General features: G+C 51.9%; 10 protein-coding genes and 1 non-coding gene across 23 annotated transcripts in view; 5 read left to right on the top strand and 6 right to left on the bottom strand.

Moving 5' to 3' along the window:
- The window catches only part of ZNF646 (zinc finger protein 646), an 8235-nt gene extending 3773 nt beyond the window's left edge, over nucleotides 1-4462 (top strand). The window contains 3 exon segments of the mRNA XM_004773830.3: nucleotides 1-2946; nucleotides 2948-3008; nucleotides 4238-4462. The exon segment at nucleotides 1-2946 is cut by the window's left edge and continues 2369 nt beyond it. Of these exon segments, the coding sequence (XP_004773887.1) occupies nucleotides 1-2946; nucleotides 2948-3008; nucleotides 4238-4359 (3129 nt within the window). The 3' untranslated portion in view covers nucleotides 4360-4462.
- A 566-nt stretch (nucleotides 4463-5028) lies between these two features.
- Nucleotides 5029-11215, bottom strand: PRSS53 (serine protease 53). 5 transcript variants are annotated; one of them, XM_004773836.3, is made up of 11 exons: nucleotides 9777-11215; nucleotides 8852-8872; nucleotides 8609-8771; nucleotides 8009-8274; nucleotides 7725-7879; nucleotides 7345-7564; nucleotides 6423-6573; nucleotides 6093-6337; nucleotides 5866-6011; nucleotides 5432-5654; nucleotides 5029-5162 (listed from the first exon to the last, which is right to left on the bottom strand). In XM_004773836.3, the coding sequence occupies exons 1-11, from the start codon at nucleotides 9832-9834 to the stop codon at nucleotides 5143-5145; spliced, it is 1668 nt and encodes a 555-aa protein (XP_004773893.2). In that variant the 5' UTR covers nucleotides 9835-11215; the 3' UTR covers nucleotides 5029-5142. The 5 variants fall into 5 exon arrangements, with proteins under 5 accessions (XP_004773893.2, XP_044928576.1, XP_004773891.2 ...); XM_045072641.1 differs by having other exon boundaries at nucleotides 7725-8274; nucleotides 9065-11215; XM_004773834.3 differs by having other exon boundaries at nucleotides 7725-8274.
- A 187-nt stretch (nucleotides 11216-11402) lies between these two features.
- VKORC1 (vitamin K epoxide reductase complex subunit 1) lies at nucleotides 11403-13859 on the bottom strand. 2 transcript variants are annotated; one of them, XM_045072644.1, is made up of 3 exons: nucleotides 13494-13750; nucleotides 12362-12471; nucleotides 11403-11861 (listed from the first exon to the last, which is right to left on the bottom strand). In XM_045072644.1, the coding sequence occupies exons 1-3, from the start codon at nucleotides 13664-13666 to the stop codon at nucleotides 11653-11655; spliced, it is 492 nt and encodes a 163-aa protein (XP_044928579.1). In that variant the 5' UTR covers nucleotides 13667-13750; the 3' UTR covers nucleotides 11403-11652. The 2 variants fall into 2 exon arrangements, with proteins under 2 accessions (XP_044928579.1, XP_044928580.1); XM_045072645.1 differs by lacking the exon at nucleotides 12362-12471 and having other exon boundaries at nucleotides 11756-11861; nucleotides 13494-13859.
- Nucleotides 13860-22367: 8508 nt separating this feature from the next.
- On the top strand, nucleotides 22368-26577 carry BCKDK (branched chain keto acid dehydrogenase kinase). 2 transcript variants are annotated; one of them, XM_004773826.3, is made up of 13 exons: nucleotides 22368-22485; nucleotides 22858-22902; nucleotides 23057-23420; nucleotides 23539-23607; nucleotides 23700-23810; nucleotides 24122-24169; nucleotides 24250-24369; nucleotides 24452-24550; nucleotides 24727-24800; nucleotides 25090-25218; nucleotides 25309-25398; nucleotides 25873-26031; nucleotides 26121-26577. In XM_004773826.3, exons 3-13 carry the CDS (start codon nucleotides 23226-23228, stop codon nucleotides 26263-26265), a joined length of 1239 nt encoding a protein of 412 aa, XP_004773883.1. In that variant the 5' UTR covers nucleotides 22368-22485; nucleotides 22858-22902; nucleotides 23057-23225; the 3' UTR covers nucleotides 26266-26577. The 2 variants fall into 2 exon arrangements, with proteins under 2 accessions (XP_004773883.1, XP_004773882.1); XM_004773825.3 differs by lacking the exon at nucleotides 22858-22902.
- A 2855-nt stretch (nucleotides 26578-29432) lies between these two features.
- On the top strand, nucleotides 29433-39478 carry KAT8 (lysine acetyltransferase 8). Of its 2 annotated transcripts, XM_045072647.1 has the most exons (11): nucleotides 29434-29679; nucleotides 30936-31010; nucleotides 31090-31265; nucleotides 34935-34988; nucleotides 35084-35248; nucleotides 35998-36087; nucleotides 38212-38352; nucleotides 38452-38545; nucleotides 38640-38790; nucleotides 38925-39079; nucleotides 39294-39478. In XM_045072647.1, exons 1-11 carry the CDS (start codon nucleotides 29469-29471, stop codon nucleotides 39356-39358), a joined length of 1377 nt encoding a protein of 458 aa, XP_044928582.1. In that variant the 5' UTR covers nucleotides 29434-29468; the 3' UTR covers nucleotides 39359-39478. The 2 variants fall into 2 exon arrangements, with proteins under 2 accessions (XP_044928581.1, XP_044928582.1); XM_045072646.1 differs by having other exon boundaries at nucleotides 29433-29679; nucleotides 38925-39478.
- On the bottom strand, nucleotides 39436-43841 carry PRSS8 (serine protease 8). Its single transcript, XM_004773821.3, has 5 exons — nucleotides 43460-43841; nucleotides 41612-41774; nucleotides 40827-41098; nucleotides 40568-40734; nucleotides 39436-40460 (listed from the first exon to the last, which is right to left on the bottom strand). Exons 1-5 carry the CDS (start codon nucleotides 43542-43544, stop codon nucleotides 40152-40154), a joined length of 996 nt encoding a protein of 331 aa, XP_004773878.2. The 5' UTR covers nucleotides 43545-43841; the 3' UTR covers nucleotides 39436-40151.
- Nucleotides 43842-45970: 2129 nt separating this feature from the next.
- On the bottom strand, nucleotides 45971-77441 carry PRSS36 (serine protease 36). 2 transcript variants are annotated; one of them, XM_045072631.1, is made up of 16 exons: nucleotides 77258-77441; nucleotides 57248-57976; nucleotides 56501-56536; nucleotides 56263-56298; nucleotides 55870-56032; nucleotides 55186-55466; nucleotides 52470-52636; nucleotides 49374-49623; nucleotides 49136-49265; nucleotides 48549-48805; nucleotides 48303-48466; nucleotides 47708-47945; nucleotides 47441-47582; nucleotides 46930-47195; nucleotides 46734-46855; nucleotides 45971-46486 (listed from the first exon to the last, which is right to left on the bottom strand). In XM_045072631.1, the coding sequence occupies exons 2-16, from the start codon at nucleotides 57507-57509 to the stop codon at nucleotides 46208-46210; spliced, it is 2793 nt and encodes a 930-aa protein (XP_044928566.1). In that variant the 5' UTR covers nucleotides 57510-57976; nucleotides 77258-77441; the 3' UTR covers nucleotides 45971-46207. The 2 variants fall into 2 exon arrangements, with proteins under 2 accessions (XP_044928566.1, XP_044928567.1); XM_045072632.1 differs by lacking the exons at nucleotides 57248-57976; nucleotides 77258-77441 and adding an exon at nucleotides 56817-57233.
- A 44-nt stretch (nucleotides 77442-77485) lies between these two features.
- FUS (FUS RNA binding protein) lies at nucleotides 77486-88291 on the top strand. Of its 5 annotated transcripts, none has more exons than XM_013046537.2 (16): nucleotides 77521-77599; nucleotides 78585-78807; nucleotides 79002-79026; nucleotides 79119-79270; nucleotides 80182-80323; nucleotides 80522-80712; nucleotides 80913-81120; nucleotides 82743-82777; nucleotides 84284-84316; nucleotides 85503-85606; nucleotides 86004-86133; nucleotides 86650-86751; nucleotides 86854-86977; nucleotides 87302-87402; nucleotides 87718-87865; nucleotides 88091-88291. In XM_013046537.2, the coding sequence occupies exons 2-16, from the start codon at nucleotides 78777-78779 to the stop codon at nucleotides 88128-88130; spliced, it is 1566 nt and encodes a 521-aa protein (XP_012901991.1). In that variant the 5' UTR covers nucleotides 77521-77599; nucleotides 78585-78776; the 3' UTR covers nucleotides 88131-88291. The 5 variants fall into 5 exon arrangements, with proteins under 5 accessions (XP_004773876.1, XP_004773875.1, XP_012901991.1 ...); XM_013046538.2 differs by having other exon boundaries at nucleotides 80179-80323; nucleotides 80522-80688; XM_013046536.2 differs by having other exon boundaries at nucleotides 80179-80323.
- A 1647-nt stretch (nucleotides 88292-89938) lies between these two features.
- On the bottom strand, nucleotides 89939-90055 carry LOC123389854. Its single transcript, XR_006604504.1, has one exon. It is a non-coding gene; the product is annotated as a small nucleolar RNA SNORA32 (small nucleolar RNA).
- Nucleotides 90056-98550: 8495 nt separating this feature from the next.
- Nucleotides 98551-99941, bottom strand: LOC101672794 (apoptosis-associated speck-like protein containing a CARD). Its single transcript, XM_004773813.3, has 3 exons — nucleotides 99591-99941; nucleotides 99279-99332; nucleotides 98551-98910 (listed from the first exon to the last, which is right to left on the bottom strand). The coding sequence occupies exons 1-3, from the start codon at nucleotides 99859-99861 to the stop codon at nucleotides 98654-98656; spliced, it is 582 nt and encodes a 193-aa protein (XP_004773870.1). The 5' UTR covers nucleotides 99862-99941; the 3' UTR covers nucleotides 98551-98653.
- A 9222-nt stretch (nucleotides 99942-109163) lies between these two features.
- On the top strand, nucleotides 109164-117655 carry TRIM72 (tripartite motif containing 72). The gene is made up of 7 exons (XM_045072549.1): nucleotides 109164-109550; nucleotides 109970-110366; nucleotides 113391-113486; nucleotides 113572-113802; nucleotides 114270-114292; nucleotides 115145-115263; nucleotides 116283-117655. The coding sequence occupies exons 2-7, from the start codon at nucleotides 109977-109979 to the stop codon at nucleotides 116855-116857; spliced, it is 1434 nt and encodes a 477-aa protein (XP_044928484.1). The 5' UTR covers nucleotides 109164-109550; nucleotides 109970-109976; the 3' UTR covers nucleotides 116858-117655.
- The last annotated feature ends 16463 nt before the right edge of the window (nucleotides 117656-134118 follow it).

Here is a 134118-nt window from a genome sequence, read left to right as displayed (position 1 = left end):
GCCTGTTTGCTGGACAACTTGGAGATCGCGGGCGATGAGGAACGCGGTGGGCCTCGCCTCTGTGATGGTCTCACCAGGCTGGATGGAGACCCCATGGCAGCCACTGGCCAGGCCAGCTCCCCTCCCCAGTCTCCCGAAGCTGGCCCTGGCTGGCAGGCTGAGGTCTCGCACACGTGTTCTGACTGTGGGCATTCTTTCCCTCATGCCTCTGGCCTGCTGAGCCACCGGCCCTGTCACCCGCCGGGCATCTATCAGTGCTCCCTCTGCCCGAAGGAGTTTGACTCTCTGCCTGCCCTGCGCAGCCACTTCCAGAACCACGGGCCTGGGGAGGCAGACCCTGCACAGCCTTTCCTCTGCTGCCTCTGTGGCATGATCTTCCCGGGTCGGGCTGGCTACAGGCTTCACCGGCGCCAGGCTCATGATTCCTCTGGCCTGACGGAGGGCTCAGAGGAGGAGGGAGAAGAGGAAGGAGCCACAGGGGCAGCCTCTACCCAGAGCCCTCCGCTGCAGCTCTCGGAAGCAGAGCTGTTGAATCAGCTGCAGCGGGAGGTGGAGGCACTGGGCGGAGCCGGTTACGGGCACATTTGTGGCTGCTGTGGTCACACCTATGACGACCTAGGGAGCCTGGAGCGTCACCACCAAAGTCAGAGTTCTGGGAACGCCACAGATGAAGCTCCCAGCCACTTAGGAGAGCCCAGTGATGCCATGGGAAGGGCTGCAGGTGGTGACCGCGTCTTTGAGGGCGCAGGGACCCCTCTGTCTGGGGGGGGCGAGGACACAAAGTCTGGAGAGGGAGCCGGTGCTGTGGCTGCGGACAGCCTTTGCAGGCCCGGCGGCGAGGACAGCGCGGCAGAGGCCCAGCCCCGCCCCTTCCGCTGCAACCAGTGCGGCAAGACCTATCGCCACGGGGGCAGCCTGGTGAACCACCGCAAGATCCACCAGACGGGTGACTTCACCTGTCCTGTCTGCTCCCGCCGCTACCCAAACCTGGCCGCCTACCGGAACCACCTGCGGAACCACCCGCGCTGCAAGGGCTCTGAGCCCCACGTGGGGCCCATCCCGGAGGCGGGGGGCAGCGGCGAGGCTCAGGACGCCGCCGAAGAAGGGCTGGGTCCGGCAGATGGGGGCAGGTTCCAGGAAGAGAAAGCGGAGCCCGTGGAGGAGGAGTGGCGGGAGGCCGCCGGGAGGCGGGAGGAGGAGGAGCCGAGGCTGGAGACGGCGGAAAAGAGCTGCCAGACCGAGGCCAGCCCCGAGCGGCCCTTCAGCTGCGAGGTGTGTGGCCGGTCGTACAAGCACGCCGGCAGCCTTATCAACCACCGCCAGAGCCACCAGACCGGCCACTTTGGCTGCCAGGCCTGCTCCAAAGGCTTCTCGAACCTCATGTCCCTGAAGAACCACCGGCGCATCCACGCCGACCCCCGGCGTTTCGGCTGCGGCGAGTGCGGCAAGGCCTTCCGGCTGCGGAAGCAGCTGGCCAGCCACCAGCGGGTCCATGCCGAGCGGGCCGGGGCCGGGGGCGCGCGGAAGCTGCGGCGGGAGGACCGGCCCTTCGGGTGCGGGCAGTGTGGGCGCAGCTACCGCCACGCGGGCAGCCTCCTGAACCACCGGCGCAGCCACGAGACGGGCCAGTACAGGTGCTCCACGTGCCCCAAGACCTACTCCAACAGCATGGCCCTGAAGGACCACCAGCGGCTGCACTCCGAGAGCCGGCGGCGGCGAGCGGGCTTGTCCCGGCGGGCAGCCATGCGCTGTGCCCTGTGTGGCCGGGGCTTCCCTGGCCGGGGCTCTCTGGAGCAGCACCTGCGGGAGCACGAGGAGCCCCGAAGTCCGGCAGACACGGAGGGCCGTGAGGGGAACCTGGCCAGGGACCAGCGACCGGAGGCCAGATCGGGTGGTCCTGAATCCGTTCCCCGGCTGGAGGGTGGAGCCAGGAGGCTGGGGGAGCCGAGTCTGAGCCCCGTCCCCGCGGCAGAGCCGGGATTCCGGGACGCAGGCCGGGCCGAAGGGAGGCAAGGAGAGGGGGGACCAGCGAATCATGGTGGAGATTGGGTTCCTCAGGGCCATGTGCTGACCAAGCCAGCAAATCAGTTGGAGGACACTGTCCCCAAGAGCCCTTGTTGTCACGGCAACACCCAGCCCAATGGACCCAGTCTGAGTCCTGTGGACAGCTGGCGCAGTGGAGACAGCAGACTTCAGGTCCAGCCAGAGAGTCCCCCCTCTTCCTGCACCCGTCGTGGCGAGACGTACTGCCCGTCGTCGGAAGGCCCTTTGAACCGCCCCAGCACCCCTGAGACCGACTGCCACCATTGCCTGCCCTGCCCTGAGGAGTTCGGGAGTCCTGTGGCCACTAAGAGCCACAGCCACAACCACGTAGCTGCCCAGACCTTTGCCTGCTCTGACTGTGACAAGGCCTTTCGGGCTCATCATGAACTAGCCAGTCACCTGCACACACATGCCAGTGGCCTCAGTCAGGTGCTACCGCAGATACAGGAGGCCACAGGTCCTGACGGTGGGACCATGGAGGATGAGGTAGATGCCCCTGGCCAAGGGGGAACCCGGAAGTCCCCATCAGAAGCCCCCAGGGCCCCAGGAGAGGATGCTGGGAGTGCTAATGGGGGGCAAGGAGTAAAGTCCACTCTGGCCGAAGAGGAACGGCCCTTCCGCTGTGCCCAGTGTGGGCGGTCCTACCGCCATGCTGGGAGCCTGCTGAACCACCAAAAGGCCCACACCACTGGACTCTACCCCTGCTCCCTCTGCCCCAAACTTCTACCCAACCTGCTGTCCCTTAAGAACCACGGCAGGACCCACACAGACCCCAAGCGCCACCGCTGCAGCATCTGTGGCAAGGCCTTCCGGACAGCTGCCCGGCTGGAGGGTCACGGGCGGGTCCATGCGCCTCGGGAGGGGCCCTTCCCCTGCCCTCAGTGCCCCCGCCACTTCCGCCGCCAGAATCAGCTTTCAGCAGCACCAGCAGCAGCACCAGGAAGAGTGGACGGTGGCCAGCTCTGGTACGGGGGCCTGAATGGCTTGGGCAGAGGATGGAAAGGTTCCGGAGGAGGTGGGCACAGAGTCGGGCTGGGGGGCACGGAATGAGAGGGGAGGGTCATGGGGCTTCCAGGAGGTGTGAGGCGGGTGGGGGGAGCTTCGATAGGAGGAAACTAGTTTGAGGATGCTGCCTTGTGAGGGCTGAGGTTGAGGTCAGCAGCATGGTGTGTGGGATGGTGGGGTGGGGTGGGCGCCTGGGCAGCTGCTGAGCCAAAGAGGAAGGGGCTTTTTATTTGGGGAAGGGAGCACCTATGACCTCTCGCTACTTCCCGGATCTAGCCAGAAACAGAATGATTTCCAGAGAAAGAAATGGTCTAGGCGGTGCTCTTTCCTTGAGGCGGAGAGCAGGAGAGGGAGGAAGGGCGTGGGAGCCACCCCCAGACTAGACTGCTCTGTGGCTTCTGCCCGGACTTGGCCAGGGAAAGCAGGCCACCGGCTGGCCCCCAGCTCCCTGTCCCTCTTCCCTGCGTCTCGTGCCCCTCCTCTTGTCTTGGAATCAAGGCCTTCGGTCCTTTGCGAGTGGTACTGCCGCATGTCTCCCCTCACTGAACCCTTTCTTCTCTCTGCTGTGATCTCCTCTTCAGGAGCCGACCAAACCACTCTACCCGCAGCGCACCTTTAACTGGAGGACTGAGTCACAGATAATTGTTTCTTTGAAGGCAGGCCCAGCCGTAGTAACCGTAGTAACCGCAGTCATTAGCCCCTATCTCGAGTCCTCTATCAGGGGAATCTCCATGGAAAGTCACCCCACCCAGCCCGGCTGGAGGATGAACCTGCCGGGGAGTGGGGCAGCCTGTTTCTGAGCCCTGGGCTCACGCCTTCAGCCTCCCCCTCGAGGTCTCTAGGCCTTCTCCCAGGACCCATTCCATTAAGTGGCCACCGAGGGTGGGTGTCCCTAGATGGCAGGTCTGACCAGAGATTGTCAGGGAAGGAGGGCATGGTGGCCGAGAGTCCCCTGAGAGAGCCGACAAGATAGCTTTCAGGATAAAAGATGTCTTGTGACCTCAAGGGAATGAGTGAGAAGCCAGTTAATCAGGCCTGGAAAAATAATTGGGAGTTTCTCATGCAGGCTTCTGGGGCCGCGGTGGGGGTGGCGGGGGCGGGGGCAGCCGGATGGCCTACAGGGCTTGGGAACAGGGTGCAAGCTGTGTGCTGTTCGCTGCCCTCAGTGACCTCCTCTCTTTGTCCCCAGGAGCCCCAAAGGCACCAGCGGCGGGGAGAGGGGACATGGCATTGCCCCCTCCTCCCACCGGCACGACCTCACTTCTGGATCCTTCACCCCAGTGGCCTGCAGACCTCAGCTTCTCCCTCTAAACTCCAAGTCTCCAAAGATCAGAATACGGGCGGGGGCGGGCGGGCTGCAGGGAAAGGCCGGATCTCCGTGTTTTGCTCAGGAGTAGTGAGGCGTCCCGTCTCTCATTTTCTTCTCCCGCTGTGCAGGGGACCTGGATCGGGCTTCTTGCCCAAGGAGGGGGTACGGTTTTCCTCACGTCCCTGTCCTTGGAGACCCTCCTTTTCTCAGCCTTGGTCACTATGCTCTTCCCTGTGACGAGCCCTGCAAGAAATCCGGTGCCAGGCTCTGCCACAAATGGGGGCCACCGTTACCAGCCAGATTCCAACGCCAGGGAGAGGCAGAATCAGAGAGCCACAGGCGGGAATGTTGCCTGTGGAAGGGGAGCCTTTACTACAATTTGTAACTTATTTTCTAAAGTCTATTTTGTAACAATTTATTTAAGTTTAGAAAAAAAAAAAAAAGGCAAATTGCCCCCCCCCCCAAAAAAAACCTCGAATTTTCAAAGTAAGTGACTGGTGTGATCCTATCTGGGTCTGAAGAATAGGGAAGGCTGGGGACGCCTGCACCGGACAGCAGGGCTGAGTGTGTCGGGGAGCATCCTGCAGGCGACATCTCCCTGTCCTGCAGGGGTTGGGAGTGAGGGCAGCCGCCGGTCCAGGAGGGCTCCAGCGCTGAGCTCACGGGACTGGTGGGCCTGCCCTGGTGCCTGGAATCCTGTGCAGGCAGGGACTTCAGGAGAGGGACATGGGTGGTGACTCAGAAATTGTCTGACTGTGTCTGCAGCAGCATCCCAGAGCCACCTGTCAACAGCTGGCTGGTTTGCCTGTCAGAGGAAGGAGAGCAGGGTGGACCTCATCCGAGATCCTCTCCCTCCCTCCCTGGAAGGTACTATTTAAGCCCCAGGACTGATAAGAAAATGCAGGTTTGAAGAAGTTGGGAGGCCTGCTCCCAGGCACAGTGATGAAGAACCAGTGTTATGCCCATGGCCCCACCCAGGGCAGCTCGAGGTGGGCCAGAACTGATACTTCCCAGGTGGAGAGAGCAGGCATCTAGAGAGAGAAGTGTCAGCAGAGAGGCCCTAGGGCCACATACTTGTGTTGGCTGAGCAGCTTCCAGTCTCGGCCTCGGGCTCGGGCTCCGGCTCCTCCGCAAAGTAGACCTGCCAGTCCAAGCTGCTGACCCAGTTCTCATAGGCGGGAAGCGCCACAAACACTGCAGGGCTCGCGGGGCCCTGGCAGGCATCTCCAAAGCTGTGTAGCCCAGCCAGGAACCATGTGCCCCTCACCTCGTGCACCAGTGGTGCCCCAGACAGGCCCTGTCAGGGTTCAGGTGACAGTGGGTGACTTTCTCTTCTCCCTAGGCAACTGTGGGGGCTGAGGCTCTGGCCGTTTGGGAGCTGGTCCACAGAAAGACCCAATTTCGAGGGAGAGGCAAGTCTGGAGGCCAATCCTGGCTAAGGTCCGTTCATGAATTAGAGTAAAGCTGTCAGCCCTCTGGGGGGTAAGGTCTGGGGGACCGGGGCTTACCTCACAGCGGGGCGGCTCACCCACGACACTGGAACACACCATGCCTGGCAGAATGGGGGCACTGTCGCTCCCGAGAGTTGTGCGCAGCCGGCTACAGGCCCTGGGTCCCAAGAGGGTCACAGGCACTGTCTGAGGGGAGCTGGTGCCTGTAGGGCAGGGGACAAGACCCAGCTGCCCAGCAGCCTCTAGGCTGGATGGACAGCTGCTGGCGGGCCTGTCCTACGTACCTGTTTCTGGGCGGGGCAGCCCCAGGACCCATCCGCGTTCCCCATCAGGCAGGTGGTGGTCAGAATAGGGCAGGCAGAGCGGCCGAAGGCTGGGGCCCAGTGTCACGGGTTGGGCCAGCAACAGGAGGGCTACATCGTAGCCCCCCTCTGGGTGGGTGTAGGCCCCATGCAGGGTGAGCTGCTTCAGGCCCCGCTCCTCCAGTCCGGACCCCAGCCCGACGCTCCATTCTCCTGGGGTCTGGCGCCTGAGCAGAGGCAGCATTGACAGCCACGGGTGGCAGGGCTGCCGGCAAGGGCACGGGGCACGAAAGCAAGAGAGACCGGGCTCACCCGATGAAGCAGTGGGCGGCCGTCAGCACCACCTCCTCCGACACCAGGGCTCCTCCACAGGCCAGCTTCCCCCGGTGCATCAGCCTGGCGTCCCAGGGCCATGGGGAGGGGGCTCCTGCCTGGGGGCCGCCTCTCCTCAAGGACCCACAGGCTGGAACAGAAGGGATGACCTCGCCGGCTTCTTGCGAAGTGCGCGCCGCATGTCTGGCCCTGCGCTAAGCGCTTCCCTCTAACCTCAGATCCTCGCGATCTGCTTTTAAGCTGGATGTTGTTACCCTCATTACCAAAGTAACCAAGTCCCAGCGAGGTTAAGTGACTTTTGAACTCAGTAACCACAGGCAGGGAGCCAACTTGAGACTCAAAAGCCAGGGCCCAAGCTTTTAAACCCTGATGGTCTAGGGGGAGCGGCCAAGCTCATCATACTCCGCGCCACCTGTCTGCACCCCCAGGGCTGGGACTGGCCCCAGAATTGCCGGCTCACTAGTACTCCTCTCACCATCAAGACACAGCTTCCGCCCTAGGAACTCTTTTGCATGTTAGTCAGCCTGGCGTCCCAGGGTCATGGTAAATTTTGAGTGGGAGCCCTGCCCTGCCCCATCTTCCTGGTTCCCTGCTTAGAAACTTGGAGCTTACTCCCACCACCTTATGTTAGACCTCAGGTCCCTCTTCTTACCTAAGCTCCAAACGCACGGAGTTCTTGGGTATGTATGCCTCTCAGCCCTCAGTGGGGCTGTTCCTCTCTTAAGGGCTGAAAGGGCTCTTAAAAGCCACCTAATTCGCCCCTGGCAGTGTGTGAGTGCCTTGTCCCAGTTCTCTGTTCTGAGCTGACACTGGCTCACGATGCTTCTATCTGCTCCCCAGAGGCCCTTAGCCAGGCCCGGTTGTCCCCACCTGTCCCACTCCCGACGCCCCTCGCTCATACCTACACAGCTGTCCTCGTCGCTCATCTCCGGGGTCCCCGGGTTCTGGGACAGGAAGGCCGCCCCCTGAGCTCGAGCGCGCAGCCAGGAGCTGTGAGCAGCCGTGCTGGTCAGCAGCACAGGGGTGTCTTCTTGGGCACAGCTTGATGCAAAGCTGATGATCCCAGCCTGAACCCAGTGTCCATCAGGCTCACGGCACAGCACGGGGCCCCCAGAATCTCCCTGGAGCCAGGCAAGGGAGTCAAGGGTGGACACTTGAGCCCCAGCCACAGGCAGACCCCCTCTAACAGTGGCACGTCCACCTGTCCTTAGGAACGGAGCCCCGAGCCCGGGGCTAGGCCCCTTCCCCTTCTGTTCCCCTCCCTCATCTCCCCCATCAGACCTGACAGGGACCCTGCACCCCAGGCTGGGCACCCCCACACAGCATCCCAGGTCGAGCTGGGCTGGCCAGCAGCCGCTGGTGCAGCCGGTTGTAGAGACAGTTACAGGTAGGGCGGCTGATTAGACGCAGGCGCAGATTCCGCAGAGTCCTGGGAGCTGCCAGAAGAAAGGGGCTTGGTGGGGAGCAAGGGAGGTGGCGCAGAGAGACGGTCGGCAGCTGAGGCTGTGTGACCCTGGGGGGCGAGCACAGTGCCCCTCCGGGCTTCAGGCCGGGCCGGCACTTACCACCATTGGTGTCCTGATCCCAGCCTGTGGCCCAGCAGGAGGTCCCGAAAGGGAAGCGATGGGTGGGCTGGGGCAGGCAGAGGGGTGTGCGGGCCGTGGGCCGGGCGAGCCGCAGCAGGGCCAAGTCCGAGCCCTGGCTGTAGTGGTTATAGGCCCTTGGCAGCTGCAGAGCTGTCACCCCCACCGCCTCGGCCCCTGGGCTCAGCCCCTCACGTTGCAGAGAACCCAGGACAACTGACCAGGAGTTGAGTTCTGTCATTGCTGCCCTGGAAGGGGAGGGATAAAGCTGGGGCACTGAACCCAAGAGGGGACAGTGACACCATGAGAGACAGCACGGGTAGGGGAAGGACGGACAGAAGTCAGCCTGGAGCCTTAAGCCGGGTCCTCCCCTTGCCCACCCTCCATTTGCTTGCTTCTAAGCCTTCCAGCACGAACGGTGCAGATTAACCTGATAATGTGTGCCTAGCACATGGCCTGCTCTCAGGACATGGCACCGTGTTACTCTAGGGGCACAGCGTGGGTCAGTTTTATGGAGCTTGGGGACATAGCACCCACGCCCCCCCAAAGGCCAGAAACTGCTTGACCCCAGCCAGGACTCACTTTTCAAAGCAGTGCGCAGCAGTGAGGACCCAGGTATCTGCCACCAGGGTCCCGCTGCAGAGGTGGACCCCCTGCCGCCTCACACTCGCTTGCCATGGCCACTCGCCAGATACTGTGATGCCCTCCTGAGGCTCAGGGGGGCCAGGGCCACGCTGCCCACAAACTGTAAAGGGGAGGGGCGCAGGTCAGACTGACTGAAGGCCCCTGTCCCCACAGGCCTGAGCCCGTGTCCCCAGAGCTTACCGGGCCGAGCTGCTTGAAGACCTGCGAAAAGAGACAGGGGTGAGACTTGAGGGAACCTTACCTGCCCGGCCCAGCCTTGGTGGAAGACAGACGTTTTGGGGGACTGGCCCTGGATCCTTGCCTATGACTGTGCAGCTACCTCCCCAGCCTCTCCCAGAATGAAAATATATGAGGTCAGGAAACAGCTTTTATTGGAACCTATTCAGAGCTTACACTCAGTAATTAATTCTCCTCCTTCAGCTGTGCTCAGCACTCCTAGGCCCGTGGAGGAGGGCCAGGGTTCAGCCTCCTCCAGGCTTCCGAACCCCCAACTCCAGCCCCCGCCACTGAGTCAGGGAGGCGGCCTGCATATGTGGGGAGCATTAGCTTAATTGTGCCCTCAGCCGTGATGCCTAAGAGGAAGGATTAGAGGCAGACATCATGTCCAAGTTGGGGAGGGCACCAGGAGATGGAGAAGACTCACCCCACCCCTGTTCTGACGACTCAGAGTCCCCCCCCACCTTTCCAGAATCCGCCAGAAACTCTACCAAAGGATCCCCCGCCCTGCCTCTTTCCCATCACAGGCACATCGGTATCTGGGCCGGGAGAGGCCAGGAGGGATGGGACAGACAGATGAGGACACAGAGCCCGAGGGCTCCCAGAGCCTGCTGAAGGTCGTTCTGGAAGCAGAGAAGGAGAGAGGCAGAGAGGGGCGCAGGGTACACGCACAGGCTCAGCGACAGCAGACACAGACCGTCATCTGGCCGGGGAAAATCCCACCTGTTCTGACGGAGGCAGCTGCTCCGCAGGCAGACGCGGTCACACCAGCACCGGCCGACTGTCGCCCCACGGGCTCTCACCCTCACGCCCCCCGAGCTGCAAGCCTGCTGGGACAGCGGGGGGCCCGCCACACCACTCCCCTGCCCGCTCACCCGCGGTGGCTCACCCTCCACGAGGACCACTGCTGCCAGGATGAGCAGTGCTGGCCCCCAGCTCTGCTGCATGCTGCTCCAGGGCACTCTGCCGCCTCTGCTCGGGTTTTCAGAGGCCACCTGGGTCTCCGTAGCTCCACCTCTGCTCCGCCCCCGGCTGGCTAAGAGTCAGGCGTCCTTGCTTTTCCTCCGGCTGGAAGGGAGCCTGCAGCTCCTAGCTCTGAGCCTGTGACTATGTTACCCTGGGCTCTTCACCCCTCCGTGGGGCTCCACCATGGCCAGACTGCATGGGTTCAAATCCTCATTCCCCCAGTTATTGCCTAAGTGACCTTGGACAAGTAGCCTGTCTGTGGACTCAGAATTGCTGAAAGTGAAAATGCTTGGGCCAGAGTCTGACACAGAGAAGACTTGCTCCCAGTGTGGAGGCTGTCCTCTGGGAATGGGGAACTGGGAACTGGGAGGGGCACTGGCAGAGGTCGGGATGTTTCGGCCTCCCTAGCTCTCCCCAGGCCCACGAGCAGATGGTCTCCCGTACCTTCTCCCACCTTGCTTCAGAGGCCGCGTGTGCAGGCCCAGGACTCTCTGTCCCTCGCTGCAGCGAGGTGGACCTCTCTGCCACCTTCCCAGGGACTAAGGTTACAGAGGCGCCCACCCTTCTGGCAGGTGATGGAAGACTCAGTTGGGAAGGAGGAACACTCAGGGGGCACCCGTTTTCTCCTCCCCACTTCTAATTCAGGCCAGCCCAAACTACTCAGGAACCCTGACCCCCAACACAGGCAGCTGTGGTAAGGGCAGACATGAGCCACACGGCCCCAGTGGATCTGAATCCCCAGGGGCCCTTAACCCCCTCCCTGGCGCCAGCTGTGTGGTCTTAGGTAAATTACTTACCCTCTCTGTATCACAGTTTCCTCATCAAGATAGGGTAAGAACATCTACCTCGTACAATTGGATATGTAAGGGTTAGAGGAGTTAACATATGTTCTTTTTAAAAAAAGATTTTTATTTATTTACTTCATAGACAGAGATCACAAGTAGAAAGGCAGGCAGAGAGAAAGGAGGAAGCAGGCTCCCCACTGAGCAGAGAGCCCTACTCGGGGCTCGATCCCAGGATCCTGAGACCATGACCCGAGCTGAAGGCAGAAGCCTTAACCCACTGAGCCACCCAGAATATGTCATGTTCTTATGCAGTGCTTAGCATGTGGATAGGTGCTTAGTACATATTAGGAAAACTAAGACAGAAATACTCAAAATGTGTTCCTGGTCCTCAGGGTGGCCAAGACTGGCGTGGGGTGGTAGATAAGGCATCTGGAGGGGTGAAGGTTGGACCACAGGAAGAACTTCCCGGCTAGCACGCACAGAAGGAGAAAGGTAGGTTTGCCCCTGCTAGTGTGTGCTTGGTACCCCAGAAGAGAAACCCTCCATTGGGCAGCAAGGGCAAGCTGCCAGCCTGTTTTTGGAGGTGGGGCTGATGGCGCCCAAAGTCTTACCAACTCCATACACTGGAGAAGGGACCAACCATCCTTTCCAGGCATGCCCTACACTCTCCCTCTGACTCATTTGCTTCCAATCCAGAGGAGACAAGACTGGGGGAGGCCCAACACTAGGGTCCCTCACAGACAGATGGCTCAGACTTAGCCAGATCATTTAAGAAATTTTATTGCTCAGAACCTTCCCTTTTTGTGCAATGGCAGAAGCTTTGGAACCCAGCCCTTGGGGACAGAGCCAGAGGCACTGGCGTGGAGGAAAGAATGTGGCACATTTGGTCCATTGTCCTGCGTGGGAGTATGGTGGGGTAAGGCTGCAGACTTCTAAGGACCCAGACATGGGCCCCCCTAGGGAAGGCTCCCATGCCAAGGCAGAGCGTGACGTCAGCCTGGCTTGGGTGAGGGCTCAGTGCCCCTTGACCTTGCCCTGCGGTTCCCGGACCTTCCGGAAGCTGAGCACCAGCAGGCCCACATTGATGGCATAGGTAGTGATGCAAACGATGCAGAAATCATAGAGTATGAAGAACAGGATCCAGGCCAGGTAGACAGAACCGACAAGAGACACCAGGGAACTCAGCACCAGCAGGATAGATGCCCAGCGGGTCCGGAGGCAACCTGCAAGGCAGACAAGGCTCAGGCAGGGCTTCAGGGACTGGCCATCTCTAGAACACTGCCTTGACTTCAGGGTACCACCCAGACCTCAGGATCTGCTTGGGAAGAGTCTCTAAAGTGAGAGACTAGATGGGCCTCACCAAGGCCTTGGTTCTCCTATTTGTTCATTGAGCCCTAGAAACCAAATGGCGAATGTCCCTGTTGAGCTCTGCATGTGATGAAAGAGATGCCGGCCTTGGAGTCCCCCCGAGTGTAACTCCTGAGTCTTTCCCACAAAGTGGAGTGAGACCTAGGAGGTCTTTAAGGGCCCTTCTGGCTCTGAGAGGACCTTAACCAAGTGAAAGACTTGGGAGTTCCTGCCCCCTCCAGGGGGCTCGCTGATGTGCGTCGGGCTCTAGGCTGTCTGGGTTGCGGAGATTGCGAGGGATGGGCCTGGGCGGGCCAAGGGGGAGGGGCCCATCAGGAAGAGGTGGAGCCTGCAGGGAAGGGGCGGGGTCACTCACCTAACAACAGCTGTAAAGTGTAGAAGATGCACCCGAATATGCTATTGGATTGATTGAGGATGCTGTCCTCGCCGAGCACAGGTTCCACCAGCCCGAAGCCCCGGCCCCACCTGGTGGAGGGCAGGACCCCGGTTAGGAGTGGCAATCCAGTGCCTTGGCCCTGTCCTGTCTGGAGGGGTGATTTCCAAAAAGCCACCTAGGTTGTACTTCCCCTTCCCTCCCCCACGCCCTCCTGAGTCCAAGGGTCGATGAACTCCTGGCTACCCTTCCTTTGGCTACGTCGGGACTCCCTGTCCCCGCCCCTGTGTTCCCTACCCCCGGCCAGGGCTGGCCAGGGCTCCACCATATGCCCCTCTTTTCATCCTAGGCCTTCGGTAATTCTTAAGATGGCCAGGTAGGTAGAACGGTTGACCTTGCTTTCCTGGGAATCAGGTGCAGAATCTCTCCGCCCTGGACCTCTAATCTCCAGCTCCTTCCCGCCCACTCCCCTCTTCTGTATGCTGTCAACCCCAGGCCCTCAAGCACCGTCAGAGCTGGCCACTTTACCCGAGTCACGGCCATCCCCAAGACCTCAAGCCCATCACCGGTCCCCAGACGCTCACCCATGCCCCCCTTCTACGTGGTTACGGTTATTTCTTGGCATCCGGATCTCTGTGCCACTCCCCAGAACCACCGCAGTGCCCAGCACTACCCGCACCACCCGGCCCCCGCCCGAGGCCCCACACTCCTCTCTAGGAACCGGGTCTCCCCAGGCGATGCCCCCTGGAGCAGCCCCGCCCCCAAGCGTCCGATCCCAAACTCCAGAAGCCGCCGGCAACCCGGCCCCAGGACGAGCAGCCCGGCCCCGGACGACCCCGGACCAGCAGCCCGGCCCCGACGACCCCCGGACGAGCAGCCCGGCCCCGGACGACCCCGGACCAGCAGCCCGGCCCCGGACGACCCCGGACCAGCAGCCCGGCCCCGGACGACCCCGGACCAGCAGCCCGGCCCCGGACGACCCCGGACGAGCAGCCCGGCCCCGGACGACCCCGGACCAGCAGCCCGGCCCCGGACGACCCCGGACGAGCAGCCCGGCCCCGGACGACCCCGGACCAGCAGCCCGGCCCCGCGAGCCCTCCGCTCCCGGGCGCACCTGGAGGAGAAGACGCGCGAACAGCTGACGGCCGCGCCCACGTCGCAGAGCGCGCGGTAATCCCGGTCCCGGGCGCGCGCCGCCTTCACGTGCAGCGCGTAGAGGGAGAGCCCCAGACCCGCGAGGCACAGCGCCAGCCGCGCCCATCCGGGGTTCCCCCAGGGAGCGCCCATGTCCTCCGATCCCGCCCGGAGGCCCTAACCCGCAGGCAGCCGGCCACGGCGCTGGGGGCAGGACAGGATGTGGCCACGCCTTCTCCCCCCCTCGGACGGGGCGATTGGCCTTCCTGGCCTCGCACTCCCTGATCCCATTGGTTGTTCCTGCGGCTTTGATGGGCGTGGCCGGGGAGGAAACCGGGGAGGGAGGCTGGGCTGGGAAAACCAGGTTAGGGACCCGGGGAATGGCGGGAGCGCGCGGCCTGCCGGGCATCATGGGAGTTGTAGTCGGAGTGGCCGCAATGCCTTGAGGGAAATGGAGTCTCCGAGTTTTAAAATTCTATTAATGCATTAATGCGGCTCACCGTGCAGCGTTGACGCTGTGCCACACTTTGGAACATCCGGGGACTAGGGACCGGCGGACCAGGGAGCCCAGAGAATACTGCGATCCGATCAAAACCCAGCATTTTCACTGAAATTATTATTTCGGATACTATTAGGACTCTGTCTCCAATCGTCCTGTCTTGCTCAGCTTTTCCCTTCTATCTCATCAGCGCCGCCTGCAGGCCAGCCCCCCCCCCCCCCCCCCCCCCGCCCCTCTCCCTCTTGCCCCTAAATTCCCAGCTCCACACTGGGTATGGTGCATGAACAGTGCTTGACCTCCAACAGTGGCAGTCACTCCTGCACAGGAATTCTTTTTCTCTGGATTCTGTGACATTTCACTCTCCTTCTGGCTCCTCTCTCTGTGCATGCTCCTTCTCAAACCCATTCTTTCAGGCGGCATGGTCCCCAGAATAATGGCCCCCAAAGATGCCCATTTTAATCCCAGTGATGAAGTCCCAGAACCTAAGTCAGGTTCCGTGGGGTGAGGAGGTTCGGAGCCGACGACTAAAGAAAGAATTCTTAAGACGTCGTTGGTGCAAAATGGTGGTTTATTAAAGCACGGGGACAGGACCCGTGGGCAGGAAGAGCTGCTGCCCCGGGTTGTGAGGGTAGGCATGTTATATACCCCACGTTTGGGGGGAGGTGGTGAAGGGATGGGAGATTTCAACAGAGTTCTCACATGTTAGGGAGGGCCTACAAGGTGCCGGGGGGAGTCCTTGCCCTGATGGCTTGATCAATGTCATCTTTAGGTCAGGCACTAACATCAAGATAATTGGGGGATTCTTGGTGGGGCATTATGATCTGGCTATCATTTACATTCCCTTCTACCCCAGTCTCCTCCAGTTTATGGTGGGAGGGGGACATTAGGGCTTCAGGAACCAAGAGTTATTTGCCTCTGGAAATTTGTGCTATTGATAAGGTAACCTCCCTGTTCAGGTCTCTAGGACATCTTGTAGAGCAAGGGAGATTCCTGTTCTGCAGGATTGCGATCCCTGCAAGTTAACCATTTATCGTTTTATGGCAGTCATGGGTGCCTGAGGAATGCCACACATATGGAGGGGAGCGGGAGAAGAGGGGGTGCAAGGCGCCAGCTTTTGCTGTGTCCTCAGCCAGCCTCCTGCTCCCTCATCACCAGCGACCTATGCATGTGTGAGTTTCCATGGCAAAGAGGCATTACGACTGCAGATGGAATTAAGGTTACGAATCTGCTGGCTTTAAAACAGATTATCCTGTGGAACCAATATAATCACTTAAAAGTGAACAGGGGCAGGGGGAAAATGAGAAGCAGCAGCAGAGGAGAGTCAGAGGGAGGTGTGACTGTGGAAGGAAGGTACAGAGAGAATGCAGCGGTGCTGGCTTTGAAGATGGAAGAAGGGGGCCATGAACTGAGGAATGTGGGGTGGCCTCTAGAAGAAGGAAAGGCAAGGAAATGGATTCTGCCCCCAAAGTGTCTGGAAAGGAACTATTGAGATCTTGATTTTAGCCCAGTGAGAGCCTTGTCGGGCTTCTGAACTGCAGAACTGTAAGAGAACAGATTTATGTTGCTTTAAGCCACTAAATTTGTGATAACTTGTTATGGTACCTTAGTCCTATGTCTTGTCTCCAGTATCCTGTGGGGTCACATTAGCCCTAGGCAGTGCTGGAAGATACTGCAGAGTGGTGTGAATACCAGAAGGTGGGAATTGTTGAGCACATACTGCTGGTCAACAAATCATCTCAACAAAGAATGGCGTGAAACAAAAATGGTCATTTTATTTTCTCTTACAGATTTTATAGGTTGGGAATTTGGGAAGAGAATTTTGGCTCAGAATCCTGGGTCCCATAGTTGCAGTCCAGTGATGGCTAATGCTGGAACAATGGGAGATTGAAGTAGCTGAGGGCTAATGTAGCGATTCTTTCTCCTTCTCTTGTAGTCTCAGGATCCATGTAGTCTCTCTGTAGGGACTAGTCTGGGCTTTCTCACAGCATGGCAGTCTCCAGGCTACAATAGTCAACTTTGAAAATTGTCCTAAAGGATTTCCGTTTTCTAGTATTCATATCATTCAGTGTGTAGTCTCTTTCCACACTAGATAGGGGCCAACCTGGGCCCATAAGCTAGTCCAGAAATTATGGTGTGTCATGTTCATGGTAGGTCATAAAGATATTGTGGCTTCCATCTTGCTCCTTCTTAGATCACTGGCTCTGTGTGAAGCCAGTAGTGATGTTATGAGGACACTCAGGCAGCCCTAGGGAATGGACCACTTAGTAAGGAACTGAGGCTTTTTGCCAACAACCAGCATGACCTTGTTAGGCATGTGGGAGAGCCACCATGGAATTGGATTCTCCAGCACCAGTCAAGCCTTTAGATGCCTGTAGTTTTAGTCAACATCTTGACTGGAACTTCGTGAGAAATCCTGAGCCAGAACCACCTAGCTTAGCTGCTTCCAGATCCCTGACCCAAAGAAACTATGAGATACCAAAGGTTTATTGTTTTGAGCACTGCGATGCTCTGGGAGTAATCTGCTACACGGCCATAGATGATGAATACTGGACAGTCAGACTGCTTGCTTAGCAAGGCAGCTCTGGATTCTAGGACAAGTGCTTCAGGGAGCGAGGGGGAAGCTGTATCATCTCTTATGATGTAGCTTTAAAAGTTACATGGTAGTGTCCCAGCTCAGTTGGTGGAGAATGTGACTCTTGATCTTGGGGTTGTAAGTTTGAGCCCTATGTTGAGCATAGAGATCACTTAAAAATAAAAATTTTTAAAAGTCACATGTATCTCTTCCACTGTAACACAAGCCTCCTCTGTTCCAAGGGGAGGAACACAGGACTCCGTCTCTTGATTTGAGAAGTGTCAAAGTCATATTCTGAGACGTTCATGTGGGGTGGACCATTTCTGGAAATACAAACTACCACATGGGAAGGCATTATTTCTCCTCTGTCTTTTCTTACTCCCTCCAGGTCACAGCTTCCAACCTCTGCCCTAAGCCTAGATCTTTCTCCTGGTTCCAAACCCCATTGTAGGATCACCTCTTGGACATCACCACCTGGATGCCTCCCAGGCCATTCAGATGCAATGCCATGCGTCCCAAAAGGAGCTCCTTAAACTTCCCCAAACCTGTTCCTCTTCGGGCTTTCCCAACCACCCAAGCCACTCCTCCACCATTACTCTCTCAATCCCTGTAATCTGTGCAGACCACTACCCTGGTCCAGGCTACCTTCACCTCCTGCCCAGATAAATGCAGTAGTCTCCTCATTGGTCTCCCAGGTACCCCTGTCTCTCATCCACAGACTGATTCTCTGCATCACAATCAAAGTGACTCTTTCAAAAGTGAAAACAAACAACAAATTAAGCCAACCCCGTGCACAAGAAGGGAAATAATCAAGATTAGAGCAGAGATCAATGAGTTAGAAACTAGAGATACAGTAGAAAACATCAACGAAACTAGAAGCTGGTTCTTTGACAGAATCAATAAGATCGATAAACCATTGGCCAAACCAATTCAAAAGAAAAGAGAGAGGACACAAATTAATAAAATTATGAATGTAAGGGGAGAGATCACAACCAACACCAAGGAAATAGAAACAATCATCAGAAATTATTATCAACAGTTATATGCCAGTAAGTTAAGCAACCTAGAAGAAATATATGCATTCCTGGAAACCTATAAACTTCCAACTGAATCAGGAAGAAATTGACAACCTGAATAGACCGATATCTAGTAACGAGATTGAAGCAGTGATCAAAAACCTCCAAAAAAAAAAAAAAAAAAAAAAAAAAAAAAAAAAAAAAAAAAACAAGAGCCTAGGACCTGACAGATTCCCTGGGGAATTCTACTAAACATTCAAAGAAGAAATAATACATATTCTCCTGAAGCTGTTTCAAAAAATAAAAATAAAAAAGAAAGAAAGAAAGAAACAGAAGGAAAACTTCCAGACTCTATCTATGAAGCCAGCATTACCCTGATCCCCAAGCCAGGCAAAGACCCCGACAAAAAGGAGAATTTCAGACCAATATTCCTGATGAATATGGATGCCAAGATTCTCAACAAGATCCTAGCTAATAGGATCCAACAGCACATTAAAAAGATTATCCACCATGACCAGGTGGGATTTATCCCTGAGACGCAAGGGTGGTTCAACATTCTCAAAATCAATCAATGTTATAGAACAAATCAATAAGAGAAGAGAGAAGAACCACATCATCCTCTCAATTACTGCAGAACAAGCATTTGACAAGATACAGCATCCGTTCCTGATTAAAATGCTTCAAAGTACAGGGATAGAGGGAACATTCCTCAACTGTATAAAATCTACGTATGATAAGCCCACAGCAAATATCATTCTCAACAGGGGAAAAACTGACAAGCATTTCCTTTGAGATCAGGAACACGACAAGGATGCCAACTCTCACCACTGTTGTTCAAAGTAGTACAAGAAGTCCTAGCAACAGCAATCAGACAACAAAAAGAAAGAAAAGATATTCAAATGGGCAAAGAAGAAGTTAAACTCTTTCTCTTTGCAGATGACATGGCACTTTACAAGGAGAACCCAAAAGACTCCACCCCCAAACTATCAGAACTCATACAGCAATTCAGTAATGTGACAGGATACAAAATCAATGTACAGAAATCAGTTGCTTTCTTATGCACTAACAAGAAAAACACAGAAAGGGAAATTCGAGAATAGATTTCATTTACTATAACACCGAGAACCACAAGATACCTTGGAATAAAGCTAACCAAAGAGATAAAGGATCTGTACTCAAGGAACTACAGAACACTCATAAAAGAAATTGAAGAAGACAGAAAAAGATGGAAAAGCACTCCATGCTCACGGATTGGAGGAATAAACATTGTTAAAATGTTTATACTGCATAGAGCAATCTATACTTTCAATGCCATCCTGATCAAAATTCCACCAAGCATTTTTCAAAGAGCTGGAACAAACAATTCTAAAATTTGTATGGAACCAGAAGAGACCCTGAATTGCTAAGGAAAGGTTCAAAAAGAAAAACAAAACCGGGGACATCACATTGCCCAATTCCAAGCTTTACTACAAAGCTGTGATCACCAAGACAGCACAGTACTGACACAAAAACAGACACATAGACCAGTGGAGCAGAGTAGAGAGCCCAGATATGGACCCTCAACTCTGTGGTCAAATAATTTTCGACAACGCAGGAAAAAATATCCAGTGGAAAAAAGACGGTCTCTTCAATAAACGGTGCTGGGAAAATTGGACAGCTATGTATAGAAGAATGAAACTTGACTATTTTCTTACACCATACACAAAGATAAACTCGAGATGGATAAAAGACCTCAACTTGAGGCAGGAATCTATCAAAATCCTTCAGGAGAACATGATCTAACAAATGTTTATGGAGCCCATGTTATGTGCCCGAGATTGGGTTAGGAGCTTGGGATAAATCAGGAAAGCAGACACATATTCATGCTCTGGTGTTACATTTTATTTTATTAAAATGTGATCTGCGAGAAGGAGAGAGCGAGCCCAAGTGGGAGAGGGCAGAGAGAAGCAGGCTCCCTACTGGGTGGGGAGCCCCACACGGGGCTCAGTTCTAGGACCTTGGGATCATGACCTGAGCGAAGTCAGATGCTTAACCAGTTGAACCACCCAGGCACACCTGGTCTTATATTTTAGAAGAGAAGATAAAAGGGGCACCTGGGTGGTTCAGTTGATTGAGCATCCGCCTTTTGATTTGGGCTCAGGTCATGACCTCAGGGTCATGGGATGGAGCCCCAGGGTGGGGCTCAGGGCTCAGGGCTCAGGGCTCCATGCTCAGTCTGCCTGAGATTCTCTCTCTCCTTCTCCTTCTGCCCCTCCCCCTAATCTCTCAAACAAATAAATAAGTAAATCCTTTAAAAAAGATGAAAAAGTGCACAATCAATACATAAAGTATATAGGATCTTGCTGGTGACAAATGCTACAAATAAAAAAAAAAAACAAAAACGAGAGAGTGAGGGGAATGGAGGTGACCGCAAGTTTAAACAGGATGGTCAGGGTGGGCTTCATTCAGCTGCCATTTGGGCGAAGGCTTGAAGGAGGTGAGTCAGCTGGTGCGCATCCAGGAAGGGCGCTCAGACGGAGGGAACAGCCGTGAGAGGTGCGAGGCAGAGGCACCTGCTTTGCTTAGGGAGCAGCAGGGAGGGCCGTGTGGCCGGAGCCGTCGCGTGTGGGGGGTGAGGGCGGAGAGGACAGAGCGGGGCGAGTCTTTTAATCGATCTGTAGAGTGATAATAATAACAGTTGCTGCCTCATAGGTGCTATGAAGATCACATTAATACAACACACGACTCCTCCAAGGGTGCCCCCGCAGGGGCGGACTGGGCGCGAGTGCTACGAAACGCCCGGTGCATGTCCACCCGCCGCCGCCAGGTGTCAGCAACGAGCTCGGGCCGCGCAGGGGTCAAGCCGGCGGGGTCAACCGCGGCGAAGTCCTGCCCAGACGCCTCCCGCCGCTGGGCCGCTACAGCACCGCTGCCCGGGCCACGCCGCGGCCGCGTGAGCGCCGAGTCCTTCGCCTCTCCGCGCACGCTGTCCTCCCCATCCGAACCAGCCTTCCCGCGCCCAGAGCTCAGAGGCCTCGTGGCCGCGCTCCAGGATTCTGCCGGGCAGCTGGACAAGAAAGGGCGGGAGGGGTGTGCGATGAGGGGCGCAGGGGACATCCAGAGACTCGGGGCTCTAGCCTCGTGGTACACGCAGACCTTCCTCCGGTTCCTCGGGCCCTCAGCCGTGCTAAAGGGTCCCACCTCCGCTGAAGTTTAAAGACAGCCTTTGGGCTCCAAAGATGTTGCCTGCTTCATTTAATCCTTTTTTAATTAAAAAAAAAAAGGGGGGGGATGCCTGGTGGTCTCAGTCAGTTAAGTGTCTGCCTTCCACGCAGGTCCTAACAGCCCGGGGATGCTGGGATGGAGTCCCGCATCGGGCTCCTTGCTCCGGGGGAGTCTCCTTCTCCCTCTGCCTGCCATTCCCCCTGCTTCTGCTCTCTCTGGCAAATAAATAAGTAAATAAAATATTAAAAAGAAAACTTACATCAAAAAAACTTAAACAGTGAAATTTAAAAAATATTTAGAAAATACGTAACTATGGTAAAGAAAAATCCGATCAGGGGCGCCTGGGAGCCTCAGTGGGTTGGGCCACTGCCTTCGGCTCAGGTCATGATCTCAGGGTCTTGGGATCCAGCCCCGCGTCTGGCTCTCTGCTCGGCCTGCCTCTCTGCCTACTTGTGATCTCTCTCTCTCTCTGTCAAATAAATAAATAAATGTCTAAAAAACAAGAAAGAAAGAAAGATCCGATTAGTACAAATACAAGTACACACACATACACACACACACAGAGGAAAGTCTCTCCATCACCTCCTGCCTAGGAAAAGTAAATCGTTTTTTCACTGGTCTCTGCAGTTGGTCTCACCAACATCCAATCTTCCAAACACTATAGCCACAGGAGTGTATCTAAGGAGCAGATGGAATTAAAACTCTTCAATGACTTCTTGCTATCTCAGGACGAATGCAGCATCCTTGCCCTTCACCATCAGGCTCTACTCACCCCATTCAGCCCTTCTCCTTCCTAGACTCCACATGGCTGCAGGCATATCCTCAGATGATCCAGACTATTCTCTGTCTTGTCATGCCCTTCCCACTAAGGCTTGGGTACCTGACCACATCCTACTCATGCTGTGCCTGTACCAATGTCCCAGACCCCATCTGATGCTTCCTTCCTGTGCAGCCTTCATCAGGATTTATGACCCTGAAACTTCCTTCCTCTGTGGGTCAGGGGAGGGTCCACTTATTTGATTCAATACCTCAGCTCCTCTTCTGGCACGGAAAAGTCCCCCAATGAGCGTATCAGGCCTGAATGAATAATAATAACTCACTCACATGTGCTAATTTCATGCCTGGCACTGTTCTAGGCATTTGACACCTATAAACTCATATACCCACACAATCGCAAGTTTGGTACATCCTAATTTTATGAACACAGACATTAAAGCATGAGGCAGTTTAAGTTAAGTCATTCCGGATGGTAAAAGTGGCTGAACTAGGGTTTGAGCCAGCAGTCTGCGCTTCCACAGGTGCGTCAGGAAACACTGGTGGGGACGGATGGGACCGCAGGAAAGGGACGCGGGGTTCGGCCTGCGCGCTTCACGTCTAAGGGTCTTCTCGCCCTGTCCCTCTTCCCATACCAGGAAGCCTGTTTTATAGAACAGGAGACGGAGACCCAGGGAGACCCAGGAAGGAGCCGTGGAAATTCATCTGGGGGTCCAGGAGCAGGGGCGTGGCTGACCTGGTCCGGCTCCAAACTACAACTCCCAGGAGGCACCGGGCCCCCGAAGCCCCGCGACGTCACGGCGGCAGACGGCGCAGGCGGCTCGGCTCTCCGGGCCCGTCGACTGTCGGGCCGTTCCGCTCGGACCTCGGCCCTGGCCCCGGCCCCGGCCCCGGCCCCGGCCCCGCGGTAAGTGGAGCAGCCGGCGCGGACCCTGCCTGCCGAGGCTCGCGGCGCGTGCTCGGAGCCTCCGGCGTTGAGCTGGACCGCGGGGTGCGCGCCCACCGGGGTGGCATCTACCGTAGAGGGGGGATCGGGCCGAACCAAGCGACCCTGCGGGCGGGGAACCCAGACGGCGACTCCGGGGCCGCTACTCCGATGCCGCCGGCCCCCGGGGGCACAGAGCGGTGTGCCACACACAGGCAGGCCACTCTCGTGGGGGGCCCGGGTCTGAAGGCGCCGGGTAGGGGTCAGCCCCGCCCCCTGAACGAGGGTGCCCAGGACCACCGGGAGGGGTGTTGTTTTCCGGCTGGACGCGTCTGAGATTCCCCTCCCCTCCAGGCACCAGCTAGAGCCTCAAGCTGAAGAACAGGCCGGCAAAACAAGGTTGTACGGGCCCGGCCCGTGTGTGTTTGGGGAGGTGGTTGCACGGGTGCGGATAGAGATTGCCCAGGTCTGATGATACCGGGGTCCACGTGGAGAGTTGGTGCAGATCGTCTGCATTCGGATCCTTACAATTCCCCCTTTCTTTCCCCGGCAGATGGGAGCTGCTCCCCGGGGGCTGAGCTTGTCAGCGTCCCGGACCTGCCGTCCTGGCTCCTGAAGTCAGAGAAAAACCCCTGCCCCGCTCTGGGGTCGGCTTGGTGTATCCGGTGCTCTGCCCTAGCAGTCGCCTAGTTTGAAAAGAAACAAAGGAGCGGAGCAGGACAATGATACTGGCGTCCGTGCTGGGGAGTGGTCCCCGGAGCGGACCTCCACTCCGGCCCTTACTGCGGCCTGCACTCTCACTCCGGGCCCGCTCCACATCAGCCACCGATACGCACCACGTGGAGATGGCGCGGGAGCGCTCCAAGACTGTCACCTCCTTTTACAACCAGTCGGCCATCGATGTGGCCGCGGAGAAGGTGCGCAGCTGGGCAGAGGTCCTGTCTGGAGCTGGGGACGGTGTTCAGGGAAGGGGTGGAGCTAATGTGGTGGGGCGGTGCTGCAGATCCAGGCCTCAAAGTCCCCTCGCCCCTCCAGCCCTCAGTCCGCCTCACTCCGACCATGATGCTCTATGCTGGCCGCTCTCAGGATGGCAGCCACCTTCTGGTAAGATTCCAGCCCCCTTGCTTGGTTCCGGGTTCCTGCAGCCCGGGCACAGCCTGTCCGGCCCTGGCCCTGACTGCCCTCATTTTTCCTAGAAAAGTGCCAGGTACTTGCATCAAGAGCTGCCAGTGAGGATTGCTCACCGCATCAAGGGTTTCCGGAGCCTTCCTTTTATCATTGGCTGCAACCCCACCATACTGCACGTGGTAAGATGGCCTCAGGGGGTGTGAGTTTTTCTAGAGGGCATTGTAGATCAGTGTGCCCACTGCCCATGGGGCGTGTCGGGAGACGGGACCAGAGTGGGAGAACCTTGTCTGCCAAAAGGTTTCAGGGCCAGAGGGCTCAGACCCAAGCCCTCGGAGGCCAAAGCTGCATATTTACTGAGGCTTAAAAGGCCACAGTGGAGGTGTAAACCAAGTGCATTGGGGTGGACGGCAATCCCCATGGGTAAGCACGGGTGGCTGCGCTCTACCCAGTGCCCACAGCACCCGTGAACTTCCACACCTCTTCCTTGCAGCACGAGTTGTACATCCGTGCCTTCCAGAAGCTGAGCGACTTCCCTCCGGTGAGGGCTGGGCCAGGGCAGGGTGAGGGGCTGAGAGGTCAGGGCCGAAATATCCAAGCTCATGACTCTGTGGCCTGTAGATCAAGGACCAGGCGGACGAGGCTCAGTATTGCCAGCTGGTGCGACAGCTGCTGGACGACCACAAGGATGTGGTGACCCTCTTAGCGGAGGGCCTGCGCGAGAGCCGGAAGCATATAGAGGTCAGGGGCAGCACAGTGGGCACCCGGGCCTGTTGGGGGGCCTGCGAAAGGCACGGGGTTTCTGAGGACCCACTCTTCACAGGATGAGAAACTCGTCCGCTACTTCTTGGACAAGACGCTGACCTCGAGGCTTGGGATCCGCATGTTGGCCACTCATCACTTGGCGCTGCATGAGGACAAGGTGGGATGCTGGGATCTGAGACCTTCCAGGTGGGACAGACGGGACCAAGCCAGGGTTCCCTGGGGCTAGGGGCTGGGCCAAGGGCCTGGAAGGGGCTTGGGGCTGCTTCAGGGGTCCAGAGATGGCAAGGTGTGGGTCAAGGTACTGTTTAGTCCTGACTTTCTTTCTCCTGCCAGCCCGACTTTGTTGGCATCATCTGCACTCGCTTGTCGCCAAAGAAAATTATTGAGAAGTGGGTGGACTTCGCCAGGTGAGGCTAGAACAGCTAAGGGGGTGGACGGCTTCTGGCTGGGAAGGGTTGGGCCTGAGCCCTTGCCTGGGACAGGGTTTCTCAAATGTGGCACTATTGACATTTTGGGTCAGATAAATCTCAGGGGCTGTCCTGTGCTTATTCGGATCTTTAGAAGGAATCCTGGCTTCTATTCAGTACAACTCGCAGTGTGGCAAGGAAAAATCTCTCTAGAAATTGCATCTGGGGTTGGTGGAGGCAGAACCACCTCTGTCTGAGAATCACTGGCTAGGTCGGCTCCTATCCACAGACGCCTGTGTGAACACAAGTATGGCAATGCCCCCCGCGTCCGCATCAATGGACATGTGGCCGCCCGTTTCCCCTTCATCCCTATGCCGCTGGACTACATCCTGCCTGAGCTCCTCAAGAATGCCATGAGGTAGGCTGGCTGGATACGTTGGAAGGGAGCAGACAGGAACTGGGGTGAGGCTGGGGCACCACCGCCTACTGGTGTTTCCTCCCCACATAGAGCCACGATGGAGAGTCACCTCGACACTCCCTACAATGTCCCAGATGTGGTCATCACCATCGCCAACAATGATATTGATCTCGTCATCAGGTTTGGCCTGAGTGGGAGTTAGGCTGGAAACGCGGGGGTCGCGATTTCTGCCTGGCTGCATGACCTTGAGCTGGCAGCTGCTCTACTCTGAGACTCGGTCCCTGGTCAGACAGAATGCTCTCTGGTTTTGAGTGCTGTGAGCTAGAGAGGAATGGATCTGGGGCTGGCTGCAGGTGCCAAGTCCTATCCTTGTCAGCAGCTGAGGGTCCTGGAGTGGGGAGTTAGGAGTAACCAGTCCACGGCGTCGGGCTGGTGGTAAGTGTGAAGTCCCGCGAGAAGGTGTACGCAGCCAGTGGCCCAGGCAGAAGTGACGACGGAAGGGTGGTGCTTATAAAACAAGGGCCGGGGTCTGGGTGGAGCCCGTCCCATCCTTGGGTGGAAGGGGCAGGAAGGCAGACTTGGCACTGTTTATTTGGGAGGTAGTGAGGCTCCCACCCAAGCGGAGCCAAGCCCATGTTATCAACATCTTGCCAGGATTTCAGACCGGGGCGGGGGCATCGCTCACAAGGACCTGGACCGGGTGATGGACTACCACTTCACTACAGCTGAGGCCAGCACCCAGGACCCCCGGATCAGCCCCCTTTTTGGCCACCTGGACATGCACAGTGGCGGCCAATCAGGGCCCATGCACGGGTGAGGCCCCACCTGGCCAGGATGGAGGGGGAGGGGGGCCCCAGGAAACCCAAGCCTCTGAAGCTATCCTGTCCCCCTGCCCATCCCAGCTTTGGCTTCGGGCTGCCCACCTCACGGGCCTACGCGGAGTACCTCGGCGGTTCCCTTCGACTGCAGTCTCTGCAGGGCATTGGCACAGACGTCTACTTGCGGCTCCGGCACATTGATGGTCGAGAGGAAAGCTTCCGCATCTGACCCCACAGCCCTCGGCCTACTTGCCTGCCTCGCCTGGGCCCCACACCCTGCCAGGACCTTTTGGGCGAGGCAGGGTGCCACCCTGGTCCACATGCTGCTGCATCTTGGGTCTTCGGGCCCCAAATAGATGGAGTTCCATGGAGCCCGGTGCCACGCCTCCTCTACAGAGGTCCACTGCTTCGCTGCCTCCAGGCCTTGGAGGAGAGAAAGTGGGGACCCGTGAGGCCTCCGGCACCAGCTCCTTTATTCTCGTTCCTGGGGAACCCCGACCTTGACCTGCTGTTTATTATTAAAGTTCACATTTTGAATGCCCTCTTGGGCCCCGTGTGTGGGGAGGGCAGGTGTGTGTTGCCACCCTGTTCTGGTTCCCTGGGCCGTTGGGTTTATGTAGCTTGTGTCTCAGTCTCGAACTGTCCAGACAGCCTGTCAGGCCAGGTATAGAATTGCCCCCAAATCTCTTTAACAAATGTTAAATTTCGTTTAACAGATGTTTCTGTGTCCCAGGCTATATTGAAGGCCCAAGTTGGCCTAGCCTCAGGCCTCAGTTCTGACACCTCCCTTCCTGGCAGTCACAGGTTCTGGAGGTGAAGGTTACCAGACTGGGCAATCTCCTTGAGCCACCTGATTCCTAAGTAAGGTTAAAAATACTGCCTGCCAGCTGTGCCTGCTTCTGCCAAGAAAAAGGAACACATAAAATTATATCCTGGCAGGCCCCAGGGGACAGTGGGGCCTTGGTGGGGGAGGGCAGAAGGAAAGGGCTCCAGACAGCAGGTGGGGACCCAAGGGAGGGGAAGAAGGGCCGGAAGCCCTGCTTGGTGGGACTGGTGAGAGAAGTGGGGATTGAGGAAGACAGGAATTCTATCTGATGTCACATGCCAGGTGGTGGAAACCATAGTGACATCCCAGGCTGAAGATCCTGCTGGCTGTGGCGCAGGGGACGTGGCTGGAGTCTGGCCAGGAAATACGGGCTTTTATCCTGTAGGCAGCACGAATCCATGGACAGATTTTCAGCAGGGCAGGGATGTTTCTGGTTGGGTTTCCTGGGAAGCGGACGCTGAAAGGCTTAGTGTCTCTGTGATTTGTTGGGAAAGTGCTCCAGTTAGGGAGTAGGGGAGGCACGAAAGGGAAGGGCCGGAGGCCAGACAAGGACATCATCTCGGGCAAAAGTTCAGGGCTAGCTAGTAAGTTCTGCCTTAGAGTTGGAGGCAGGAGAGCTAAGTTGCACAGTCATTGATGAACTCTTCTTGATAATCATTGGTTAATGTCTGTATCGGAAAGTAGAGGTGGATAGGTACTTAAACTTCCAAACTGAAAACTTCCTTTGCTTTTTTAAGATTTTATTTACTTATTTGAGAGAGAGGAGAGGACAGAGAATCCCAAGCAGAATCTGTACTGAGCCCAGACCGCACCACAGGGCTTGATCTCCTGACCCTGAAATCATGACCTGAGCCAAAAGTGGGAGTCGGATGGATATGAAACCAACTGAGCCACCCAGGCTGAGCCACCCAGGCGTGTCCCCACCCCCCTCACTCCTCCCAGCCCCCCACTGCCTTTTCAGCTTTACTTAGGCAAAACAGCTTTATTGGCCCAAGGGATAGTTTGATAAAGAGCCTCTGGCTTTTGAAGGCACATCAGAAGTAATCTGGATCTGAAGAAGCAACAAAAAGAGATTCCAGAGGGTCTGGGTGAAGCATCCACACAGTTCTAGAAATAACAGATTTGCACATTAGAAAGAGGATTAGAGGGAGACTAGTGAAGAGGTTGGTGTAGTAATCTGGATCAGGGGTTTTAAAGCCTAGGCTAATGCTCAACTAGAAAGGACAGCAGCCCTGTAACAAGATGTTGGGTGCAGTCAAAAGTGAGGCATCAGGACCGTGGGTGGAGAGAATAACAGTCTTGAAGATGGGGGCGGGGGTAGGATGAGGAGTGGGAGAAGGCACTGTGGTTTCTTTTAAAGATTTGTTTTAGAGGGTGGGGAGGGGCAAAGGGAGAGAGGGAAACCATCCTAGGCAGATACCGTGCTGAGCACGGAGCCTCACAAGGGGCTCTATCTCATGACCTGAGCGGAAACCACGAGTCCAAAGCTTAACTGACTGCGCTACCCAAGTGCCCCAAGGCATTACAATGTTTTTCTTTCTTGCCTGACTTGTTTCTTTGGCTTATTACGCAACCAAACACCTGGCATTCACTGCTCAGGCGCCCACCAATTCTTTAACTTCCCCAAGTCCCTAGTGCTTCCCACTGCTCACTCCTCTACTTCTTGATCTGAAACCCGAGTCCCGACTCCGTTAGAACTGAGCATTCCACTCCTTTAGAACTGCTTTTAATCCCAATAACCAATCTGTAAGTCAAAGAAAATTCAGAGAATGGCCAAAAAGAATGTCTATTGCGTACCTACCCTGTTTGACACTGTGCAACACACTTTATGTACCAAAGAGATCGGTAAATATATGGCGTGCCCTTTATATAGCTATCTGGGCTATCCACTGATAAAGGATAACCTTCTCGGCACTCTGAGGCTGAACACCTTGCACAATTTACCCAGAGCAGGGTCAGAACCCAAGATGCCTCACGAAGCTCAGGATGCTCCACTATGGCCACTGCCTTTGACTAGTTTGTTTAGGGGATGTCTGTTGCGCGCGCCTGGCTCTCGTCTTCGGTTTCATTCTGCGAGAGCAGTTTACTGGCCACCCCCGGACACGGCCATCTGTTTCCCTCGCCCTGACTGAAGGAAGGCGGCTCCTCCGACCTTTACGAAAGGGGCGATCTGGATCAGTGGGGCGGGGATGGGCGGCGCAAAGGCGGGGGTGAATTCTGGGCTCAAAGCCTCAGTGCCAGGACCCCGGGGGCCGCTCTAGCTCGCCCCGCTGCCGGGTAAAGTGGGGGCAGCACCTGTGCCCAGGGGCACACCCTCGCTTCCTCGGGTACCAGGCCCTTTAAAGGCCGGGCTGAGTCATCACACCAGGAAAATCTCCTCTTTCAAGTCGGGGTCCAGCCGTATTTCCAGACGGAAGAAAGGGCCAGGGCCCTTGGCACAGAAAGGTCAAACTTGGGCCGGGGCGGGGGCAGGCCGCACTAACCAATGAGCTCTTGCCACGTCACAGACCCCGCCCTCAAGCCGGCAGCGGCCTCCGCCACGCGTCGCTGACCCGGAACTAAAGGGCTGCGCGGCGCCGGATTCTGGCGTCATCTCCACTACAGCGATGGCGGCGCAGGGAGCAGCTGCTGCGGTTGCGGCGGCGACTTCAGGGGTCGCGGGGGAGGGCGAGCCCGGGCCCGGGGAGAATGCGGCGGTCGAGGGGACCGCCCCGTCCCCGGGCCGCGTCTCTCCCCCGACCCCGGCGCGCGGCGAGCCCGAAGTCACCGTGGAGATCGGAGAAACGTACCTGTGCCGACGCCCGGACAGCACCTGGCGTGAGGGCGGGGCCCCACAGGCCAGGGGGCGGGGTCTGAGGGCGGGGTCTCGGAGGCGCTGGGGTCACGAGGGCGGGGTCACGAGGGCGGGTTCTCGGAGGCGCTGGGGTCACGGGGGCGGGGTCTGAGGGCGGGGTCTCGGAGGCGCGCGGAGCTTCGGCCGGTCCCGGGCGCTCCTGCAAGCCCCGCGGGTCTCGGCAGTCCGCGGCTTCGTCCCGCCGCTTGTCCGGTCTCGGGCTTCGTGGCCTTTCCGACAACACCTCGGCTCTTTGCTGGTGTCTCCCGCCTGCGCGGCTTCCTCTTCGGCGCCGCGGAGGGAGACGCCACCGGGCCCCCCCCCCCTCCCCTGCCCAGGTTCCGTGCAGGGCGGGCGTCCGCGCGACCGCCCCTCGCGAAGGCCCCGAGCAGAGCAGAGCAGAGCGCGGTGTGCCTTGCCTCCTGTGCCCGCTGCTCCGAGGGTCCCTCCTGCCCTTTCTCCGGGCTCGGCTGGCAGCGCTTACTCAGCCTCTTAACGTGCCCTAAGTCCTGGGATGCCATTCCCGGCTCCCTTCCGGCCGCGCGAGTCGTGCCCGCGGCATTCTCTTCATACCTCGGCGCGGTGTGTGTGACACCTGCTGTCACTGTCTGGCTGCGCCTTCCTCTGGCCACGGGGGAGCTTCTGCAGGGCGGGACCGCTTGTGACTCAGTGCGGTGGCTTCTCTGCCCGGCAGCAGCACAGCTAGGACCAGACCGGCCGTGGTGGTCTTGCTCACCTGCCGAATGGTCTGCTAGTTGGCAGTGCTGTGCTAAAGCCTTTAGAAGCATTAAGTCGCCCTCTGAGACGGGCACTATTATCCCTGTTTTGTAGACGAAGAAACTGAAGCTCACCCCAAATAATTTGCAGTTAAATAAAGGCCGTGGGGAGCTAGGGCTCCGTATAAACGCAGAGCCAGCCCTCATGACTCCTGAACAAATGAACGCCTGAGTACAAGACAAACATGGAGTTTGGAGCCAGACGTAAGCTCAGTGGAGTGTTAACTTCTTGGCACTTTGTACATATGTGAGCTTCGGTTAGCCTCCGTGTGTCACCTGCAGAGAAAGAGCAGCAGCTCCAGCCTGGCCCACTTAACAGGCAGTGATCAAGGGAATGGCCGATGCGGCCAGGGGCGGTTAGCTCATGTGTGACCTGGCATCTGGAAACTGCTCCTCGGTCGAAGGATCCTCCTTGTCCCATTCCTGCCGGCCTTGCTGATGATCCTGGCCTTTCTCTTCCACAGATTCTGCTGAAGTGATCCAGTCTCGAGTGAATGATCAGGAGGGCCGAGAGGAATTCTATGTACACTACGTAGGCTGTGAGTGACTTGGGGGTGTTCGGGCCTGGGGTGGGGCAGAGGGCTGGAAGGGCAGCCCACTCATGGCCCGTCCTCACAGTTAACCGGCGCCTGGACGAATGGGTCGACAAGAACCGGCTGGCGTTGACCAAGACGGTCAAAGATGCCGTGCAGAAGAACTCCGAGAAGTACCTGAGTGAGCTGGCTGAGCAGCCCGAGCGCAAGATCACTCGCAACCAGAAGCGCAAGCACGATGAGATCAATCATGTGCAGAAGGTCCGGGTCCCCTCCCCTTCTCCAAGGCCCCAGGAGGCTCAGCTGCCTCTGCCAACTCCCTTGAGTCCTGGGGCTAGAACCGCAACAGCTTCTGTTTCTTAGGCTTCTGTAGTGTGTCAGGGACTTAGCCCATGTTTTGTCAGACAGTCTTCGCAGAGAAGAAAAGTGAGGCTCAGAGAGGGCAAGCACTTGGCTACAGTCTCGCAGCAAGGAAGTGGCGCAGCTGGGATTGGAACTCAGGGCCTCCTGCAGCAGTATTCTTCTTTGTCTCCTATTTGCCACACCATCTTAGACAAAGGTTTGAAGTCCAAAAGGAAGGAACAGAATGAATGATTTTGGGCACTGCTGCTGCCCAGCACTGTGCTGACTCCTACACATATATAAGCTCATCATATCCTTCCTAACCATCCAGTGCCATGGCGATCATGGTTTCTGTAGATGAGGAAGCAGCATCAGAGAGGTTAGGTAACATGCCCAAGGTTGCACAGCTAGTAAAAGGGTGGGCTGGAATTAGAATAATAATGGCAGACATTTATTGGCTTGTGAGCCGAAGTTATAGGCTTAGTATTTTAATATATGATCTCACTGAAGTTTCACAGCAGCCTTGTGAGGTAAGCAGCGTTATTATCTCCAGTTTACAGGGAAGAACAGATAAGTTTTAAGAATCTGGTCAGGAATTAGATTTGCCAGCTTCTGGATTGTCTGGCTTCAGGGCACCAGAGCCCTTAACCATGACTTCACCACGTCCTTAGAAACTCAGGCTACTTGATCCAAAACCTGGAAGGATCCTTCTTGATCCAAAAGCTGGGTATTTTTATCCCCAATCCATGCCACCCGTGGGGGTTGCTTTTCCCTGACCCTGAGCCTCGGTTTCCTGATTTGTAAAGTGGGGAGCGCAGATGAAACCAGGGTTTATTGAGTTCTCAGGCACTTAGACATTCATTAGTTTCAGCCACTGTGATTTCCTTCTGAGTGCTCATTGTGTGCATGTTCTCCATGCTTCCTTCTGAGTGCTCATTGTGGCAATGTTTTTCCAGCGTGGGGGCACGGCCAAATTAGTTCAGTGGGTTGTAACAGGCTTTTAAATTGAAAAATGAAAGAAAGAGGGGTGCCTGACTGGTTCGGTTGGCGGAGCATGTGACTCTTGATCTTGGGGTTGTGAGTTCGAGCCCCATGCTGGGTGGAGAGATGACTTAAAATGAAAATATGGGGCACTTGGGTGGCTCAGTCAGTCGGTCAAGTCTCTGATCCCAGGTCAGGTCTTGATCTCAGGTTCATGAGTTCCAGCCCCGCGTTGGGTTCCACGTTGAGTGTGGAACCTGGTTAAAAAAAGAAAAGAAAAGAAAAATAGGGAAAGATAGGAAATGTCAGAGTACGTTGCACTTTATTAAACGTTATATATTGTTTTTGAGAAGCTTTTATTTCACGTACAAATACATGTAATGTGTATGCACTGACAGGTCAGCTGGGTTGCAGTGCTAAGCATTTCCTGCTGTGGATCATGGTAAAAAAAGTTTTGAAATACCCTAAGCTGCAAAGACCCTGCAAGGCCTAAGGCAGCAGCGACCTACTGACCTTCCTGTGATAAGTGGGAATGTGTCTGTGCCGTCCGGTAGAGCAGTGCCGCTAACCATACGTGGTGACCGAGCACTTGGGATGTGTTTCATGTGGCTAAAAATTAAATTTGTGTTAAATTTAATGAATTCAAATAGCCACCTGTGGCCAGGTCTCAGTTTCTCTTAGTTCCTCGAACAGGTTGTGCTGGCACATTAAAGTCTCAAAAGTGTACCTGGAAGCTGGTAGTCAGCAGGGGTGCCAGTGGGCCGGTGGTGATAAAATCAAAGGGTGATGGATAATCGGAGTTAATAATAAGCAAGGTTCTTCAGAGCCAAATTAATGTTTAATTCTAAATAAATTGCAGCATTTAAGACAAGTACTGTTTTTGTAGTTCTTTAACACCCATGCAGGAGAGGATTGTCTTTTGTGAGAGTGGGGAAGTGGGTTTTTAAAGAAACATGTAAGGAGAAAATTCCTTCTTCCTCATCTTTGCAGGGCTCAGGCTTGGAGTTGGGCCAGCCAGGGGCCCGTGTTCAGCGCTGCTGGGTACCAGTTCTATAACCTGACCTCTCTGTACCTCAGTTTCCTCTTTGTGCCATGTGGATGATGAGCACTCCTGTCTCAGGCTCTTTGTGAGGGCTAAAGAAAATAATGCCTGTGGAGTGTTTGGCACTTGAAGTAAATGGCAGTGAGCTAGTCCCCAACGACAAGTGACTTCCCTCTCCCTGCCTCTTTACTTCTCTTAAACAGAAATAAAAAGGCTATGGCTCAGCGTGGTTGAAAAGGTTTCATGAGGCCACACAGGCCAACACAGGCCAGGTGCTTATTGGGAAGGGATCTGGGGAAAATGCTGACCCCCTCCTGCCTCCCCAGCCACAGGGCAAGGCTGCCGTCTCCCCTGGTGTAGGTCATAGGCCTTCCTGGGGTCCCTTTCCATTATCAGGCTGTGTGCTTGGTTCCTCCTACAGAGTCTGACTTAGGAACAGGATGTGCTATGAGGGTGACATGACTTTCAGTCCCTGATTTCTAAGGACTTGGAAAATTGGGGAAACTAAGTGGCAGCAGGCAGAGTGGATTGTTGTTAATGCCTTACAAAACTTGGAAAGGAGAGGGCGTGTTCTGTGGCGGAAGGATTCAGTCAGGTCTCCCGGAGGGTGTGGGCAGCGCGCAAGGCCTTGAAGGACAGGGAAGAGCACAGTAAAAACAGTTCCACACGATGGCTCGCAACACGGCCTCACTTCACACTCCCCTGGCTCACGCTCCATGCGAGGCTGAATAAGCAGTTTTTGGAGGTCGGGGAGAGGGAACTGCATGCGCAGAGCACGAAGGCCACAGAAAGCGGGGTGTTGAGAGCATAGAGCTGAAGGGGCTGTGCCTGGAGGCTGGGAATCTGCGGAAGCTTAGTTAGGGGTCCAGACTGGAGATGGTGGCTGTAGCTCTTCGGAGTTGGCCAGAGAAGAGTTTCAGAGACGGACCGATGGCAGAGACCTCAAGGAGGTAGAATTGACAGACCTTGGCCCTTCATCAGATGCCAGGCTAAGAGGAGGAGGAGTCCGAAGAGCAGACCTATTGGTCTTGGGCAGCTGGACTGAAGGTGCTGCTCCCAGTGAGAGGGGGAGCCCGGGAGGATTAAGAGGTTTGCGGGGAGGACGGGGTTGAGTTTCTTTCTGGACACCTAGAGTCTGATGTGGCTGCGGGAGGGAGCAGGCAGCTCCCTGGATATGGTGCTCAGGAAAGAGGCCCAGTCTCACTGGGAAGTCCAGCACCAGTTCCTGCTCAGAAGGTAAGATCCGGTATTCATCTGTCTCATGACAGTTTGAGCAGAGCTGGATTGATCCTTTTGTGTAGCTGAAGCTCTTACCAGCCCAAGGGCTGGAACCAGACCTCCTGATCCTAGCCCTGTTCATCTGGCAAAAGGTCCAAACTTGGGCAGGAGAGGAGCTTGGCCCAGCTTCAGAACCACGTCAGACAGGTTAGCTGTTCATGTGGTTGTTAGTGTCATCCAGGGGATGAGATCTGGAAGACCGGAGGGAAGCACTGGGTTCTGGTGCAGTGGACGCCACTTGACCACCACTTCTGTTTACCTCTGTTCACGGCTCTGTCCTTGCGCAGACCTACGCAGAGATGGACCCCACCACAGCAGCCTTGGAGAAGGAGCACGAAGCGGTAAGCAGGGGCCGGGCTCCTGACTGGGGCCCTCCCTCGCCTGCTGTCCTTGGCCCTGAGCCAAACACCGCCCTGCGCTCCCACCTTACCCACAGATCACCAAGGTCAAGTATGTGGACAAGATCCACATCGGGAACTACGAAATCGATGCGTGGTACTTCTCACCGTTCCCCGAAGACTATGGGAAACAGCCCAAACTGTGGCTCTGCGAGTACTGCCTCAAGTACATGAAATTTGAGAAGAGCTACCGCTTCCACTTGGTGAGACGGGGCTCGCTGGACCAGGCTGAGGGGCTGAGGCAGCAGCCATAGGGAAGAGACAGGTCCAGAGGAGTTGAGTGCGAGGAAAAGCTGCCCGCGGCTCAAGAGCCCTGGGTTCTAGGCCTGGCCTTGCCTTGCCTGGAGTGAGTGTGGCCAATTTGCTGCCTTCGCCCAGGCCTGAGCGTCCTCGTCGTGGAATGGGGTGGCTAACTTACCCAGCCCTTACCGTCTCTCAGGTCCCCCCAGACCCCACGTGTTCCTCAAGGCCAGCCCAGTGCCAGATTCCTCCGGGAGAGAGAGCAAGGGAGCAGAGCCCCTGAGCAGTGGAAGGTGTGGACCAGATGGGAAGCGTTGGCAGAGGCGGAACAGGGTGGGGGGGGCTGGGGGCTCACAGTACTAGCGCAGCAGGGCGGGTCCCGCAAATGTATGCGGTTTAGGGATCGCCACTGTCGTGGATGAGAGCCCTCCAGAGTCCTCCAGAGCCAGGCTGACCCGAACTTGAGACCATCTAGCTGTGTGATATTCAACCCAGTTACTTAGCCTCTCTGCACCTTGGTTTCTTCATCTGTAAAATGGGCTCTGTGTCAGGTAGTTTGACTCAGATTACTTGATAGAGGTTAAGTATGGAGCCCAGGGTCTGCAGAGGGGGAAACAGAAGTGGAGGCCTGTTGCAAGCCACGCAGGGTGGATGGGGGCTCCCAGCAGGAAGCCGAAGGTCTTAGGCCTCGTCTCCTCCTCCACACCCCCAGGGCCAGTGTCAGTGGCGGCAGCCCCCCGGGAAGGAGATCTATCGCAAGAGCAACATCTCTGTGTACGAGGTCGACGGCAAAGACCACAAGGTGAGTGGGGGGCCCGAGTGCTGTGGGGAGGTGGGGGCAAGCACCTCCTGGGTGATCTTCGTTCTCACCAAAGGGTAGAGGCCGGCCTGAGGACCAGCTCCAACCTGGGAAAGGCCCGTGAGATCAGGCTTAGCCTGGTGAGGGGCCCGTGGTGGGGCGCGGTAAACACCCGACCGCGGGGTACCAGCCTTGGGGACCAGGTTTCTGTTCTGTCCCTGAAGACTTTTCTCCTGATGGGGTGGCTTAGCTTGGGGCATTTCTGGCACTCAGAGTGAAGATTGTTGTGCCAGAGGCTGCTTCTACAAGAGCTTTCTCTTTCTGCCGGAAGGAAAGCTGTCTTCCCCGGGAGGGACCGCTTTGTGTGGGACTCGCTGCCCAAGAGCTGTGTAGCTCCAAGAGCCGAGTTCCTGGTTCCTGGCAGCAGGACCTCGGGGGGCAGGGTGCGGCGTTTGCGGCCTGCTTTGCTGCCGTTGAGCACCTGGCCTTTGCCTGGTCAGTCTGGGAAGCTCTCACCATATGTCCCTGTTTTCCAGGGCAGGGGACAGTAGAGGGCAGGGCAAAGTGGGCAGGCTGTGGAGTGGTTCCTGCTTCCAGCTGTGCTGTGGTTGATCGGCTGACCTTGGACAAGTTACTTAACGCTGTTTGTTCCTGTTTCCTCATCTGTAAGATAGGAGTCATGATAGTGTTTACCCCGTAGGATTGTTGGTGGAGCAAATGAGCCGGCAATGTCAAGTGCTTAACACAGTGTCTGGGATCCAGAGGGTGCTTAGTAAACATGGGCCTTTCTTATTACTGGTGACCTCCTGCGTTCAGCCAGCCTTGTGGGAAGTATTTGCTGTTAGCCTGGCCTGGGTCCCCTGGTTTGCCTTTCTGAGCATGAACAGGGGAGTGGCAGAATGGGCTCCAGCAGGAGGTGTGGGTGTTCTTTCTAGATCTACCCTGGGAACTTTGAAGTCCCAGCCAAGGACTTCCCCTTTCCAGAACCTCAGTTTCCTCCTAGGTAAAATGGGCTAGCAATGCTGGACTTCACAATCGTTGGATCAAATAAGAGTGGATGTAAAAGGTGTCATAAACCAGAGGGCCTCTTGGTCTGTGCCATGAAGCCAACCATTCTCCGTCCTGATGTTGGTCTTTAGCCTGGGTGCATAAAGAGGCTGCCGAGGCCCAGCAGAGGAGTATGGCCAGGTGGGCAGATGGCTCAGAGCCGTCCATTCCACAAATATTTACCAGGCACCAAGCTTCCCGCTTAGCCATGTGCTGGCTGTTGAGGATACAGCTATGAACAAGACAGAACTCATATACCAGTTTGAATCCTGCCCTAGCACTCACTAGCCTTACATCAGCCACTTATCTCCTCTGAGCCTCCCGTTTCCTGATTTGAAGTGTGAGAGTTAATGTCCCTGAAGATTCAACTCCTGCTTAGCACTCAGAAGTGGTAACTGATTGGGATGCATGGCTGGTTCAGTCAGTGGAGCGCAAGACCCTGATCTTGGGGTTGTGACTTCCTGCCCCATGTTGGTGTAGAGATTACTTAAGAATAAAATCTTAAAAAACAAGCAAACAAGCAAACAAAACCAAAAAAACTTTTGCCCATGAGCCCTATCCCCATGCTTTAAGTAAAAAAAAAAAAGAAGCCTTTGGGGCACCTGAGGGGCTCCGTTGCATGTCTGACTCTTGATTTTGGCCCAGGTCATGACCTCAGGGTCATGAGATCAAGCCCTGCGTCAGGCTCTGTGCTCAGTGTGGAGTCGGCCTGGGATTCTCCGTCTCCCTCTGACCACCCCGCTTGCACATATTCTCTCTGAATAAATAAATAAAATCCTAAAAAAGCCAAAACAACTCACCTTTTTGCACCGGGGAGAAAAAAAAAGAAGCTGTCATTGATTAATCCAGCTGTCTGGTTTTTAGTTTCCCTGTCCCTCAGGAAGTGACTGCAAGACTCCTCTCAGTTCTAAAAACTGCTATTCTGGGGAGGAGCCCACTTCTCCCTAGCGTGGCACTGGCTGCTCTCCGAAGGCTGGCATTTGCGGAGCAGGGTAACAGCCACTGTCCAGGCCTCACTGAAGTTGGGGGTGGGAGGCAGCCTCCACCTGCTCCCTGAGCCTCCACCTTCCCTCCCCTCAGATTTACTGTCAGAACCTGTGTCTGCTGGCCAAGCTCTTCCTGGACCACAAGACCTTGTACTTCGACGTGGAGCCCTTCGTCTTTTACATCTTGACCGAGGTGGACAGGCAGGGGGCCCACATCGTTGGCTACTTCTCTAAGGTGCTGCACCGGGAAGCCCAGGTTGAGGGAGGGCGGGGACTCTGACCTGGGGAGGTCAGGCTGAGCCTCCCCGCTGGTCCTGACCACACACTACCGTAGGAGAAAGAGTCTCCAGACGGCAACAATGTGGCCTGCATCCTGACTCTGCCCCCCTACCAGCGCCGTGGCTATGGAAAATTCCTCATTGCTTTCAGTGAGTGGTTCCTGGCCTGCGGAGGAAGGGGCAGCCAGGGCGGGGGTGCCGGGCAGGGCTGGGTCCTCCAGAGCCTCTTTCGCTCTGCTACCAGGTTATGAGCTCTCCAAGCTGGAGAGCACAGTCGGCTCCCCAGAGAAGCCACTGTCCGACCTGGGCAAGCTCAGCTACCGCAGCTACTGGTCTTGGGTCCTGCTGGAGATCCTGCGAGACTTCCGGGGCACACTGTCCATCAAGGACCTTAGGTGAGGGCCCTGGAACCCTTAAAGAGGGAAGGATCCTCTAAGACGCTGTGATCCTGTGTCCTCGTCCCCTTTTCTGTCCCAGTCAGAGCCCACGGGGGGACTGTTTGCAACGTCTGTGCTAACCCTTTCTGCAGCCAGATGACCAGCATCACCCAGAATGACATCATCAGCACCCTGCAGTCCCTCAACATGGTCAAGTACTGGAAGGGCCAGCACGTGATCTGTGTCACACCCAAGCTGGTGGAAGAGCACCTCAAAAGCGCCCAGTATAAGAAACCACCCATAACAGGTGGGTGGGGGGCTGCCCAGGGTGTGTGTGGTGGGGGGCAGGTGTTAAGATCTCCTGGGATCCAGAGCCACCTTTTGGCTGTTACATGATCCCAAACTAGTCTGACCAGCTCCCAGGACGGAAGCCCTGGGCAGGCTCGTCACTCCCGGGCTGGAGGTGAAACCTGGCCGGGGCCCGGGGCCCAGCCCCGCCTCTCATGCCTCTCTCCCCACAGTGGACTCAGTCTGTCTCAAGTGGGCACCCCCCAAGCACAAGCAGGTCAAACTCTCCAAGAAGTGAGCGGGCCGCACCCCTGCTGCCGGACCCTGCTTCCCTCCCCACCCCCCCTTTCCTGCCTGTAAATATGTACAGACCTGTTTCATCATTTTTTTTTTTTTAATAAAGTAAATTCTGCCAGTGGTTCTGGACTTCGGAGGTGGGAGGGAGAGGCCAGGAGCCGCCGTTCTCGCTGCGCGTCACACACACAGCCGGTGGCGTCAGAACAGTTCACTCGCGCTTGTTCTCTCTGTCCCTCACCCCAAGTCCGGTTCCGGTGGGGGCTCAGTCCTCCGGAGTCTAGAAGTCGAGGTCAGGAGGGCACGGCAGCCGATGGGGCAAGATTGGGGCCTGTTCTGTTCTTGAGAACACGCCGCCCAGGGCAGCCCCGGCTCAGGAGACAGGAAGAGGGTGACGAGACGGGACTCCTCAGGCGGACGGAACGCTCCGGGTCTGGAGCCGGCCCTCCGGCAGCAACAAGGCAGGTGCCCCGCCTTCTGGAAACAAAGTGGGGAGTCGGGGCTCATTTTCATCGTAAAGGGTCCTCAGGGGCTCCATAGGAGTCCAACCAGCAGGTGGAGGTGGACAGAGGTTCTAGCCAATACCACAGGTGGGAAACCTGACTGGGGGTTGTAGTCCCAAAGAACAGACCCAGAAGAGGGGGCTCCCGCAGGTCTGGGGAGGAAGGAGCGGCTCCAGCCAGTCCCCAGGCCCAGAAGATGTAAGGAAAGGGTCAGGTCCATTTCCGGGCCAGGTGTCCGTCCTCGGGTACAGTGTGGAAGTCCAAGAAGCAGGGTCAGCTCGCAGGATGACCCGCTTAGCAGATGAGGCCCAGGGTCAGGCCTAATGGCAGCAGAAGGATGAGCCCCAGGAAGCCCCGGACTGGGGCCGCGCTGAAGGCCTGATGGTTGACACAGAGATGGCCGTCAGGCTGGGACTCCTCCACGTGGGGCACCAAGCGAGGCTGGAGCTCTGTCACGTGATAGTGAATCCAGGAGGCATAGCTGGAGGTCAGGGTGTACACACCAGGCCTGTTGGGGGCCCCACAGGCATCCCCCCAGCTCACGATGCCTGCCAGGTACCAGAGGCCCCCCACAGGGCAGGAGAGTGGGCCCCCAGAGTCTCCCTGAAGAGAAACAGAGTGACTGTCAGGATGAAGCGCCAGGGCCTCAGGCCGGCCCCGCCGACCCTCGACGGCCAAGAGGCCTCGGTCTCCCAGCGCCCCCGATTCACCTGGCAGGCGTCCTGGCCTCCCGTCACGTAGCCGGCACACACCATGTCCTGCTGGATGTTGTGGGGCTCCTCGGGCTTGGCGCCGATGTTGTACAGGCACCTGCACGTCTCACGGCTGATCAGTGGCACCTCAAGTTGCTGTAGCTGCCGGGGCGCCAGGAGGCTCACTGTGGAGCAAGAGATGCTCGCCTGGGGCCTCCTGCCCCTGAGTCAGGGCCCCCCGCCCACGCCGGCCGCTAGAGGTCCGCGCCCACCTCACCTGAGGGCGCCACATGGCCCCATCCAGTGACAGTGCACCGGAGGCCATTGGGGAAGGAAGCGTTGGCCGCAGGGAGGCAGATGGGCCGGATGTGGCGGGAGAAGGCGACCGGCCTGTTGAGCCGGAGGAGTGCGATGTCTCCCGGGGAGCCCTCCTGGCGGTAGCTGGGGTGGGGCATGACCTGGGCCACGGTGCGGACCTCGGCCTCAGGGCTGTAGGAGTCCAGCTGGTGCGCCCCTAGCTTTACTTCGTAGTCTTCTCTGAGGTGCTCCCTGCAGGCAGAGGGGCCAAGACTGGGACCCAGGAGCTCTCTCCTGGTTCCCTGATCCCTGCCAGGGATCCCTGTTCCAGCCAACCCCAGGTTCTGTTCCCCATTGAAGGGCCTTTTAGATCTTTTTTTTTTTTTTTTTTTTTTTTTTTTTTAAATTTATTTATTTGACAGACAGAGATCACAAGTAGGCAGAGAGGCAGGCAGGCAGAGAGAGAGAGAGAAGCAGGCTCCCTGCTGAGCAGAGAGCCCGATGTGGGGCTCGATCCCAGGACCCTGGGATCATGACCTGAGCTGAAGGCAGAGGCTTTATCCCACTGAGCCACCCAGGCGCCCCGAAGGGCCTTTTAGATCTGAACTGTCCGTTTGTTTGATCCTGTGACCTGGGACCCCTGACTTTCACTCCTGGCAGACTTCATTCCTGCGACCCCAGACCCAGCCCAAGCATCCCAGCCTCTGGCCTACGTTGATGCCTGCACTTTGCCTGCCTGCCCCGCTGTCCCCCGCCCGCTGGTACCTTGGGAAGCAGTGAGCGGCGGAGAGCACCCACTGCTCGGACACGAGAGAACCGCCACACACGTGGGTGCCGTCGTAGGTGATGCTGACCTGCCAGGGCCACCGGCCGGCGGCTGCGCCACTACCACCCGTGATGCGGGCTTGGAAGGTCACACCGCAGGAAGCTGTCCAGAGAGGAAGGGGAAGGGGTCAGGTCCTTCTGGGGCGCACCCCCTCCATCAGGTTCCCCGGGCCTGCCACGTCGCGACAACCTGGCTGGGAGCTTGGGAAGGGGGTTCACAGGAGCAGCCCCTGTCTGTCCCCGTCCCCTGCTCAGTGGGCACGGTTAGTTCCCCCCTCACCGTCCCGTCACCTGACCGGGTCTCGTCCAGCCTTCTCTCAGGCCCCACCTTCCGTCCGCTCCTCACTAGTCAGAAGATCTTTATACGCGACGAATGTGACCCGGTCACACCTCAGCTGAAACCCTTTCCTGGCTCCTCACTGCCCGTAGATACGTTCCAGACCTTCGGTGACGCTACCACCTACTCTGGCCGTCCCGCGGGACACTTCCTGCCACACACACCGGGCCACACACTTGTTCGCCTCTAGACCTTCGCTTATCCAGGTCACTCTGGCGCTCGAGCCTGCCTTCCGCATCCCTTCGCAGCTCAGCAAACCTCTTTGCCTCTGGGGGTGCTTCAAATGTCAGCCTCTCCTGACTGGGCAGGCTGAGTTGGACGATGCCGGTGGCTCTTGGCGGGGGGATGGGTGGGGGTTGGGGGGGTGCATGCTTTCCCCAACACTGTCCCATCACACAACGGTGCTGCTGGTGTCTGCGACTCTGTTTCAGCTGTCCCCAGTCCGGGCATTCCCTAGTGACAGGGACTGGAGCGGATCTCCTTGTCCCCGGGGCCCGGTCCAGGATTGGGCACACACAGCTGGAGTCAAGGACATGTGTTGACCGAACAACAGGACTCCCACCCGGAACATCTGGTTTCCAGGACAGCCTCACCCGCACTGAGGCTGCGGCCGTTTGGAGCCGGACCCAACAGCCCATCACCAAGTCACCTTGCCTGGTGCAGCGAAACGGTCCAGCCAAGCTCCTCCTGCCCTCATCATAACGACAAGAGCTACCATCTAGTGACTGATCAAGCACCTCGCTGGGCTGCGAGAGGGCTTTCACTTCCTTTATGTCCCTAAGTCCTCACTGGGCCGCGGGAGACAACCAACATCTTCATTTTTGAGGCAAGAGGACTGGCCAAGAATACACAGCCAGCAGTACGCGGTGAGGCTGGGCGTGAAAATCGGACTCGGGGTCGGGTGGTGCGCCTTGCCGGGAAGTAACCCTGGTTGGTTTTCCGCAAAGGTCGTACCTTTGGAGTCAGACCTGGGTTTAAAATCCCAGCTACGCCTCCGACTGGCTATGTGCTCTTGGGCAAGTCACTCTCAGCACCTCAGTTTCTGTCTCTGTAATCCTCATCTCGGGACTGATGGGAGGATTTACATAGGCAGCAGGGGTGGGTACATGGCCCTCCCGGAGAGGGCTCAGCACTCCGGAAACCTTCCACTGGACTCTGAATCCAGGTCCCCTTCCTTTCCCCTCCCCCACACAAGCCTCACCTTCGTCCCCATCAGCCCCTGGAGGAGAGGAAAAGGGAAGGAAACAGGAAAGACTAGAGGTCTGTCTCTCACCCTGTGCCCCTCAGGAGGCCAAAGCTGAAGGGAAGGGGGGAGGCCCAGAGCTAGGGAGGTTGAAGCCGGGCGTTGTGGAGCCCCGGATAAGGGATGTGCCCAGAAGAGGGATATAACCTCTGCCTATGTCCACCACCCCTCCCCCGAGCCCCACACTCTGACCGATGCAAATACTCACCAAGTCCGGACCGGAATGATCCAAGAAAAAGCAGAACGGCCACAGCCCCCAGCCACCCAGGCCCCAGGCCTGCCCGGTGGGCCATGGCCCAGGACCAGGGCCCCTGGGGAGAGACACCAGGCACCGGAGGGGAAGGTACCTAGGGCTGGTTTCAGAGACGAGTTCCAGGTATCGGCTCCAGACGGAAGGGATCTTGGAATCCGAGCCGCGAAGGGGAAGAGGCGTCGGAGGGTAGCTTCCAAGTCAGGGATAAGGCACGAAGGGAGACGCTGGGGTCCGCGCAGCCCGCCGAGGGGACACGTCTCCAGCGGGGCCTGGCTGCGTAGAGACCTTCCAGAGCGCGGATCCCGGGGGAAGGGCACCTACCTGCCTGCCCCTCCCCTAGCCCCGCCCTTCTCGCTTCGCTCCGCCAGCTTTTCCTGCTCACAGAGTCCTAAGCCCTCCCAGACCCCCAGGCTCTCTGTGTGTGTTTAGGTGCGCGCCCGCTCGCAAATCCCTGATAGCTGGACTCCCTAGAATGTGACCCCACTGCCCTCTGTCCCAGGTCTTGCAAGTCTCCCAGACCAGTTATGTCCCCCAGGGCCTGGCCCAGCCTTGGCTGTCCTGGGGCAGTTGTGGTTCTGACCTTTTTTCCCTCCTTAGGCCTGGCGGCCGAGCCCAGGACACCTGGGGCTGCTCCAGGCCGGCCATTTCAGGCCCGTCTGTGGCGTCTGCAGCGTCGCCTGTGTGCGGTGAGGTGTGCCGAGGGGCATGGCAGTGCCGGTCACCTCACAGACATTTCCCGAGTGCCTACTATGTTCCAGGCACAGGACACAAACACAGACACCATCTCTGCCTTCGCTGAGCTCCCGGTGAAATAGCGTGACAGGTCTGAATCAAAGCGTCACACAGACATTATGGAGTACTTGCGAGCCAGGCACTATGGTAAAGAAGATGGGGGCTCTGGGGGCCTGTCCTCGGAAGTCTGACATAGGTTCCCATCAGGAAGGGCTCCTCAGGAAGACTGGAGGGGCTCTGGGAAGGTGTCAAGGCAGGTAGAGGAGAAGGGCGATCCAGGGAAGAATCCAGGGATTCTCCTGTGGAGCAAACAGGTGGCAAGGGCTCACGGGACGGAGGTCCATGGGACCAGTTTGGGGGTCAGGTTCATCCTCTGACCCTGCATGGGTCTGTGGGCAACTTGGCATGTATGTTGGCTTCAAGCCTCAGAAAAATAGAGCCCCACTCCCCCACCTACTTTCTATATGGGGCCTCTTAGCCAAAACTTCAGAGCCTCTCCAGGAGGGCAGGGAATTCCTGGGGTGGGTGAGGGGCTAGAGGCTAATTGCTGGGGAGGAGGGGCAACATTGGACACTGTGGTGGGTTTGGGTGGATGGTGGGTGTATGAAATGTTTGTGAGGGACGGCATATGGGTGACTGTCTGGGTATAGGACCAGCTGGGGGGTAACAGTCCCTTTAAGAACCTCTGTCCAGCTCCTTAATCTCCCAAGAACTTCCTACTTCCCCTCCGCTATCCTCTGCCCACTCAACCAAGACATGGTGACTGCAGCCCCAGAGGGGACCCCTCTGCTACCCTCACCATCTGGTTTCCACGCCAAGTACTCCTCTTTCCCCGGGTCTCCGTTTGTCCCTTTTCTGTACTCAGACCTCACCTCTTCTGGGACCCTTTCCGAATCCCCAGCTAGGGGTGTCCACATGTGCCCCTTTTGCCTTGGGAGCACTTCAGGGGCTGATCTATCAGACCCCAGACCCCCTGACTTCGCAATTAGCAGGGAATGTGGTTGAATTCACACAGGGAGGGGCACTAATAGATGGTGGGGGAGGGGGGCGCCTGGGAGGCTAGGTTGGTTAGGCCTCTGGCTTTGGCTCTGCTCATGATCCCGGGGTGGAGCCCCGCATCCGGCTCCCTGCTTCTCTCTCTGCCTCTGCCCCCACCTCCCTGGCTCTTTCTCTCTCTTTCATTCTGTCTCCAATAAATAAATAAAATCTTTCAAAAAAATGAAGGGAGAGGGAGTGCGATGTACCCTCAAGGATGCTTGACGGTGCCCTAACTCTGGGGACACTGGGCAGGATGTAAAAATGGGGGACCACTGAAGGACATGTCATGTGTGAACTGGGGACCCCGGAGGGTGTACACTCTGGGGTGCATAGGAGAGCAGCAGTCTGCGGATATAGACTACGGGAGACCCTGGACTCCCAAGCTGCGACCCTTCCTCAGCCCTCAGCCTCACCCCTTGCTCTGGGAGGCGGGGCAAGGGCAGTAGGGGCTGAGCTGGGGCTGAGGTGTCCGGCAGGTGCTAGGGTTGCTGATTCCACTGGGGAGGTGACACACACCCAGCTGCCACCCCACCTCCCCCGCCCTGGGGCAGGAATGAGGGGCAGCTGCCACGTTATCAGGGACACATTTCCTGGGAGCCCAAGGCCTGACTCACAGAGGCCCAGAAGGGATGGGCCCGATTCCTGGGCTTCCCCCAGCCCCTCGGCCTGCCCCTGGCCATGCCACAAGGCCACGTGTCTGTGTTTACACCTTTATTATCCGCTTCCCGCTGCCCCCAAGGATTCCCGTGCCCGAAATAGCCGGGCACTGGGACCCAATTGTCCAAAGCCGCTGCAGCCCAGGTGGGTGAGGCGCTCCGGAGGTTCCGGCAGGGAACAAAGCCGGTTGGGCCACATTCCAGCCCTGCTCGGCGGGAAGTGCAAGGCAGGAGGGAGTGGGGGGTAGGGAAGGTTGAGCCAGAGACCCCGGCTCCCTCAGCCCCGGATCAGGGGCGTTAGTAGCAGCAGGAACAGAGCAGCCTGAGGGGAGCCTGAGGCCCTGGCCATGTCGGGGGGACAGAGATCGCTGCCTTCTGGGGTCCAGTAGGGGTAGCCACTGGGAGGCAGAAAATGGGCCTCCTCCACTGTCTGGGAGATCCAGGCCTCTTCAGGGGCGATGGCAGCAAACAGCTCCCGGCTCCCTCGCACAGCCACGCCCACGAGGACCCAGGAGCCCTCCTCGGTCTGGCACAGGAGTGGAGGTGCTGAGGTCACCTGCGGTATTAGAGTCAAATCCCAAAGGGTCTCTTACTCTTTCTTCCTCCTGATTCCCTGCCCCTTCTTAGAGTCCAGCTACAGAGCACTGCTTGTCCCCACCCTTAGGCTTCCTGGCCCCAGTCTCTCTCTGAAGTCCGGCAAGGAAGCGCTGCTCCTTCCCACTTGGCGCCCAGCACTCAAGAATTCCAGCCCTGTTCTCTCTCGAGGACCTGGCTGCCCAGCACCACGCCTCTGCTCCCTTTACCTCACATGTGTCCTCCTGACCTTCTGAGTACAGAACACAGAGAGTCCCAGAGGGCAGAACGCCCTGATAGAGACAGTGACAGAGTCGAGGCATCAAGATGGAGACAGCTGCAGCCACAGGGACTAAGGGGAGAGAGAGTTGTCACAGGATTTCTGGCCTTCAGTCACTTCTCACCCCCAGGACCCTGGGCTCTCACCTCGGTCCCGGGAGCTCTTCCAGCCCAGGACCCAACAGCTGGCCCCCAGGGGGACACCCCCTGGGTGAAGGCAGATGGGCAAGGCTGATGGGGAGGGCTCCACCCGGGAGCTCAGCTCCAGGAGGGCCAAGGGGGGCCGAAGTCCCAGGTGCCGGGGCAGGCGGATGCTGATGACCAACCGGGATACCTGGTGGCCCTGTGGGAGGGGGGTGGCCCCTGCCCGGCCCAGGTGTACTTCAATATAAGGGACGGTTGTAGAGCCTGGCCTGTTGGAAAAAAAGCCCAACGTCACCACCTCCTCCCCCAGTCCTGTAGTGTAGGGGACAGGGCAGAATGAACTCCAAGGTCACTCCATTCATGATTCCTGGTTCCAAATCTCTCTTCAATCTCAAAACACTTGTTGTAATTCCCTGTACTGTCAGAACCTTAAAGGGAGAATATCCCACTATTTTAAGATTCCTTTTGCCCATCTCAATTTTCCCCTCTTGTCCAAGAGATGGGTGAGACCCACCTGAGGACACAGTGAGTGGCTGCCAGGACCCAGCCTGGGGCCACGAGGATCCCCGTGCAGACTCGACCTCCAGCTACGTGCACCTCTGCCAGCCAGGGCCACAGGACCCCCATCGCAGCGGGCTCTGGTCTCAGGCCACAGGCTAGGGAGAGGAGATGTCCACTGAAGTGGGGGCTCCACAGCTGCACCCTGAAGACACTCTCATGGATCTCAGCCCACGTAGGAGCCTCTAAGTCCCAAAGCCCTAAGGAGACTTTGAGCCCTCACCCCCGCGTTCTGTGGTGGGGGGACACGTCTGTGTCTCAGTCTCCTCCCCCTCAGGGCCCCAGTCCCAGGTCAGCTGGTCTTCGAGGTAGGCTCCCCGAGTCACATGGCTGATCCAAGGGCCGTGGGTCTGCAGCGGGTAGAAGGCTCTGGGACGTAGGCAGCCACTGGAGAGGGGGCCGATTCCGGCCAGGAACCAGGTCCCCTCCTCCTGACACAGAAGGCTCCAGCGCGAGTCGTTCTGCAGCAAGAGTGTGGGGGCGACGGGAAGCACGCGGCTCGCGGAGGTGCTGGGGCTTTTTCGTCCTCCACTGTGTCCCCGAACTCAGGCGTAACAAGCCCCCTCCTCCCAGCCGGGCGCCAGGACTCATCTGTCTAAGTCGGCCCTCACGTTAGGCTCCTCTTTAAACTAGGGGTAGCCAGAAGGCCGGACATCCCCCAGGGCCCAGCCCAGGGCCCTGCCTGGAGGCCTCGACGGCCAGACTCCGCCCCCCAGAGCCTGCAGGACCCGCCTTAATCTCCGCCCCGCCCCGGAGCTCGCCGCCTCCCTCCCAGGCCCCTCCGGCCCCGCCCCTCCGGCCCCGCCCCCGTCACTCACCCAGCAGCGGCCCGCCTCCTCCTCCTCCTGGTAGGCGGGGCACAGCGCGCGCGGCGGGTCTCCCGGCGGCGGCACCGGCGCCCCCTGGCGGCCGTACAGGCAGTGACACCACCAGCCGCTCGACAGCTCGGCCTCGAGCGGGGCGTGGGGACCGGCCGCGGGCTCTGCAAGGGAGGAGCGAGGGAGCCCGCGCTGCGGAGGCGTCCCGCCCGGCTCCGTCCGGCCGCGCGCGGGCCCCCCGCTCACCCCCGCGACCCCAGAGGGCCAGGCGGCAGCGGCTCCCGGGCAGGAAGTAGTGGTCTGGGCGCGGGAGGCACACCGGCCGCGGGGCCGCGCGGAGGTCCACGGGCGCGCGCAGCTGCAGCAGCGCCAGGTCGGCCGCGGCGTCCCACGAGGCGTTGTCGTGCGGCACGAGGCGCGCCACCCGCTCGGCGCGCGGACGCGAGGGCAGCAGCACGCGCCAGCTGTCCGGGCCGCCGGGCGCGCCGTCGGGGCGGGCGGGGCTGCGGGGCGGGGGCGCGGGGGCCTGGGCTGGATCCCGCACACGCAGCCCCAAAGCCACGCGCGTCCGGCCTGGACCTGGGCTTGCGGAGCACCGTGTGCCGAGACCCCGGCGCCCTGCGTCGAACCCGAACCCCCGCCCGCTCGTCCCCTAGACACGGACCCTGCTTGCACGCTGGTCCCACTCCTGCCAGGGAGACCCCGTGCCCCAGACCACGGCGCCCCTCCCCTCGACTCCCACCCCACACCGGGGAAGGGCCAGGGTCAGGGAAATAGTGTCTCGGGCCCGAGGCGGGGGCGGCCAGAGTATGTCAGGCTGGGTTTTCACTCACTCCAGAAAGCAGCTGGCGGGTGCCAAGACCCAGCTCTCGGACACCAGCGCCCCACGGCAGGGTCTGGATCCCGGCACCATCACCTGGGCCTCCCAGGGCCAGGCCCCTGGCCTTGGGGCCTTGCCGCACTCTGAGGGGTGAGAGGCCGGAGTCAGGGGGCCTCCCGGACCCGCAGCAGTGTCCGCCCCGACTGCGATCTCTCCCGCCCAGCCACCACCGAGGCGTCCTGCTCCCGCACCTGGCAGGGCGATGGTGCAGTTCCCTTCCCTGGGCTCCCGCGGACCCGACTGGGGCTCCCCGGAACGGCTGGGAAAGGCGGGCCCAGGCTCGGAGCCCATGACCCGTTCCCGTATCCAGGCCTCGTAGGGAGCCACAGCGGTGAAGACTCCAGGACGGTTCCTTCGTCCACAGCCAAAGCCAAAGCTGGTGATTCCCGCCTGGAACCATCGGCCGCCTTCCTCACAGACCAGCGGACCCCCAGAGTCTCCCTGGTGATGGACAGTTCAGTGTTACACGATCAACGCAGGGACCCACCAGTGTATACTGGGTCACCTCACCAAGGTTCTGCGCCTCTTCTTGCCCAATACAGAGCCACTTCCTAGAAATCTGTCCTGTCTGAGCCTTGCCCTCTGCATTCCCTACAACTGTAAACAGAAGAAAGCCTTGTGAGGCAGAAAGGCTGATGAGCAGCCAAAGCCACGGGCACCCAGTTAATGCACCAAAGGCCACTCCACAGAGATCTGCAGGTCTTGTTCAGAGCCAAATGATTCTTGTTCAATAAATGGCTCAAATAAACACTGTTTTGGGTTCCTAAGTGCACCCAATTGTTAAGGTAAATCAGAGACGCCAACTTCAGGAGGAAGAGGCTTCTAGAAATAAGCCGTTAGAAAAACAGCAAGGGGGCACCTGGGTGGCTCAGTTGGTTGAGCGCCCAGCTCTTGTTTTTGGCTCAGGTCATGATCTTGGGGCCATGAGATCTGACTTGTGCTCTGTGGGGAGTCTGCTTGTCCCTCTCCCTCTGCTCCTCACCCTGCTTGCACACTCACTCTCTCTTTGTCACTATCTCTAAAATAAATAAATAAAATTTTTTTAAAAAAGCAGCAAGAGGGGCGCCTGGGTGGCTCAGTGGGTTAAGCCGCTGCCTTCGGCTCAGGTCATGATCTCAGAGTCCTGGGATCGAGTCCCGCATCGGGCTCTCTGCTCGGCAGAGAGCCTGCTTCCCTCTCCCTCTCTCTCTCTCTCTCTCTGGCTGCCTCTCTGTCTACTTGTGATTTCTCTCTGTCAGATTAATAAATAAAATCTTTAAAAAAAAAAAAAAGCAGCAAGAAGGGTTAGTTTGAAAGCGAGTAAGCAGAGATAACTACAATTAACAAACACTAAATTAGCCTTGTTCCTAAGGCATCTTCCATAGTCTGGGTCAGGCATCTCTGTGACCTGAGGAGGCCCCAGAAAAGGCTCTTGGAATCATTGAGAACTGTGCTGTGCAGTGTGGTAGATGCCACCCACACGTGGCTATCTGAATTTAAATTTAAGCTAAGCATTTAAAATTCAATTTTTCAGTCACACTGAAAATGTTTCAAATATTCAGTAGCCACTGTGGCTAGTGACTGGTGTACTAGACAGTGCATGGTTTTCTTTTCTTTTCTTTTTTTTTTTTTTTAAGATTTTATTTATTTATTTGACAGAGATCACAAGTAGGCAGAGAGGCAGGCAGAGAGAGAGAAGGAAGCAGGCTCTCCGCCGAGCAGAGAGCCAGATGTGGGCTCCATCCTAGGACCCTGAGATCATGATGTGAGCTGAAGGCAGTGGCTTAACCCACTGAGCCACCCAGGCGCCCCTGGACAGTGCATGGTTTAGAGCAATCTAAACTGCCATCCCTGGCAATCCTGTTCAAGAAGGCAGGGGATTACGTCCATAGGTTCTGGAACCTCATAATGGGGAGGGATCCTGAAGACAATGTAGCTCAAATTCCCTTCACCACCATGCATGCTTGAGCATCCTCAAAAATGTGTGCCATTCGGGCGCCAAAAAAAGAAAGTGTGCCATTGGGAGCACCTGGGTGGCTCAGTCAGTTAAACATCTGACTCTTTCTTATTTTAGAGAATAAAAAAACCTCATTTATTTAAAGATTCTATTTGTTTATTTGAGAGAGAGAGAGAGAGAGAGCATGAGTGGGGTGGGGGAGGAGCACAGGGAGTAGGAGCAGCAGACCCCCCGCTGAGCAGGGAGCCAGATGCGGGGCTCCATCCCAGGACCTGGGATCATGACCTGAGCCCAAGGCAGAGGCTTATCTGACTAAGCCACGTAGGTGCCCCTATTTATTTATTTGAGGGAGAGAAACACTCTCAGGGAGGAGCAGGGAGAGGGTATGAGGAAGCAGACTCCCAGCTGAGTAGGGAGCCCAGATTCGGGGTGATCTCCCAAGCAGGAGATCATGAACTGAGCCCAAACCAAGAGTAGGACACTCAACTTACTGAGCTGCCCAGACACTTCAAAGCATCTGACTCTCGATTTTGGCTCAGGTGACGATCTCAGGATGGTGGGATCGAGTATGGAGTCTGCTTCTCCCTCCCCCTCCCGCTGCCCATACTCTCTTAAATAAATAGATAAATCTTAAAAAGAAATATGTGCCATTGGAGGAAAGTTTCTGGGGAAGATGGTTAAAATATACTATGTGCTGGCTTTCAGCAAGATAACTGGAAACTTCTATAAAGGATTAATCCTTCTACTTTTTACAATTTTATTTTTAAGTAATCTCTACACCCAACGTGGGGCTTAAACTCACAGCCCTGAGATCGAGAGACCCCGCTCTATGGACTGAGCCAGCCAGGCACTCCAGATTAATTCGTTTTTGAAAAAAATAACTATTTGCTGAATATCTACTAAGTAACAGGTGCTGCGCTGTGGCCTGGGATATGGGATGATAATAATAATAGCTAAATACTTATTGTAGCTCTGATTAAAGACCAAGGCACTGTCGTATTACATATTCCTGCTGTCGTCATAACCACCATATGAGGTAAGTAGTGCTATCACCTCCGTCTTCCAGACGAGAAGGTCTGGACATATGGAGGTTAAGTAATTTGGCCAAGGTCACACAGCTAATAAGTGGTGGCGCTGGACTTGTCAGCAGACTGACTCCCTCTGGCACCGCCGTAAGGAACAACGGCCTCTTGTTGAGCTCCAAGTTCTAATCTCATCCATCCCATTCACTGGCCATCTTGCCCTCTTTTTGCAGACACGAGAGAGATGAGATTGCCCTATTCCTCTTGTTTCCCAATGGTCAGGGCTCTCTGCCTGGCCCCGAGGGGCAGCTGCGGCGACCTCCCCTCACCTGGCAGGTGTCCCTGCGGCCCTCCGGGTAGCCAGCACACAGCATCCCTGGCAAAAGCTGGAAAGTGAGGTTGAAGGGGCCGGGCCGGCTGTAGAGACACTGACAGGCGGCCTCTCCCAGCAGCCTCAGCTCCACTTCCTGTAGCACCCATGGGAGAGGCAGGCGGTCTGCAGGTCGAACCAGAGAGCAAATGCTGTGAGGCAGATGTGAAGTCCCCTGGTCCCCAGCTCAGCGTTGTGCCCTTGAGGTGCCTCCTGGACATCTCTGTCTAGATGCCCCGTGACACCCGCGCCTGCTGTGTTCAAAACCAGTCATTGTCACCTCCCGCTCTTCTCTTACCTCGGGAATCGCCTCACCCAGAACCCAGTGAGAGCTTCCACAGATGGTTGTGCAGTGGAGAAAGTTATCTAGATGGCACAAGATGCATGTCGGGGCTAAAATCACTAAGCTCTGAGCCCCAGTGTAGGTTGTATAGTCTTGAGAGGGTGACCTTTTCAACAAAGACGTCATATAGCCTAGTGTGGTCCCACACTAAGTTGACAAGTTGGCAAGCATGGAGTCTGTACATCATCCTTGGCCTCGCCTCAGTTCCCAAGTCCTGAAAACCTCTCGTTTATGACTTCTTGGAATTTTCACTACAACTGCCCTAGTTCAGGAGGCACAACTTTGGGCCTGGATGACTGGCCTAGGCTTCGACTGGTCCATTCCCCAACCCACCCTTCACTTATTGCTGACAGAGAAATGTTCTTTTTTTAAAAATTATTAAATTAAAAAAAATTTAAATAGGTTCCACGCCCAATGTGGAGCCCAACTTGGAGCTTAAACCCATGACCCTGAGATCGGGACCTGAGCGGAGATCAAGAGGCGGACGCTTAACTGACTGAGCCGGCCAGGCGCCCCATGACAGAGGAATGTTTCTAAAACTCAGCTCTGATCTTACCAAAAACCATCAATGGACCCCATTGTTTACATCTGAGCCCTCCGCCCTCTCCCGGGGTGAACCTACCTTTGATGGAAACAAAGTCTCAGATTCCAGGAATGGGGGGGGGGGGCTGTGGACCCGGCTTCTTCCCTCCACACCCGGCTTCCTGCAAGGTCCCGTGATGGTGAAGCTGTACCTGAGGGTCAGCCAGGGAGGTTTGGGGATTGTCCTGGGGATCCTGGGAGCTGGTGGGGTGCTCTGGCCCTCGGTTTGACCTTAAGGCTTTCACGGTCCAGCCCGAGCAGCTTCTGTGGCCTCTGTTGCCTCTTCCCCTTCCACTCCGGCCTCCCAACCTGGACCTTCTCCAATTAATATGTCTCATGTGGGTTCCCAGAGTGGCCTCCATGTGCCCCCACTTTCCTGTAATGCTAACTTAGGTCCTCTTTACAAAGCCTCCCCAGAAATCCCCTGTTCTGGGGACGCCTGGGTGGCTCAGATGGTTAAGCATCTGCCTTTCGCTCAGACTGTGATCCCAGCGTCCTGGGGTCCTGGGATCGAGCCCCGCTTCAGGCTCCCTGCCGAGCAGAGAGTTTGCCTGTCCCTCTCTTTCTCTGCCCGCTGCTCCCCCTGCTTGTACTCTCTTTCTCTGTCAAATTCATAAAATCTAAAAAAAAAGAAAAAGAAGAAAAGATCAATCTCCTGTTCTGGGTGCCCTTTATCGGGATGGTCTGGGGCCATCACCAGACTTCCCCGGTGCTCAGAATTACCTTTTCTTGTCTTCTCTCCCCTTGATGGGGCCCCTCCAAGTACAGGCTGTGGCACCTTCCTCATCCTTGCCAAAGCCCTGGGCACTACACAGGTCTGATCACGGCACATGCACAATAATTGTGGGGCTTTGCTAGCATGGACTGTAGGATGGTGAGGAACGGGAAAGTGGTCTATTCCCCCCCCCCCCACACACCTTCCAACACAGCGTTTGCTTATCTACTGAATTTCTAGCTTGTCTGCCTACTGGAGCTTAAGCTCTGAGAAGGCAGGGAGTTTTGCTTATGTTCGCTGATACATCTCTAATGCCCAAGTCGGTGCCTGGCCCAAGAAGGGGCTCAAGACGTTACCTGTCGAGTGGATGAAAGATGAACTGAATGGAGGAGAGTGACTTGGGAGAAGACAGGAGGTGGGCGCGTAGACGCGGATTGGGGGGGTGGAGGAGGAAGAGGAGCGGGGGAAGAGGGCAGAGGCTGCCGTCTGCCGAACGAACGAGCTTGCAGGACTCCGGGCTGTGCTCTAGTGCCCGATTGCCTCGGGCAAAACTATCCAACGCGCGCGAGTTACTGCGATGTTAGGCAGCGGGCTAGAACCCTGACATGGGTTTTCTCATTTAATCCACCCAACAACCCCATGGACTGGGCACTATTTTCCTCCGTTTTCAGAGGAGGGCATGGACTGGGTGAAGAGCTAGGGTGGGAACCCTAGTCAGATCCTAAATGGAGGAAAGAAAAATCTGGAAGGAAAGGTGAGGAGGGAATGGGGTGGAGGAGTGCGGAGTCTCAGTGTGCGGGCCCAGGGGGAGGAGGACTGGCGGACCCGGGGAGCGGCCCTCGCAGCCGCCGGGCGGAAATCCGCGCTCCAGGCCCCCGCCCAGGGCCCCGCGCCGCGGGTTCCACCTCCCGAGCTGCCGCCCCGAGGACCCACGCGGCTTCTCCTACTCGCCCCGAGGTGCCGCCCCGGGGCCCGCTCCGGAGGCTCCCGCTCTCCGGTTCCGCACTCCCCGGACCCCCCGCCTCCCCCACTTACCGTCTTCCTGAATGTCCCCCCAGCCGGTGGCCCAGCAGGCCGCGCCGTGGGCGAAGCGGTGCGAGGCGCGCGGCAGGCAGACGGGCCGGACGGCGGGGCCCAGCCGGGCGGGCGAGGCCAGGCGCAGCAGGGCCAGGTCTGCGCCCAGGTCCACGCGGGTGAAGTTGTCCGGCACCAGGATGGCGGCCACCGCGCGGACGTGCGCGCCGTCCAGGGGCCCGTCCTGGGAGTGCGCGCCCAGCAGCACCGACCACTCGGCCGCGGGCTCCAAGGTCCCGTTCCTGCACCGAGGCCCAGGCGGGAGGCGATTAGGTGGACCCGAAGACGGGCGGCCCGACAGCCGTGGGGTGGCGGCTCAGAGGCCGGGGAGCAGGTGGGGTTAGTGGGAACCCGCGGGGCGGAGCCGGATCTAGATCTGGGCTGCGGCGATCCAGGCTGAGTTAGGTTCCCCGAAGCGAGAGGATCCGATTTTGAGGCGGGGGGAGGAGGACCCGGGGCAGAGGGGATTCCGATTCGGGTACTGGGGGGAGTGGTGGGGCGAGTGACCCGGCGGTACCACCCGCATTCAGGGCCGGGGCACCCCCGCAGAGGGGCTCGGTTCCAGGTTAGCGGTCGGAGACTCCGGGTCAAGCTGCGGGGCGGGCCTGGCTTTGGCAGAGGGTCCGGGCGCGGGCGAGTACTCACGTCAGGAAGCAGTGAGCCGCGGAGAGCACCCAGGACGGGGCGACGAGGGAGCCCCCGCAGACGTGGCCCCCACGCTGCTGCAGGCTCACCTGCCACGGCCAGCGGCCTGGCGGCGCGTCTGAGCCCCCCACGATTCGGGCAGCGAGCTCGGGGCGACCGCAGTCTGCCATGGAGGACCGTGGAGGTCAGCCTGCCGGGTCCCTGACGCCGGAGGCCCGCGCAACCCAAGACAAAGCCTGTCTCCCACCGACGTTAATCTGCCCCTTGAGCAGGAATCAAGAGGACTAGGTACTGCTGACTTCCCGGCACTGGCACCTCCCTCCTCACCTAACCAGACTTTCTTTCTTTTTTTTTTTTTTTTTTAAGGTCCGAGGAGCCCCCGTTCTTCCTTACCTAGATCATCAGGTTCTTCCTGGGCGGGACTGAGAGCTGGGGGTTGGAGGGGAAAGAGGGGAAGGTGCTGGGACCCCAGCCCGGCGCTGCCAGCCTCCATCGTCCTGTTCCCCGCCCCTCCCCCCCACCCCGTCCCTCCCCCAGTCCCCTTTTCCAGCGTCCCCCTGCCAACACCATGCTACCCCTCCTCCTGCCTTTAAGGCCTCCCACGTGATTTCCCCCAGTCTGACTGCCTTACCTGAGTCCTGGAAAGCTCCTGGGATGGGGCTGAAGGCTGGAAAGAGGGAAGCAGGAAGAGGCTGGGGACCGACACTGAGCGGCCTCCGTGACTCCCCTCCCCCGCAAGCTTTCCGGCTGCTCCGTCTCCCCGGACGCTCGGCCCCATCCCCCTCTCATACACCATTCCTCTCCCTTCTGACGCCTTACTCCGTCCTGTTTCTGACCTTCTCCTTCCCTTCCTCTGACACCCCCACGACCCACACAGGACCCAGAAGTCCTGCTTTCGGACTCAGGACCCAGGCCCATCAAAGCCATCTCCTGTCCCCTGAAGTTACCGAGGATCAGAAGTGGAAGGAGCAGGTGCTGGGACATGGCACATTTGAGTCAGCCGGAGGCACGGAGATGAGTGAAGGTCTGCTCCCCGCCACAGCTCTGTCCCTGCCTAGGCAGCCCGTGACACCCGATGGTCCCAGGACCAGCCCCACCCTCCCTGGCTGGAGCCCATCCCTGGCAATCTGAGAGGATCTGGGGCTGGAAGGGGGAAGTAGGGAGCCTAAGGCCCCACCCAGAGCACTGTGAGCATCTCACATCTCTGGAGGCCCAAGGTGGGGGTGGGAGGCACATGTCCCAGCCCCAGGACACGGCTGGGTGGGAACCCTGTGGGCCGTGCTGGGAGGCTGAGGCCCTGGGTCCTCGGTGAGGCATGGCTGTAGGGGAGCCCAGGCCCTTGGGACAGAGGAGGTGGCCCCTCAGTGGCGTGACTTACCTGAGACCTCACCTCTGTTCAGGGTGTGGCTGATTACCCCAGTGGCCTGGCCTTCTCTTCTCACACAGCTCTGGTTACTGGAGTTGCTGGCCAGGTCTGGGAAGGGAGCTCTAGGGAATTCAATCCCACCCAACAAAGGGATCACAGATTCCTCTGGTTGGGCAGGGCCGAGGATTCTGGGGGGGCCGGGGTGGGGGTGCACTGGGCAGCCTGGCAAAACCAAGACGAACACCACCCTTTTTTGTGTTAGAGTCGTCTCCATTGTGTTGTCATTCTTTGTGTGACCCTGGGAAAGTCACTCAACCCTTCAGTGTATATCAATAGGAGGCCACTAAGAAACATGTGGTGCCTCAAAGAGGAATTGTGGGGAGTTTAGTGAAGGAACCATTTACAGAGGCACAGGCAGGGTTAAGGGAAACCACCAAGGGCTGGTGAAGCAACCCTGGGGCTAGCAGTAATGGAGAACTCTGCCCTGCCCTGCTGGGAGAGGCAAAGAGAGGGAGCACAGACCCGAAACAGAAAGGAAGAGCGGCAGAAGGAGCGAGAGGCTCCGGATAGGAGCCCCTTCAGTGGAGCAGTGCAGCCTTCTTCAACGCGTGGCTCAGCTGGAAGTAAGTCTCCATCTCCCGTTCCTCCTTCCCTCTGCTCACCTGCTAGCTCCTCCAAGCTCTGAAACTTCCCCGAAGCTGGAGGGATCCGGAGCCCATGATGTGGCCCATAAAGATCGCTCTGGGGAAGCAGATCAGGATGGAGAAGCGGTGGAGGAGAGTCACAGTAGAGCCACCCCCGGGTTTCCCTGCCACGCATGAGAAGAGCAGTTCTTTCTTTCTTTTTTTTTTTTTTTTTAAGATTTTATTTATTTATTTGACACAGAGAGAGAGATCACAAGTAGGCAGAGAGGCAGGCAGGGAGAGAGGGGGAATCAGGCTCCCCACTGAGCAGAGAGCCTGATAAGGGGCTCCATCTCAGGACCCTGAGACCATGACCCAAGTCAAAGGCAGAGGCTTAATCCACCGAGCCACCCAGGTGCCCAGAGAAGAGCATTTCTGTGAGAACTTCTGGAAGTGGAAATGACATAAAGCAAAGAAGCCATTACTATCAATTTATATGAAAAGTACTTTGAGCATTCCCAGATCTAAGAAATCACCTCTTCTAGGCCTCCTTTCTTTCTTCTTTCAAGGATTTCATTTTTAAGTCATCTCTGCGCCCAGTGTGGGGCTTGAGCCCACAGCCCTGACAACATGGGTTGCACGGTCCATTGACGGAGCCACCCAGAAGCCTCTCTCCTAGGCTTTTCCGATACCTTAGGACATATTTTGGTAACAAAAGCACAATATAAATTGAGATCAAGCACAGATGCTGGCTGCTGAGACACTGAGCATAGCTCTGAGGAGGAGATCTTGGGGTGCTTCCTGCCTGAAAAGCCAACCCGGAACCCTATTTTCACTTTTCACCTTTTTTCAAAAAAGTGAAAATCCTCTTTGGATTTCTTTTGGTTAGCAAAAACACATTCAATGTAGGCTTTCCTAAAATCCAAGTGGCACAATGCGAACTTTTGAAAAGCAGGGGATATCTGAATATCTATTTTCTTACCAATAATATAGGCTAGTAATAATATACAACTCTGTTAGTCCAGTTTCCCTAGAAAATAGGGGCCTGGGTAAAGGCTACATTCCTCGGGCAGCAAGAGCAGGGAAATGAGATGTGCTTAGGAAGGGAGTAAATGCAGACACAAGGACCCAACGTGGACCGAGTTCATTGATGAGTTTGCTAACCTCAGCTAGTCCACGGAGACAATGAAGGTAAACTTGGTGGCAACAGCTTCAGAATCATTAACACAACCCTGGAGTTTTAGTTAGTTAGTTAGTTTGTTTTTAAAGATTGTATTTATTTGTCAGAAAGAGAGAGCACTAGCAGGGGGAGCGACCGGTAGAGCAGGCGGGAGGGCGAAGCAGGCTCTCCGCTGAGCACGGACCGTGACCTGAGCTGAAGGCAGACGCTTAACAGACTGAGCCACCCAGGCGTCCCTGCTTGTTTGTTTATTTAAAGAAAGCCCTACGTCCAATGTGGGGCTTGAACTCACAACCCAAGATCAAGAGTCGCAGTTCCTGGGGTTTCTAAGTCTCCTCAGATACTCGTTGGCAAGCATTAGCCCCTCCAACTATGAGGAACCTGTCATTTATGCAACAAAACTCAGAGAAATGAGGCAGTGGACAAACAAAGGTAGGAGAGGAAAGAGGGTGTCGGTTGGTTGCGGCGAAGCACGCAAGGCACGAACACCTTCACCTGCAAACCGCTGGCTGAGGCTCAGTAGTTCTCCATCATTTGGGTTTCAGGACCTCCTTACACTCTTAAATATTACTGAGGAATCTAAAGCGTTTTTGCTCATGTAGGTTATATCTATCAATATTTATTATCTTTGAAATTAAAACTAGAAACACTTAGGGATTCCTGGGTGGCTCAGTTGGTTAAGCGTCTGCCTTTGGCTCAGAATGATCCCAGAGCCCTGGAATCGAGCCCCTGCATCAGGCTCCCTACTCAGTGGGGACCCTGCTTCTCCCTCGGCCACTCCCCATGCTTGTATTCCCTCTCTCGCTGTGTCTCTCTCTGTCAAATAAATAAAACCTTTAAAAAAAGGATTTTATTTTTTAAGTAATCTTTACACCCAATGCAAGGCATGAACTCACACCCTGAAATCAAGGGTTCCATGCTCAGGGTGCCTGGGTGGCTCAGTCAGTTATGTTTCCCACTCTTGATTTCAGCTCCGGTCTGTCACAATTTTGGAGTCCTGAGATCGAGCCCCACATTAGGCTCTGTGCTCAGTGGAGTCTGCTGGATATTCTCATCCCCCTGTTGTCTCTTGCTCTCTCTCTCTGATTCTCTCAAATAAATAAATAAGTAAGTAAGTAAATAAATAAATAAATAAATGTTTTTTAAAAAAAGATTTTATTTACTTATTTGACAGACAGAGATCACAAGTAGGCAGAGAGGCAGGCAGAGAGAGAGGAGGAAGCAGGCTCCCTGCTGAGCAGAGAGCCCGATGCGGGGCTGGATCCCAGGACCCTGAGATCATGACCTGAGCTGAAGGCAGAGGCTTAACCCACTGAGCCACCCAGGCGCCCCAACAAATAAATCTTAAAAAAAAAAAAAAAGAGTCGTGTCTTCTACTGACTGAGCCAGCCAAGCACTCCCCAGCTTTTAGTTTAAACAAAGTTTATGTAGTCATGCTGAGTTAGAAAGAAATGTAGGGGCACCTGGGTAGCTCGGTTGGTTGAGTGTATGCCTTTGGTTCATGTCACGGTCTTGGGGTCCTGGGATGGAGACACGTGGAGTCTGGCTCCCTGCTCAGTGGGGAGGCTGGTTATCCCTTTCCCTCTGGTCTCCCCCTGCACTCCAGCCCGCATGCACGTGAGCTCGCACTCTCTCTCTCAAATAAATAAATAAAATATTTTTTAAAAAGAAGTCTAAAATGATTTCCCTTATATATCAGGCCTTTAGAGAGTTTTGTCTATCATCAAAGAGTGGCTCACCAAAGCAAAGGTTCTTGTGGGGGGAAGGGGGACACTTTGCTTTAGGGAGACAGATTGAAATTTCTGGGTTGCAAGGACAGTTTGCAAAAGCTGCCTCTGGGGATTCTGGTTCTTCCAGCCCAAGATGTGTTTGCTTGAGAATCGCTGTTCTAAGCTTCCTAACAACCAACAAACACAGAGAGGGAAACCCAAGCAGAGTCTCCTCCAGGTCCTAGGACGGAAACTCATTTTCTCCTGCAGGTTCTGATGGGGAGGAAACTTCTGGGTAATGAACTCTTCTTCAATAGCACCATTATGGCAAATGCAACAAAGAGTGTCATGAGGTTGGTTTTTATTGTGCTGCTTACTGGCAGCCAATAACCCTACAGTCAAACCACAAGTCAATAAAATGATGATGTGGTGGTTGCCTCTGGGTAGCAGAAACCACCATACAGACACACCGTTCTCTGCGGGTCTGGTCCGTGGGAGGAGAACTCTCAGATCAGCTACCATACTCGTTTTCTGTCGCCCATAGAACAAACGATCATACAATCAATGGCTTAAAGCTATAACAATTTGTTACCCTATACTTCTGAGAGTTAAAAATATGACAAGAGTCTTGCTAGGCAGGGCTGGGTTCCTTCCTGGAGCCGCTAAGGGAGAAGCCATTTCCTTGCCTTTTCAGCTGCTAGAGGCTGCTCTCAGTCATGGGGTCCTGGCTCTCCTTCCCCATCTTCAGAGCCAAGAAGGCTGCATCTCTCTGACTTCTTCTCTTTTGCCTAAAGCCCAATGTGGGGCTTGAACTTATGACCCTGAGATCAAGAGTCAGACGTTTTACTGACCAGGAGCCCCTCTCTGACCCTTCATCTGTCTTCACATCTTTCTGTCTGACCAAACCAGGAAGGGTTCTTCGAGTTTAAGGATCCACATGACTAATGGGCCCAAAGTCCTTTTTGCCATATAAGGTAAAATATACCTTAAAAATAAATAAAATGTTAAAAAAAAGAAAATTGGCAGTATTGACTTAAGCTGTATGCATACTTGTATTATGATTCCAAAATACTTATGATTAGACAAGAGAAACAAGTGTGCCAAAAGACTTGAGCATAATGTAGTGTCCATAGCAGTTTTATTCACAAAAGTCGAAACCTAGAAACAGCACAGATGTCTCATAACAAGAAAATTGACAATTTATACCACAATTTATTATTGTGGTGCTTTGATACAATGGAATACTGTGTAGCAATAAAAAAGAATGACCCATTTTTTGTTCACCAAAGAGAAGGTTCAGACTCTATGATTCCAATTATATGCAACTTAAGAGTACGGTTCCTGGGTGGCTCACTTAGCTAAGCGTCTGCCTTCCGTTCAGGTCATAACCCCAGGGTCCTGGGATGGAGTCCCCCATCAGGATCCCTGCTCAGCTGGGAGTCCGCGTCTGCCTCTGCCTCTCCACACTGCTTGTGCTCTCTCTCTCCCTCTCTCTCTCTGTGTCAAATAAATCATTAAAAAAAACACCCCAATTCTTATCCTTAAAAAAAAAGTCTATTGATAAAAAAAAAAAACAACAACAACATCAAAAACAAAGCTAGGGGCACCTGGATGGCTCAGCCTGTTAAGCGTCTGCATTTGGCTCAGGTCATGATCTCAGGGTCCTGGGTTGAGCCCTGAGTTGGGCTCTCTGCTCAGCAGGGAGTCGCTTCCCCCTGCCCCTCTGTCCCTCCCCAACCCACCCCCCCCAGCTTGTGCTCTCTTCCGCACTCTCTATCTCAAAAAAAAAAAAAAAAAAAAAAATCTTAAAAAAAAAAAAGAACAAACAAAACTAATTGATATTGGTGAAGTCAGAATAGTGGTTACCACTGTGGAAGTATTGACCAGGAAGGAATGAAAAGGAACGTGCTAGAGTGCAGGAAAGTTATAGATCTTGATCTGGGTGGTGGCCACACAGGTGTACACAAACGAAATTTCATTAAGCCGACCCTTTAAGATTAGTACACTTCATGCACTTTACTGTAGGGTTCTTACACCTGAATGAAAAGAGACAAAACACATTTTGCAAGTAAGTGAATTCCAGGGTCAGTTAAGGATAAATGAACTGAACCAGATCTAAAAATGCTTTCCTAGACCACAAGCTTTGGTAGAAGGTGGAATATTACCTCAGATACACCAGGGACTAAGGGTTATATAGTTTCTGAAAGTTTAGCCAAAGCCCTTAGCAATTGGAGAAGCAATAAAAGCATGCTTAAGCAAAGTTGTTGCCATCACCTCCCTGATAAAAAAAAGATCATTTCTTTAAAAAAAAAAAAATTGGTAACAGGTTACTTATTTTCTGAATTGGCCTTCTCAGTAAGAAGGTTATCACTGACCTAAAAAAAAAGACATCCTTCAGATAATCCTTTAAAAATATTTTTTCTCTTGTAGGTCAGTCACTTCTCAAGAAAACTGGAAGAAAAATATTGCTTCTCTCAGGCAAGCTTTTAAAAGGTGCTGGGTGGAGGGAGCAGGAGACCGTTTCAACAGGTTAAGGGCAGAGCCGTCTACGCGTCACAGAAGCTACTGGCGGGCCAGTGGCACTGCGTCTCCTTGTGGAGAGAGAAGGTCCACTCAGGTGAAGTTGCTCCGCTTCTGGTCAGGGCTGCCCGGCGAAGAGCTCGTGGGCAGGACCATGTGTCTCCTCAGAAAAGAATCGGGAGCGTCTGCTCTAATGCGCCCCAGAATGGGTGCCCTTACAGAGTGAGCCTGCAAATATTTCCGTCTGGGTAGCGTTCAAGCAGATGTAAGCCCCTTAGGGTCTGCCTAGATGAAAACAGAGGATGTTCAGTCAAAGCTCAGGTAATCCATGAGTAATTGTTTTTGTATCACTATGTCCCTTGCAATATTGGGGATATAGTTATACTAAAAAATATAATTTGTGTTTATCTGAGATTTAGATTTATTTGGGTGTCCTGTATTTTTATTTGCTCAATCTGGCCACCCTATTACCTTGGCCATAATATTGTCTCGCTAAGTTACTGTGCTGTTGCCTCTGCTCGGGAAGAGCAAAGACTTTCAGGAGTGAGCTCCAGGATAACCTGAGCGACGGTCTAAAGGGCCTGGTCCACCTTACTTGACGGGGTGATCTTCTGAATGGGGATAGTTGAGAAATTCCTGATGAAAGTTGAGGACATCCTGACTCCACTCTGCAGAAGGCTCGTTAGCGGTTTCCGCCCCGCCTTCTGGTGCTCGCCCTTGTGAGGGGAAGAGTAACTGCTTCTCCCGCCGCTTCACTGGAGACACCAGCGCCACCTGCCTCTAACACCTGGTCTCCAGGGACCAGAGGGGTGGAGTCCCCCAGCCTTTCTCTCAATGTAGTGCCTGAGCAGCTGAGGCCTACTGGAGCCAGAAAGTGCCCCAGGAGGTGCCTGGGTGGCTCAGAGGGTTAAGAGTCCACCTTCGGCTCAGGTCAAGATCTCCAGGTCCTGGGATGGAGCCCAGCGCTGGGCTCCGGGCTCGACAGTGAGCCTGCTTCTCCCTCTGCCTCTGCCACTCACCCTGCTTGTGCTTTCCCTGTCTCTTGAATGAAAAACTAAAAAATATATATATATACATATATATTTAAAGATTTTATTTATTTATTTATTGGATGAAGAATGCTTAATTTCTTATTGAAAATATTGAGAAAAAGATTTTATTTATTTATTTGACAGAGAGTGAGAGAGCGAGAGAGGGAACACAAGAAGGGGAGAGGGAGAAGCAGGCTTCCGGCCCAGCAGGGAGCCCCATGCAGGGCTCCATCCCAGGACCTTGGGATCATGACCTGAGCTGAAGGCAGACGCTTGATGACTGAGCCATCCAGGCGCCCCCAAATTAAAAAAAAGAAAAGAAACTCTTTAAAAAAAAGAAAAAAGAAATCGCCCCAGGACTCAGTACTTTGGTCTCAAATGAGCAGTCCAACTTTAACTAAGAATACCTCACCATTTTTTAAAAAGACTTATTTATTTTGGGGGGCAGGGGAGAAGGAAGAGGGAGAGAGAGAATCCCAAGCAGACTTCATGCTGAGCACAGGGCTCAATGGTGGGCTCAATCCCATGACCCCGAGATCATGACCTGGGACAAAGTCAAGAGTCCGATGCTCAACCAACCGACTGAGCCACGCAGGTGCCCTAAGAGTACCTCAGTTTAGTGAGAGCTGTTACATGCCATTCGGGGAGTGGTTCCTGAGAAACAGAGGGAATGGTCTGACTTGTGTCTGGAATAGACACCCTCTGCCTCAGCGGAGAGCAGCTGTGGGGTTCTCCTGCGCAAAACGGAAGAGCGTGGCTGAGTCAGTGTGGTCCCTGCAGGTGAGACAGGTGACCAAGAGGATGGAGGTGAGGGCAAGATTTTTGATAAGTGGCTAGAAGCAATAGGGCCCTGACTTGGAGGCTGAACCAGGAAGCTTTCTGGACTCCTCTGGTCAACGGGGGGCATGGGGCAGGGTAGGATCTTGGGCATTCATACCATAGCAGTTACTTCTCCTGGGGGTGGGTTTTGTTCTCTGAATTCTAAACATCTAAAATGAGTACATGGGGGCGCCTGGGTGGCTCAGTGGGTTAAGCCGCTGCCTTCGGCTCAGGTCATGATCTCAGGTCCTGGGATCGAGTCCCACATCGGGCTCTCTGCTCGGCAGGGAGCCTGCTTCCTCCTCTCTCTCTGCCTGCCTCTCTGCCTACTTGTGATCTCTCTCTGTCAAATAAATAAATAAAATCTTAAAAAAAAAAAAATAAAATGAGTACATGGGTACCAACTGGCTCATTTACCAAATGAGTAAAGTGAGTCTCAACTGGCTGGCTTGGTTGGTAGAGCATGGAACTCTTGATATCAGGGTTGTGAGTTCAAACCTCACGTTGGGCATAGAGCTTACTTGCAAATAAAGAAATATATAAATTAAGTATAATTAATTAATTAATTAATTAATTAAATGGGTGTATGAGGAAGAAAGCTATAGGTAACAGAAACCCATTCAGATTCTCTTACTACAGAAACTGGTGCATTATTATCAGGATATCGAGGGTTTCTCATTGAATCCCAAAAGCTCCCATGGGACTAAAGCTGTATGTGCTAGACTTCTAGACCGGTACTGTCCACACAGAGGTAATTAGTCACATGTGGCTACTAAATTTAAAATTAAAACTGATTAAGCGGAAATTGAAATTCATTTCCTTAGTCACACTAACCACATTTCAAATGCCCGATACCGCGTGTGGATAGTGGTTCCCACACTAGACAGCAGAGATGTAGAACATTTCTTTACTGCAGAAAGTCCTATTGGACAGCTGCTTTAGATTATGTATCCAGCTTACTATTGCTCCTATCTGCTCCCATGGTCCACAGGAATGGGATCTTGGCTGCTATTACATCAAATTTTGAAATTATTTGCCCCTGCTTAAAAAATTTTCTGTGGATGGAGTGCCTAGTTGTCCCAGTTGGAAAAGGATGTGACTCTTGATAGCAGGTTCCTGATTTTGAGCCCCATGTTGGGTGTAGAGATTACTTAAATAAAAAATTAACTTTATGGGGTGCTGGGTGGCTCAGTTGGTTAAGTGTCTGACTCTTTGTTTCTGCTGAGGTTGTGATCTCCAGGTCATGAGATGAAGCCGCATGTAGGGCTCTGTTCTCAGTGTGGAGTCTGCTTGTCCCTCTCCCTGCTCCCTATAATAAATACTTTAAAAAAAAAAACTTAAAAAGACAAATAAACTTTAAAAAATCTTCTGTGGCTGCTCAAAGCTCTTATAATTGAATTAAGCTGCTTAGTGCGGCCAGCAATGCCCACAAGAAATGGCCTTGATGCCTTTTTCCAGTATCATACTACTCGTCATTTTGAAAGGCACAACCTTACTTCCCTGGCAAGTTCTTGGTCCAGAACCGTGGACTCAAGCTGGGCTGATCAGGGTGTTAGAATGGGCGGTGGTCTTCAGGTGATCTTGCCTGGCCCTGCCCTCTGATAGATCATTATTTCTCATAGTTCTTTACAGAGGAGCACCTGCTTTGTATCTTGGTTCGGATTGGGTTAGCTCCTTTGGTAGTTGACCCTCCCTAGAAGTGATCTTAAATTTCTGATCACTGCAGGCCACTGCCTGCGTTAGGTTAGTACACGAACCGTCTAAGGTATGACAGGCGGATTTATACTTGGCCCCAATCAGCTCATAGAAGAAATCATGTGGCTCTCTGATCCTTTTTCTGCTGTGGACTGTTCCACAGAGGAGATCTCTCAGGAGACTTGGGTTTACCCATGGATCTGCAACTTGGCTTTCAGATTGGTTTTAATAATAGATCATAGATCAGTGGTTTTAATTCTAATTCAGGAGCTGGCAGACTGGCCCTCTGGCCAAATCCAGCCATCAACCTCTTTTTGTAAGTCAAGTCTCATGGTACCACAGCTACTTCCATTCATTGACCTGTTTTCTAGGGCTGCTTTAGTGCTATGAAGACAGGGTCGAGTACTTGCTACAGAGACCTTTACAAAGCCTAAAATATTTACTGACTGTGCTTTATGGAAAATGTTTAATTGACTCTTGTTCTAGATGGTCAACTTGTGGACAAAATTCCCATTTTTATTATTTAAAAGATTTTATTTATTTATTTGTGAGAGAGAGCTGGAGGGAAAGAGAATCTGAAGCAGACTCTACGTTGAGGGCAGAGCCCTACTCAGGGCTTGATCCTGTCACCATGAGATCATGACCCGACCTAAACCAAGAGTTGGGTGCTTATCCAACTGAGCCACCCAGGTGCCTCTAACATTGTATCATTTCTATCAGTGAATAAAACAAAGATCACCAAAGTTTGAAATAGCTTTTTTAGCTGAATGTGTTTGACAGAAGAAGAAATTCACTGGGAGGGTTGCTGAGTGGGAGAGGTCAAGAGAGCTGAATATTAAGAGGGGGTTTTCATGGTGATATGCTAATTAAGAATGAAAACTGAACACTTTGGGTAGAATGGAATGAATCCATAGGTTTGACCCAGGTGGCTAAAACAAGGCCCATTGGGTGCCTGGGTGGCTCAGTGGGTTAAGCCTCTGCCTTCGGCTCAGGTCATGATTCCAGGGGCCTGGGATCGAGTCCCACATCGAGCTCTCTGCTCGGCGGGGAGCCTGCTTCCCCCCTCTCTCTGCCTGCCTCTCTGCCTACTTGTGATCTCTCTCTCTGTCAAATAAATAAACAAAAATCTTAAAAAAAAAAAAGCCCATTGTTCATTGGTCAAGAAGGAGTCTTCAGTTCGGTCCCATAGGGGTCTGGCATCTGGAACTCACTCAAAGTCCACGCCTATTTATTAGTTTCAGCTGGCTGGAACTAGTTGTGATGAAATACAGTACTCAGTTATGCTATCTTGTAACAAGTATCGCTCCGATGGACATCTTCCCGTTTTAGGAGATACACTCTGGAGCCGCTGGCACACTCAGTTGGTAGAGCATGTGACTCTTGATTTTGTGAGTTCGAGCCCCATGTAGGGGGATAGAGTTTACTTAAAAAAAAAAAAAAAAAAAGAGATACATTCTAGGTGTGTTTCCTGCCTCTTTCATTATACTATTTGAGATTACTAGCGTGAGAGCCCACTGAAACCCAAAGGAAGGGGGAAGACGGTGAAAGCTATTCCTTCCCTTTTTTCTTGCTAATCAGACCCCAATTTTGTTCAGCCACTGGATGGGCAGCAATATGTTCGTGGAGGTAAGGTGCCCTACCCTCTGCCCTGAAGTTCTGAGCCTCTTTGGGTTAACACTGCTCCTCTTTATCAGAAATCGATCCAATTCTGACCCGCGGACAGTCTGCTGGGGCTTCTGAGAAAGAAGAATTTTTTCAAGGAGAAAGAATCATTTTCACAGGGCAGGATTGTCCTTCCGGCCCCACCCTGTGCTTGAGGAAAGCCACGTGACTAGTTCTGCCCAGTGAATTGTAAATGGAAATGAATGTACAACTACTGGACCAAAGCTTTAATTCGGAGACCTCTGGCGCTTGTTTTTCCCCCTCGCCCCCAAAACTCCCAGTGTTCTAGTTTGGTCCCATTATGAGGATGATGCAGAGCAGAGCTCTCGGTGGACATGAAGCATAAGCAAGAAGTAAACTCATGTGTGTTATTTTATTACTATAGCATAATAATCTAGCTTAGCGGTTCTTAAAGTGAGGTCCGGGGAACTCTTTGGGTTCCCAGACACTTTTAGAGGGGCTGCAACATCAAACCTATTTTCATAATAATACAAAGAGATCATTTGCCTTTTTCACTCTCTGAAGTTTTCCAGAGACTACATAACATGTAATGATAATTAAAAGTTTATCAATTTCTAATATGGTAGCTGTAGATAGCTGTAACCTACCTAAAGAAAAGTTTTTTGGGGTTACTTTCTTCTTTCTTCGTTTCCTTACTTTCTTTTCATACATACTGACGTTTCTCCAAAATATTTGTTTTATGAAATGTCTTATCACACAAAAGTATATCTTTAAATTACTGTACCATCCAGAGCTTTGTATTTTATCCATAAAGGAGCATCTTTGCCCGTCCACTTTGGGCTACGGATATACCAACATAATTTACAAACAGAGTAGCTGGCCAGCACATCTGTTGAAGCAGGTGCAATGGTCCCTGCGGCCGGGGCATCCCGAGACAGCCTCTGTAGTGTGCAGGTCCCAGCTGGCCTGTTGAACACTTCCAGTCATAAGGTCCCCAGCATACCAACTAGAATCAATGCTATTGGAACCTGATTTTATATTATCGGATTTATAAAATCATAGGCCCTCTCTGTTACAGGAATTGTCCTTGGTATTCTTTTCCTTACATTAAGGGGGGAAAAGCTTACATCCTTGTGTTTTATTTTTGCATCTCTGCTTCCCTCTTCTTCTGTTCCACATCAAAACATGTTTTCGGGCCTCTGCCCATCTGCCCTCTGTTCCCTGAGTACAGAGATTAAAGATTAAAGGTTTTATTACTCAGACATTTTATAAGGCAAAGTAAAGGGCACCTAGGTGACTCAGTTGGTCAAGCCTCTGACTTGATTTTGGCTCAATTCATGTGGGATCAAGCCTTGTTTCAGGCTCCATGCTCAGTGCAATCTGCTTGAGATTCTCTCTCCCTCCGACTCTCGCTCTCTCTCAAATGAAATAAATAAATAAATAAAATCTTAAAAAAAAAAGAATGTAGGGGTGCGTGGGTGCTTCAGTGGGTTAAACCTGTGCCTTCAGCTCAGGTCATGATCCCAGGGTCCTGGGATCGAGCCCCGCATCGAGCTCTCTGCTCTGCAGGCAGCTTGCTTCCCTCTCTCTTTGCCTGCCTCTCTGCCTACTGGTGATCCCTGTCTATCAAATAAATAAATAAAATCTTTAAAAAAATAAAAATAAAAGGGGCGCCTGGGTGGCTCAGTTGGTTAATCGACTGCCTTCGGCTCAGTATGATCCTGGAGTCCCTGGACGGAGTCCCGCATTGGCTTCCTGTTCAGCAGGGAGTCTTGCTTCTGCTGACCTCTCTCCTCTCATGCTCTCTTTCCCTCTCTCAAATAAATAAATAAAATTTTAAAAAAATAAAAAAAATTTAAAAAAGAAGGTAAATTAAAGTCTGAATTATTGAGAATTACTAGGTAAAGCAGGCCTGTCCGTCTATTTGCTTTTGGTAATAATTAAATAGCTTAGACCAAAGCTGGAACAAAGATATCTTTGGGGTGCTTGGCTGGTTCAGTCAGTAGAGCCTATGATTCTTTCTTTATTTATTTGACAGACAGAGATCACAAGGAGGCAGAGAGAGAGAGGGGAAGCAGGATCCCTGCTGAGCAGAGAGCCCGACATGGGGCTCCATCCCAGAACCCCGGGATCATGACCTGAGCTGAAGGCAGGGGCTTAACCCACTGAGCCACCCAGGCGCCCCGAGCATGTGATTCTTGATCTCTGGGTCACAAGATTGAGCCCTAGGTTGGGTGTCAACTATCCTAGAAAGTCCTAAGGTTTTCCCCATAAATTCCAATTACTCTCTAGTACTTGGGAGTATTCAAGTGTTTATTACATTCCTTAGGTAACACCATTGAAAAAGAGTTCTGGAAACTAATTCAAGATTATTCTGGAAGACTCACCCAGGGAGTTTACTTGAACCATTTCAGTGTAAATACTACATGTTGTCTTAGACCAGTAGAAGGAGGCTCTGAAATATGAAAACTCTGGCGAATCACAAGCCCATAACTCCCCTACATTTGGGTACATTTTGATACGATTATCAGCGAATTTCCACACGATTTTGGTACTGGCCCAGAAGGGTTTGCCTATTGTCATAGAAAAGTAGCAAACAATAATCACATTGAGCGGAGTTATGTTATTTTTCTCTGTGGACTAAAATAAACCATGCCTGTATCTTCAATTTTACACTCAGTAGTGGTTGGGCTTCTGGGATAATGTCTTTCTCCTCTTACCACAGAGAAGAAACACATCTTCCGCTAAAAATTACTAAGGTCAAATTTACCCATAAAAATGTCTTCTTATTTCAGTAAGGACCATCAGGAAAGAAAATGTCTAAAACGAGAAGAAAATCTTCCAGTTTATTTTGCCATGTTTTTCAGACCTATTTTTTCAAAAAAAATTTTCTAAGTTATCTCATATGAAACTTTCACTAAAGAAAGGAGTTGCTAAATTCTCTGGCTTCTAGTCAGCTAAAAGGTATAAGCCTTAGGACAAATTCTTTTTTTTTTTTTTAATTTTTTTCAAAATTCTTTTTTTTTTTTAAAGATTTTATTTATTTTTTCCTGACAGAGACACAGTGAGAGAGGAAACACAAGCAGGGGGAGTGGGAGAGGGAGAAGCAGGCTCCCCGCTGAGCAGGGAGCTGGATGCGGGGCTCCATCCCAGGCCCCGGCATCATGACCTGAGCCCAAGGCAGACCCTTCACCCACTGAGCCACTCAGGCACCCCTTTTTTTCCAAATTCTTTTTTAATTTTTATTTTCTTCTTCTTCTTTTTTTTCCAAAATTCTTAACAACATTGGAAAAACAACTGTTTAGTGGGAAACAAAAGCTGTCATGGATATTACTAGAGATGTCCTTCTAATTGTGTGCATGTATCTGTCTATCCCTTTTTGGTGTATAGAGCCTTTTCAGACTCATCTTGGTGGCCCATATGATTTCAAAAACTTAGTAGGGAAAGCAAATAATGTAAACTATCCCACTGATTTGTTTTCCTTTTTTTTTTTAATTTTAAAAATTTATTTGAAATCGAGGGCACAAGCAAAGGTAGAGGCAGAAGCAGTTTCCCTGCTGAGGAAGGAGCCTGATGCAGGACCCTGGGATCAAAACCTGAGCCAAAGGCAGACGCTTAACAATGGAGCCACCCAAGCACCACGATTTATTTTACTTTTTATTATTTTTATTTTTAAGTTTTAAAAAATTTACTTATTTATTTATTTGACAGACCGAGATCACGAGTAGGCAGAGAGGCAGGCAGAGAGGGAGAGGGGGGGAAGCAGGCTCCCTGCTGAGCAGAGAGCCCGACTCCACTCGGGGCTTGATGCAGGGCTTGATGCAGAGCTCAATCCCAGGACCCTGAGATCATGACCTGAGCCGAAGACAGAGGTTTTAACCCACTGAGCCATCCAGGTGCCCCTTGTTTTACTTTTTAAAATGTTACTCCTAGGGGTGCCTGGGTGGATCAGTTGGTTAAGTGAATGCCTTTGGCTCAGGTCATGAGCCTGGAGTCTGGGATCGAGTCCCACACTGGGCTCCCTGCTTGGCGGGGAGTCTGCTTCTCCCTCTGCCTCTTCCTTCTCATGCTCTCTTTCTCTCTCATCCTCTCTCTCTCAAATAAATAAATAAAATCTTTAAAATAAAAGAAGATTTTATTTATTTATTTGAGAGAGAGGCAGTGAGAGAAAGCATGAGCGAGGAGAAGGTCAGAGGGAGAAGCAGACGCCCCGTGGAGCTGGGAGCCCGAGGTGGGACTCGATCCCAGGAGTCCGGGATCATGACCTGAGCCGAAAGCAGTCGTCCAACCAACTGAGCCACCCAGGTGTCCCAGATAAATAAAATCTTTAAATGTCACTCCTAGGGGTGAGTTGAATCGAGCTTCTGAGTTGGGCTCTGCACTTAGCGCAGAGTCTGCTTGTCCCTTTTCCTCTGACCCCGCCTCCCTGACCTCACACACTCTCTCTCCAAATAAATAAAATCTTTAAAACAAAATAAGTAAAATGTCATTCCTAGCAAGTTAAAATACATAGGTGGATCATAGTTTCCTTGAAACATCCATTCAAAAAAAGGTTTTCAGAGAGAAATCAGAGAAATCAGAACTCTTCTTAATAGTTTTACTTTTATCTTCCTGTCAAAATAAGCCAATAAATCTGATATATATCTTTAGCATGCGAGGGTTCAGATCTTTGCATGAACAAGTCAAGCATAAACAAGTTTTGTCAGATTCTTCTGCATATTTGTCAGGAAGCCCCTACTCTGCTACTCTTTCTAGGCCCTTTTTTCTTTTCCTTTGTCTTTAGAATCGAAAACCCTAGGGTCCTGGGTCTTTGTGATGATGCTGGAATGCCACCAGTCTTTTACATTACAATTTTCATGAACCAGGTGCCAGGATTCAGGGTTGCCTAATTCGTTCCCCTGGGACATCTAACCCATTTGGGGGTGACTGTGGCACAATGATGGGAAACTTTCCCACGGTCCCCGACTCCTCACCCGGTGCCTGTTCAGGTTCCTGACCCTGCCCTTCCTGCTCAGACCCAGTGACCTGTGCGGCGCTTTACCAGCTGGTGCATGCAGCTTTTCTCTTAGTGCAGCCCAATTTTCTGCTCAGTATTTACTTTCCAGTTCTGTTGACTGTGACAACCTCTCCTAGAGACACAAAACCCGAGGGAGGTACACACAGAGGCCCTCCCTATCCTGCCCAAAGAAATAATAAAGCATTTATTTCTTTCTTGAAGCCATATACCTTGAAGGATGGGTGAGAGAGAAAAGGACTTTTACTCACGCCTACTATGTTCCAAGCCAAGTTACAGATGACTTGTAAATGGGAATATCATTTGGTATTTACAATTGGTCTCCAAGGTCACTTTCTTCTATTCCTGTTTTGAGTGATATGAAGTAGCGGAGTCTTTTCATGCCTCGAGGCCTCTGCTTAGGATGGTGTGGGTTTCGTCCTACAGAATAGCTAGTTGGGACTGAGTGAACTTCAGGTCTTGGGGTGCCTGGCTGGCTCAGTTGGTAAAGCACACAACTTGTGACCTTGGGGTTGTAAGTTCGAGCCCCAGGTTGGGAGTAGAGATTACTTACAAAAGAGAGAAAAAAATAAGAAAGAAAGAAGTTCAGCTCCTGCTCCTTTCCTCAACCCTTGAGGCCTGCATTGGCTGCACTGGCCTGGAGGAAGGGGTGCTTTTCTCTACTTGCACTGCAGGCTGCAAGTGGTCCAGGTCTGGCCCAATGCCAGAACTCCACCGCTCCCCACTGCCCCTCAGGCTCCGGAGAAGAGGGGCATTTTCAGCTCTCCCTTCTGAGCTTTGTAGACAGGGCACCAGCCTAAGTGCAAGGCCAGGACAAGAACCCAGTCAGGTGGTTTCCTCCCTTTTTCTGTTCTTGCTGGTCTTGGGCTGACAAATCCTTTTTCAGCCGGTAAACTCCTCGGTGAGATGTCATCACCTCAGGGAAGGCTGGCCCATCACATCCCACTCACTGCAAAACGGGTTCCCCCTCCCGCCCTGGTGGTCCCCCTGTAACACCCTTTCAGCAACTTTGCTGGGCTGTTCTGTAAGTCAGTTTCTTTTTTGAATTGGTCAATATACATTCATAGTAAGAAATTAAAATATAAAAGAGGATCTAGGGAAAATTGAGTTTTCTTCATACACTTGATGCCAGGTGTCTCAGATTCCTTCCCCAGAAATAACCACTTTTCTTCCAGATATTATATGCATAAAGACACACACGTGTATGTCAGTTATTCATTCTCCCTCTTCAAGCCCCAAATGATAGCATAGTACACACATTGTTCAGCAACTTGCCCCCCACCCCCACCATTAATAATAGAGCTTGGGTATTCTTCGTTATCTGTGCGTTTAAATCCACTTCATTTTTTAAAAAAGATTTTATTTATTTATTTGACAGAGAGAGATCACAAGTAGGCAGAGAGGCAGGCAGAGAGAGAAGAGGAAGCAGGCTCCCTGCTGAGCAGAGAGTCTAATGTGGGGCTGGATCCCAGGACCCTGAGATCATGACCTGAGCTGACGGTAGAGGCTTAACCCACTGAGCCACCCAGGCGCCCCAACCTCTGCCCATTTCTTGATTGGATTATTTGTTCTTAACAACTGAGCCACCTGGGGACCCCAATTTTAATTTTTTATTTTAAAATTTTCAAGATTTTATTTATTTATTTGAGAGAGAGGAGAGAATGAGAACAAGTGAGCATGAGAGGGGGAAGGTCAGAAGGAGAAGGCAGACCCCCTCCTGAGCAAGGATCCCGATGTGGGACTCCATCCAGGACTCCAGGATCATGACTGGAGCTGAAGGCAGTCCCTCAACCAACTGAGCCACCCAGGCGCCCCCAATATTAATTTTTTAAAAAGGTTTTATTCATTTATATGATGGGCAGAGATCACAAGCAGGCAGAGAGGCAGGCAGAGAGAGAGGAGGAAGCAGGCTCCCTGCTGAGCAAGAGAGCCCGATGCGGGGCTCGATCCCAGGACCCTGAGATCATGACCTGAGCCAAATGCAGAGACTTTAACCCACTGAGCCACCCAGGCACCCTGTCATAGTTTAGTTAGTAAGCCTTATCATAGTATTACTCTATTAAAAATATGTGTTAGATATATAATATACATAAAATGATCATTATTAGATATTAGTTATGTCATTAAATTGTTTATTTTGTACACTAATGCATCTTCAGTGCCCAGAAGAGTGTCTGGAACACTGTAGGTGCTTAGTAAATATTTGTTGAGTGATTAAAGTAATGAGTCATCGACTTCCTTTTGTCTTACTCCCTTTGTCCACTCCCTTGTCCTTCCAGTGGGATAGGTGACAAAGTGTTCAAGAACCAACAGGGCCTAAATCAGGAACTTTATTTTTTTAAAAAGATTTGTATTTATTTATTTGGACAGACAGAGATCACAAGTAGGCAGAGAGGCAGGCAGAGAGAGAGGGAGAAGCAGGCTCCCCGCAGTGCAGAGCGCCTGAGGTGGGGCTCGATTCCAGGACCCTGAGACCATGACCTGAGCTGAAGGAAGAGGCTCAATCCACTGAGCCACCCAGATGCCCCTCAATCAGGAATTTTGTAGAAGTTGTGGGCAGGCCTAGGGCATAGTCCTCAATTGTTTCTCTAGGATAAAATGTCAAATCTACAAAGGAAGTTCTGGAACCCAGGTCAAAGGTAATTTGAGAAGGAAAATCTGCTTGGCAAGTGTAACAGGATTAATTTCATTTGTCTTGTTTTATTTAATACTTTAAAATTTCTTTCTCTAGGCCAGGCTGATTAGAGTGCAAGTTGCACGTTAGTTTGAATTCCAGTTTTTGTTCTTGTTCACAAGGAGTGAACAGGCTTCAGAACACTGCAAAGCGTTCACGTAACAAAAACAGTGTTTTGCAGCCCCACAGACCTGGACTGGAATCAGGTTGAACCCTCAATCACTCCACAGTCTGGACTGCGCTTGGCCTTAGTCTGACGTTTCCTGTACCTTTACTTTCTTCACAAGATGGTGATGGGAAAGCAATCAGTCATCCTTTCTTCCCGTAAGATTTTATTTCTTGAAAGGTTTGGTTTATTTGGGAGGGAGAGAGCACATGAGCAGGCTCGGGAGCCGGAGAGAGGAAACCTCAGGCGGACTCTGGCTGAGCACGGAGACCATGTGGGGCCGGGTTCCGCCACCCTGAGCCCACCCCCTGAGTGGAAACCGAGAGTCCCGCCCCTACAGATTTTATTTTAAGTACTCTGCACCCAGCATGGGGCTGCAGCTCCCAACCCCAAGGTCGGGTCACACGCTGCACTGAGCAGGCAGCCAGGCGCCCCGATGGGGGATTTTGAAAGCACTGCAACTCCCCGTAAGTGCAGGCAGTGCCGGGTCTGCACATCGGCCGCCTGGCAGGGCCTCCCAGTCAACGGAGTAAGGGAGACCCCCACCCCAATCTCCACGCCGCGTCCCGTCGCCAGGCGAGAGGCTTCGGGGGGGCGGGTCAGTGCTGGACCGCGCCGGGACTCGGGGGTCCCCGCAAACGCCCTGTTTTCCTTCGGGTCAACCGTCACCACCCGCAGCTCCGGGCGGGCGCCGGGGAGACCCAACCGCCGCGGACGACGAGGTGGAAACCGAGACGCGAGGGGTGTGCGCTCGGGGAAGGAACGCTTGAGCCAGAGCGAGGCTGGAGCGGGAGGCCCCGAGCGTCTGCGGCGGCGGAAGCGCCATCCCGAGTGAGAGTGGGGCCCAGGGCGAGGGGCCAGAAGCGTCGCGGTTCCCGCCCCGCGACTCCCGGCTTCGCCTCCAGCGGCGTCCGCGGACGCCCTGGGCCCCTCGCTCCGCCCCCGAGGCTAATCAGGCCGTACCATACCTTGACAGGGGTGGGGCCGTCGTGGGGAAGTCCTGCACGGCGAGTCGCAGGGCTCTGCCAGGAAGAGCAGGGTTGCACGTGTTGCTCTGGCGGGTTTCGGCAGCGCGCTTCCCCTGAGTCGGCTCGAGCGCTCCACGACCCCGGAGGAGCGGCGGGAGTCCGCGCGTGCTCCCCCCTCGCCCGCCGCACTTGGTGCGTTCCGCCGCGGCGCGTAGGCGGGAGGCGTACTTAAACCCCGACGCAGGAGGCGGGGCCGCTCAGTCCTCGAGGCGGCGGTGCTCGGCGGTGCTGGAACCTCGTCGCTGGTCGGCCTGTGCGCGTGCGCGGACATGGCCTCCAACGGTAGGCGAGGGCGCGAGGCGGCGGCGGCGTGCCAGCCCGGGCTTCGTTTCCTCCGAGCCCGGCTTTTGTTTTTCGGTGGGACCTGGGCGGCGGTCGCGCGGAGGGGCTTCCCGCAGCCCTGGCGGGAGGCGGCGAGAGGGTGGAAGGGGGAGGCCCGTGTCGCCATCTTGTTTCGCTCCCCCGGCGCCTGGCGCGGGGTGCGGGGCATCTTGCCTTCGCAGTCGCTTCACGTGACATGGGATCTGCGAGGAACGCCGCCGGGGGGTTGGACACGGGAGACACGGGGGGAAATGCTCGGCCCGGAGCCCGCCTTCCCCTCGCTCCCGGCCGCGAGCTCGGCCCGCTTTGTCGCAGTGCTGCATCCGGGCACTCGGCGCGCGCACGCGCCCTGCTGGCCCCGCCCCTTCCTCGCGGCGCGAACCCCTCCCGCCGCGCGGTAGCCCTGCTTTTTGTCGCGATACCGTCCGCCGGGGGCTCGGCGGCCGCGTCCGGCCTGGGCCTCGCCGCGGGTCCCTCGGGAAGGGGCGGGGCCGCCTGGTTCCCGCCTCGCTGGCCGCGCGGCCGGGGGCGGAGGCCGGGCATCGGGGCCGTGCGCCCGCCTAACGGTTTGCGGGAGCCCTCGCGGGGGCTCGTGAACGGGCGTGGGACGGGCCCCGCGGGTTCTGCCCCGAGTTTCCGCTTCCTGACGGGGGAACCGAAAGGAGCGGCCGCCCGAGGCACACCCTCTCGCGGCCCTCGGCCCTTTCCCGCGGGGCAGCGCTTGGCTTCCTGGCCCGAGACGGGCCGGTCTGCGGGTCGGGCCGCCGTGGCCGAGACTCCGCGCAGCCCGGGGGGGCAGCGCAGAGGAGGCGGCACCTTCGGACGTCGGGCTCGGGACTGGGGCCCCGTGGGTCGGCCTTCCCCGGCCGCCGTCGACCCCCTGGCCCGTGGATCCGGGAGAGTCCCCCCGTCCCTGGCTTTGCGCTAACGCCCGCTTGGCCTCCAGGACGGGGCTGTGCCTCTCCTCAGGCCGTGGCCGACAGGGCGGAGGCCACACCGGCGCGAGTGCGGCCTCCGGCTCGACGGCGGCGGGACCGCGGTGACCCTGCAGAGCGGGCAGGAAAATGAAGTCCGTGTGCGCGTGCAGTTCGGACCCGAGTGGAAGTTTCAGAGAGTCGTAGTTTTCTAACCCGATCCCATGGTTTCCTCCGCTAGCGCTAGGACTTACGGTTTGTGAAGGTTTGGTTTTCCTTTGATTTCGTTCCGTTCACCTTCCTTGGGGATGACCTGCCAGCCTGTCCCTCCTCTGCCAGGAAGCTGTTGTCTGTCTTGCAACGCGGCCGGGCGCGGGTTGAGAACCTTAGTTCTGTCTGTTGGACTCTAGGGATGGCTGAAGGTAACGAAGTTGTGTTTTCTCTTGCAGACTATACCCAGCAAGCAACCCAAAGGTGAGTGTCATGTCGGGGTCTGCAGGTGGTCGAGTGGCAAGGGGTGGCCGAGGTCAGACCTTTTCCTGATGGAACCGCTACTCTCCCTCTAGCTATGGGGCCTACCCCACCCAGCCTGGGCAGGGCTACTCGCAGCAGAGCAATCAGCCCTATGGACAGCAGAGTTACAGTGGCTACGGCCAGTCAGACACTTCAGGCTATGGCCAGAGCAGCTACGGTTCTTCCTACGGACAGACCCAGAACAGTGAGTCTGCTGCGGTGGGCTGCCCGCCTCTTCCTGTTCTTTGTGAACGTAGCTCTTCTTGATCCAGGGCAGTGCTGACATGTTGGGTTTCTCTCCACTTAGTCTGTAACCCTTACGTTTGTGGAGTCTGCATCTTTGCAGACAGACACTTAATGGCTGTGTAATTCTGGTTCCTTTTATTTTTGACTTTTTCATCTTCCTGTTTATGCGCCCCTTTTCCCCTCCGCAGTGAAACGTGGGGGAGAGAAAGAGAGTTTTAGGCTTTTCATGGAGGGAGGGGGTGATTTTCATTAAGATGTTTGAGTTCAGGGCGCCTGGGTGGCTCAGTGGGTTAAGCCGCTGCCTTCGGCTCAGGTCATGATCTCAGGGTCCTGGGATCGAGTCCCGCATCGGGCTCTCTGCTCAGCAGGGGGCCTGCTTCCCTGTCTTTCTCTCTGCCTGCCTCTCCATCTGCTTGTGATTTCTCTCTGTCAAATAAATAAATAAAATCTTTAAAAAAAAAAAAAAGATGTTTGAGTTTAGGCTACTATGTATGGTGATGATGTACAAGGGGTAGAATTTGCCCTGAGGTCCTGATATGTAAATAATGTGGGTTGCGTTTGTTACTACACATGTGTAAGCAGGTTAAAATGTTAATGAATAGGACTTTCTTGGGTCATGATTAGTAGTGGTCCTGAAGACTGGCTTCGGGCTGGGTGGGATGCCAGTGGCACTAATTAATATTGATAAGTTAGTATTAGCTTTACGGTGGAAGGGAAGGGCATCCTCCACCAAGATAGGAAGGATTTCCAAGCGGCTTTTAAAAGGCTGACTTTCCAAGTACGGGGAGCATTAGGATGTATATGTTTTCTTCAGCCCGTTTTCTCGCTTTTCTCATAGTCTTTGTGACTTTTTTCTTTTCCTCATAGCAGGCTATGGCACTCAGTCAGCTCCCCAGGGATATGGCTCAACTGGTGGCTATGGCAGTAGCCAGAGTTCTCAGTCATCTTATGGGCAACAGTCCTCTTATCCTGGCTATGGCCAGCAGCCAGCTCCTAGCAGCACCTCGGGAAGGTAAGAAATTTTGAGGGGAAGGCTTGGAATGTGCTTAGGAATGGTGCATCAGCAAAAGGAGCAAGTAGGAGTAATTGTCGGGGGAAGGGGTAGGAATCTTTGAAATGGGGGTTGGGTACAGAGGTGGGGTGTGCAAAACATAAAGTTGTAGATCTGCTGGCATTACGATTCTGTTTTTTTTTTTTTCTTTTTCCTTAGTTATGGTAGTGGTTCTCAGAGCAGCGGCTACGGGCAGCCCCAGAGTGGGGGCTATGGCCAGCAGTCTGGCTATAGTGGACAGCAGCAAGGCTATGGACAGCAGCAAAGCTCCTATAATCCCCCTCAAGGCTATGGACAGCAGAACCAGTACAACAGTAGCAGTGGAGGTGGTGGCGGAGGGGGTGGTGGAGGTGAGGGGTCTTTAGCTTTGTCTCCTCTCTATTTTCTGTAGAGGTTTATATGCACTGCTTGGCCCCTTGCCCTTAAAGGTTCTTAAAATTTTTGCATTCTTGTTTCTCATCTGGCTTTATTTTCATTGTCTTATATCTTTTGGCAGTGTTTAATGGCAATGTGCATTTTTTTGTTTAAAGAATCCTTTCTCTCCTGACAGGTAACTACGGCCAAGATCAGTCCTCCATGAGTGGTGGCGGCGGCGGTTATGGCAATCAGGACCAGAGTGGTGGTGGCGGTGGCTACGGGGGAGGCCAGCAGGACCGTGGGGGCCGCGGCCGGGGCGGTGGCGGTGGTTACAACCGTAGCAGCGGTGGCTATGAACCCAGAGGTCGTGGAGGTGGCCGTGGAGGCAGAGGCGGCATGGGGTAGGTGTTCTTGTGAGCCAGGGAGTAACTAACATCAGTGGGGAGTGTGGAGGGTTGCATGAATCTCCCTTGAAGCTCAGTTTCTTAGTGCATGATTAGTTTTATTCTAGGGATCTATGAGGGTTTGGAGTTGGGGGCATTGGTGGTTTCTTTGTACATCCCCATTTTTTGGAGAGCATTTGGGAGCCCGAACTTGTTTCACCCACACCTCTGCATAGAGATTTGAGTACTGACACTTGTATATCCAAAGAAAAGGGCAAAAATACATAAGTGTATATGGATTGGGAGTCATTGATATCCTAGGCAAGAAACATGGAAGTAAAGTCTACTTTTTCTGCAAAGGAAACCGATGATCCCACTCCTGGTAATAGGGAAACTTGTTACATGTATTCCCATGTGTCCTCTAAAGGAGTTGTTAATGCTTAACGTGATGACTTCAGCTTCCAGGAGTTGGCTTCTCTTCCCGTATTCTGTAGTCATTTGAATCCATGAGCTTGATTTGTAGTAATTTTGACTGGCAGTAATGATTTTGTGTGTGACTCGGTTATGGGGCTGTCTGAAGTGTGCAGACTTTCTGGACAAAATAACGCTTGACAGTGGTGTCTGATCTATTCGCTCCACTGTCCCCTTCCCTGGTTACTTGTCCAGCTGGACCTTCTCTTTCTTCCCCTTCCCGCTGTAGTTGATTTTGAAGAAAAACCTTAGATTTGATGTTAAAGCATTGGTCAAATCTGTTGGTAAATATGATTGGAAGGACCCTCCTGTGTCTCCCTTTGAAAAGGGGGGGAATGTCAGTGTGTTAACTCCTTTTTTGGAAAAAGTAGGTTTTTTAAATGAGGTGGTATGTGGTAAGTATTCAGAGGTGGGTGGGGGCAGTCTCAAGAACCGTACAAAAATAAGGAAAACTCTGTTGTGTGCGTGTGTTTAATGCAAAACTTTAAAAAGAAAAACAACTGTTATGTGACTGTTAACTTGCTCTGCATTTTATGTGCCACAGGTATGAAAGGTGACATTGCAAAATACTCCGCTCTTCTCGCAGTGTAGAAGGGGTGACCCCGGGGGTGGGGGGCAGATCAAAACCAGCTCAGTAGTTAGGGTAGGGCTTAGCTGAGTTTGTCTTGCTTTAGGGGACATTGCCTTTGGTTTTGACTTTTTATGGAACGGGGTTGGGTCTGCTTGCTGCTTTCAAAGCAAAAACCACAAAAATGTGTTCAGGGCTACCCCAGCCTGGTGTGAAATGTCTTCTGGGTGAATTGGGGTAGGGTTTTTAAATCAACTACTGGGTTGTCAACCACTCACGACAAGAGGAATAAACATCTGCTACGTCGGAAGAACAACCAAGGAAAATGGGTCATTTTTTTTTCCAGAGGAAATAGATACATAACCTTTTAAAAGCAAAATCCTTAAAAACTGTGTCTGAGAAATTGCACACGTGTGTGTGACATGCTCAAAGGTCAGACAAGGGGTGGTCAGGAAGGGGAATGTATTTTAGTAGCCACTTGTATCTTTTTTCCCAAAACACCTACCCATGTTTGGGGAATGTTAAACAAAAACAAAACAAAAACCGCCCTTTTGTAGCCGTTGGAAGCTTCATGTCCTTTCTTCTAACTTGTCTTCTCCAGCGGAAGTGACCGTGGTGGCTTCAATAAATTTGGTGGTAAGTGAACAGAGTTTCCAAAATTCCCAACTCCCAGCAATGCTTTGTCTGATTGTTCATTTGCAGATGTCTTAGCGTGTTTTAAATGTCAAAAGGTTTTGAAGTGTCCAGAACCACCTCCAGAAAGGGGTGGGGTAGATTGCCACCTGCTGCCAGATGTGTGCTAACCCTGGAGGCAGGCGGGGGAAGACTCCGCAGTCGTCTGGTGCCAAATTGGTTTGACCCAGGTTAAAAAGAGGTGTTCAGTAGGCCTCTGACAGGAGTGTTGCCACCTCTGGCACTTAGTGACCACCATTACGAAAAACTGGAGAGTGTGTGCTGGAACACATGGTGCCAACTTGGCTTTAGGATCTTTTTGATCAGTGTGTCCAAGGTTAGTGTGTGTGTGTGTGTGTGTGTGTGTGTGTGTGTAACAACCTCCAACAAATGTTTTAATTCTGGAAGGGGGATGTGAAATGCTGTCCTGCCCTGAGGATGGTGAAGTTGGTATATATTTATTATATATTAAATGCTGAATGGTGTCAATGCAATTCTACATCTACGTGCTTAAACTCAACTAAGACGGGCAAATAGAAACTAGCTCTGGGAAGGAAGGTGTGGACTACTGTACGACAAGAAAGGTTTGGGAGCATGTGTGGCTCATGGGAAATAACCAGGTCTTAACAGCACAAACTGAATTCATGGAAAAATGGCAAATTTGAGAAGTCTCCCAGTAAGCTGGAACTTTTCTGGTTTGGTTAACTAACAAAAAGGTTTCTTGATTTGTCTCAACATTTAAAGCCAAAGGCTCGGGTTCATGATTTAGGTGTCCATTGAGTGTGGGTACACTATATATGGTGGATTCAGATAAACTTCGGTCAAAGATGGTCTCTGGAAAAAAAATAGAGGCTGCGTTATGGAAATAAGATTTCTGGTCTGTTCCCTGGGACATGCTTTAAAAATACAATAGTTATTATGTATGTTTTTTTATTTTCATGTGGTTGGGGAAACAACACGGTTTTAAGAATGGTTTGTAAAGCTGAAATTAAAAATTGTTCCACAAGGGATAAGTGTCTTTGGTGTTAAAGTTTTGGAGAAACTGGACGGATGCATATCACATTGCTGGTGGTGAGCCCGTTTCTCTCTGGGGCGAGAGAATAGGGCCAGGCTATGAGTTGGTCTTGTTAACTGCAATGGGTCGTCTCCCTCCTGACCCCCCCAGTCTGTGCTGAGGACATTTCCCAGCCTGAGCTGGGGGAGGCAGAATTTTCTGAAGTGTGGAGTTGTTCCTGTGGGGATTCAATTACATACAGATCTTAAGAAAAGGGGCTTGTGTCTTCCCCAGCCCTGTCTAGGATTTTCTCTGGGTAGGCAACCCAGGACAGGGTTTGGATGAGGCTATGAGCACTTACCTGATAATTTTGCAAGAATGTGAATTGGTGTTAATTTTTTTCCTTATCTGTCTCTTCCTGTTGACTAACAGCTTCTCTTGTTTGTTTGTTTTTTTTTTTTTTCATGTCACTTAAGGCCCCCGGGACCAAGGATCACGTCATGACTCCGGTGAGTTCATAGCTGGCATGAAAGAAGAGCTAGTGTGGTATTGGGACTTTTTCCTGGGCTGTTCTTGGACACTTCAGAAATCTGAAAAAGCAGGGGTAGAGGGGTGCCTAGGTGGCTTGGTTGTTAAACTGCCTTCTGCTCAGGTCCTGATCCAGGGTCGTGGCGTCAGCCCCACATTGGGCTCCTTGCTCTGGGGTGGGGTGGGGTGGGGGGAGTCTGCTTCTCCCTCCGTCTTTGCCTGCCATGCCCCATTTGTGTGCACTGTCTCTGTCAAATAAACACAGTCTTTAAAAAAGAAGAGGGGCGCCTGGGTGGCCCAGTCGGTTAAGCATCTGTCTTTAGCTTATGTCATGATCCTGGGGTCCTTGATATAGATCCCAGGGTTGAGCTCTTTGCTCATCTGGGAATCTGGGAGTCTGCTGCTCCCTTGCCCTCTGCCTGCTCCTGTCCTTGAGTGTGTTCTTTGTCAGAATGAATGGATAAAATTAAAAAAAAAAAAAAAAAGAACAGGTGGAGAAGGAGGAAAATGAAGGGAAGGGAGTTCAGGTGTCGTCATGATCAGGACTGATCTTTAAACGAGGATCGGAAGGATCTCCTCAGTGGTTTCTTTCCCCAGCAACTTAGTAGGTCTGGGAGGATCCTGATAATCTGCATTTCTAAAAAGTCCCAGGAAATGGTGATATATTTGTGTGTAGACCATGTTCTGGTACTGCTGATTTAGAGCAGTTTTAAAAATGTGGATCATGACCAAACTAGTAAATGCAAAAGACCCATAAAGGGAAGGATTTAGTCTCTTTTGGTGGTGTGTTAGATTTTAGTGTAAAAAAGGTTTCTTATCTTGGGTCTTCTTTTGAAAATCACAAACACTGTTGTACTTAGTGTGTGATCTTGCAGTGAACTCCTGAGCCCTGGGTTTCTTCTATGGATATTAACACATTTCAAGGGATAGTTCTCAAAAATCACATTTAAATTTGTGAAATGGCTTAGCATATAGCCACTTAAATAATAGAAGGGTAGTGGGTTTTTCCCCTTCTTTGTCTTACCTTAAATCAGATGGGTTTCTTCAGAATGTTTTTCTTTGAAAGTTTAATATCCAGTATTAGAGTTGGGTTAAGAGTCACTGACTCGTTTTACCTTTGCTGGTTTTCTTCAAATTCACATTTTGTTTTTTTTTTTGTTCAAGCAGAACAGGATAATTCAGACAACAACACCATCTTCGTGCAGGGCTTGGGCGAAAATGTTACAATTGAGTCTGTGGCTGATTACTTCAAGCAGATTGGTATTATTAAGGTACTGTAGAACATGGCGGGTGCTTTTCTGTTGGTTCTGCAGGCTTTTAGATCCCACACATTAGTAAAAATAAAAGTCTTAATTGTTGTCCTCTCAACTTGGTGAGGAAAGAATATTAGATGTTGCCATTTTCTAAAAGGAAAGCACACTTCACACAGGAAAACGTAGTTATTAAAAAAAAAAAGAGTTCCCTAAACTTTGTAGTTTCATTGGTAAACATAAAGTGAGAGATTGTTGTAATGACTTGAATTCAAGGTACATGTGAGGTAGGAGACAGTAACCGGGCAGGGAGGAGTCGAAATACGGCCATGATAAACCTCAGGTTCTTGAGAAGGAAGGTGGAAGGTGGGTTGTCCCGTCATCTGAGACTCACGTTCTCTCATGCTGCTTTTTTCAGACAAATAAGAAGACAGGACAGCCCATGATCAATCTGTACACAGACAGGGAAACGGGCAAGCTGAAGGGAGAGGCGACAGTGTCGTTTGATGACCCACCGTCTGCTAAAGCGGCTATTGACTGGTTTGATGGTGCGTATGAGGAGGCTGGGGGCGGCGGGTGGAGGGTTAGGGCAACTAGCCTTGGGAACCAGGTTACATTTTGAAGGTTCCTTTTGTGTCTCCCAGCACTTTCTTTCTGCTCCTTTAGTGTCTTTACACTTGACCATAACACAGGTGTAGGGCTGCCTGACTCCTGTGCAGTTAACAAATCTGTATATAACTTGACTTCCCCAAAACTCCAATCATTTGCCTCCTTTTGACTGGAAGCCTTAGTAATTAGTTGATAAACACATACTTTGTGTATTGAATATTGAACTTGAGACAGGTATAAAGAGAAAATTCATTCAATGTACTGTGCTGTATTGAAAAAACTCTGCATGTAAGTTCTAACGCATGTTCAAGGGTAAACTGTTGTCTTTGGTTTGTAGGTCATCTGATTGTAAGTCTTTACAGGAAGGTGTAGAGTCTGGGATTGTACTACACTTGCTTTTGGATCCACAAATCTTAACAAAAGGTCTCTTTTTATTTATATCTTTACCTCATTAGGTAAAGAATTCTCTGGGAATCCTATCAAGGTCTCATTTGCTACTCGGCGAGCAGACTTCAATCGGGGCGGTGGCAATGGTCGTGGAGGCCGAGGGCGAGGAGGTGAGCTGCTGGTGGGAGAGGTGGTGGGTAGAGGAAGGAGAGGGAAAGGTTCGGCTGATGGAACTCGGAAGGGGAGCAGACCCATGTTTCTGTCTTTACTAGGACCTATGGGCCGTGGAGGCTACGGAGGTGGTGGCAGTGGTGGCGGTGGCCGGGGAGGATTCCCTAGTGGAGGTGGTGGTGGCGGTGGCCAGCAGCGAGCTGGTGACTGGAAGTGTCCAAATCCGTGAGTGAAACCTTTTTTTTCTTAGTCCTGTAAATGTGTGCCATTTGATATTAGAGTTGGGATGTTTCTAGACAGACGTCAAGGTCACAGCGAGGGGGATGGATTTGGCTGAGAGCTTACCTAATTAAGGTTGTTAGAGTGGGAAAGCTACTAGACTGGGTTCAGTCTGTAGTTTTTGTTCCTGGTTCTGCTCCTGAGAAGCCTTTTTTGCCTTTTTGGAGGCCCCTGTTTATTCACAGTTCGCTCTAAGGTCACTGGACTCTTCCTGATTCCTGGTCTTGTTTACTCCTGCCCTTGCAAACTAATTTTCTGTCTTTTTCTCAGTATATGTGAGAACATGAACTTCTCCTGGAGGAATGAATGCAACCAGTGTAAGGCCCCTAAACCAGATGGCCCAGGAGGGGGACCAGGAGGCTCTCATATGGGTAAGAAGGGACAGAGCTGATAATGAGGAGTTGGGATCACAAAGCCTCCCCACCCCCGTGAAGATTATTTATTATAGGCGGGAGGTAGGAGAAGCAAGCCAGCTCTACGCTTAGTGTCTGTGCTCAGTGTGGAGCTTGAAGCAAGGCTCAATCCCACAACCTTGCCTGACCTGAGCTAAAACCAAAAGTCAGATGCTTTTAACTGGCTGAGCCACCCAGGTGCCCCAGAAAGCCCTTCACTTGAAGCAGGGAGGTTACAGGAAATGTAGAAAGGATTTGGGGGTCATGTGGTTTATCCTGTTTCTTTTGTCCTAGGGGGTAACTATGGAGATGATCGTCGTGGTGGAAGAGGAGGCTATGATCGGGGCGGCTACCGAGGCCGAGGCGGGGACCGTGGGGGCTTCCGAGGGGGCCGGGGTGGTGGGGACAGAGGTGGCTTTGGCCCTGGCAAGATGGACTCCAGGTAAGACTCTAAATTAAATGAGGGCTTGACTGGAAATTTGTTAAACCGAAGTGCGGTATGGAGGGAGGGTGAGAGAAAGACCTTGGGGAACTAGTCTGTAGGTGACGCTTACATTCTTTACTCGTCCAGGTGAGGCCTTTCTTGGGAGTGGGTTCGCAGGGGTTTGGGGGGTTGGGTGGATGGAGAGGCTGGCAACTCCGATCTAACAGATGCTCTTTTTTGCAGGGGTGAGCACAGACAGGATCGCAGGGAGCGGCCGTACTAGCTCGGCTCCTGACGTTCTGCAGCAGCTTTCCTTCTCGTACCCAGTGTCCCCTCATTATTTTGTAACCTTCCAACTCCTGATCACCCACGGGTTTTTTGTGTCGGACTATGTCATTGTAACCGTACCTCTGGTTCCCATTAAAAACCATCGTTTTAGTTAAATTTTTTTCCTCTTCCCCCTCTTTACTCCACTGGAGGATTGGTATCTGGGTCAGGAATGCGGGGAGCTTTCTTGTTCAGACGGTCCTGCCTAGCAGGCACGGGGATAATTTGTTTCTGCTTAGCAGGAGCTGGAATAAAGTGTTTGATACTTGGTCCAGGGGAGAAAAAGTCAAGTGACATCTTTGAAAGTAGAGATTAAAACTTTGCTCTAATGGCAAAAATTGGATGTGTGACTGGGGTGAGTGAAGAGCATGCGGTGTCATGGCTGTGGCCCTGTATGTTTACTGTGTGCGAGTTCGTCTTTTACCGCATTTATTTACATGCTGGTCTTCGCTTACTACTCTGTCAGTTTGATACCCTTTTTAAGGTTCTTGGCTCTTTTGACACTTTTCTAAGGGTGGGGCTCAAATTAGATTGGCTTTTGGGGCAGTATTCAGATGGACAGTTTTCAGATTCGCCAGCGCATAGCTAGCTAAATTGGATTTTTGGGACCTTTAGGATGGAGTGTGTACCTATTTCATGGCAGAGGTTCTGTGGCCTCAGGAGACAGGAGAGGCAGGAGGCAGGAGATGGAGTTGCATGGGTATTTGGCTCTCAGAATCAGAAGATGGTAGAGCCAGGATTGAGGCCTAGTTTTAGGAATTTTCATTCCTTAGCATTTGGTTCTGAGATCACTGTTCTTTTTTTTTTTTTTTTTTTTTTTTTTTTTTTTTTTTTTTTTTTTAAAGATTTTATTTATTTATTTGACAGACAGAGATCACAAGTAGGCAGAGAGGCAGGCTGAAAGAGAGAGAGGAAGAAGCAGGCTCCCCGCCAAGCAGAGAGCCCGATGCGGGACTCGATCCCAGGATCCCGGGATCATGACCTGAGTCGAAGGCAGACGCTTAACCCACTGAGCCACCCAGGCGCCCCTGAGATCACTGTTCTTAAAGGGGACAAAATGCTATCCCAAAACCTTCATTTGCTTAGGTCTTTTTTTTTTTTTTAATTTTAAAGCCAGTAAATTTTTATTTAAGGAGTTTTTACATGTGATTCTTTTCTGCTGCCAGTCGCTGTCAGTCACCATAGTTCCTCCAAAGTCAGAATCATAATCTTCAAAATAATCCTTTTTTTTTTTTTTTTTAAAGATTTTATTTATTTGCCAGAGAGTGAGCGAGCACAGGCAGGCAGAGTGAGAGCAGAGGCAGGAGAAGCAGGCTCCCCACCGAGTAAGGAGCCCAATGTGGGACTCGATCCAGGATGCTGGGATCATGACCCGAGCTGAAAGCAGCCGCTTAACCAACTGAGCCATCCAGCTGTCCCCAAAATAACCCTTTTTAAAAGATCTTGATCAATACACAGTTGTCACTGTCACTCGTGTATAACAGGAACATAAAGTAGGTTTCATTTCCGGAGACGATTATGTAAACTGAAGCCAGCCTCCCTCTACTAAATCTGTAGTATTACAAGTTGCATGGTTGTTAGCAACATAGAAGGATTTAGCAAAGGACATCTGCAAGTAGAGATCTAGGTGTGTACTGTTCCATATACTAGCTGTGTATGGTCAGATGAGAATATGAAATGCGACCATTACCAAATCACCTATGGCTTGTGTTAAGTTTATACTGGACGGTGCTGATCTAGGCCATGGAAGTAGAACAGTTGATAAAATGTTCCCAATAGGCTGAGTGCTAGCAAGGAGGAGAAAACCTAGTGGGAAGTTGTTTTTATGGTTGTGTCCACAGCAAATGAGAAACTGCGTTCTCAAAGCCTTGGTAATGACTGTCATTTGCTTAGGTCTTAAAGAGGTTGCTAAGTTTGAGGGAAGAGGGTTGGGAATGAGTTGATAAGGTTAGCTGGGAAAGGAAAGTAGAGGTAGGTAGCTCCTTGCAGTTGAAGGGGAGTGCTCCTCTGCCCATTTTCCTGAAGATGGGGCTTGGGTAGGAGCTGTAAGGAGACTTGCTTCATATCCTGCCTAGACTTAGGGCTGAAATCATGGTATTTTGAAGTTTAGGGAGGGTGTTGGAGATAAAGGGTAGGGCTAATGAGTTAAAACCTTAGACATTTCCCCTCTGCTTTACCATATGGCTTTCCTGACTCCCCAAATCTCTTTTTTCCCCCCTCAGCTAAGAGTCTTGAGTTTCGAAGACTTTCTTTGACCTGTCAGAAGCCTAGCGTGTGGAGTTCCTGGGACTCTTCTTTGGGAGGTGTTTCCTCTCTGTTCAAAGTTGTCAGGTGTGTAGAGAAGGATGCTTAAATCTGGTGACAAGGCAGGGGAGTGAGTTCCTTGTAAAACGTAGTAGTTATTTTGTCTTGAGTAAGGATGCTTAGTAACCAGGAGTAGGTTGAGAATGGCTGAAGTTCTTCCAAGCAATCCTTTGGTTTGGCTATTGAATTTGGTACATGTGAGAAACGCTCATTCAGAGCCAAGGATGTGGCAGTTCTTCTTAGTGTGATCAGGCTGCCTTTACTGTTGCTTTTTTCTTTTTTTTTTTTTTTTTTAAGGATTTTATTTATTTATTTGACAGAGATCACAGGTAGGCACAGAGGCAGGCAGAAAGAGAGAAAGAGAAACCTCCCCGCTGAGCAGAGATCCCCAAGCAGAGACCCCCATGCGGGCTCAGTCCCAGGACCCTGGGATCATGACCTGAGCTGAAGGCAGAGGCTTTAACCCACTGAGCCACCCAGGTGTCCCGCCTTTACTATTTCTTTGATCTCTTTGCTTAAATGATTGGTTTGGATGACATTGTTTCTGCTTCACCTATTAGAGTTCTAGTGTTAGGGTTCAGTTGCGGTTCCTGGATCCCTGCCGCAGGGGGTGAAGGAGCTCCTTGTGAACTTGATTACTGACTTGGCACTGTTAGTACTACAATTTTAACATTCTTGAAAGGGCTTAGTGATTGGCCTTGATTGCTTTTTTTTTTCCCTAAATTTTTAAAGCTCTTTGAGAGCAGGAGAGCCACGAGCGGGAGGAGGGGCTGAGGGAGAGGGAGGCCAGCAGATTCCCGAGTGGGGCGCCTGATGTGGGGCATGGTCTCAGGATCATGACCTGAGCCAAAATCCTTCAACTGACTGAGCCACCCAGGTGCCTAGTGATTGGCCTTGCTTTTTTCTTTTTTAAGATATTATTTATTTATTTGACAGAGATCACAAGTAGGCGGGGGGTGGGGTGGGGGGGGAGCAGGCCCCCCTCCCCAAGCTGAGCAGAGAAAGGAAGTAGGGTCAGGTGTCTGACTTATGGGTGAATGGGTCTGGGGGCTTTTCCAGGACAGTGGGACGAAGGTGGAAAGACCAGCAGAGGGAGTTGGTTTGGTTCTGAGCAGCTTGTTCCGGTCTCAAGCTCATTGGGCTTGCGGAATTTGGACCCTTACTGTTTGTTGGGTTGCCTTGTAATAATATCCTGGCCAGGGGTAAGCAGTAGCTAGTTCTGTTTTCTCTCATGGGTGAGCATTTTAGATTTTGAATCCTTTGTTTTCTAACGAATACATTAATCTTACTGAAGTATTGAAAACAGCCTCCTGTCTTGAAAGCACTAGGAACAATTTTGGATAGAGATGATCAGGCTAAGAGAGGAGGGAGAATGGTGGTGGGCGGGGAGAGGTCTGCTCACTGCCTCCTTTGATTTAGTTCTTGGCTAGGGTCCAGACCCCGTGAGACAATACATTTTACTTCTGTGTATTTCTTCACACTCCACTGGATTCTCTTTTGTTCCTTGGTGATGTGCTATGGATTTTGTCACCAGATCTCGTTTCCACACTAGAATGCAAGAGAACCGACGCTTAAGTATTAGCTGAAGGATCCCATCCGCAACCATTCCTGCCCAGTTTTTCCAGAACTTCCTTTGAGCCCTCAGTACTTGGTCTGTTTCCTCTAATCTTTATTATTTTATTTTATTTATTTATTTTTTAAAAAATTTTATTTGACATCGTGAGAATGAGAGAGGAAGTAAGTATAAGCAGGGGGTAGTGGGAGAGGGAAAAGCAGGCTTCTCGAGCAGGGAGCCGGATGTGGAGCTCAGTCTCAGGGCCCTGGGCTCATGACCTGAGTTGAAGGCAGACCCTTAGTGACTGAGCCACCCTGGTGTCCCTTCTTTGTTATTTTAAAATTTTATGCTATTTTATTTATTTAAATATTTTATTTACTTATTTGACAGAGATCACAAGTAGGCAGAGAGGCAGGCAGAGAGAAAGGGGGAAGCAGGCTCCCTGCTGAGCAGAGAGCCCGATGCGGGGCTCGATCCCAGGACTCTGAGATCATAACTTGAGCCGAAGGCAGAGGCTTTAATCCACTGAGTCACCCAGGTGCCCCTTAAAATTTTATTTTTAAGAAATCTCTACACCCAGTGGGGCGCTTGAGTCCCCATGCATCAGGAGTCACATGCTCTTCTCATTGAACTAGCTCAGGTGCCCTTCTCATTTTTAACATAGTATCTTGAAATAATTTTAGACTCAGAGGAAGAATTATTAAATTTATTTTTTAAAAGACTTTATTTGACAGAGAAAGCCAGCATGAGAAGGGGGAAGGTCAGAGGGAGAAGCAGACTCCCTGCTGAGCAAGATCCTGATGGTGGGACTCTACTCTCTGGGACTCCAGGATCATGACCTGATCCGAGGGCAGTCGCTTAACCAACTGAGCCACCCAGGCCTGTATTAAATTCATTAGAAGTTGTTTCACCTCTGTGAAATTCTTTAAAGATTTTATTTGACAGAGCTCACAAGTAGGCAGAGAGGCAGGGAGAGAGAGAGAGGGAAGTAGGAGCCCTATTGAGCAGCGAGCCTGATGCAGGGCTCGATCCTAGGACCCTGAGATCATGACCTTAGCCGAAGGCTTAACCCACTGAGCCACCCAGACGCCCCTGAAATGCAGTATTCCTGGTGCTGATACATAAGAGCCAAAGAAGTTGAGTCAGGTGGATCTTGCCAACACTTTTGACTTTCTGGGCTTGTAGAAATTATTGGGTCCTAAAACTCATGGTGTTAGTAGAAAAGCTTTTTTTAAATTAAAAAAAATTTTTTTAAAGTTATTTGACAGGGAGAGCAGGAACACGAGCAGGGGGAGTATGAGAGGGAAAGCAGGCTTCCTGCCGAGCAGGGAGCCCGATGCAGCCAGGATCATGACCTGAGCCAAAGGCAGACGCCTAATGACTGAGCCACCCAGGCACCCCTAGAAGAGCTTTTGGAGGGTGTTCAATCTGAAAGTTCCTGGTACTGAAGCAGGAATAGTTGAGGAAAGTACTTATGAGCAGGAGTTTGGGTCTGGAAATAGTGCTCCGTGCCGACAGTGCTCTTTGCTGTTGGACAGTGGCTTCTGTCCCTAAATTTTGGGGCTGTAGTGCCAGAGAGAAGGGCTTTTTTTTTTTTTTTTTTTTTTAATTATTTTTAGAATGCAAATTTGGGGGGGAGGGGCAGAGAGAAAGGGAATCTCATTGAACCTGCTCAGAGCATGGAGGCCATTACCCTGAGAGTGAGACCTGAGCCAAAATCAGTTTGATGATGCTGATGCCCCACTGAGTGTGTCACGTAGGGACCCAGAGAGAAGGGTCCTCTAACAGAACAGTTGAGAGCCACTAGTGTGAGGAGTAAAGGCAGGAGAGGAGCTGAGACTATCCTTGGGTTAAGGGTTTTGGATTCTCTGTCCTGCAGTGGGACCCAAATTAGATGGTTCACGTGAGCAAGGAGGGTGAGCGGGATGGGTGTGGAAAGAGGAAGAGCGCGGCAGCCTTCCAGGGGGCGTTGCGCGCGCACGCCTCAGGGTGGCAGTGTTGCCCAGCTACACCGATAACACCCTGTAGCTCGCACACTGCCCGTGACCCTAGGGTTCAGCTGCCACCCCTTAAGGGAGTGAGGTTCTGCCAGGTCTAGATGGACGGGGCTTCTGTGTATTTTTTTTTTTTTTTTCTTTTTTTCCCAGAGTTTGAGAGGAGGATGGCCTATTCTCTTTACTGTCTCCCTGAGTAAAGAAGCACATGCACATCCTGATCAGGGAAGGCCTCAGCAGACCTCAGATGGTGGAGCCAGATCCCCTCCAGCAGTGTGTCTTAAGCTGAACACGGGAATCATTTGGGAATTTTGTTAACATCTGGATTCTGATTCACTGTGTCGATCCAGGTGGGACACACGTTCTCTGGCCGTTTATGTTGCTGCTTCAACTGTACGCTAAGATCATACCTTCCAAGTTTCGCAGAGATTCCTTTTCTGCGGTTTCCCTGTACCTTTCCTGTGAAGAGCTTGGCTCTGTAAAACTTTCTGTATAAATGGTGCTAGTTAGGAGCGAAGCTAAATGTCACCTTACGAAAGGTTGGGTCCTGCTTACAGATTTTTGTTCAGATTAGCACAGTCTTCGCCAACATTAGCTCTTGTTCTTCTTTCCCCCTTTTTTATTTTTCTAGAAAGATCTACGGGGCACCTGGGTGGCTCAGTGGGAAGCGCTTGCCTTCGGCTCAGGACATGATCTCTGGGTCCTGGGATCGAGCCCCACGTTGGGCTTCCTGCTTGGCAGAGGGAGTCTGCTGCTCTCCTGCCTCTCCCCACAGCTGCTGCTCTCAAGTAAAAAAAAAAAAAAAGATTTTAAAGATTTTCTGTAATTGACACAGAGAAGGAGCACAACCAGGGGGAATGGGAGGAGCAGCAGGCTTCCCACTGAGCAGGGAGCCCGATGTGGGGCTTGATCCCAGGACCCCGGGATCATGACCTGAGCTGAAGGGAGATGCTTAAGGACTGAGTCACCCAGGGGCCCAATAAATAAAATCTTTTTAAAAGATTTCAGTTGTCAGAGTTGGGGGGACACAAGCAGGGGGAGCAGCAGGCAGAGAAGTGGCTCCTTGGTTCTTGTTCTTTTTAAACTTTTTTATTTTTTTAAAGATTTTTATTTGACAGAGAGAGATCACAAGTAGGTGGAGAGACAGAGAGGGGAAGCAGGCTCCCGGCCAAGCAGACAGCCTGATGCGGGGCTGGATCCCAGGACCCTGAGATCATGACCTGAGCTGAAGGCAGAGGCTTAACCCACGGAGCCCCCCGGGCGCCCCTCTTGTTCTTTTCTTTTTAAAAATTCTTTGTTCTGGTGATAGAATAGCAGGCATGGTGCTGGGTAGGGCATATTCAAATTTGCAAGGGGGTCAGTAATACATTTTTTTAAAAAGGTTTTTATTTGTCAGAACAAGAGAGCATGCACAAGCCAGGGGAGTGGCCGGCAGAGGGAGAGAAGCAGGCTGGAGCAGGGAGCCTGATGCGGGGCTCCATCCCAGGGTCCTGGGATCCTGACCGGAGTGGAAGGCAGATGCTTAACCAACTGAGCCACTGAGACATCCCCCTGCCCCCCTTTTTAATAAGATCTTTAATTACACCCAACATGGAGCTCAAACTTAAAACTCTTGAGATCAAGAGGCACATTTTCCACCAGCTGAGCCAGCCAGGTACCCCTGTTCTTGTTCTTTTTTCAGTCTTTTTTTTTTTTTTTTTTAAATATTTTATTTATTTATTTGACAGAGATCACAGGCAGAGAGGCAGGCAGAGAGAGGAGGGAGCAGGCTCCCCGCTGTGCAGAGAGCCCGATGCGGGGCTCGATCCGAGGAACCTGGGATCATGACCTGAGCCGAAGGCAGAGGCTTTAACCCACGGAGCCACCCAGTCGCCCCTCTTTTTTCAGTCTTAACGATACTTGGAGATGAGAGAAAAGTTTGGTTCCAGTGTTATTTATGTTAAGCCATTGGAGAGCTCAAGATCAAAAACATGCTGGTGGAGATACATGGACTGAAGTGTACTAGTTGTGGACCAGTTGCTGTTATCCCTACGTTATAGATGGAGATGCTGAGGCACAGACTGGCCTTAAGGCCTCATAACTGATGTGAAGTGGAGCAGGGATTTGAGTTGATATCCTTTGGGGGAGAACGATCTTCGACCACCGTGTTGTGCTGTGCTTAAAGACTTCGGTAGAATTCAGCCTTCCTGGGGGTACCTCGGGTGGTGTTGTTGGTTAAGCATCCGGCTCTTGCTTTCTGCTCAGGTGGCGATCTGGGATCGAGCCCCCAGCTGAGCCCTGTGTCAGGCTTCATGCGTAGTGTGGAGTTTGCTTCAGGTTCTCTCTCTTGCTTTGTCTCTGTCCCCCTGCTTGTGCTCTCTCTTAAAAAAATTAAAGAAATACTACAAAAAAGAAACTCTGTTCTCCTGTGCTTCTCCCCTTCCCCCAATCATCTCCCCAAGGGAAAAAGACCCCCCAAAATTTTAACCTAGGGAACAGTTTATTAGAGCCATTTCTTTTGCTTCAGGACTGCATTGGTTTTGTAACGGACCTTTTTTTTTTTTTTTTTTAAGATTTTATTTGTCAGAATAAGAAGGGGTAGTAGCAGGCAGAGAGAGCTAGGAGCTTTCTGATCAAAGAGCCTGCTTAGGGACTCAATCCCAACACCCTGGGATCATGACTCGAGCTGAAGGCAGACTCTTAACTGACTGAGCCACCCAGGTGTCCCTGTAACTGCTCTTTTTAAGGATAACTTGGCAAGAAAGTTTTGGCTGAGGCCTCCTCATCTGAGAATCATTAGTTTTATGTGAAGTCTTATTTTTTAGAGATTTTATTTATTTGAGAGCAAGAGAGAGCACGAGCATGGGGAGGAGAAGCAGGCTCCCGTCTGAAGCGGGCCTCTCTCCCAGGACCCGAAGGGAGGCTTAACTGTCTGTGTCACCCAGGGGCCCCTTCGTGTGGTGTTTTTAAGAAAAGTTGTTAAGATATTGGAGATACACAGCTACCATTTGTTCTTTCTTTAAAAAGATTCTATTTATTTGACAGATCACAAGTAGGCATCGAGGCAAGTAGAGAGGGGGAAGCAGGCTCCCTGCTGAGCAGAGAGCCCAATGCGGGGCTCGATCCCAGGACCCTGAGATCATGACCTGAGCCGAAGGCAGAGGCTTTAACCCACGGAGCCACCCAGGCGCCCCCATTTATTACTTTTTGCATGCAAGATACTTAAGAGGTTGAAAAACTGCCTTTTTATTAGGGCTCAGCCCTATGTAAGAGACCCAAAAAGGTTTGCTTTACCACAGCAATCCTGGAAAATAGCACTGGAACCCAGATAAAGGTTTCAAGGTGTCCAGAGTTAGGGACCTTCATGTTCTAGGGAATGGGGTGTGAGCAAATATTGCTGGAATCATGGGACATGTTAAAGGCTGGATGGAGTCCTTAAAGGTTGGGCCGAGGGGCACCTGGGTGGCTGGGTAGCATTAGGAGCAGTTCCTCCCATGTGATGAGTGGGCGACCTTGTCTTACCTTGATGCTTTCTCTCGTAGCAAATTACCTGTTTTCTCCAGTTGCTCAGGTGATCCCGTAGATGAAGACAGGGAAATTTCTTACAGACTCACAGTATTGTGTGTCCACCCCTAAGGGAGTGTAGGGGGAAGCATAAACACCACATTTCTAGTTTTTGTGTCCTCTGGGTGAGGGAGTCCACACAGCTTTGTTCATTGTGACCCGGGGTGTCCTTGTGAGTGGCACAGAACCACTCATGTGCCCACATATCTGAATCCTCTGTCTGATGATCTGACCCCCTAAGACTAGGACAGCTGGGCTGGTGTGCCTGCCCGTTGCTTTGCCTACCAAACCCTATCTTGCTTCAAAGCCAGGAAGAATTTTGGGTGCCAAGGGTATGGGGGATGTAATCCTAGGATCCTGGCTCCCCAGCAGCCTTTGCAAAGGCTCCTTAAGTGCTGTTCTGGAGAAAAATCTATATCCCTTGAGGCAAAAATTCAACCAAGAGAATAAATGGCTCCTAGAATGGTCTGTTTTGTGGGCAAAGTATAACCTATAACCCCTTCCTCCAGGTGGCTGGCAGGGTGCAGAGGGAGTGGTGAGGCCGGCCCACCGCTGTGCTGGGGCCAGAAGAAGCCCTGGAAGGATACTTAATTTCTTGTCCTCTTCTTTATTTAGAGGGTACTCTCTGTCCCTCGGAAAAGTTCTCTAATTTTACAATTTTTTTTTTTCCTAAGGAAGAAGTGAAAGTGAAGCCGCGGAGACCCGTCTATTGTCAAATACCCGACAAAGCTGGCCTGTCTGTTCCAGACCCTTTGCACATATGTTTTAGACCTTGGCCCCAGGGCTAACTAGGGGGGCACTGGAGGAGGTGCCAGATGGTAAATGAGAGGGGCCAGCCTGGGGTGACCGTGAGGGTAAGGGGGGAACCGGCTGCCCTGGGAACAGGCAGTGAAAGTAGAGCTTTGCTTGGCCTCTGCGCTGTTCATCTCTAGCTTAGCTCTGCCTGTGCTTCCAGGCTCCAAGTAGGAAAAACACACAAGTACAAGCTGGCTTTTCATATATTGTATATAAAAAAGTCAGGTTTGGGTGAATGCACTGGACCTGCCCCAGATTCTGGGTGGGGCTGCTGCTGCGGGAGACCCCTCAGCTTTTCTCCAGGTCTGCCACCAGGTAGGGGTGGGTGTTCCTCAGGGCCTGAAGGAGCAGGTCTTTGCACGTCTTGTCCCAGGCCGGAGCAAAGGTGAGGAGCTTCCTCATCTTCATGGTGTTGGTGGGCTCCGCCCGCACGGCCTCATACTGCCCGCCTGACAGGACCGTCCCGTACAGGGCGTCCAGCACCCCTTCCACGTCGGTGACGCGGGTGATGAGCGCGGCCCGGTGCCGGTCCACGAAGTGCGGTGCTGTGGGCAGAGCAGAGAGCTGTGAGCCAGTTCCCAGGGTGGGTGCAGGCCTGTGTTCCAGCACTGCTTGCTTCAGAAGTTGCTCTAACTCACGGGGTGGGGCTCCAGGTGGGCAGCCCACCCACACTACAGATAGTGGGACGAGCAGAACTTGGTTTCTCTTTCCCTCCGATCAGCCCCCCTGCCTGGCCCCTGCCGCCCACCGGTGTGGCCCACGGAGTGTAGGTGGGTAGGAAGGAGTGGAGGTGGGCAGGAAGGCTGGGCCCGATCTTGCTCCCCTTGCTCCTGGCTGTGGGACGCAGCTGCTTTGCTTCAGGCTGATGGGGCGTGATGGGGTGCGGCTGAGCGGTTGGGAGTGGAGGCCTCACCTGGCGAGGTTCCAGTCTGGTGATCCTGGATCCCAGCAGGCCCTGGAGCGGGGCCTATAAGGAAATGAGTCAAGTGGTCGCCTTCCGGTCATCCCGTAGCTTTGGTCTCTCTGGGGTTAGGGGCCCCTTGGTATGGAAGCTAAGTACAGGGCAAGCACAGGAAACCTCCCTTCCCAGCAGGAGAAGCTTTTGTAATTTTAGAGGGTAGGAGGAACAGGAAGTGAAAGAGTCCGAGGGGCAAGTGTTGGGGGGCTGATGCAGTGAGGGGTATAGGAGGTGGCCCCTGCAGAGTGTGTGTAGGGGCGTGCTCACCTGTGCACTTGATCTGCAGGTGCTCTGCTGTCTCCTGCATGCCCATCTCCCGCAGCACGATCACGGTGAGCTCTGTGCTGTACTCTTCCAGATAGGAAGAGACGAGCTTGTCTGTGAGGTCTATGGCGTCCATGGACATCAGTGTCCCCCGTGGGATGCGCCCATAGCCTTCGCGAAGGGGCACTGAAAGTAGCTTCAGCTTGAATTTCTTGAACTCGTCTGCAGTCAGGTTCTCCAGTGCGTCCAGGATGGCGTCGCGAGTGCACCCCATGGCGCTGGGGTCCTCTGCTGCTCTCGCTCACCGGGATGTGTGCAGATCAGGAAGTCTGCTCTGGGGCGGGACCTGGAACTCCCCGCCTTCTCCCGATTCCTGCCTTTGCCCCAGCCCAGTGCCCTGTGGCAGAGGGAACCCTGATGATCCCATTGGTTCCCACCCACCAAGGTCTCCAGACTCCATAGCCTGGCCATCGGGGGGCGCCCAGATTGCATCCTGCAGCTGATGTGTAGGGTGGGACCAGGGAGATGCCACAGAGGGACTTCCAGGGTAGTGCCTGCATCTCCAGGCTTGCAGTAATTACCACAGACCTGGGGAGCCTGGTTTATTCAAGTGCCAAGGTTAGAATCTTGAAGTTCTAGAACACTATAATGTCCACATTTCCTTGAACCTTAGCATCCACTGTCACAAGTCAAAGAACCTTAGAATCATAAAATTCTAACAGCCAGAACCGTGTAGCTTACCAAATTCCACATAGTGGGAAGAAAAGAGATGTAAAAAAAAGGGTAGGGGGGCACCTGGGCGGCTCCGTTGATTAAAGGTCTGCCTTCAGCTCGGGTCATGATCCCGGGACTCTGGGCTGGGCTCCCAGCAAAAAGGGATAAGCAAGGAATCTGCTTACCCCTCTCCCTCTGCCCCTACCCTTGCCCATGCATGCTCGCTCGCTCGCTCGCTCTCTCGCTCGCTCTCAAAATAAGCAAGGAATCTGCTTACCCCTCTCCCTCTGCCCCTACCCTTGCCCATGCATGCTCGCTCGCTCGCTCGCTCTCTCGCTCGCTCTCTCTCAAAATAGCAAGGAATCTGCTTACCCCTCTCCCTCTGCCCCTACCCTTGCCCATGCATGCTCGCTCGCTCGCTCGCTCTCTCGCTCGCTCTCAAAATAAGCAAGGAATCTGCTTACCCCTCTCCCTCTGCCCCTACCCTTGCCCATGCATGCTCGCTCGCTCGCTCGCTCGCTCTCTCGCTCGCTCTCAAAATAAGCAAGGAATCTGCTTACCCCTCTCCCTCTGCCCCTACCCTTGCTCATGCATGCTCGCTCGCTCGCTCGCTCGCTCTCTCGCTCGCTCTCAAAATAAGCAAGGAATCTGCTTACCCCTCTCCCTCTGCCCCTACCCTTGCTCATGCATGCTCGCTCGCTCGCTCGCTCTCTCGCTCTCAAAACCTTTCACAACTTTTTTTTTTTTTTTTTAAGATTTTGTGTATTCATTAGAGAGAGCATGAGAGGTGGAGGGGGTGGTCGGAGGGAGAAGCAAACTCTCTGTGGAGCTGGGAGCCTGGTGTACGATTCGATTCTGGGACTCCGGGATCATGACCTGAGCTGAAGGCAGTTGTTTAACCAACTGAGCCAGCCAGGCGCCCAAGTTGTGTCCTTTCTCTGCCTCGGTTTCCTTATCTGTGAAATGGTATCATAACACCCACTTATCCACTTAATATTCTTAGTATTCCAGCATAACGTGGGGTACCTGGTGGCTTCTGAAACCTTGCTAGATACTTCCTGGGACAACCAGGATTTGGTCCCAGCAGCTGAATTTCTGGGGAAATGGTGATGAGACGCTTGTGAAACTTCTTGACTGGAGGGAAAGTTCTGGATGCACTCTGGGCCCAGAGGGCTTGATGTAGAAGAGCAAGTGAAGGCGGCAAGAGTAGTCATTGGAGCCCAAGCTGTGCCCAGAATCCTTACCTTGCCTTTGACATGGTGGGAAGGCCCTGCTGGTCTGGCCCCTGGTGAACCTCAGCAGCCTCGTCTTGTGCCACACCCTGCCCTCCCCCATCTCTGAGTTTCAACCACACTGGCCTCTCAGTTCCTCAAACGTGCAACACTACTTTGCTTCTCCAAGCCTTTTTTTGGTTTTGTTTTTTAAAGATTTTACTTCAGAGAGAGAGACCATAGTGGTAGACAGGCAGCGGGAGAAGTGGACTCCCTACTGATGTGGGACTCTGTCCCAAGATCTGGGATTATGACCCCAGCCGAAGGCAGACGCTTAACCTACTGAGCTACCCAGGTGCCCCTGTCCAAGCCTTTTAACATGTTCCCTTGACCTGACAATCTCTTCCCTTACTCTTGGCCTGCTAAATTCTTGAGACTTTAGGTCTCCAGTTAACGGTCACTTCCTCTGGCCAACCAGGTTTAGAATTCCTTCCAGACTAGTTCATAGCCCCTGCTCTCCTAGCAATTGTGACTGGATTGTAACTGCGTGGATTTGCTTGGCATCAGTCTTCCCTGCCAGTCTGTAAATTGTGCCCGTCCAGATCATTGTTGCATCCACAGCATCTAGAACAAGCCTATGGTGCAATCAGTATGAATGAAGGGACCTTGTGGGAAGCAGCTCATGAGAGAGAACAAACTGAGGGTTGATGGAGAGAGACGGGTATTAGGGAGGGCATGTGTTATAATGAGCCCTGGGCGTTCCATGTAAGTGACGAATCGCTGAGCTGTACTCCTGAAACCAAAACTGAACTATATATCAACTCACTAGAATTTAAATTAAAAAACAACAACGAGGGAGGGTATGTGCTTTGGTGAGTGCTGTGACGTGTGTAAACCTGGCGATTCACAGACCTGTACCCCTGAGGATAAAAATATATGTTTATAAAAAATAAAAAATTAAATTAAACAAACAACAATGAAGGCACCTTGTGGTTCAAGGGAGGATACCAGGAACTGGAGGGTGCGGTTTACATACACACTTTCGAAGAGGCCGCTGCCAGGAGCTAGAAGACAGGGCTCGAAGCTGTACAGTGTCTAGTTTGAATCTGGGCCCTCCTTCTAGGTGGGTATTGGGAGCCCATTTTTCCAGTTCAGCTGGGTTGTAGCAATCACCATTCCTTTTGTGGATGTGCTCCTGACTTCCACATTTATTTATTCACTTATTGGACATCCATCGCCCATCAAAACGTGAGCTTGGTAAGAGCAGGGACCTTCTCTGTCTTGTTCATTGCTGAATCCCCGACATCAGGAGAGTGACACGTAGGAGGTACGCGGTGAAGGTTTGTTAAATGAAGGAATGAATGAGGCCGTGGTGCCTGCAGCGTGTTGTATTCAAGAGCTTCCAGCAAGGGCGGCGGCGGCAGGGCTCACTCCCCATCCTTGCTCATGTTGCCCCGTGTGCTCTGGGCAGGTTGCGTGCCAACATCCTCACCACGGGTGGCACTTGTGGTCCAATAGCCAATGTTCCTTGGCTTATGGATGGTTATTATTGTGCCTCTTCCCTGGTCTTTATCCTTTTAGAATCTCTAGTTCATTTTGTACGCTGTGGCTGACAGGCTACCTCTTCCTAGCCCACACATCAATCTTCCTCCTTCTCTGCTCAGAAACCTGTGACTCTCCAGTGCCCTCAGAACCAAGTTCAAGCTCCTTGGCTTGGCCTTCAAGATCCTTGCCAACTTCCTTAGCTATACTTTTGACCCTATTAGCCTCTGGACTTCCCTCCATAAGTGGCCGCTGTCCTCTGCTTGCCCTCTTTTCCCTTCTGGTTGGCTTGATGAGTTACTGCTTGTCCCAACCTTCTTCAGGAGTCAGGCTCCATGCCCAATGTGGAGCCTGACATGGGGCTTCATCTCACCATCCTGAGATCGTGACCTGAGCGGAAGTCAGGAGTCAGAGGCTTAACGGACTGAGCCACCCAGGCACCCCTATTTTATTCTAAATACATGTATTAAGAATCTACTAGATGCTCACCCACGTGGTAAGTGCTGGTGAGATGCAGTAATAGTAGTAATAAAAATTTCCATTCTTTAGAATTTACATGTTCTAGACATGTGCATAACATAACATAACATGCATAATTTTTTTTAAAAAAGATTTTATTTATTTCACAGACAGAGATCACAAGTAGGCAGAGAGGCAGGCAGAGAGAGAGGAGGAAGCAGGCTTCCCGCCAAGCAGAGAGCCCGATGCGGGGCTCGATCCCAGGACCCTGGGATCACGACCCGAGCCGAAGGCAGAGGCTCAACTCACTGAGCCACCCAACATGCATAATCTTATTTAAACCTCCTGACATCCCCGTGAGGAGTGTTAATTATCCCACCTTACAGAGGAGAAAACTGAGGTTTTCAGAAATTACTCTCAAAGCCAACAATGGTAGTAAGTGAGGAAACAGATTGAACCATCTGATCCCTAGGCCCAAATTCCAACCACCATCCTTACCTCCTTGAAAATCGACAAACGGCTTGGAGAGATTATGTATATGGAGATTTATGCCTCCTCCAGACTGTCCACAAACATCTTAGGAGGGTAGGTATTACGATAGTAGTAATGATAACATTAACTTCCTCCTCTTTGCAGAAAGCTCTAGAATTTACGTTCAGAAGATGGTTGAATAGTGGGAAAGGAAGTTGCTGACTGGTATCAGCTCCACTTAGATTTGATTCCCAGATCCTCTTAGCTGTGACTTAGGGAGGTCACAGCCCCTTGCTGGGTCTGTGTTCTGTAATGTGAATGTGCTCACCTCATCAGCCTGTAGGGAATCAGGACCCTGAGAAGGGCAGTGACTTGGCCAAAATCAGGGAGGTAGAGGCAGAGCCTACTTGTTCCTGGACACTGCCAGGGTGATTTTCATCTGGGGAGGTGGAGGTCAAGAGGTATGGACTTTCCGGGAAGGCCCAGGGAAGCCATGATAATCTCTTCCCCTCAAAACCTCCCTTTCTTGGGGGGAGTGCCCAGAGCTCTGAACTTTGATCCCTGGCAAGAAAAGAACTTTCAAGTTTTACTTCAGGCCTACCCTTGCCCCTGGACTGGAGCCAGAGCTGTTGCTGGTGGTAAGATGTCTCTTGGGTGTGCTCCTCGCCACCTAACCAAAGAAACCCTTGATCATTGGAACCAGATTGCTTCTTCTGCAGCCAAGACCACAGATTTCCAGAACATTGGTCAGGCCACTTAATCTCGTCCCTCATGGCCTCCTGTAAAACAGAATCAATGCTGGGTGGTTACAAGGTTATAAATGAGTTTATGAGGTTGTAAATGAATTAAGAATGGTGAAATGGTTGGAACAGGTGGTGATTCTGTCACTTGTTAAACTTGTTAAAGTTTCTGAGCCTTGGTTTTCCAGTCTCTGAAGTAGGGATGATGTTATTTACCTTATAGAGTTATATGGAGGATTCCTTGGAATACTTAGTAATAATAATTGTAGTACTCTCAATAGCCAACATTTATTGAACATTTCCTATGGGCTTGGCATTGTTATAAGAGTTTTGTTTGAATTAGTTTGCTGAATCTTCATAACAATCCAAGAATTTTTTTTAAGATTTATTTGAGAGTCAGTGCATGAGTGAGCTGGGGGAGCGGAGCAGGACGACAGGAGAAGAGAGAGAATCTTCAGCAGACTCCCTGCTGAGTGCACAGGCTGATGTCGGGCTTCGCTTCATGACCCCGAGATCATGATCTGAGCCGAAATCAAGAGCTGGATGCTCAACTAACTGACCCACTCAGGTGCCCCAATCCAAGGGTCTTTTTTTAAAAAAAAAAAATTTATTTATTTATTTGACAGAGAGAGAGAGAGAGAGAGAGTGAGAGCACGCACAAGTAGGGAGAGCGGAAGGCAGATGGAGAGGGAGAAGCAGGCTCCCTGATGAGCAAGGACCCCCCCAGCCCCCTGCCCAGTGTGGGGCTTGATCTCAGGACCCTGGGATCATGACCTGAGCTGAAGGCAGATGCTTAAGGACTGAGCCACCCAGGCACCCCGCCCCCCCCAATCTAAGAGCCTTAATAAAAATCCTTACATGATTCCCATTTTACAATTGAGAAAATCAGGTTAAGTGACTTGCCCAAAGTCACACGAGGAAAGAGCAGAGTCAAGATTTGAGCCTAGTGGTGGCAGTCACTGCCCCCTAAGCCCCAGGTGTCAGCATACTGCCTCTGGTGTTTGTTTAATATAATATCTGGTTTAATCCTCATAGCAACCCTACAGGGATGGTATTATTTTCCTACTTATCCTCACGTTGTAGCTCCAGAAATTGGAGTCCAGAGAGATAGGTGACCTTCCTGAGTGTATGCAACATGAATTTGTGACATGAGCATTCAGGACCTGCTTTTACTCTGGCCCTGATTAGAGGATTTCTGCCTTCTTCCTACATTTACCCAATACAAGGAGCTCTCACCTCCCATGGCATTTATGACTTTAGCCATTGGGAAGCTCTCCCTTAGGACAAGCCAAAATCTGACCCCTCTGAGCCCTGGCTGCGGGGACTTCAGAGAGCTCCATCCTAGGGTTAGCAACCCAAGTCCTTACTTCCTTCTCGATATGTTCCCTGCTGTGGACAACCAGTGTCCCTCCCATGGGTCAGAGGTCAGATCTGGCCCATGCGCAGGGAGAGATTGAGTTGACTGTCACCCCCTTGTCCTGGGCACCCACTCCTTTTGCTCAAAGCCTTCAGCCTCAGCCTGGCAGTGATGGAAACTCCAGGTGAGATCAACATTCAGCACATGGACTTTCTGAGTGGAAGTGAGGTAGCTTGTGGTTTCAGAGACTGCCTCCAGATATGCTGTCATCCCCACCCACTCCTGTTCAGGGAAATCAAACCTCCCTGGGCTGCTCAGTGTTCTGGTAAAAAGTCCTAGGAGCTTCCCGAGACTTTTCAATACTTTAGTCATTTGTGTAGCCAGTGGCTCTGATCCAAAAGAATAATAAGACTTATCTCTTCCTGAGAGGCCTAAATCATGATAACGTGTACAAGGTTCCTAGGTTAAGCCCAAAGGTGCCAGGAAGCCTGGGGAAGCTTCCTAAGTGGGCCAGCATGCAACATGCAAGAGCTTCAAACGTTTAATAAGATATGAGGGGCACCTGGGTGGCTCAGTGAGTTGAGCCGCTGCCTTCAGGTTGGTCATGATCTCAGGGTCCTGGGATCGAGCCCCGCATCGGGCTCTCTGCTCAGCGGGGAGCCTGCTTCCCACTGCCTCTCTGCCTACTTGTGATCTCTCTCTCTCTCTGTCAAATAAATAAATAAAATCTTTAAAAAAAAAAAGAAGAAGAAGAAGAAAAATGAACTGCAGAACTTGGAGACAAGTCTGAAGACTTGTCGTAATTAGGTCTTACTCATGCTTTTGGGATGCAAGTTATCGTTTATCTAGACACTGCTTTGGGATTTAACAAATTATTAAAAGGAATGGGAGGGGGCGGGAGAGAGGGGGTGGCTGGGTGATGCACATGTAGAGGGCATGTGTTGTGGTGAGCCCTGATGCTTCACAGACCTGTACGCCCGAAACAAGTAACACATTATATGCTAACCAAAATAAATAAATAAATAAAAGGTAGAAAAAAAGCACGGGTTGGGAGGGAGGGTAGGAGAAGTTACCAGAAAAACAACAACAACAACAACAACACATGGGAGGTTCGGTTCATAAATAAAACTTTTGTCTATAAATACAAGAATGCTCACATGTTTCTAGGATTTTGATCAAGCATGAGCGAGCAAATCTATATTTAATCAACAAGGCTGGGGCACCTGGGTGGCTCAGTGGGTTAATGCCTCTGCCTTCCACTCAGGTCATGATCCCAGGGTCCTGGGATCGAGCCCCACATCCGGCTCTCTGCTCAGCAGGGAGCCTGCTCCCCCCACCTCCTTTGCCTGCCTCTCTGCCTACTTGTGATCTCTGTCTGTCAAATGAATAAATAAGGTCTTTAAAAAAAATCAGCAAGGCTTAATAAGATAATCTTAAAATTAATCTACTATAAGATCATGAAGATTATAGAGCTGTGCTCTTCCATTGATAGCTGCTATCAACACATGGCTCTTGAGCACCTGAAATGAGGCCAGTCGGAAATGAGATGTGCCCCCAATGTAATATACACACCTGATATCAAAGACTAAGTATGAAAGAAAGACTGTGAAATATTTTGTTAGTATTTTTTTCTAGTAAGCTCTATGCCTGACATGGAGCTTAAATTCATGACCCCGAGATCAAGGGTTGCGTGGTCTACCAACTGAGCCAGACGAGTGCCCCATATTAGTAATTTTAATATTAGTTACATGTCAAATGATAATATTTTGGATACATTGGGTTAAATAAAATATCTTTGTGAAATTAAAAAAAAAAAAAAACAAAAACAGAATAAAAACAGTAAAACCAAAGACTTGAGCTGAGACGTGTAGGGAGTTATCTGGCTCCTGGGGAGATGTATTTACTTGCCAAAGAGTTGGAGGAAGAAGATCTTTAAGGGGGCACCGGGGTGGCTCAGTGGGTTAGGCCTCTGCCTTCGGCTCAGGTCATGATCTCAGGGTCCTGGGATGGAGCCCCACATCGGGCTCTGTGCTCTGTGGGGAGCCTGCTTCCCCTTCTCTCTCTGCCTGCCTCTCTGCCTACTTGTGATCCCTGTCTGTCAAATAAATAAATAAAATAAAAAAAAAAAAGAAAAAGATCTTTAAGCAGGGGATAGGGGCAATTGATTTCTTCTCCTCAATAATCAGGGAAAGGAATTCTTCCTTGTAGATGCTTTGCACGGTACCTGGCTGCTGTCATGGGCCAGTTAACTTGGCTCTTATCCATCATCCTAGGGCACAGAGAGCCAGACATTTACTATTTCCTGGGAGAGATTTAGTATGCTTGTCTCTGATCCAGAGCACCTCATGTGCTCATTTGGGATAAAATTAATAAGAATGGAGATTAAAAACCCAAGAGAGAGGTAAAAAGAGAGTCCAAAGTCCTCATGTTTCTGAAAGATAAGCAGAAACTCAGATTAAGACAGGCAGCATGTGGTTGAGGGAGGGAGAAACGGACAAATCCAGGAAAAGCCGAAAGTGTGGCTGAGAGGCCAGAAGAGCACTCAGTGACCTTGTGTGTTTATTCATTCACTGAGTACTTCCTGAGCTCCTGTAGTGTGCACATGCTTTATTCTAAATTGGAGACAAGCAGTGTATAAAATTTATGTTCTGGTAGGAGGAATCAGTCAAAAAAACCCAAGTAAAATATTGCTTGTCTGATGGTAATAAATGTTATAGGGAAAAATAGGGCAGGGGAAGGGAGATGTGAGATTTAGAATCAGGGAGCTGGGAAAAGCCTCACTGAAGAGGGGACATGGGTAAAGATCTGAGGGACAGGAGGGTGGCAACCATGTCTGAGAGTGTTCCAGGCCGAGGGGCCCGCAAGCCCAAAGGCCAAGGCTGGAGTGAGCAGGTCCTGTTCTCCTGCTGGTGGAGCTAAGGAGGGTCAGTGTGATCTTGGAGAGTCAGAAACTTGGGGAGTGAGTAAGTGGGTGACAAACTGGGGATGGGCCACAGGCAAGGGGGGGTGGTGCGGATGGGGGGGGTTGGGGGAGAAGGGAGACACTCCTCCCAACCTAGTTTCTCTCTTTTCTGTGACTCCCTGCTGTTGTAATTTCTGGCTCCAGGCTGAGCCAGGGAGGGGCCAGTGGATGGGCCAGGACAGGTGGCCTTGACATGTGATGCTTGTCCGCTGACCACTCAGTCCTCACTTTTAGAACGCTTTCCAGAAGTGATGGAAAGGGGTGGGCAGGACGACTAAATATAGTCCTGGGGCCAAGACAGTCTGGGAGGGTCTGTCTGCGATTCACTCCGTGCCCTCAGCGGTGGGGTCCACTGCTAGCCGCACCGGTGAGCCCCGGTCTGTGCTCTGTGCTTGCTGTTTGCCCTTTGCCTGTTTTCAGACACAGCTCTGACCCGGCTAAGTTTGGGCCTGACCTTGAGTGGGCCTCCCGGGAGTCTCTTTTTGCCCAAGATCTCCAACCAGACCTGTGAGTCCTGCGGGTCCTGTGGGCCTGGATATATGGGGGGAGGGGAGGCCTGGGGATCCTGGAGAGGTAGAAGGGGAGGGGTGGTGGCTCTGGGGAATCTGGGGCAGGGGCTGAGGCTGGGGCTAAGACAAGGGAAAGACTGCAACCTGGATCCTGTTTAGGAACTGTTTAGGGCTTGAGACAAGGTCCCTGTTCGTGGCTGTTTTGGGGGCTGGGGCTGAGAAGTGCAGCTGAGACTGCTTTTGGGATCGAAACCGAGTGCCCCTCCCCCCCCCCCCCGCGTTGGCCAGAACCAGAGTCCTTTTCTGCACGAGAAATGCGGTCGTTATAGGCTGGGGGCCCTTCCCGTCTGGGGCTGGGGCTGGGCGCAGCGCGGGGCGCTCCGCGGAGCCTCCCTGACCGACCCCTCCTCTGCCCAGGACCGTCATGTCGGCGGCGCCCGGCCTGCTGCACCAGGAGCTGTCCTGCCCGCTGTGCCTGCAGCTGTTCGACGCGCCGGTGACGGCCGAGTGCGGCCACAGCTTCTGCCGCGCCTGCCTGAGCCGCGTGGCGGGCGAGCCGGCGGCGGACGGCTCGGTGCCCTGCCCGTGCTGCCAGGCGCTCACGCGGCCGCACGCGCTCCGCACCAACCTGCAGCTGGCGCGCCTGGTGGAGGGGCTGGCGCAGGTGCCGCAGGGCCACTGCGAGGAGCACCTCGACCCGCTGAGCGTCTACTGCGAGCAGGACCGCGCGCTCGTGTGCGGCGTGTGCGCCTCGCTCGGGTCGCACCGCGGCCACCGCCTGCTGCCCGCCGCCGAGGCCCACGCGCGCCTCAAGGTGCGGGAGTCGAGCGCGGCCCGCCGAGGCGGGGGAGCCCGGGCGGGAGCGGACGGTCGGCGGCGCGGGGCCCCGCACGTTCCCGCAGGGACCTGGAGTCCGCGCTCCGGGGCCAGGGGCCCCCGCGGCTGTGCGGGACGCGGGCTGGGCGAGGCCGCTGGGGAATCGGGGCGGACGAGCCCCGAAGCGGGGGGGCCTGGCGGGGACGAGACCCTGGAGGGGCGCTCAGGGAACCCCCGGCCTAGGTTTCCGGGGCTGAGCGGGGGCCGCCGCACAGCGGAGCGGGCTGAGCCGGGAGGGGAACCGGCGTCTGGGCCGGCGAGTCGCGGCCCTTCCGCGGGTGTCGGCGGGGAACCGGGAACGGCAGGGGCGCGGCCGGGGGCGGTGTGGGTGGAGGCCACCGAGCGGCTTCGCTGAGCCCACGTTCTGCTCCTGCTGCTGAACGCGTGCGGGCCCAGGGCTCAGCGCATCCGGCCGGGAGGGCAAGGCAGGCCTGGGGACGCTCCTCTGGGCGCAGGCCCAGGTTGGCTCCGAGACCCAAATCCACCTGTTTTTCCGGATGGAGCTGGAAGTCTTGAACGCTGGCTAACAGAGCCAGCCCACAGCTGTGCTCTGCCCAAGGTTTGCGATTCCCACGGGTGCCCAGAAAAGATCCCCGCAGAATAGTGAATAGAGACGCGCGCACACACACTGGCTCGTTCGTGTCAGACGTGTGGCAAGTCACAGGCACGCAGCTACGGGAGACTACGTGTCTACACAGGCCCAGGAAGGTCTGCCATGAAGCGTTGGTGGGGCTGGGAACAAGAAACGACGGGTGCGGGAGAGGGGCAGGGGGTTCTGGAGGCAGGGAACGGTCCTTAACCCCGCAGTGAAGCCGTCATTGGCTTCTCAGGAATGATGAGTGGGGGGCTTCTGCGGGTTATCTTTAGCCACAAACATCAGCGTACTGCGCTTCTGCTTCGCCCCCAGACTTCTAAAGAGGGTAGACCACTGTCTTTAGGCGGGTATTCGAGGCCCCCAGACTCTCCCAGGGACGCAGCCCAACATTCTGGCCCCCTTCTGCCTTGCCCAGTCCTGCCCAGTGCCGATTGGTGGCTCTTAGACCAGTGCAGAAGCTTCCTCTTTCCAGGGGCCTTTCCAACCCAGACTCACCTTTGCTGGTAACCCCAGGACTCCCAGCCTGGGCCCAAGAGAGAGATCTGTGAAGAGGGAATAGAGTCCCTGACATGGAACAGAGCACCAGGTGACCCAGGAGTCCTGAGGGGGCAGAGAGGTGGGATACATTCTGCCAGGATCCGAATCAGCCCCAGCCCTAAGACACAGGGGAGGGCTGGCAGGAATTCGGAAGAAGGGGCCCAAGAAGGGTCTGATGGAGGAGGGAGACAGGAAGGCTGGGGCTGGGCTGGATGCCTCGGTCCTTGACCACGAAGAGGGCTTGGGTCCAGAGACCATGTACCAGGACTCAAGAGTAGTCGAATGGGATGTGCCGGGAACGGGGGGCTGATGCGACACCCCGAAACTGAGCTGCATCCTCCTGAGTGCCAAGGTCGCACAGCATGGCTGCCTTGGGCTCGGATCCCTACAGAGCTGGAGCCATAGTGCTCACCGCAGAGGGCAACCAGCTTGTGGGGACTCTAGCTGCCGGAGTGGCCCCTGCAGGACTTTCTGAAAGCCTTGGCACAGCGATTCCACCCCCAGCTTCCGTTTGAACTTCTTGAGGTCATCAGTGGTCAAGTTTTCCCTGTGCAGCCAGGATGACGTCATGCTTCTTCCTCATGGCTTAGCCCTGTTGCTACTGAACCTCTGAGGGCTCCATGCCGAGAGCCACCAGGTCCGCCCTGTCCTGCGACAGGCTGGGCTAATCCTGAGGCACCTGCTAAAACTGGGACCCATCTGCAGGCAGAGCCTAGAGGGTCTCTCTGTTTCCCTTAGGGGGAGTAGGGAGGAGGCCACGGGTCTGTCACAGCTATGGGTGAGGGGAGGAAGATGCTTCCATTCTAGAAAGATGAAACTGAGGTTGGGAGCCATGGAGGTGGGCCTGGGACCGTCTGATTCCAGGGCCTTGCAGTTTTCCCACAAAGAGTGACTTTGGCAGGAGCTCTTAGTTTCCCTACACCTGCATTTCCGGACTCACGAACTGGCAGGCCTACGGTAGGGTACCCCCACAAATGTGTTTGGTAGACACAGCAGAGATTATCTATCTATTTATATCTATATGCATATTTTTAAAGATTTTATTTATTTGACAGAGAGAGAGAGAACAACTAGGCAGAGAGGCAGGCAGAGAGAGAGAGGGAGAAGCAGGCTCCCCGCTGAGCAGAGAGCCAGACACAGGACTCGATCCCAGGACCCTGGGATCATGACCTGAGCCAAAGGCAGAGGCTTAACCCACCGAGCCATCCAGCACCCCATATATATTTTTTTAAAGTAAGATTTACCCCCAAGGTGGGACCGGAGCTCACCACCAGGAGATCGAGGGTCCCGTGCTCTACCGGCTGAAAGAGCCAGCTGCCCCAACACAGCAGACACTTTCATTCAATTTCCTTGCCCCCAGAGCCCTTGGGTAGGCAGGAAGGCTGATTGGGGTGTTTTGCTGTTGTTCTGCTTTTAAGGATGGGGTAAAGCCCCAGGAGAGGAGGAGGTTGCATTTCTTCCTCATACACCCCACACTGAGCCCAAGAGGCCTTCTGGGTCAGCGCTGTACCCCTCTGTTGGAGGACACCAAGCCGCGTTTGCATTTGTCGCCCTCACAAAGACGTGTGCTAAGGGTGCTAACCGTGCCCGGAGAGGGATGAGGGATGGGTGGCCAGGGAGGACCTCCTGAAATAGTGGGAGGGCAGCGCGTTCTTGCCATCGGGAGCAGTGCCGCTGAGGGCCCAGACGTCTGCCCACGAGTCTGCGGAGTGGGGAGATGCCCACCCGACTGGGGGAGGGCCGGTGTTCAGGCCAAGCCAGAGATGGCGGGCCTGGGGCGGGGCGGGTGGGGCCGGGGGCAGCCCTGTCATTGGCTGCTCTGCCCCTCAGACGCAGCTGCCCCAGCAGAAGCTGCAGCTGCAGGAGGCGTGTATGCGCAAGGAGAAGAGCGCGGCCGTGCTGGAGCACCAGCTGCTGGAGGTGGAGGTGAGCGGCTCAGCACGGCAGGGCCTGGGTCCTAGGGTCGGGCAGGAGCTCCCAGCCTAGTGCTCTTGCCTGTCTGCTCCCGCAGGAGACGGTGCGTCAGTTCCGGGGGGCGGTCGGGGATCAGCTGGGCAAGATGCGGGTGTTCCTGGCGGCGCTGGAGGGCTCCTTGGATCGGGAGGCAGAGCGTGTGCGGAGTGAGGCGGGGGTCGCCTTGAGACGAGAGCTGGGCAGCCTGAACTCTTACCTGGAGCAGCTGCGGCAGATGGAGAAAGTCCTGGAGGAGGTGGCTGACAAGCCACAGACGGAGTTCCTCATGGTGAGCACTGGGTGACCTTCGCTCTCTGCTTCTCAGCCCGGGTTCCGTGCCTCGAGACCTCATCCTATTGTCCGACATGGACTTTGAGGTCCAGAGCGGGGCAGGGACAAGGCCGGGTCACACTTCGGAGAGGGACGGGCTGCTGTTATGGTTGTTTAGGTTGCACACTGCACAAGGACACTGAATCTAAGTGGTCATCATTCCTATCACAGACGTTAGAGGTTTGTGTGTTTATTTGGACAATCATCTACCTGGTGGAATTGTTTGTTCTCTTGAGGAAAGGGAGTATGTTTTTCAGTTCACACAGAGGTAAAGGGCTAGGGTTGGCCTTAAATTCTGGGTTCCTTTTGGCTCTTTCTGATTCTTCCTGACCCCCCACTTAGCATTCCTGGTGGTCCGTCCATCCTCAGAAGTCCCCAGTGTCTCCCCTGCCAGCCTCACCTCCATCTCTTTATCTCTCTTTCCAGAAATACTGTCTGGTGACCAGCAGGTGAGATCAACTTGGCCCCTTTTCCCAACTTGCCCTGGTCTTCACACTTGCTGCCTCACCCTCGAATCGCAGCAAACCTGTACGCCCCATTCCGCCCCCTCCGTCGGCCTGCCTTTGTGCTGAGCACAGAAATGACCCTGACCCTGACCTGGTCCTTCTCCTCAGGGACCTCCCAGACAGGTGCTGGGGATGGACATGGGCGGGGACACAGGCGTAGTAGGTGCTCGGTGCTGCCGTATCGGGAAGCGGGTGGCTGGGGTAGGCTTCGCAGAGCAGGGCACCTCTGCATGGGGCCCTGGGGGAGTGATGCGAGTTGGTGAGGTGAAGAGCTCGGGGAGACGCAGCAGACATGCGCAGGGCAAGAGCCGAGGCTGGAAAGAGGGAGGGAGGCGGAGCCAAGCCGGAGTCCTCGGGAGCCTGGCCCTTATCCCAACAGAAGGTTCTTCTTCTTCTTCTTTTTGGTGGGGGCTCCTGGCTGGCTCAGTTGGTGGAATCTGTGACTCTTGATCTTGGGGTCGTGACTTTTGAGCCCCACACTGGGTGTAGAGATAAGTAAGTAAGTAAAAAATTGTGGTAGAATATACACCATGTAAAGTTTGCCGCCTCAACCATTTTCTGGCATGTAGTTTTAAGTTCAGTGGCGTCCACCATCTCCCTCTAGAACTTTCTCATCCTTCCAAAGGGAAACTCTGACAGAGGTTTAAGCCAGGAGTGACACACCAGAGATCCTGGACCTCCACCACAGCCCAGTCCTCCTCTCTTTGGGGTAACACCTTGTGCCCTGCCCCTGCCCCATGCCTCCTCCAGGAAGTCCTTCCACACACACACCTGCCCCCACGTCCCCGCCCCCAGGCTACAGAAGATCCTGGCAGAATCACCACCGCCTGCCCGGCTGGATATCCAGTTGCCTGTCATCTCAGATGACTTCAAATTCCAGGTGTGGAGGAAGATGTTCCGGGCGCTGATGCCAGGTACGGGGGAGGGGCTGTCTCCGGGTTTGTGTTTGTTGCTGTGTGGGTGAGGGGAGGTCCTGACTACACAAGAGAGACCTCTCAGTCCCAGCTGGGAGGTCATCGAAGAAGGTGCCCATTGCTCCTTTACCTCTGTGTTTGCTCTGCACCTTGTAACCTGAGCTCAGAGAAGGACCTTTGAGGCATGGGGTTCATGGGTGGGTGACTGACGTGGGGCAGACTCTGCTTGCTGGGAAGCTGCTGCTGCCGTTGGCAAGCAAGGGAGGCTGGGGCCTGGGGGTTGAGCCCTGTGTGATCCTGGGTCAGTTCCTGCCGCCACTGGATGGCTGCCAGCTGGAGGCTGAGGATGTGCAGAGCCGGTGCCCTGGGGACGGGCCTAAGCCAGAGAGTGACTCTGGTGGCCTGTGGCTGGAGGCCCCACGGGCTCTGCCTTCTCTCCCTGAGAGCTAGGTCACAGTGAAGTGGCATTAGCTACAGAACTGCAGGACACGTGCACAGGGCTGGTATAGTCCTGACTGCCCTGCGGCGGGGCGGGGCGGGGATTCTGTTTTATGCAAGGCAAGAGTAAGGCCCAGAGACTGGCTCAAGACTTGAGGGACTGGGTGTGGGGCATAAACAATGAATTGTGGAGCACTGAGAAGATAAAATAAAATTAAAAAAAAAAGAAAAAAAAAAAAAAAGACTTGACTGCAGTCATACAGCCGGGCGAGGTGGGGGCTGGCCTAGGACCAGGCTTCCTGTCTCCTGCTTTGTGACCTGGGCTTTAGCTACAGACTTACATGCCCTGTGGCCACGGGGTCCTCCCTACCTTGGAAGGGGGCAGTTACGGCCTCGTTTTCAGCAGAGCCAGCTGAAGCTCAGAGACATCCAGTCTTTGGCCCAGCGCAGGAAGCAGAGAGGGGCTCACCTCTCAGAGATGCTGGGGGACCAGGGCGGACCCGCTGGCCCCTAACTGATTGGGCGGAGCTGGCGGTAGGCAGACTCGCAGGGGCCCGACCTCGCCTCCCTCCCCTCCGCAGTGACCAAGGACCTGACCTTTGACCCGAGCACCGCCCACCCGAGTCTGGTGCTGTCTCCCTCGGGCCGCCGCGTGGAGTGTTCGGATCAGAAGGCGCCGCCGGCCGGGGAGGACCCGTGCCAGTTCGACAAGGCCGTGGCGGTGGTGGCGCGCCAGCTGCTGTCCGACGGCGAGCACTACTGGGAGGTGGAGGTGGGCGACAAGCCGCGCTGGGCCCTCGGCGTGATCGCGGCCCAGGCCAGCCGCCGCGGCCGGCTGCACGCGGTGCCCTCGCAAGGCCTCTGGCTGATCGGGCTGCGGGACGGCAAGATCCTGGAGGCGCACGTCGAGGCCAAAGAGCCGCGCGCCCTGCGCCCTGCGGAGAGGCGGCCGTCGCGAGTCGGGATCTACCTGAGCTTTGCCGACGGAGTCCTCTCCTTTTACGATGCCAGCGACGCCGACGCCCTCGAGCTGCTCTTTGCCTTCCACGAGCGCCTGCCCGGGCCCGTGTACCCCTTCTTCGACGTGTGCTGGCACGACAAGGGCAAAAACGCTCAGCCGCTGCTGCTCGTGGGGGCTGATGGCGAGGAGGCCTGAGCCGCCCGCTGGGCTGGGGCGGGGGCGGGGGGTTGCGGGGGTTGCGGGGGTCCTGCAGGCCTGGAAGGAGGCAGGGAGGGCAGGGGCTGTCGGGACTGAAGGCGGAGGGGGTTGGGGACTGGGGACTCTTTAGGGGTCTGAGATGTTCGGGGTTGGAGGGGTTGGGGTGGGTGTGGGGAAGAGAGATCTAAAGTCAGGTCCGCGAGGAAACCCCAGTTTGGGAACCAGGAAGCCCGAGGGTTCCAGGAAGAAATTGAAGTTGAGGGAAGGAGAGAAAAGGGTCAGGGGTCCGGCTGGGGTGGGGTGGGGGTTGGGGTGGTGGGAACTGAAGATCTCTGGAGAGCAAAGAGCCCCTTTTCCCTCCTTCCTGGCGGCCGTGGGGTGTGTGTGTGGGGGGCCCAGATTCACCACACAGAAAGATCTTTCCCTTCATGGTTCCACAACTTAAGCGTGCACTTTTTCAAAGCATGTGACAGTGACTTGTTGAAGCCGAGTGTTGTGTTTCTGGTTCACTAGGTCTGGGTGCAGACCAAAATTTTGCTTTCCTTACAAGTTCCTGGGGCCGTGCTGTTGCTGCAGGTTACAAGTGGGATCACCTGGAAAACCCAGGACTTGGACCCTGGTCTGTTCAGTGAGCTCTCCATTACACAGAGGTGGTTATCAGTAGCTCTCAGCTCGCAGGAATAGAAAACCCACACTATATTCCTCTGGAGATTCAACAGTCATTGAAAAACTGCCAGATACCATGCTGAGTGAATGAATAAACTGGCCCCTAGCTAGTTCCTTTTGCCTCTGGAATATGATTACTGAGTGTCTTGGACATTGAAGTAATCCCCCAAGCTGCCAACCCAGAGAAAGAGCCTGATGCGGATCCCAGCCTGGGCCCTGCTGCTTGTGGGGAAGAGAAGGCCTCCCCCACCAGCCCCGCTTCTCCTGGGTTGGCCCCTCGCTGCTTACTCACTGGTTCACACCTTCTTTGGTTTTAGTTCAACGGCCCGTGTCTTGGGCCCTGGAGTTAGACCGAGGCCCAGAGTGACAGTTCCTCTTCCTTAGGGGAAGGCCTGTGGGGACTCAAGCCGGTGGGAGCGGAGCTGCTGCCGCTTCTGTCCGAGAGGTGACGGTAGGGGCCGTTTGCTCTCTGTGCCAGCGTGCTGCTGCTGATGTGTGAAAGGGCCTGGGAACCCCTGGAAACAGGTGCCAGTACAGGAATTTTCTTGGGGGATCGAGTGAAGGAAGGTGTGGGTAGAGTAAGAAAGGCCTCAAGGTCTGGCTGAGGGGACTCTCGGCTGTGCTCCCAGAGGAATGGTTCTTGGACACTAAGGGTTATTTGGTTGTAAAATTCAGTAGCATTAATAGAGACGATTATATTCAGATTCCTTCCCCATTAAATCTTTGTGAAGAGACAAGTGACCTATTGCTAGGCCTAATAACCTCTTATTGTCCACCTGGCTTTTAGTCTTGACCCATCTCATCTTAGCAAAACACAAATGTGGGGGCACCTGGGTGGCTCAGTGGGTTAAAGCCTCTGCCTTTGGCTCAGGTCATGATCTCGGGGTCCTGGGATTGAGCCCTTCATCGGCCTCTCTGCTCAGCAGGGAACCTGCTTCCTCCTCTTTCTCTGCCTGCCTCTCTGCCTACTTGTGATCTCTCAATCAAATAAATAAATAAAATTAAAAATAAAAACCCCACAAATGTGGTGGTGGGATCCGGTTGCTCAAAACTTTCAACAACTCTGTGTTCCCCTCTAAGAGAAAGCCCTAGATCTTTGGCTCAGCATTTGGGACACCCTGCTATTCTCCAGCCACATCTACACTCTGGCCCTACTGACCTCTCGGGGTCCGTGTCGCAACACCACATTACTCTGTTAGGATGCTTTTTTCTGTTTCCCTCTCATCCCCCAGGAATTTCTTGAAACACTATTTCACACGATTTCCCATGCTCTCTAGACCCCAGCTCACCTTTACAAGGTGCATTCCGATGTCCTCGCTGTCACAGACTGGCAACGTCCAAGAACCCAAAGCCCCTTCCTGAAGAATTAGGTGCTCTGAGAAACAGGTGTCAAGACAGCATTAAATGTCAAGGGTTCCCTCATTAAATGAGGGAAGATGCCCCTGTGCGAGCAAACGGGGCGGTCAGACTGTGATGTCAGTCTGACCCTGAGTGAAGGAGAGGGGGAGGGGAATTTTGGATGAAAGTGTCCTTGATGGTTGTGGGGACTTCTCTTCAAGCTGCCTGTGCAGGAAGCCCTGCGTGTCCCAGTATGGGCCTACCTTCGTGTCCCTGCCGTGTCTGGGTCATTGCTGGGAGCTGGCTGTGGGAGCTATGCTCAGCACAGGTACGGGGATGGATTTCACGGCTCTTTAGCTGCTGCCCTCAGTCTTTGCTCCCCTTTGTTGGAGTTCTGTCAAGAAAATTTCTTTTCACAGCTGCTACAGGTTCTTTCTACATAAAGTTACCTTGGCTTGAGCTGTGTGCATTGAGGGAAACGACCCTGTGATCTTGCCTATGGCTGACTGAGTGAGAGAGGTGGGGTCCCTGAGACAAAGGCTTCCAGGGTGGGATATGTCTGTGGCAAACTTTGCCTAGTCAGAGTGTTCCTTGTTGGATGTTGGCCACCTGAACAATCCAGAATCTTCCTGGTGATGTAGGAAGGTGAAGTGGGAGCACAGAACTGGGTTATTCCATAACCCATGCTTCCAAAGACCAGAGTCTTCTCCTTTAGTTCTTCCCCTTCACGGAGACTCTAAGAACCCAGAACAACTGGATGTTGAGAAGTTTCCTGTACCTCCTGACTTCCTTGTGTACAGGAACAAACCGGCACCTACCAGAGCCATGCTACACTGCAAAAACAAACAAACAAACAAAAAGACCCCCAAAAACCCTTTTTTAAAATTTATTTTTTATTTTCAGTATAACAGTATTCATTATTTTTGCACCACACCCAGTGCTCCATGCAATCCGTGCCCTCTCTAATACCCACCACCTCGTTCCCCCAACCTCCCACCCCCCGCCCCTTCAAAACCCTCAGATTGTTTTTCAGAATCCATAGTCTCTCATGGTTCACCTCCCCTTCCAATTTCCCCCAACTACCTTCTCCTCTCTAACTCCCCTTGTCCTCCATGCTATTTGTCATGCTCCACACATAAGTGAAACCATATGATAATTGACTCTCTTTGCTTGACTTATTTCACTCAGCATAATCTCTTCCAGTCCCATCCATGTTGCTACAAAAGTTGGGTATTCATCCTTTCTGATGGAGGCATAAAACTCCATAGTGTATACGGACCACATCTTTCTTATCCACTCGTCCGTTGAAGAGCATCTTGGTTCTTTCCACAGTTTGTCGACCGTGGCCATTGCTGCTATAAACATTGGGGTACAGATGGCCCTTCTTTTCACGACATCTGTATCTTTGGGGTAAGTACCCAGGAGTGCAATTGTAGGGTCATAGGGAAGTTCTATTTTTAATTTCTTGAGGAATCTCCACACTGTTCTCCAAAGAGGCTGCACCAACTTGCATTCCCACCAACCGTGGAAGAGGGTTCCCCTTTCTCCACATCCCCTCCAATACATGCTGTTTCCTGTCTTGCTAATTTTGGCCATTCTAACTGGTGTAAGGTGATATCTCAATGTGGTTTTAATTTGAATCTCCCTGATGGCTAGTGATGATGAACATTTTTTCATGTGTCTGATAGCCATTTGTGTGTCTTCATTGGAGAAGTGTCTCTTCATATCTTCTGCCCATTTTTTGATATGATTGTCTGTTTTGTGTGTGTTGAGTTAGAGGAGTTCTTTATAGATCCTGGATATCAACCTTTTGTCTGTACAGTCATTTGCAAATATCTTCTCCCATTCTGTGGGTTGCCTCTTTGTTTTTTTGACTGTTTCCTTTGCTGTGCAGAAGCTTTTGATTTTGATGAAGTCCCAAAAGTTTATTTTTGCTTTTGTTTCCTTTGACTTTGGAGACATATCTTGAAAGAAGTTGCTGTGGCTGATATCGAAGAGATTACTGCCTGTGTTCTCCTCTAGGATTCTGATGGATTCCTGTCTCACATTGAGGTCTTTTATCCATTTTGAGTTTATCTTTGTGTATGGTGTAAGAGAATGGTCGAGTTTCATTCTTCTACATAGAGCTGTCCAGTTTTCCCAGGACCATTTATTGAAGAGACTGTCTTTTTTCCAGTGTATATTTTTTCCTGTCCAAAACCCTTTTATTGAGAGCTTGTTATTTGATATTCTATCTGAGATCTCACAATGACTAAGGTCCCTACTCTGCTTTTTATTTTAAAAAATAATTATTTGAGAGAGAGTGAGCGAGTTGCGGAGAGTCAGAGGCAGAGGGAGAAGCAGGCTCCCTGATCACAAGGGTGATCCCAGGACCCTGGGATCATGACCTGAGATGAAGGTGGATGCTTAACCTACTGAGCCACCCAGATGCTCTGGTTCTGTTGCCTCTGTCCCTGAGGTTCAAATAGCCTCTGGGAACATGATGGTATAGCCATGAAGGACCTGAATCCATTAGTGCATGATGCCTCTTGGAGTATCAACTTTATACTAAGATTATTATTATTCTTGATGGTAGTGGTGGTGAAAAAGTTCTATAATTTAACCCATAAGTAAACATTGCAAACAGTTTCATATTAAAACAAACGTATTATGGAGTACAGAATTGATGAAAATTTTTGAGATCAAACAAGAGATGTCCACAAACTTCTGCATTTGTACTGGCGATGTGGATCTAGCCTTCTAGACCCTCAGGGATATGAATTCCTAAAATTATTTTAAAAAATTAAAAAAATGCACAAGTATACTTAGAATTTTTTTATTATGTGATGTTAGTCACCATACAGTGGATCATTAATTTTTGATGTAGTGTTCAGTGATTCATTGTTTGCATGTAACACCCAGTGCTCCATGAAATCCATGCCCTCCTTAATATCCATCAGCCACAATAGCCAAACTGTGGAAATAGCTGAGATACCCTTCAGCAGATGAATGGATAAAGAAGATGTGGTCCATATACACAAGGGGTATTACTCAGTATCAGAAAGGTGAATACCCAACTTCTGCATCAACATGGATGGGACTGGAGGAGATTATACTGGTGAAGTAAGTAAAGCAGAGAAAGTCAATTGTCATATGGCTTCACTTACTTGTGGAACATAAGGAATAGCATGGAAGACATTAGGAGAAGGAAGGGAAAAATGAAGGGGAGAACTCAGAGGGGGAGACAAAACATGAGAGACTATGGACTCTGGGAAACAAACTGAGGGTTTTAGAGGGGAGGGATTGGGGGGATGGGTGAGCCTGGTGATGTACAAATATACTTAATAATACATTACAGATAAGAGGAATGTTCTATGACCATGTTTCCCTCCCTCACCCATTCCTAATTTCTTCTTTTTCTTCTTCATCAGAAATAATATCTGTTGTCAGTTTGGGGAGTAGTTTGCTGGGACTTCCTGTACATATATGTTCCACAGAAAATACATAGTATTATATTTTTCTTTCTATATAAATTATATCATACTCTTCATAAACATGACATATTCTACAACATGTTTTTTCATTTAGTCATATAGTTAGTTAGGAGATCTATCCATGTAATATGTAGAGTGTACCTTCTCCTTTTAACTGCTTTATAGTATTCTACTATATGAATGCGGCATTGCTTACTTAATCATTCCCTGATTAATTGGTATTTGTTTCTATTGTTTGTAATTATGAACTGTGCTGCAATGAGCATCCTTGTATATGCTCCTATATGCACATACACAAGGTTTTCTCTAGGGTAGATTCTGAGTGGTGGAGTTTCTGTGGTCTAGCATGTGTGTCTTTAAAGTTTGAATAGGTGGGGCATTAAACAAGAAAAGTATGCAGCTAAGCTGTCACTGAAAATAGAAGCAGTGATAAAAATCTCCCAGGACAAACAGAAGCTAAAAGAATTGTGATCATTGGGGCACCTGGGTGGCTCAGTGGGTTAAGCCTCTGCCTTCGGTTCAGGTCATGGTCTCAGGGCCCTGGGATTGAGCCTCATGTCGAACTCTCTGCTCAGCAGGGAGCCTATTTACTCCCCTCTTTCTGCCTGCCTCTCTGCCTACTTGTGATCTCTCTCTCTTTGTCAAATAAATAAAATCTTAAAAAAAATTTCAGTCACCAAACCTGCCCTACAAGAAATATTGAAAGGGGTCCTCTAAGCAAAGGGAGAGCCCAAAAGTAACATTGACCAGAAGGGAACAGAGACAATATACAGTAGCAATCACCTTACAGGCACAACAATGGCACTAAATTCATATCTTTCAATAGTTACCCTGAATGCAAATGGGCTAAATGTCCTGATCAAAAAACACAGGGTATCGGATTGAATAAAAAAGCAAGACCCTTTGATATGCTGCCTGCAAAGGATTCATTTTTGACCCAAAGACACCTTCAGATTTAAAGTAAGAGGGTGGAAAGCCATTTATCATGATAGTGGACATCAAAAGAAAGCTAGAGTGGCAATCCTTGTATCAGACAAATAAGATTTTAAACCAAAGATTTTAATAAGAAATGAGGAAGGACACTATATCATACTTAAAAGATTTATCCAACAAGAAGATCTAACAATTGTAAATATTTATGCTCCTAAAATGGGAACATCCAATTCTATGAGCCAATTAGTAACAAAATCAAAGAAACACATCAGCAATAATGCAATAATAGTAGAGGACTTCAACACCACCTCACTGATAAGGACAGATCATCTAAGTAAAGATTAACAAGGAAATAAAGGCCTTAAATGACAGGCTGGACCAGATGGACATCACAGATATATTCAGAACATTCTGTCCCAAAGTAACAGAATACACATTCTTCTCTAGTGCACATGAAACATTCTCCAGAACAGACCACATCCTGGATCACAAATAAGGTCTCAACTGGCACTAAAAGATTGGGATCTTTCCCTGCATATTTTTGGAATGTGCTTTGAAACTCAAACTCACTCACAAGAAGAACGTTTGAAAGAACTCATATACATGGAGGCTAAAGATCATCCTACTAAAGAATGCATGAATCAACCAGGAAGTTAAAGAAAAGTTAAAAAAATTTATGGAAACAAATGAAATGAAAACACAACTGTTCAAAATATTTGGGATGCAGCAAATGTCTTCCTAAGATGAAAGTATATAGCAATAATAAGCCATTCTTAGGAAACGAGAAAGGTCTCAAGAACACAACCCAACCTTATACCTAAGGGAACTGGAGAAATAACAGCAAATAAAGCCTAAACCCAGCAGGAAAAAAGAAATGATAGAGACCAGAGCAGAAATTAATGAAATAGAAACCAAAAGAACAGTAGAGCAGATCAATAAAACTAGGAGCTTGTTCTTTGAAAGAATTAATAAGATTGATTAACCCCTAGCCAGACTTATCAAAAAGAAAAGGGAAAGGACCCAAATAAATAAAATCATGAATGAAAGAGGACAGATCACAACCAACACCAAAGAAATACAATTATAAGAACATATTATGAGCAACTATATGCCAACAAATTAGATAATTTGGAAGAAACAGATGCATTCCTAGAGACATATAGACAACCAAAACAGAACCAGGAAGAAATGGAAAACCTGAACAGATGTCTAACAAATGCCAGACAAAGACCCCATCAGAAAGGAAAATTAGAGATCAATATCCTTGATGAACATTGATGTAAAAATGTAAAAATTGATGTAAAAATTCTCACCAAAATACTAGCCAGTAGGACCCAAAAGTACATTAGAAGATTATTCACCATGACCAAGTGGGATTTATTCCTTGCCTGAAAGGTTGGTTCAACATCTGCAAATCATTCAATGTGATACAATACATTAATAAAAAAAAAAAGAAAAAGAACCATATAATACTCTCAATAGATGCAGAAAAAGCATTTGACAAAGTACAGCATCCCCCCACTTTTTTTTTTTTTAAAGATTTTATTTATTTATTTGTCAGAGAGAGTGAGCACAGGCAGACAGAGTGGCAGGCAGAGGCAGAGGGAGAAGCAGACTCTCTGCTGAGCAAGGAGCCCGATGTGGGACTCTATCCCAGGATGCTGGGATCATGACCTGAGCTGAAGGCAACTGCTTAACCAACTGAGCCACCCAGGTGTCCCTACAGCATCCTTTCTTGATCAAAACTCTTCACAGTGTAGGTATCGAGATTACATAACTCAATATCATAAAAGCCATCTACGGAAAAGCCACAGTGAATACATCTCTCAGTGGGGTAAAAATCTGGAACACAGCAGGGATGTCCACTATCACCACTGCTGTTCATATAGTACTAGAAGTCCTACTCTTAGCAACCAGGCGACAAAAAGAAATAAAATGTATCGTAATCTGCAAAAAAGAAGTCAAACTCTCACTCTCTGCCGATGATATGATACTTTATGTGGAAAACCCAAAAGACTCCACCCCCAAATTCCTAGAACTCATACAGAAATTCAGTAAAGTGGCAGAATATAAAATCAATACACAGAAATCAGTTGCATTTCTATACACCGACAATGAGATAGAAGAAAGAGAAGTTAAGGAATTGATCCCATTTACAATTGCACCCCAAACCATAAAATACCTAGGAATAAACCCAACCAAAGAGGCAAAGAATCTGTACTTAGGAAACTATAGAATACTCATGAAAGAAATTGAGAAAGACACAAAGAAAATTTAAAAACATTACACGTTCATGGATTGGAAGAACAAATATTTTTAAACGTCTATACTACCTAGAGAAATCTGCACATTTAATGCAATCCCTATTAAAATACCATCAACTGTTTTCAAAGAAATAATCCTAAATTTTGTATGGAACCAGAAAAGACCCCAAATAGATGGAGGGATGTAGAAAAAGAAAACCAAAGCTGGTGGCATCACAATTCCAGACTTCAAGCTTTATTACAAAGCTGTCATCATCAAGACAGTATGGTTCTGGCTCAAAAACAGACACATAGATCAATGGAACAGGATAGAGAGCCCAGAAATGGACCCTCAACTCTATGGTCAACTAATCTTCAACAAAGTAGAAGTAGACTTTTCCAATGGAAAAATCACAGTCTCTGCAACAAATGGTGTTGGGAAAATTAGACAGCTACATGCACAAGAATGAAACTGGACCATTTTATTACACCATACACAAAAGTAGAATCAAAATGGATGAGAGACTTCAATGTGTGACAAGAATCCATCAATATCCTTGAGAAGAACACAGAGGATAGCAGCCTCCTCCATCTCAGCCACAGCACCTTCTTCTTAGAAACATTGCCAAAGGCAAAGGAAGCAAGGGCAAAAATGAACTATTGGGATTTAATCAAGATAAAAAGTTTTTTCACAGCAAAGAAAACAATCAACCAACAGAATGGGAGAAGATATTTGCAAATGACATATCAGATAAAGGGCTAGTATCCAAAATCTATAAAGAATTTATCAAACTCAACATCCAAGGAACAAATAAGCCAATCAAGAAATGAGTAGACATTTCTGCAGAGAAGCTATCAAAATGACCAACAGACACATGAAAACATGCTCCACCTCACTCGGCACCAGGGAAATAAAAATCAAAACCACAATGAGATACCACCTCACATCAGTGAGAATGGCTAAAATTAATGAGCTAGGAATTGATGTTGGTGAAGATGAGGAGAAAGGGGAGCCCTCCTGCACTGTTGGTGGGAATGCAAGCTGGTGCAGTCACTCTGGAAAACAGTATGGAGGTTCCTTGAGAAGTTGAAAATAGAGCTACCGTATGATCCAGCAGCTGCACGACTGGGTATTTACACTAAATATATAAATGTAGTGATTCGAAGGGGCACCTGCACCCCAATGTTTATAGCAGAAATGTCCACAATAGCTAAACTATGGAAAGAGCCCAGATGTCCATCCACGGATGAATGGGTAAAGATGTGGTGTGTGTACACACACACACACACACACACACACACACACAGGAATATTATACAGCTATCAAAAAATGAAATCTTGTCATTTGCAATGAGGTGGATGGAACTAGAAGGTATTATGCTAAATGAAATAAGTCAATAAAAGACAATTATTATATGATCTCACTGATCTGTGGAATCTGAGGAACAAGCAGAGAATCATAGTGGAAGGGAAGTAAAAATGACACAAGATGAAACCAGAGAGGGAGACAAACCACAAGAGACTCAGGAAACAAACTGAGTGTTGCTGGAATGGAGGGAGGTGGGAGGGATGGGGTGGCCGGGGGATGGACTTTGGGGAGTGTATGTGCTAAGGTGAGTGTTGTGAATTGCGTAAGACTTATGAATCACAGACCTGTACCCCTGAAACAAATAATACATTATATGTTAATAATAAGAAAATTTGAATAAATGTTACCATTAAATTGTGGGCTTGAAAAAGTGGTGGACTTGGAAGATTACATCAGGAAACTGTCTTTTACCTCTGGTTTCAGCCATACTTTGGAGGATTTCACAGAGTTTTGGTCATTTTCAGCTTTAAGAACAGTCTCATTTTCAGATATAAACAAGTCCAGTCCAGAATATTTCAAGATTTCAACATCATACCCAGTTTAAAGGGACCCTAAGTGGAGAAGGGAGGGGAATCTATCACTCAATCCCTCTTCACCAGAACCCTCCCTGCCTCTGCATTGCTAACTTCTCAAGGTTAAGGTTACTTAGAGCTTTCCTCCAAGAGTCAGAGGCAGAGTACAACATGATTGGTGTGGCTATAATGTGGGACCCCAGTCATGACAGGACAGGCGTCCAAATACTGCTGCTTTCATGGGAGATGCCTTTGAGGTCTTCAGAGATGATGTAGTCAGACACTCTGGGGCTCACCTCTTGTGGAAATTCCTCAGCTCCTGCTCTGTAGCCCTTCTTTCCCCAAATACATTCTTTTTAAAAAAAATTATTTATTTGATAGAGATCACAAGTAGGCAAAGAAGCAGGCAGAGAGAGGAAGGGAAGCAGGCTCCCCACTGAGCAGAGAGCCGGATTCGGGGCTCAATCCCAGGACCCTGGGATCATGACCTGAGTCAAAGGCAGAGGCTTTAACCCACTGAGCCACCCAGGCCCCCCCTCCCCCACAATACACTCTTGAAGTAGTTATACTACTGCCAGATCCCTTCATCAAGGCAGGTGGTTGTCTTAGGCAGGGGCTGATCACAGCACTTTGGGCCCAACTACTCTGGTGGCATTCATATGACCTAGGGTGTCTCATAAAAGACAAGGGCATACTTCTATCTCTCTCCTTGCCTGGCCATCCTGGAATGTTCTGGTATATACTCTGTTCCTCCTCTGGAACCCTCCAGGTGGGAAACCAGGACTAGTCTCCATGGTCTTGTAGTTCTCCATATTCTGAGACATGTTTCAGGTTCTTCTGAGAACTCATTAGCCTTCATCTGGACCTTCAGTTCTTGCAGTTCAGGGCAGAAGAGTTACCTCTAATATCCATGAGGGGTTCTTTTGGAGCAATACTCTCACTTGCTTTGAGGTTGGGAAACACACACTATGATTCTCTTCCATTGAGGTGGGTGATGATGGTGGAATTTGCTGGGCTGGACTTGCCTCTTACCAGAAAGTCTCAAAAGCTGTGTCTGCAGCATTTTTTTTTTTTTTTTAAAGAATGTGGGGCAGTGTTTCAGTCACTGTCCTTAGCTTTGGGGTTTTAAACAAAAACTATCAATTTACAGCCTAAACAGCACCATTTGAGAATGTAAATTCCCTAAAATTTCTCCAGCTCTCAATATTATCAAACTCAAATTCTTTATCTCTTTTTGCCAATGTGATGGGAAATAAAGAAATAAAGAGACTGCAGATTCTGAGGAGCTAACTGAGGGTTTTGAAGGGGAGGTTGGGTGAGTCTGGTGGTGTGTATTGTGGTGTGTATTGCATGGAGCACTGGGTGTGGGGCATGAACAATGAATTCTGAAACACTGAAAAGAAATTAAAAAATAAATAAAAATTTAAAAAAATGCAAAAAAAATCTTAAAAAGGAATACTTTCTATTTATTTTTTTAATTTTTATTTCTTTTAATACTTTCTATTTAAAGAACATATATCATCCCAAGAAATTTTCTCTTATTTTACAAAAGAATAGTCATGAGTCGTGTTATGCATACAGAAAAAAATACTAGTTTGATAACTATGGTCATTTATATAATTTTATAATAAAAGAAAGTATGAGATCCCCCCAAAAAGAGATAAATAGTATCCCATTGTTCTTTTATTTTAATTTACATATTTCTCTTTACTTCTATTTATTGACTAGTAACATTTTCTCTTCAAAAAATTGCCTGTTCAGGGACCCCTGGGTGGCTCAGTCTGCTTTTGGTTTGGGTTATGATCCCGGGATCCTAGGATCAAGTCCTGCATTGGGCTTACCAGGAAGACTTACCAGGAAGGCTTAGCAGGAGCCCAATCCTTCCTCTGCCTGTCACTCCCCCTGCTTGTGTACCGCCCCCCACCCCGGCTTATGCATGCACTCTCTCTCTTTATGTATCTCTCTGACAAATAAATTAATAAGATCTTTTTAAAAAAATTGCGTGTTCAGGGATGGCTGGGTGGCTCATTTGGTTAAGTGTCTCACTCTTGGTTTCAGCTCAGGTCATGATCTTATGGGTTGTAAGATCAAGCCCTGTGTTGGGCTCCACACTCAGTGGGGAGTCCGCTTGAAGATTCTCTTTCTCTGTCCCTCCCCCCACTCACATATGCTCTCTCTCCCTCTCTCTCTCTCTCTCTCTCAAATAAATACATAAATCTTGGGGGTGGGGTGGGGGAATGGATGAGCGTGGTGGTGGGTATTAAGGAGGGCACGTATTGCATGGAGCACTGGTGCTATATGTAAACAATGAATCTTGGAACACTACATCAAAAACTAATGATGTGTTGCATGGAGACTAACATAACACAATTAAAAATATTTTCTGGGGGGAACCTGGGTGGCTCAGTTGGTTAAGGGTCTGCCTTGGGCTCAGGTCATAATATAAGGTCCTAGGATTGAGCCCCACATCAGGCTCCATGCTCAGTGAAAAGTCTGCTTATCCCTCTCCCTCTCCCCTTTCCCCCTCCCCTTTTGTGTTCTGTCTCTCAAAAAAATAAATAAAATCTTTTAAAAAAAGACTGTTCAAGACATTTCTGCAAAGACAACATCCAGATGGCCAACAGACACATGAAAAAGTGTTCCACATCACTTGGCATCAGGGAAATAAAAATCAAAACCACAATGAGATACCACATTACACCAGTCAGAATGGCTAAAATTAACAAGTCAGGATATGACAGATGCTGGTGAGGATGGGGAGAAAGGGGAACCCTCCTACCTGTTGGTGGGAATGCAAGCTGGTGCACTCACTCTGGAAAGCAGCATGGAGTTTCCTCAAAAAATTGAAAATAGAGGTACCCTATGACTCAGCAATCGCATTACTGGGTATTTACCCTAAAGATACAAATATAATGATCCAAAGGGGGCGTGCACCCAAATGTTTGTAGCAACAATGTCCACAATAGCCAAACTATGGAAAGAACCTAGATGTCCATCAACAGATTAATGAATAGAGAAGATGTGTGTATATATATACAATGGAATTCTATGCAGCCATCAAAAGAAATGAAATCCTGCCATTTGCAACGACGTGGATGGAACTAGAGCAAAATAAGTCAATCAGAGAAAGACAATTATCATATGATCTCCCTGATACGAGTAATTTGAGAGGCAACATGGGGAGTTTGGGGGGCTAGGAAAGGAATAAATGAAACAAGATGGGATCGGGAGGGAGACAAACTATGAGATTCTTACTCTCACAAAACAAACAGGGTTGCTGGGGGTTGAGGGGTAGGGAGAGGGTGATTGGGTTATGGGCACTGGGGAAGGTACGTGCTATGGTGAGTGCTGTGAAATGTATAAACTTGGCAATTCACAGACCTGTATCCCGGGGCTAATAATATGTTATATATTAAAACAAACAAACAAACAAACAAACCCCACAGGCTCTGCTGATGTGCCCTTTGGCCTGGGTATGATTGTTTTAGAGTCTCTGCAATTCCAAACCCAAACTTCTCCTACAACTTTTACCTGTTTGCAGACACAGGGGGGCATTGGAAACTGAGGCAGAGAAGAACAGAGAAATTATAAAAACTTTCCCATAGAGAGTGAAGAAAAGGCAAGCTCTAGTTATACTACTTCTCTCTCCTTTTGCTGTATCTGAGTACTCCCCAGTTAATTTACCTTTTTGTAAGTAAGCAAGTTTGCACAAACTGTTACCAACAAATATTAAATAAGTCAATATTAACAACTTTTCAATAAATATAATTGTAAAATGCTAAAAAAAACCCTGTTCATATCACTTGCTCATTTTTCTTTTTTTAAATAAGATTGTATTTATTTATTTGTCAGAGAGAGAGAGAAAGAGAGAGAGAGAGAGAGAGAGAGAGAGAGAGAGAGAGAGAAGGGCAGGCCGGCTACATAAATAAAATCTTAAAAAACCCCCACCTGTTCACATCACTTGCTCACTTTTCTTTTTTTTTAAATAAGATTTTATTTATTTATTTGTCAGAGGGAGAGAGAGAGAGAGAGAACAGGCAAGCAGAGGTTAGGAAGAAGCTGACTTCCAGCTGAGCAAGGAGCCCAATGAGGGACTTGATCCCAGGACCCTGGGATCATGACCTGAGCTGAAGGCTGATGTTTAACTGACTGAGCCACCCAGGCATCCCCATTTGCTCATTTTTCTTAATGAGTTATAGTGGCTCTTTATGTATTCTGCATACTTTTCCTTTGTCAATTACAGACAAATTCCTTTCGTCAATTACAGACAAATACTTTTTCTTAATTGGACAGCTTATCTTTTAACTCTATGGGGTTCTTTTTCTTGCAGTTTTTGGAGGAAGAGTTTAAAAATCTCTGGCCTAAGTGTCATCTGAGCAGTATATTTTGTGCCCTCTAAGTGCCTGAGGGCACGCTTCTCTCTACACTATGAGCTCTTCCTAGCAAGAAGGGACTTCTGAATCCTAAGCATGCACTCTTTGTAATACCACCCCTGTTCAGTCAGGCAGAAAAATTCCTGTCCCTAAAATATTTCGAACTGGAGTATGAACTTGGATCCTTAATTTGTTTAGAGCATCCTAATTCCTAATTTTTTTTTTTTTTTTTTTTTTTTTACAAAAGCAGTGCTTTAGAATTTATGTTTAGGGACACTTGGGTGGCTTAGTTCCTTAAGTGGCTGCTTTTGGCTCAGGTCATCCGGGGTCCTGGGATCGAGTCCTGCATCTGACTTCCTGCTTGGCAGAGAGCCTGCCTCTCCCTCTCTCTGCCTGTTGCTCTCCCTGCTTGTACTCGCTCTGTCAACTGAATAAATAAAATCTTAAAAAAATTAAAAAAATTATGTTTAATTTATTAAATTTATTAATTTAATTACAGAGTGTTTTCAAATCTATATTACCTCAGCCTCTTGGAGGGTTGGAATTATGTCTCTATTTTGAGAAAACTGAGGTTCTCAGTAGTTCCTAATGACAACTGAATCATGCTGTCAGACCTGGAGCCCAAGTCTGTTTCTCCCAAACTGTGGCCTCTTTTGGCATGGTTTCCCATACAGCCATTGTTTAATATCCATCTTAAAAGAATTCGGAAGAATTTCTGAGGAGGATGTAACAGGTAATCTGAGCTCCTCAGAAGGAATGCTGTGTCAGTAAAATTAAAGGTAATCATAGACAATATCGGTTGTTGCTATTGTTTTTCTGGTTTTTCTCTGAGAGGAGATGCTGAGTAGAGAATTTAGCAAGACTGGTGGAGCCAACAGTTCTAGGAAAGGATTTGAGAACTGGGAAACATCCCTTGTTTAGTTGCCCAAATCCCGTCTGACTAGAAATATCTCCATCATGTAAATATATTTTCTTTTCCTTTAAATCATTATGAAACCTTATGAAACATATAGTATGAGTTATTATATCAAGAAGTTATTTATTAAAATATTTTATTTATTTATTTGAGGAACAGAGAGAGAGAGAGAAAGCATGAGAAGGAGGAGGGTCAGAGGGAGAAGCAGACTCCCCCCTGAGCAAGGAGACCAAAGTGGGACTCGATCCTGGGACTCCAGGATCATGACCGGAGCCAAAGGCAGTCACTCAACCAACTGAGCCCTCAGGTGCCTGAGTTATTTATTTATTTATGTATCTACTTAAAACCTAAAAAAGATTTTATTTATTTATTTGAGAGAGAGAGCGAGAATGGGAGGAGGGTCAGAGGGAGAGACAGAGTCCTTAAGTAGATTCCTTACTGAACGTAGAGCCTGATGCAGGTCTCTGTCTCAGGACGCTGGGATCATGGTGTGAGTCAAAATCAAGAGTTGGCCACTCAGCAGACTGAGCCACCCAAGTGCCCCTGCTGTTTTCTTCAAACCAGTGAGTGTCAGTATACTGATAGGTATACTGGTAGGAAGTGGCAAAGCTGATTCTAACTCAGAGCTAGTTTACAGTTCAAAGACAAAGTAAGTTCTGCCTCTGGAAGGAATGTTCTACCAATTACAAGTTGGTTTTACTAGGACAACCTTGGCATTCATTAGTGACTGACACATGAGAATGTTATTTTCTTTTTGGTGGTTCCATAAACTCGCTGATTCAGTTCAGGAGAAAGTCTCCATTTGGTACTTAGCACCTCTCTGACACTTACTAATTTTTTTTTTAAATTTTTTATTTTTTATAAACATATATTTTTATCCCCAGGGGTACAGGTCTGTGAATCACCAGGTTTACACACTTCACAGCACTCACCAAAGCACATACCCTCCCCAATGTCCATAATCCCATCCCCTTCTCCCAAGCTCCCTCCCCCCAGCAACCCTCAGTTTGTTTTGTGAGATTAAGAGTCACTTATGGTTTGTCTCCCTCCCAATTCCATCTTGTTTCATTGATTCTTCTTCTACCCACTTAAGCCCCCATGTTGCAACACCACTTCCTCATATCAGGGAGATCATATGATAGTTGTCTTTCTCTGCTTGACTTATTTTGCTAAGCATGATACGCTCTAGTTCCATCCATGTTTTCGCAAATGGCAAGATTTCATTTCTTTTGATGGCTGCATAGTATTCCATTGTGTATATATACCACATCTTCTTGATCCATTCATCTGTTGATGGACATCTAGGTTCTTTCCATAGTTTGGCTATTGTGGACATTGCTGCTAGAAACATTCGGGTGCATGTGCCCCTTTGGATCACTACGTTTGTATCTTTAGGGTAAATACCCATTAGTGCAATTGCTGGGTCATAGGGCA

Source organism: Mustela putorius, unplaced genomic scaffold (genome assembly GCF_011764305.1).
Source record: "Mustela putorius furo isolate JIRA1106 unplaced genomic scaffold, ASM1176430v1.1 tig00004039_pilon_pilon_pilon, whole genome shotgun sequence".
In the NCBI taxonomy this organism is placed as follows: Eukaryota; Metazoa; Chordata; class Mammalia; order Carnivora; family Mustelidae; genus Mustela; species Mustela putorius.
This window is presented reverse-complemented; position numbering and strand designations above follow the sequence as displayed.

Excerpts from the sequence above, each read along its gene's own strand:
- PRSS53 (XM_004773834.3), bottom strand. The coding sequence starts at position 9,834 with ATGCAGCAGAGCTGGGGGCCAGCACTGCTCATCCTGGCAGCAGTGGTC. Across the intron at positions 8,275-8,608 it reads GCTGCGCACTGCTTTGAAAA|GGCAGCAATGACAGAACTCA; the intron begins GTGAGTCCTGGC and ends CTCCCCTTCCAG. Across the intron at positions 6,012-6,092 it reads GCTGCCCCGCCCAGAAACAG|GCACCAGCTCCCCTCAGACA; the intron begins GTACGTAGGACA and ends CCTGCCCTACAG.
- VKORC1 (XM_045072644.1), bottom strand. The coding sequence starts at position 13,666 with ATGGGCGCTCCCTGGGGGAACCCCGGATGGGCGCGGCTGGCGCTGTGC. Across the intron at positions 12,472-13,493 it reads TCGCGCGTCTTCTCCTCCAG|GTGGGGCCGGGGCTTCGGGC; the intron begins GTGCGCCCGGGA and ends GCCCTCCACCAG. Across the intron at positions 11,862-12,361 it reads CACTTTACAGCTGTTGTTAG|GTTGCCTCCGGACCCGCTGG; the intron begins GTGAGTGACCCC and ends TCTGCCTTGCAG.
- BCKDK (XM_004773825.3), top strand. The coding sequence starts at position 23,226 with ATGATACTGGCGTCCGTGCTGGGGAGTGGTCCCCGGAGCGGACCTCCA. Across the intron at positions 24,551-24,726 it reads TGGCGCTGCATGAGGACAAG|CCCGACTTTGTTGGCATCAT; the intron begins GTGGGATGCTGG and ends TTCTCCTGCCAG. Across the intron at positions 25,219-25,308 it reads CTCCTCAAGAATGCCATGAG|AGCCACGATGGAGAGTCACC; the intron begins GTAGGCTGGCTG and ends CTCCCCACATAG.
- KAT8 (XM_045072646.1), top strand. The coding sequence starts at position 29,469 with ATGGCGGCGCAGGGAGCAGCTGCTGCGGTTGCGGCGGCGACTTCAGGG. Across the intron at positions 31,266-34,934 it reads AGATCAATCATGTGCAGAAG|ACCTACGCAGAGATGGACCC; the intron begins GTCCGGGTCCCC and ends GTCCTTGCGCAG. Across the intron at positions 38,791-38,924 it reads CTGTCCATCAAGGACCTTAG|CCAGATGACCAGCATCACCC; the intron begins GTGAGGGCCCTG and ends CCCTTTCTGCAG.
- PRSS8 (XM_004773821.3), bottom strand. The coding sequence starts at position 43,544 with ATGGCCCACCGGGCAGGCCTGGGGCCTGGGTGGCTGGGGGCTGTGGCC. Across the intron at positions 41,099-41,611 it reads GCCGCTCACTGCTTCCCAAG|GGAGCACCTCAGAGAAGACT; the intron begins GTACCAGCGGGC and ends CTCTGCCTGCAG. Across the intron at positions 40,735-40,826 it reads GGGCCATGTGGCGCCCTCAG|TGAGCCTCCTGGCGCCCCGG; the intron begins GTGAGGTGGGCG and ends CTTGCTCCACAG.
- PRSS36 (XM_045072631.1), bottom strand. The coding sequence starts at position 57,509 with ATGGAGACGACTCTAACACAAAAAAGGGTGGTGTTCGTCTTGGTTTTG. Across the intron at positions 56,537-57,247 it reads GAACAGAGGTGAGGTCTCAG|CCTTCAGCCCCATCCCAGGA; the intron begins GTAAGTCACGCC and ends CCCTCTTTCCAG. Across the intron at positions 55,467-55,869 it reads GCGGCTCACTGCTTCCTGAC|GAACGGGACCTTGGAGCCCG; the intron begins GTGAGTACTCGC and ends GCCTCGGTGCAG.
- FUS (XM_013046536.2), top strand. The coding sequence starts at position 78,777 with ATGGTTTCCTCCGCTAGCGCTAGGACTTACG. Across the intron at positions 85,607-86,003 it reads AGCAGATTGGTATTATTAAG|ACAAATAAGAAGACAGGACA; the intron begins GTACTGTAGAAC and ends TGCTTTTTTCAG. Across the intron at positions 87,403-87,717 it reads ACCAGGAGGCTCTCATATGG|GGGGTAACTATGGAGATGAT; the intron begins GTAAGAAGGGAC and ends CTTTTGTCCTAG.
- LOC101672794 (XM_004773813.3), bottom strand. The coding sequence starts at position 99,861 with ATGGGGTGCACTCGCGACGCCATCCTGGACGCACTGGAGAACCTGACT. Across the intron at positions 99,333-99,590 it reads CCTGCAGATCAAGTGCACAG|GCCCCGCTCCAGGGCCTGCT; the intron begins GTGAGCACGCCC and ends ATTTCCTTATAG. Across the intron at positions 98,911-99,278 it reads CCAGACTGGAACCTCGCCAG|CACCGCACTTCGTGGACCGG; the intron begins GTGAGGCCTCCA and ends CTCTGCCCACAG.
- TRIM72 (XM_045072549.1), top strand. The coding sequence starts at position 109,977 with ATGTCGGCGGCGCCCGGCCTGCTGCACCAGGAGCTGTCCTGCCCGCTG. Across the intron at positions 110,367-113,390 it reads AGGCCCACGCGCGCCTCAAG|ACGCAGCTGCCCCAGCAGAA; the intron begins GTGCGGGAGTCG and ends TCTGCCCCTCAG. Across the intron at positions 113,487-113,571 it reads ACCAGCTGCTGGAGGTGGAG|GAGACGGTGCGTCAGTTCCG; the intron begins GTGAGCGGCTCA and ends CTGCTCCCGCAG.